This window comes from Suncus etruscus, chromosome 14 (genome assembly GCF_024139225.1).
Source record: "Suncus etruscus isolate mSunEtr1 chromosome 14, mSunEtr1.pri.cur, whole genome shotgun sequence".
In the NCBI taxonomy this organism is placed as follows: domain Eukaryota; kingdom Metazoa; phylum Chordata; class Mammalia; order Eulipotyphla; family Soricidae; genus Suncus; species Suncus etruscus.
Genome location: NC_064861.1, coordinates 91,993,399 through 92,129,420, shown reverse-complemented (window position 1 = coordinate 92,129,420; position 136,022 = coordinate 91,993,399). Strand labels below are relative to the sequence as shown.

At 55.5% G+C, this 136,022-nt stretch overlaps 9 protein-coding genes and 1 long non-coding RNA gene across 10 annotated transcripts in view; 4 read left to right on the top strand and 6 right to left on the bottom strand.

The window, feature by feature from the left end:
• The window catches only part of CYTH2 (cytohesin 2), a 6,100-nt gene extending 1,166 nt beyond the window's left edge, over positions 1-4,934 (bottom strand). Inside the window, exons 1-8 of the mRNA XM_049786315.1 lie at positions 4,755-4,934; positions 3,442-3,589; positions 3,246-3,312; positions 2,201-2,319; positions 1,695-1,775; positions 1,489-1,601; positions 1,263-1,411; positions 960-1,071 (exon numbers count right to left, since the gene is read on the bottom strand). Of these exons, the coding sequence (XP_049642272.1) occupies positions 960-1,071; positions 1,263-1,411; positions 1,489-1,601; positions 1,695-1,775; positions 2,201-2,319; positions 3,246-3,312; positions 3,442-3,589; positions 4,755-4,773 (808 nt within the window). The 5' untranslated portion in view covers positions 4,774-4,934. The remainder of the gene's footprint in view (positions 1-959; positions 1,072-1,262; positions 1,412-1,488; positions 1,602-1,694; positions 1,776-2,200; positions 2,320-3,245; positions 3,313-3,441; positions 3,590-4,754) is intronic.
• Positions 4,935-8,834: 3,900 nt separating this feature from the next.
• On the bottom strand, positions 8,835-11,885 carry KCNJ14 (potassium inwardly rectifying channel subfamily J member 14; the record flags this gene model as incomplete). Its single annotated transcript, XM_049787553.1, has 2 exons — positions 8,835-9,592; positions 11,268-11,885. Coding segments are annotated over 2 exons (1,215 nt in total), but the record flags the coding sequence as incomplete, so codon positions are not given.
• A 4,831-nt stretch (positions 11,886-16,716) lies between these two features.
• GRWD1 (glutamate rich WD repeat containing 1) lies at positions 16,717-23,043 on the bottom strand. The gene is made up of 7 exons (XM_049786313.1): positions 22,866-23,043; positions 22,602-22,719; positions 21,917-22,079; positions 19,119-19,332; positions 18,876-19,018; positions 18,406-18,603; positions 16,717-17,249 (listed from the first exon to the last, which is right to left on the bottom strand). Exons 1-7 carry the CDS (start codon positions 23,041-23,043, stop codon positions 16,932-16,934), a joined length of 1,332 nt encoding a protein of 443 aa, XP_049642270.1. The 3' UTR covers positions 16,717-16,931.
• Positions 23,044-26,459: 3,416 nt separating this feature from the next.
• GRIN2D (glutamate ionotropic receptor NMDA type subunit 2D) lies at positions 26,460-61,103 on the bottom strand. Its single transcript, XM_049786311.1, has 12 exons — positions 60,606-61,103; positions 56,462-57,090; positions 50,652-50,766; positions 49,476-49,687; positions 48,764-48,932; positions 47,801-47,954; positions 45,170-45,295; positions 44,724-44,953; positions 42,685-42,845; positions 29,953-30,140; positions 29,569-29,801; positions 26,460-28,785 (listed from the first exon to the last, which is right to left on the bottom strand). The coding sequence occupies exons 1-12, from the start codon at positions 61,086-61,088 to the stop codon at positions 27,265-27,267; spliced, it is 4,221 nt and encodes a 1,406-aa protein (XP_049642268.1). The 5' UTR covers positions 61,089-61,103; the 3' UTR covers positions 26,460-27,264.
• Positions 61,104-67,260: 6,157 nt separating this feature from the next.
• Positions 67,261-68,984, top strand: LOC126027325 (uncharacterized). Its single transcript, XR_007502245.1, has 5 exons — positions 67,261-67,303; positions 67,621-67,640; positions 68,036-68,049; positions 68,568-68,624; positions 68,962-68,984. It is a non-coding gene; the product is annotated as an uncharacterized LOC126027325 (long non-coding RNA).
• A 643-nt stretch (positions 68,985-69,627) lies between these two features.
• On the top strand, positions 69,628-76,785 carry KDELR1 (KDEL endoplasmic reticulum protein retention receptor 1). Its single transcript, XM_049786318.1, has 5 exons — positions 69,628-69,850; positions 70,476-70,576; positions 70,988-71,146; positions 74,444-74,696; positions 75,999-76,785. Exons 1-5 carry the CDS (start codon positions 69,760-69,762, stop codon positions 76,031-76,033), a joined length of 639 nt encoding a protein of 212 aa, XP_049642275.1. The 5' UTR covers positions 69,628-69,759; the 3' UTR covers positions 76,034-76,785.
• A 3,338-nt stretch (positions 76,786-80,123) lies between these two features.
• SYNGR4 (synaptogyrin 4) lies at positions 80,124-86,264 on the bottom strand. The gene is made up of 4 exons (XM_049787552.1): positions 86,160-86,264; positions 81,785-82,022; positions 80,732-80,868; positions 80,124-80,360 (listed from the first exon to the last, which is right to left on the bottom strand). Exons 1-4 carry the CDS (start codon positions 86,250-86,252, stop codon positions 80,124-80,126), a joined length of 705 nt encoding a protein of 234 aa, XP_049643509.1. The 5' UTR covers positions 86,253-86,264.
• A 1,693-nt stretch (positions 86,265-87,957) lies between these two features.
• On the top strand, positions 87,958-104,257 carry TMEM143 (transmembrane protein 143). The gene is made up of 8 exons (XM_049787551.1): positions 87,958-88,034; positions 88,456-88,702; positions 91,791-91,895; positions 94,141-94,335; positions 95,129-95,259; positions 97,555-97,834; positions 102,542-102,731; positions 103,888-104,257. The coding sequence occupies exons 1-8, from the start codon at positions 87,958-87,960 to the stop codon at positions 104,145-104,147; spliced, it is 1,485 nt and encodes a 494-aa protein (XP_049643508.1). The 3' UTR covers positions 104,148-104,257.
• Positions 104,258-106,625: 2,368 nt separating this feature from the next.
• On the bottom strand, positions 106,626-110,282 carry EMP3 (epithelial membrane protein 3). Its single transcript, XM_049786320.1, has 4 exons — positions 110,124-110,282; positions 109,516-109,618; positions 107,426-107,566; positions 106,626-106,797 (listed from the first exon to the last, which is right to left on the bottom strand). The coding sequence occupies exons 1-4, from the start codon at positions 110,199-110,201 to the stop codon at positions 106,628-106,630; spliced, it is 492 nt and encodes a 163-aa protein (XP_049642277.1). The 5' UTR covers positions 110,202-110,282; the 3' UTR covers positions 106,626-106,627.
• A 9,288-nt stretch (positions 110,283-119,570) lies between these two features.
• Positions 119,571-127,895, top strand: ODAD1 (outer dynein arm docking complex subunit 1). The gene is made up of 13 exons (XM_049786322.1): positions 119,571-119,672; positions 119,768-119,957; positions 121,990-122,109; positions 122,458-122,571; positions 123,764-123,831; positions 123,917-124,104; positions 124,911-125,045; positions 125,355-125,437; positions 125,532-125,700; positions 126,506-126,657; positions 126,731-126,834; positions 126,986-127,076; positions 127,169-127,895. The coding sequence occupies exons 1-13, from the start codon at positions 119,614-119,616 to the stop codon at positions 127,628-127,630; spliced, it is 1,935 nt and encodes a 644-aa protein (XP_049642279.1). The 5' UTR covers positions 119,571-119,613; the 3' UTR covers positions 127,631-127,895.
• Positions 127,896-136,022: the final 8,127 nt, after the last annotated feature.

The window sequence follows — 136,022 nt, the reverse complement described above, 5'->3', positions numbered from 1 at the left end:
AGGGCACCCCGGCCCTCCCTCCCCAGCCCCACCGGGGCAGCCATGCGGGGGGCACCCCCAGGAGCGCTTGACACCCCCCACCCATGTCATGTCCTCAGCCCAAACCAGCAGAGCCTGCCTTGGGTTCTCACACCGCTATGTGACCTTGGCTACCTTCCTGCCCTCTGTGGGTCTCGACCCACACCTGCCTGACTTCCCAGACTGTGTGGGGGTGTCTCTGCACCCCTGCCTCCACCCTGCCTCCTAGGATGCTCCCCGTGGGAGGTGGAGACCTGGGAGTGAGATCTCTGTTCAGGGTTCCGGGCCAGGTTCCCCTCTGCTGCTCTCTCCCACTGTCTGGCCTTATAAACCCCAACTTCTGAGCTGAAGTGATAGCACAGTGGTAGGGAGTTTGCCTTGCACGCGGCTGACCCGGACTGACCCAGGTTCAATACCCGCCATCCCATGTGGTTCCCCCGAGCCTGCCAGGGGCGATTCTGAGTGCAGAGCCAGGAGTAGCCCCTGACCACCGCTGGTGTGGCCCAAAACAAACAAATACCCCCCCCCCAACTTCTGGAGTCAGATCAATAAGACAATGGAGAGCACTTGTCTTGATGACCTGGGTTTGATCCCCGAACACAGAGCCAGGAGTAAGTCCCAGCACTGCCAGGGGTGGCCAGAAACAAACCAGGAAAATATTTCCTAGCTGGAGCCTGCTAGGCTGGGCTGAGCTCTCTCCACACTCTCAGTGCACCCAGGCTAGCTGCACCCACATTCCTCGCTGGCAGGAGCACCCTGGCAGCACTGCTTCTGGGAGTCACACCCACAGCTCCCTGAGAGGCTGGCAGGGAAGGAGGGGGTCCCCTCTGACAGATCCAACTCCCCAATCTGCCCTGCCTTCAGGGATGCCGGAGTGAGGTCCACTCCCCACTAACGAGCACTGTGGCACCGTGGCACCCCGGGGCTCAGGGCGTGCTCACCCAGCTTCAACAGCCAGCCCTCTCGGTCGGGGTTGAAGAAGGTGTGGGTGAGGTCGTTGCCGTCGTCCTCCGGGATCTTGAAGGGCTCGTTGCGGATACTGTCGTACAGGTTCTGGGGGTGCGGGGGGCCATGAGCTGTGCATGGCAGGGAGGAAGGACAGCAGGGACGGGGAGGGGGGATCCCAAGAGCCAGGTCAGAGGGCAAGGGTGGGTCCTAGGCACCAGGGGGCGGGGCCTGTCAACGACAAGTGGGAATTGAGAGGGGCCCTGTCCCAATGGGGGGTGTCAATAAGGGGGGCTGACCCGCAGCAGCTCCTCCGGCAGGTCCCCGCCCTCGTTGATGCCCCTGTTCATGGCCACGAAGCGCTCCAGGCCTGGCTTGTCGCGGACGTTGGGGTTGTGGAGACTGGTGTTGAGCATGATGACGGCGAAGGACAGCACGTAGCAGGTGTCTGCGGGGAAGGGGGTCAGCTTGGGAGGTCCCTGTCACCTCCCACACACACCCGGCACTCCCACTCCCGGGCCCCACCTGTGGACTGGAAGACCCCAGGGTTGCACAGGCAGTAGCGCTGGGCAAACGCCTCCATCATGCGGTCGATCTTCTGGGCCTCCCCTGGAAGCCGGAAGCTCCATAGGAACTGCCTGGGGACGGAGGGGCCGCGTGGGACAGGGATTGGGGGGGATTCTGGGGTCGCACCCGCCTGCTCTCCACCTTCCCGGGGACCCACGCCTCACCTCAGTGCCTGCACCAGGTTGAGGTCGGTGAACTCATGCAGGTCAACGAAGGCGTGGAGCACTGCCAGGTTCAGCTCCTCCCTGGAAGACGGAGATCAGGTCAGACAGCACCTCAAGGCTGGGCTGGGGGTCCTGACCTGCACCCTTCCAGCCGTGCCTCCCTCCCTCTCGGATAAGCCCAGTGCCCGCAGGGGGCCCACTTGGTCCGATGACCTCAAGATGCCACGGGAAGCCCCAACTCCCCAGTATGTGCCTGGACCCCAGGAGCTCCTGGACAGTCCTCACAATGGCACCCTGGATGTCCATCAAGCCTGACCAGTCCAGCATGCTGAGATGGGCTGCAGCCCCCAGGCTGTACTCAGGTGGCCCAAACTCCCTCCACTTTCTCACTGCCACCCAATAGCTGGTACCCTGACAGGCACCAGCCCCTCTAGGGATGCTCACAGGGGCCTCTCCTGGCCACAGGCAGCTCTGATCTTCCCCCCTGGTCCTAGGTCTCCCCTCACCTCTCCCCCAGGTAGTCCCCGATGGCCGTCTTGTTGAGGCCCTCGCCCTTGCACAGGAATCGGGCAATCTCCTCAGGCGTGTTCTGCAGCAGCTCATTCTCCACCAGGAACTGGATGCCCTGGGGTGGGGATAGGGGTGGGGGTGCAGGTGTGTGTCAGCCCATCCCCCTCCAGCGGCCAAACAGGGGTTCCTGGGTCTTTCCACCTCAGGGAGCCCTGAGGCAGTGGGACCCTCACTTGCAATCGATACAGGTCACAGGACATGTCTCAGGGCTTCCAAGAGACCAAGAGACAAGGCAGGACTAGAATGTCCTTCGGGGGCCCAGCGGTGGGGCCAGCCTAAGTGAGGAATCTGGTCCAGGTGGAAGGTGATAGTCTCGTGAACAGATATCAACCCTCTGGCTGTGCTTGTGGCTCCGCTTCCCCACTAATCCACGTGCTGCCTTTTCAGAGAAGCCCACCCTGATCGCACCAGGGGCAGTGCATGTCACTATCTGGGTGCCTTTCCAGGCTCCCCTGACAACTCTAGGTGACAACAGGATGGCATCTGGAAATAGGTGCCGAAAGAAGAGGAACGGACCAGGCAGGGCACCCAGTACTAGCAAAGGTCGGGAGGCTGGTGGGTGGTTCATGCCCGAACAGAGAGCAAACAGTCAATCAACACCCACTCTCTAGTCCTGCCCTCTACAGAAGCTCTCCTGTTTTGGGGGGACAGGGTTTGGGCCAAATCTAGCTGCGCTCAGGGCTGACTCCCGGATCTGTGCTGACAGATCAGTCTTGGCAGGGCCTGGGGGCTCCTGTGTGGCTTTTTCTATTGTTGTTTGTTTTGTTTCGGGGCTACACCTGGCAATGCTCAGGGGTGACTCCTGCCTCTGCACTCAGGAATCAATTCCAGGCAGGGCTGGGAAGTCCCTATGTAATGCCGGGGATTGAACCCAAGTCAGCTGCATGCAAGGCAAATACCCTTCTTGCGCTGCTAAGGCTCCAACCCCCAGCACTCCAGGGTGTCTCCCTGGCCCAGTCTAGGGGGCCACACAGGTGGTACCTTCTTTGGGTCCATGTTGAACTTCTTGCGGCCCATTGCCATCTTCCGGTTCCTTTGCAAAGTCTTACTGTGGGAGAATTGGGGGGGGGGACACGCTAGAGTCCTCGGTGCCCGAGGAGCACCAGCTAGGGGCGGGCCCCAGGTCCCCCCACCCCTTCCTCCCACCCTCCATTCCCCACGAGGCCCCAGCCCTCACCTGCCCTCATTGGCCTCCAGCCCCTCCACCTCACTCATGGCCTCGCTCAACTCCTCGCGCAGGCGCTGGATCTCCACCAGCAGCTCCTGCTTCCGCCGCCGGATGTTCTCCAGCTCCATCCGCTCCTCCGGGGTCAGGTCTGGGGGTTCTGGGTGGGGGGGGAATCCAGGATGGGGGTGGGGGATAAATTCTGGGGCTACCCAGGAGAAATCAGGAATCCTGCGATCTAGCATCTAACCGGGAAAGAGGGGAGGCCAGGACCCCCTAGACTGAACTTCGGGCCACAATGTCTGCGCAAAGAGGTTTCTTAGCTCTTGGGAGGTGAGTGAGGGAAGCAGAGACAACTGAAACTGGTGACCCCTCGAGTGTGGGGGGTGGGGCAAGCAGGGGGCATTCGGGGTTCGCTTTCCCGTTTGCAAGGGACAAGAAAGGGCCTCGCCCGAGAGCTGCACCCTCCTTTGGGCAGGTGCAGACTGTGTGTGTGTGTGTGTGTATTGTGTGTGTGTGTTGGGAACTTTGGGGGCGCAGGATCCAGGAAGGCATGAGTCTTTGGGGTCCGGCCTCCATCAGGGTGTGTGTGTGTGTGTGTGTGTGTGTGTTGTGTGTGTGTTTTGGGAACTTTGGGGGCGCAGGACCCAGGTGTGTGTGTGTGTGTGTGTGTGTTGGGAACTTTGGGGGCGCAGGATCCAGGAAGGCATGAGTCTTTGGAGTCCGGCCTCCATCAGGGTGTGTGTGTGTGTGTGTGTGTGTGCTGGGAACTTTGGGGGTGCAGGATCCGAGAAGGGGCATGAGACTTTGGGGTCCTCCCTCCATCCGGGTGAGTGTGCTGGGAACTTTGGGGGTGCAGAACCCGGGAAGGGCATGAAGCCTTGGGGTCCGGCCTCCATCTGGGATAGATCTGCGAGCTTTTAGGGGTCGGGCACAGCGGGGCCGGGCCGGGGGGTCCGAGCCAGGGTGAGGGGGGCCCCCCGAGAGCAAGTGACAGGTGGGCGGGGCCTGCAGCCCCCGACCCCACCCGGGGCCCCGTCCCCGTCCTCGCCGCCGGAGGGGCCGAACGGGCTCGGTCCGGGCCCGGCCACACCCGCCGGCGCCAGCGGAAGCGGGCCGGGCCCGAACAATAGCCTGGATCGCGGCGCCGGAAGCCGCTCCAGGAGCGCACAAAGAGCGCCCGGGAGGACGTGGGGGGCCCGGTCCGACGTCGGACGGCTCCGGCGGGCAGCGCGCGCCGCGCACAAACGTTCCGCCCGCAGCTGCAGAGCCGCAGGTTCCGGGCGCGCCGCCGGCTCGATCCGGCCCGGGCCCACAGCACCTACCATAGACGCCGTCCTCCATGGCGGCAAGAAAGGCCCGCGGCGAGTCCGGGGCGGTGCCGCCCGTCGGGCCTGGGTCCGCGTCGGCCCGCGGGCTCGGGTGAGCCCGCTCAAACGCCCCGGGAGCCACCGCCGCCTCCTCAGCGCCAGCCCTCAGCGCTCAAAAGACTCGCCCTGCGCCGCCCCGCCGGCCCCGCCGCCAGGCCCCGCCCCGCCGCGCCGCCGTCCAATCCGCGGCCGCCGCTCCCGCTGGCCCCGCTCCCGAGCGCCCGGGTTCCGGCTCCGCAGCCAATGGGCGTTCGAAGAACGCGGGGAGCGCCCGGCCAGCTGGAGGCCGACGTTCCGCCCGGCCAATCGGATCGCGGATGGGGCGCGAAGCCCCGCCTCCGAAACAAAGGGAAGCCGCGGATCGGGTTTGACGGCCAATGGGAAGGAAGCTGAGGAGACGGATGGCTTGGGGGGTGGGACCGCGCGGGACTGCGCCTGCGCGACGGCACCCAGGGGTGGCAGGCCCCGCCTCGCGGGCTCTGTTGCTAGGGCGGGGTTTGAGATCGTTGCTAGGGGCGTGGCCTAGAGGTCCGCCCCGCCCCGCCCTGCACTTTTGGCTGCTGCGGGGCTCCGCTCCTGCTTGACTTTCTTGGGGCCTCCTGCCTGGGTGTTTGTTGCTTTGAGGTCCAGACACCCTTGGGGACCCCCCCCCAATTCCGATCCACCTCGGTTGACCTTTCAGAGTGTTGCACAGCGAGATGCTTATTCTCACTCCCAGTGATGCTCTTGGGTTACTCCTGACTCTGCACGCACAAATCACTCCTGGTTTGGGGGAACCCTAAAGGATGCCGGGGGATCGAACTTGGGTTCGTTCTAGGTTAGCGCGTGCAAGGCAGTCACCCTACTGCTTGCGCCACTGCTCCAGCCCCAAGGCATTTACTCTTATTTTGGGGGGGGGCTGGTTTCTTTGGGTCACACCCGGCAGCGCTCAGGGGTTCCTCCTGGCTCTACGCTCATCAGAAATTGCTCCTGGCAGGCTCAGGGGACCCTATGGGATGCTGGGATTCAAACCACCGTCCTTCTGCATGCAAGGCAAATGACTTACCTCCATGCTATGTCTTTAGCCCGACACTTACTTTTTCTTACAGAGGTGTTGCTGATTTTACAGCTGCCATGGAAGAAAGGACCGGAAGACAAACTTCCACCAAATAGAGCCCAAACTCCCCTAAGGCCAAACCTGTCCAATCTTTTCTTCTCGGGCTGGCTTCATTTGGTGACCCCGGGCCACCCTAGATTGTCCCAGACCCTCTCCGCTCCTCCCCCCAGCCTCTTCTGTGCAGCGCTCACAGGGAAAAGTGGGTGCAACTGAGAACCCCATCTCGGGTCCGAGCTGACTGCTGTCCCTGCCTTGTCTGCCCTTAGTGGCCAGACAGGTTCCAGGCCAGCACCTGGTTAAGCCGACAGATTAGAGACGAAGCTCCTAATCTACCCTCACTGACCTTTTGAAAGGGGCCCCAGCCTGTCCTGCCCTTGGGACCCCCAAAATGTGCCAGCCCTATCTGCTTTGCCCCATCTCCTGCCAAATGGAATCCCCTTTGCCTGACCCCCACCTTTCACCCTGGTTCCATGGCCCCCAGTCCCTACCCCAGCACTGGAGAGGGAAAGGAAGGTGTCCAGTAATTGATCCCATCCGGAGATTAGAGGGGATTGTGGAGGATAAAGGAGAGACGGGGAAGGCAGAAGTGGGGGGGGGCCGGGGTGATGCAGCACTTGGCCAGGCTGATGTCCCTTCAGGCTCAGGACACAGGCATGTCCTTCTTCCTTCTTCCTGGCACTGGGTCCCTATGCGGCTGGCTCCCAGCCTGCGGGGCACTTAGGCAGACGAGATGCATGGGAGGGGGGCAAACTCAAGGAGCACCCCTGCACCCCCATTTGCCCCAGAAACACTCAGGCACACCACAGGGCTCCCGGTGATGTAATCTGGGGAACAAGCCTCCTAAAACATTTCCCGGGGGAGGGCATTCTGAATCTCCCTGCACTCCCCTGCCTGCCACCCCACTGGCCTAGGGGAATGGTCCTGGTGGGTCCCCTTCCCCACCCTGAGCTCAGACTTCAGGTTCAGCACTGGCCCCCAGCAGTGAGCTTCACCCCTGCAGTGCCTGGAGGTCATAAGTCCCAAGGCATCAGAGAGAACCACAGAGATCCACGCCCCCAGCCTCCTACCAACCTGCCTAGAGTGAGGGAAGGAATCACCCTGGTAGGTGGGAAGGACCTTGGAAAATTCCAGGTTTCCTATATGCCCTGTTTGTGGGTGGGGAAGGTGATGTGGATGGAGTGGGTTATGGGCTCAAGAAGTGGTAGGGTCTGTGGGGGGCTGAGTTGGGGTACAGAACAAAGCTCCCCAGATAATTAGCTCCAGCTTAAAATCTAAGCCCGGTGGCCAGATCAGTAGCACAGTGGGTCGAGCACTGGCCTTGTACGAGGCCAAGCCAGATTCCATCGTCAGAATCCCATAGGGTCCCCTGAGCCTGTCAGGAGTGATTCCTGAGTACACATGAGTGCCTCTGGGTGTGACTCAAAAACCAAAACATAAAATCAAATAAACAATCATATGGGGCTGGAGAGATAGCATGGAGGTTAAGGCGTTTGCCTTGCAAGCAGAAGGATGGTGGTTCGAATCCCGGCATCCCATATGGTTTCCCGAGCCTGCCAGGAGCGATTTCTGAGCGTAAAGCCAGGAGTAACACTTGAGCGCTGCTGGGTGTGACCCAAAAACCAAAATAAAAAACAAACAAACAAACAAAGCAAACAATAATAATATAAATAATAAATAAAATAAATAGTTCCTCCTCTAGGAACTAGGGGGAAAATATATATATATGTATTTATATGTTACATATATAACATGTGTGTATAAGGTCTGTAAGAAACACAGTCTCCAAACACTGGCCACTCCCTGGCCTTGGGTCCTTCTTTCTTTATCCACTAATGAGTTCAGTTCCCCGCAGGGTCACCCCTGGACCATTCGCTTCCAGGCTGGCTCAAAGATGCTGCTTATCAACCTCAAGTCCCCCTCTGGATTTCCCACCTTTGGAGCCTTAAGTTCCTTTTGGCATTGCTGGAATCCCAACGTCATCTAGAAAGCTCCATGAGCCTCCATTCAGTGGGCCGGCAGCCCTGAGCTCTCTCCAGTGACAGTTCCTTGTCTCTAGACTCAATCCAGAGTCGCACAATCCTCGTCCCTGTGAACATTCTAGAATGTCGAACAGCGATTCTTCAGCTTCAACAGCGAACCTTCTGGATGATTTGGAAGCGTGCTTAGCATATTGGTTGGATATTCTGCAGCCCGTAAAATGACTGAGCAAGAAGTCAGCAAAATCTCTGGCTTAAGTCCTTCTAGACTCACCCTGGTTTCTGGTCCATTATTGTATTTCTGGAGCAAGTTCAACTTGAAGTCCAAGACTCCGGGTTCTAGAAGTGCCCGAGCTCACCAGTTCGATGAATCTAGAATCCCAGAACCTTGGCTTGGGGTTTTCTGCAGCTACATGGTCTTCTCTTGATGGGCTCTCAACAGCATTCCTTGGGCCTTGCTTAAGTCAAGTTAGTCTGGAAACGTCTGGTTTGAGGGAGTGGAGAGAGAACCAACTTTGGCCACTTGGCTGGGATCCCCCAGAAAACGACATCAAGACTGGGAGCCAGAACAAAGCAGAGATGGCACTGGCCTTGCACACGACTGACCCGGTTTCGAGTCCCAGCATTCCATAGAATCCCCTGAGCACCAGAATCCTGAATGCAGAGCCAGGCGTAACCTCTGAGCACCTCCAGATGTGGCCCCCAAAACAAAACCAGAAAGCAGCGAACATCACCCAGAATCTTAGTTCAACCCCGACCCGCACAATTGATCCATGGCTCCCGGAAGTGCCAACTTCCTTCACCAGGGGAAAGTTGCTGCCTGGCCCTACTCCACCACTGAAACCACCCTATGAAAGAATCTTGGACACCAGTCCTTGCATCTGAAATGGTTCAGAATGCTGGCCCCACAGCCTGTTGCAACTCAGGAATTGGGTGGGGATCAGGGTCGGGGTGGTTCTCAGGAGAGGATAGTGAATGCAGAGAAATGAAGGTCCAGGATGTCCTTGGCAAGGATCCTGGATACGGCAGAACCTCACCAGCTAGATGAGATCCCATCAACTCTCTGCTCTGGCCTGATCCCTCCAGACGGGGGTGCCCTGGGAGAGGGAGGTAGGCAGCTCGGATCATGGGGGCAGGCTGAGCGCCAGGGTGGGTGTAAGTACCTGTGAGCTGGCCGCCCCCTCTCCTGCCTCGGCCCAACCTTCCTCCATGGCCTCTTCTTCGTCCTCTTCCTGCTGGCAGCAATTCAGAGCAAGTTCATTCTCGTAACAGAAAGCAGCGAGCGAGCCCGGGAAACTGGACTTGGGGCTGTGCGACGCTTGCTGGGCACGCTGGTCCAGCTCTTTGGCGCTGCACACTGGTGTCCCCGGGACCTCGTAGGTGCGGTGGAAGTGGCGGTAGTCGACTTCGTACTGGGAGCCTCGCTGGAACAGGACGGGCTCGAAGCGGTGGCCCCAGAGCAGCTCGCTGGGGAGGTAGGAGGAGCGGCACTGGGTGGTCATGGCCGTGGCCTCCACCATCCCCTCCAAGATCACCACCAGCTCGAAGTCGGCGCGGGCCAGCTCGGCGCGGCCCAGCTCGTACAGGGGACTGGCCGCGTCGATCTCGTGTACGATGGTGATGGGCGACACGAGGAAGATGCGGTCCGTGCCGCCGTCGAAGCCCACGTCCACGTCCTGGTGGTCCAGGGGGATGTACTCGCCCTCGGGAGTCACTCGAGGCTGCGGTGGAAGGGGACAGGGCAGAGTGAATGGAGATGGAGGTGATGGGGAGAAAAAGGAAGAGACAGACAGACAGACCCAGGGAAGGTGTGCAGATAAAAATCAGAGGGAACCAAGCCAGAACGGTAGCACAGCAGGGATGGGGTTTGCCTTGCATATGGCTGACCCTGGTTTGATCCCCACCTTCCGTAAGATCCCCTGAGCCTGCCAGGAGTGATCCCTGAGTGCAGAGCCAGGCCAGGATGATGATGACCTCCCAACCCAGCAAACCCAACAAAAACAGCGCCATCATGCCCTGGAACCTTTCCATCTGGGAGTATTTCCCCCCCCTGCCCTCGGGGGTTTTCTGGGAATTGTAGTTTCAGGCCTTTAGAGGCGAGGCACCGTTTTGGTCCAGGTTTCCCACAGACCCACAGGGTTCCCGACCTCCAGGAAGATTGGGCCACTTTAGGGCTCTCTTGCACTTTTGGTCAGACACACTCTCCCTCGCTCTCATTTACTCTCCAGTATCTTCTCCCTGTTTTTCCTTCTCCATGTCTCTCTTATGCTCAGTGTCTCTCCCTCTCACTTCTCCCCGTCTTATTTGTCTCTCCCTTCCATCTTGTCTCTTCCTCCACCTCATTTCTGCCCCCTCTGCTTCATTTCTCTCCTGTCGCACCTCTCTCTCTCTCTCATTTTCTTTCTTTTTTCTTTTTTTGGTTTTTGGGTCACACCCGGCGTTGCTCAGGGGTGACTCCTGGCTGTCTGCTCAGAAATAGCTCCTGGCAGGCACGGGGGACCATATGGGACACCGGGATTCGAACCAACCACCTTTGGTCCTGGATCGGCTGCTTGCAAGGCAAACGCTGCTGTGCTATCTCTCCAGGCCCTCATTTTCTCTTCCCTCCATCTCATCTTCTCTCCGTCTCATTTCTCTTTCCCTGTCACTCTTCTCTCCCCTCTGCCTCACGTCTGTCCTAGCTCATTTCTCTTCTGCCTGTCAATTCTCTGTCCTCTGCCTCATGTTGGCCTCCCTGTCATTCTGCCCCTCTCCCGGTCTCATCTCTCTCCCGTCTCACTTCTCTCTCCCGTCCACCTCATTTCTCCCTCCCTGTCACTCTCTCCCCCTCCGCCTCCTTTCTCCGTCCCTGTCATTCTTCTCTCCCCTCTGCCTCACGTCTGTCCTAGCTCATTTCTCTTGTGCCTGTCAATTTTCTGTCCTGTACCTCATGTTGGCCTCCCTGTCATTCTGCCCCTCTCCCGGTCTCATTTCTCTCCTGTCTCACTTCTCCACCACATTTCTGCCCCCTCTGCTTCATTTTTCTCCTGTCGCCTCTCTCTCTCTCTCTCTCTCTCTCTCTCTCTCTCTCTCTCTCTCTCTCTCTCTCTCTCTCTCTCTTTCTCTTCCCTCCATCTCATCTTCTCTCCGTCTCATTTCTCTTTCCCTGTCAGTTTTCTCTCCCCTCTGCCTCACGTCTGTCCTAGCTCATTTCTCTTGTGCCTGTCAATTCTCTGTCCTGTACCTCATGTTGGCCTCCCTGTCATTCTGCCCCTCTCCCGGTCTCACCTGTCTCTTCCGTCCACCTCATTTCTCCCTCCCTGTCACTCCCCCCCTCCGCCTCCTTTCTGTCCATCTCTGTCCCCTGCGCCTAACGTCTCGCTCCCGTCCTTTCCGACCCCTCGTCCCGCCGGTCACCTGCAGCAGCTGCGCGCGGACGTGCGCCTCGACGAGGTGGCTGCGGCGCAGGTTGCCGACGCGCCACATGAGGCAGAGGCGGCGGTCGCGCAGCGCCACGACGGCGCAGCGGCTGAAGAGCAGCGTCTCGTTGCGGCGCTTGGGCTGCGCCAGCTTGGCCATCACGGCGCCCGCCACGAAGGCGTCCAGCACGCAGCCCGCCAGGCACTGCAGCACCACGGCGGCCACGGCGGCCGGGCACTCGTCCGTCACGCTGCGCACGCCGTAGCCGATGCTCGTCTGCGTCTCGAGCGCCAGCAGGAAGGCGGCCAGGAAGCTGGCCACGTGCGAGAAGCAGGGCGCGGCGGGCGGCGGCGCGGCCAGGTCGCCGTGCAGCGACGCGATGAGCCAGAAGGCCAGGCCGAAGAGCAGCCAGCACGCCAGGAACGAGCCCGAGAAGAGCAGCCCGAGCCAGCGCCAGCGCACGTCCACGCACGTCGTGAACAGGTCGCTCAGGTAGCGCGCGCCCACGCCGCCCGCGTGCACGAAGCGCACGTTGCAGCGCCCGTCCTTGCGCACCAGCCGCCGCGGGCCCGCGCCCGCGCCCGGCTCCCGGACCCCCGGCCCGCCGTCCGGCCCCGGCCCCGGCCCCAGCCCGGCCTCCTCGTCCGCCTCCAGCGCGCCGCCGCCGCGCGCGCGGCGCCAGGCCCCCGCCAGGCCCACCATCGGGCCTACTGGGGGCCGGGGCGCCCCGACCTGCGGGGGCAAGCAAGCAAGGAAGGAGGATCAGTTCTCGGACGAAGGGACCCGGGTTCCGTCCCCGGCATCCCTAGGGTCCCAACCCACACCCGAGCCTGCCGGGAGTGTGGCCCCAACGGGAGGACACACACAAAGAAGGAACTCGGGGACCACTGGGGGCCGGGGGACCCCGACCTGCGGGGAGCGAGGAGGGAAGAAGGATCCGTTCTTGGAGGAAGGGATCCAGGTTCCGTTCCAGGCCTCCCTAGGGTCATACCCCCCACCGAGCCTGCCGGGAGTGTGGCCCCAACGGGAGAACACACACAGAAGGAAGGGACTCGGGGACCACGGGGTCCAGGCCCATTGGGCTTGCTGGGAGCAAAGAAGGAAGGCTCAGTTCTTAGGTGAAGGGGCCCAGATTCCATCCCAGGCATCCCTAGGGTTATCCCCACCCCGAGCCTGCCGGGACTATAGCCTCAACGTGAGAACACACACAGAAAGAAGGAACACGGGGGCCTACTGGGGACCGGAGGACCCCGACCTGCGGGAACAAGCAAGGAAGGCTGGCTCAGTTCTCGGAGGAAGGGACCCAGGTTGCGTCCCCGGCATCCCTAGGGTCCTACCCCCCACCCGAGCCTGCCGGGAGTGTGGCCCCAACGCGAGAACACACAAAGAACTCGGGGACCACCGGGTCATGCGTGAGAGGAGGAAGTGGTAGACCCTGAGGGTCCCGCCCAGCCCCGCCAGGAGGGATCGCTGAGTGCAGAGACCGCAGCCACCTCAAAGCAACAAGGACACTCTAAAGATGAAGGGCAAGGGGGACCCACGCTGGAAGAATGGCATTACAAACTGTATTTAGAAAAAGTACATTTTGGGGCGGAAGAGATAGCATGGAGATATGGGGGTGTTGGCCTTGCATGCAGAAGGACGGTGGTTAGAATCCCGGCATCCCATATCGTCCCCCAAGCCTGCCAGGAGCAATTTCTGAGTGCAGAGTCACCCTGAGCGCCACTGGGTGTGACCCAAAAACCAACCAACCATTTTGGGCTAGTACAGCGGGGAAGGCATGTGCCTTGCATGTATGTGGCTGGCACGAGGTCGATCCCTGGCACCAGCAGGTTGTCATTCCTAAGGACAGCGCCATTGAGTAACGCCAAGCATCGCCAGGTGTGGTCCATCCAACCAAAAACCAGCAAAGAATCGAGCATTTTTGAAATATATATGTGGAGCAGAGATCAGCAAAGATGCTTGCTTGAGGGGCCGGGAAGGTGGCGCTAGAGGTAAGGTGTCTGCCTTACAAGTGCTAGCGTAGGACGGACCGCGGTTCGATCCCCCGGCGTCCCATATGGTCTCCCCAAGCCAGGGGCGATTTCTGAGCTCATAGCCAGGAGTAACCCCTGAGTGTCAAACGGGTGTGGCCCAAAAACCAAAAAAAAAAAAAAAAGATGCTTGCTTGCCTGGCACATGGCCTAGCTGGGTTTGATCTCTGGCATCCCTTACAGTGCCTGAACCCCACCAGTTGTGATCACTGAGTGTGGAGCCAGGAACAAAGTCCACTGGTTGTGGATGCAAAACCAAACCAACCAAACAAAAACCTTATGCCTGGGTTTTACCCAGAGCACCTATCCTTAAAATATCCAGTACATTTTCCCTTTTGGGTGGGAGGTGGGGAGGTTCCCAGCATGCTCAGGGGTAACCTGCCATGAAGAGGTTACTCTGGGAAATTTGTGATGTTTGGGGCCCAACCACGGTCCCCACACGAGGCAGGTGGAGAAACAGCTCGAGTTGTGTAACACAGGGAAGGGTGCGGATTCCTGTTCCCCAAGTCCAGCAGCAGAAAGAACCCTCAACCTGCTTTAGGATGGCTGCAGAGCAGAAATGAGGGACCAAAAATGAGGGGGTGCTGTGGCACCATTTGCCCACGGCTGCTGGCGTGTGAGGCAATGCTGCTTCATGAAAACCAAGAGACACCCCCACAAGAACAGTCCTAGAGACGCAGTGGGCAGAAAGGCAGGTGGTGCCCGACTGAGGGGCTGGGGTGGAGGCGTCCTAGGGCTTCTGATTTAGGTTAAGAAGTCCTGTGGAGGGCCCGGAGAGATAGCACAGCGGCGTTTGCCTTGCAAGCAGCCGATCCAGGATCAAAGGTGGTTGGTTTGAATCCCGGTGTCCCATATGGTCCCCTGTGCCTGCCAGGAGCTATTTCTGAGTAGACAGCCAGGAGTAACCCCTGAGCATCACCGGGTGTGGGCCCCCCCCCAAAAAAAAGAAGTCCTGGGGGGGGCAGGAGAGATGGCACAGTGGTAGGGTACTTGCCTTGCATGCAGCCAACCCCAGGCAGACCTGTGTTTGAATCTTGGCATCCTGTATGGTCCCCTGAGCCTGCCAGGAGTAATGCCTGAGTGCAGCTGGGTGTGGCCCATCGTCCCCCCCACCAAAAAAAAAAGCCCTCAGATTGACACAGGTGTGCAACAGAGGGTTGCAGGACCTGGCAGTGGGTTGATTGTCCAATGTGCTGTTCCTTTGCAGCTTTTTTGGAACCATGAACAGCTGAAGTGCTGGAGTGACGGTCAAACAGGGAGCTTGCTGGGGGGTCCCCAGCAAGCCAGAGCACCAGGAGTGAATATCTGAGCACTACCAGGTGTTCTCCCCCACCCCCCCACCCCCGAATAAAATAAAAGGAAACGCTAGGACTGGGGGATCCCACACTCAGCCTGACCATCAGATCTTTTTTTTTTGGTTTGGGGCCACACCTGGCCGGCTCAGGACCATATGGGATGCCAGGGCACGAACCCGGGTCACCTGTGTGCAAGGCAAACACTCTCCCTTCTGCTCTATCACTCCAGATCCTACAGTGATTCTTTCTGAGCTGGTTTCCTGCTCTGCCCACTGGGCTTTATTCCCGCACGGGGCAGGATAAAGGGTACTGTGGCTGAAACTGAGCTGGGAGACCCAGACCTGCCCCTGGCCACTGCAAGACTCACATGGCTGTTGGCTACACCGACCAAACGCCTGCACCCTGCCCAGTGCCAGGTCCTGAGCCTCCTGCCAGGCTTCTTGGCAGGCTCTGGACCTCGGAAGGGGAGTTAGTGACGTCAACTGGTGTCCCCTCACCTCCCAGCTCTGCTGTCCAGGGCCACCCCTGCAGGCCTGTCACATGGGGGACCAGGACACCCTGAACAAATAGCCAAAGCTAGAGGGCCAGACCCCAACCCCAGTCCCTTCCTATCTGTTCCCTCCCCTACTCTGGGTGTTGAGATCATTTGTCTACCCCCCCACCCCAAGAAAAAAGAAACTGAAGCAAGGGCTGGAAGGCAAGTTCTGATTGATGCCCCCTGAATCCCAGGATCTGGGGGACAAACTGGATCCCCAGAGATAGTTACAGGCCACTGGCCAGTCCTGCGAATAGAGGTTCTCCCGCTTGTGTTGACAAGCACCTTATTCTGTGCCAGTGAGTTTGGTGTCCAGCCCAGAAATGGGGTATCAGCAGCACCCCAAACTCTACCGACCTCAAGCACTCACTTTGCTTTGGAAATGATCATTACCCCAGTTGGCAAAGGAGGGAGAAGGTGGAGACCCAATGCACAAGGTAGCCCCGGGGCCCGCTGCTGCTCCCTCCCCCTGACCTGCCTGCGAGCAGCTTAATGTTTCCATATAAAGGCGTGCGGGGCTTAGGGGGCCTGTGTCAAAGTCACCCACTAATCTGGGCTGCGGCCCTGGCCCCACCCCCATGCACCCCTCCAGAACTAGGTTCACACCCTTCTCCTGAGATCTGGGGAGTCCCCACTGCTCCCTTACCCCCTAACGGAGTCTGGAAGCGAGATTGCGGGGAGATGAGCAGAGGACTTGGTATGGAGGTTAAGAGACCCCAAGGATGTGCAGGGACTTGGGGGGCCAGAATGGGGAGATTAAGTAGGAGAGATTGTGGGGAGGTGGAAAAAGTACCAGAATGTGTGCAGATTGGACAGACTGGTTGAGGGGGCCCTCGGGAGACCCTGATCCCTCAGGTGGGGGATTTTACAAGTAACCCCCCCAAACCCCCAGTCCCCCACAGTCCAGGTCCCTGAGGGGAAGGGACAGGCACGTACCTGCTGGGCCAGCGCATCCCTGAGCAGCCACTACTTCTGCAGGGCCACCCCGAGTCCACAGTGGATCAGCTGGATCCAGCCAAAGGGGGGGGGGGCAGGGGCGGGGCCAGGAGAGCCGCAGAGGGGAGCCAGGGAGGGTGGCCAGGCTGGGCTCTGGGCCCGGCCCCAAGAGACTGCGGAGCCAGCAGAGGAGCCGGGTGGCCGTGAGAGACAGGAAGGAGCTGGGGGTTTGGCGACAGCGCTGAAGGTTGGAAAACAAATGGGGGGGGGGGGGGAGACTTCAAGAGGGGGGGTCCCTTCCAGGGTAAGGCACTGAGAGACGGCGGAGCTGGACAGGGAACAGGGCTGTGTCGGAAAGACAACCACCCTCCACACCCCACCTATTTACCAGCAAGAACCCCGACATTTCCTCCTGCGGGGATAAGGGGGTAGCTTCACCCTGCCCCAGGTGATGATCTTGTCCCCCAGGGGTGAAAAGACAGGGCTTGAGCACCTGTGGAGGACCCCTGAGGCCCAGCCACTCAGGCAGTAGTGGGGTGAGCTGGGGGTAAGCAGGAAGAGCCCCCTCTAAGGAAGTTGGGGATGGGGGCAGAAATCAAGGGTCATATCAGGCCCACCTGGGAAAGAATACTCGCAGACAGGTCGGGGGCACCGGGCTGAGTCTTTGTGGCGCCAATGGGCAGGTTGGCCCAGCGCCTTTACAGAGCCTGTGATGGGGACCCCGAACCAGCCCCAAGGGCTTCAGAGTCATGTGATGGGACCAGTGACTCCGAAGGGGTGTGTGTGTGTCTGTCCCAGTGAGATGGCGGCCCTGGGTCCGAATGCGTTTCCTCTGGAGAAACATGGCTGGGCCAGCACTTGGTCACACGCTGATGGTCCGGAAGACGGTGAAGCCGGACAGGGCGGTGCTGATCAGCACCCCGGGGCACTGTGGATGCCAGTGCAGCTCCTTGAGGTCCGTCTCGCCCTGATGCACGAACAGCAGCTGCTGGGGCAGGTCGGCCAGGCCCGGCTCCGTCTCGGCGGCACCTGCGTCCGCATCCCGCTCCACCGCCAGGTCCCACTGCGTGACCTGGTTGTCTGCGCCCGCTGCGGCGAACACCCCGCTGTCCTGGGGGTGCCACTCCACCGATGTCACGGGCGCCACGTGCTGCTTGAAGGTTGCTATGGGGGAGCCGGACTGCGGGAAAACGGGAGTCAGGATCCCCAGCACCTCCTTCCGCCCGACTCTCCAGGAACCAGCCAGGACTCCCCCCAAGTCCTCTCCAGCTCCAGGGTCCAATCAAAGCTCTGCCCCCCGCCCCAGTTCGAACTAGATGAGGTGTGTGTGGTGTTAGGGATCAAACCCAGGGCCACACAGCAGGGGCAAGTGCTCTCCCCCTATCTCCCAGCTATAACCCAGGCCTAAACACAGACCCACCCCCCACCTTCTCCCCTTGGGTTTTGGGCCATATCTCGTGTTAAACCCAGGTCAGCCATGTTCAAGGGAAGTGCCCTCCCTGATGTGCCCTAGGCTCATGTTTCCTGAGAGAGGACAGGCCGGGCAAATGGAATCAAGACAGAAAAGCACCCCCCAACGCTCGCTTGCATTTTGGAGAAGGCAGGAATGTCTGCGGCCCCACAGGCCTGGAACAGCATTCCCGAATAGTTGAGATTTTCTTGGCTGTTTGCACATAACTAGGGTGAAGGTCGCCAAGCAGCAGCAACTTGTGGATGCTATAAAGGCCTGAAGGCTGCGGGAGAGGCTGGATGGCCAGCCCCTCGGCTGTTGGAAACCCAAGTTCACCCGGAAAAATGAAGCCTGGTTTTGGGCATGCCTGTCCTTGCTGAGCCCTAGGCTAGGCACCTGTTCCCAGAAGCTCCCAGTCCGTCTACAGCCTCCCCCACCCAAACACCCTCTTTTTGCCTATGGGGCCCCACATAGGGCAGCTCAGGGGTTAGTCACTCCTGAGGGTATGCAGGGGACCCTGTGAGGTGCGGAGGTCAATTGCAGGTGGGCTGTGGGCTGGCACATGGACTCCCCTCTAAACTACTTCTCGGGACCCCTTAAACAGGGAGAAAACTGGAACCCCAATCTGGGTCCCAGATGCCCAGGGGCCTGCCAAACCCCTTTCTTTCCCCTCACCACAGCCCTCCAGCCTATCCCTGCCTATGGGTGGTTCTCCCCTTTCTCTGCCTTGCTCCCCTCTTCTGCAACCTACCAACTAGCCACTGCAAGAAAGAACTACAACTCCCAGAAGCACCTGTGGGGGGGCATGGTAGCACCACAGCAGCCTTGCTTGGGCTGAGCCTTAATTTCCTCGCACAGTTGGTGCACAATGCTTCCCCAGCAGTACCTTGAACTGCCGCAGGTCCCACACCTTGAGGGCGCCATCGTCGCCCCCACTCAGCAGGAAGGGCTCGCGCCGGCTCCAGTTAATGACATTGACGTCCCCGTCGTGTGCGTTGGCCGTGGACAGCATGCAGGCCTTGCTGGGCGCTGCGCGGACGTCCCAGATGCGGATGGAGGCATCGGCTGAGCAAGAGGCAAAGACCTGGAGAGGGGAGCAGCGTGGGGGGCCATCATCAGGGGTGCCTGGATCCCAGAGCCGGCTCTCACCAATTCCCCCCCTGGATTTTGGGGCCAAATCAGAGGCATTCAGAGGTTACTCCTGGCTCTGCACTCAGGAATCACTCCTAGTAGGCTGGGGGGACCCTATGGGATGTCGGGGATTAAACCCGGTCGGCTGCATGCAAGGAAACGCCCCCCCCAACTATGCTATCGCTCAGGCCCCATGCATGGCCCTGACCCCTCACACCCCCTCACCGTGTCCTCTGTTGGGGACCACTGCAGGTCCTCCACGGAGCGCGTGTGGCCAGCGAAGGGCCGCTGGTCCACATGCCAGGAGCCGCCATCCGCGGGTGTCCAGAGGTGGATGTTCTTCTGACAGTCGCCAGTCAGCAGTCGGCCTGGGCCAGGATGGAGAATATCGAGATGACACCTTATTCCTCTGCCTGGAATCCCCTGCCCCTTCCCCACTAAACCAAGCAGGCATCTTAAGAGACTCACCGGGCACCCGGGGCGACCAGTCCAGGGCAAAGCCCTCGCCCATGTGGCCAGCGAAGCTGAAGATGGGCTTGATGCGGGCCTGCTCATCCCGCAGGAAGGCAGCCATGGCCTGTGCATCGTCCACAGCCCGAAGCAGCGGCCGCAGAGTGAACACCTCCACCTGGCCCTTCTCGGACCACACCGCCACTACTGGGTCTTCGCCCAGCCACGTCACCTGCAGGAGGACCTGGGTGTTCAGTTCGAGGAGGGGAAGCACAGGTCTGCCAGGGCTGGGAATACAGACAACCCCCCCCCAAAAAAAAAAAAAAAACCTCGGGGAAAAGCACCTCAACTCTCTTTGCATGCAGTGTGAAGCTGGGAAGGAAAGGAAGGGTAAGGAGACACCCCGTGCTGCAGACTGGGGAGTCTCAGACACTCCTGGACCCATTGCTAACCACGCAATGGCCCAGAGCCCAGTTCCTACCACTCACTGAGGCTGCCTCTCCCCACTGTCCCCATCCTTAATTCTGGGCCGCCTCCTCTTCCTCCCACAGTCAACACTGAATACATGGAAAACCAAACACTTCCTGGGGCCCTAACATTAATACAGTGGGGAGGGGCACAGCCAACCTGGGTTCAATCCTCAGCACCCAATATGGTGCCCTGAGCACAAGCCTGATGTAACCCCCAAAACAAAACCAAAGATTGTGTCTGGCCCCTCTTCACAGGACTGTCAACTCCCACAACTGCTGTCACTCTCAGAACACTTTGCTGTCAGAGCGTTCGTTCCGCCTGTCTCTGAGCCCTGGTCTCCATCCAGCTGTCAGGGACCCCTCAGTCAGATCTCCTCAGCACCAGTATGAGCTCCCCAAGCAGAAGCCAACACCTTCCACAACCTTCCACAAAGTCCCAACCCAGCCCATTCTTAGTCTTCTCTGCCCCAGACACACTGGTTTCCACAGACAGGCCAGTGAAGCTCGGTTTGCTGGCAAAGCTGGCACTACCTGCTGGTGGTTCACTCCTTACTTCCGGTTGGCTCTCTCCCTATAGTATCCCAGCTCAGGTACTCCCCGACTTCCTGAACTTGGCTTTATTCCTCCGCACAACACTGAGAACCTCTGGACACCCCACATCCCTCATGTAGTTTCTTCTCAGTCCTAGTGTCCATTGGCACGAATCAGCCAGGGGCCTGGCCACTGAACAATGAACTATCTCAAGGGTCTGCATGCTTATGTTTAACGTGGTAAAATAGAGACAAGGGGCGGAGAGCTAGCATGGAGATAAGGCATTTGCCTTTCATGCAGAAGGTCAGTGGTTCAAATCCCGGCATCCCATATGGTCCCCTGAGTCTGCTAGGAGCGATTTCTGAGTGTAGAGCCAGGAGTAACACCTGAGCAAAGCCGGGTGTGACCCAAAAACCAAAAACAAACAAATAAACAAACAAAAAAAAAACAAAAAAAAAAAGAGAAAGAAAGACAGGGGGAGAAAGAAAAGGAGAGGAGAGTAAGAAGGGTGGAACACAAGCTTAGCATGCAAGAAGTTTGATCACTGGTACCATGATCTCCCAAGTACCCCAGGGACTGACCCCACACCCAGGGAAGCCCCCAAACAACAGGGAAAGAGAAAGCTCACAGACTGGTGTGCTTTGCAAGCTGGAGTCCTGGGCTTAATTACCAGCATTATCAGGAAAGACCCCAAATATAAATAATTAAATCAAAAGAAGAAATTGCATATAGTGACCAATTGGTTTGTTTGTCTAGCACAAAGCAGTTCCCAAGACCAGGAGAAATCCCTCTTCTCATGTTACTGACCTGGTAATACTATTAGCTACCAGTTGAGCTGCATGTTAAATACTGAAACTCCTCATAACCCATGTTCTCAACCATTGGTCCAGTCAGCTAAGATTTTGTGTTTTGTTTATAATTTTGTGGGTGGTTAGATCATACCTGCCTATAACGGGATTCAGGCCCCTCCCAAGCAAGGCAAGTGCCCTAACTACTGTACTATCTCTTCAGCTATCAGGTAACTTTTCAACCTTCAAAACTTTTCTTTCTTTCTTTTGTTTTTTGGTTTTGCTTGAGGGACCATATGGAATGATGGGGAGTGAGCCACTATCAACCAAGTACAAGCAAGCACCTTCCCTGCTGTGCTATGGCTCCAGCTCCCCTCAAAACTTTTCAGAAGAATATAAAAACAACTTCCACAGCACCTCAAAGTCTTTAATAGTTGGGGCCCGGAGAGATGGCACAGCGGCGTTTGCCTTGCAAGCAGCTGATCCAGGACCAAAGGTGGTTGGTTTGAATCCCGGTGTCCCATATGGTCCCCCGTGCCTGCCAGGAGCTATTTCTGAGTAGACAGCCAGGAGTAACCCCTGAGCACTGCCGGGTGTGACCCCCCCCAAAAAAAACAAAACAAAAAACAAAAAAAACTCTTTAATAGTTAAGAAAAGTAAAACCTGGGGCAGAAGGGATGAGTATAAAGTCCTGAGCACTGCGGATATGGCCCCAAAACAAAACAAAAGACACTATGGGGCCTGGAAGTGATTGTACAGTGCTTGGAGCCCTTGCCCTAAATGTGGGCCAACCTGGGTTCAATTCCCAGCATCTCATATGGTTCTCTAGAGAACCATTAGGAGTAATTCCTAAGTGCAGAATCACAATAACCTCGGAGCATCACTGGAGGTGGGTCCCCCCAAATAGTATAATGAAACTAATAAACTATATCTAGGTGCTGCTCTTAAGTATATGAAGAAGCTGCTGACAGGCCTCCTGTCACTAGTGCTTCAAACAATCTCCGGCTGGCTCGAGTCTCTTACGTACACGGACTCGGTTGATGCCACCGTAATGGGGAACCATAGCCAGTTCTAGCTGAGGCTTCCTCTCTTCTTCATCCTCTTCATCCTCCTCGTCATCGTCGTCATCGCTGCCCTCAGATGGCGTTCGCTTGGTTCCATGCAGATTGTGCATTCGAAGCATCATCAGTCTGGAGGAGAGGGAGTGGAAGAGGGAGGATCCTGAGTGGCCAAGTGTTAGGGAGAGGGCGGTTGACTGTTTAGCTTGTTGGGTTTTGGTGGCACCCCCGACTATGTTCAGGGTTGGGGTCACCCCTGACTGTGCTCAGGGCTGGGATGGGGGAACCCTCTGGGATGCCCAGGATAAAACTAGAATCATTAAGAGTGTATAGTACGGGCCCGGAGAGATAGCACAGTGGTGTTTGCCTTGCAAGCAGCCGATCCAGGACCAAAGGTGGTTGGTTCAAATCCCGGTGTCCCATAGGGTCCCCCGTGCCTGCCAGGAGCTATTTCTGAGCAGACAGCCAGGAGTAACCCCTGAGCACTGCCGGGGGTGACCCAAAAACCAAAAACCAAAAAAAAAAAAAAAAAAAGAGTGTATAGTAAGACTACCATTCGCTGGACTATCGATCTGTGGAGAGGGTTAGTTGAAACCCGACTCTTGGGGTCCTGAGAAAGTAAGAGGGGCTGGAGGAAACCCAGGTCTTGCTCACCTGTTGCCCTGGGCACTCTGCGCCTGGGTCCCAGCGCACAGGTAAAGAGTCAGAGGCAGCTCAGTGCGATTGTCTCCCAGGTGGTCGCGGACAACGTCAAAGCTGAGACAAGGGGCGCCTGGGAATGCAAGGATCAAGTTGGGAGTGTGAGGGACTGAACAGAGGGGTCTCGGCCCCGACCCCTCCGGGGCCAGCAGCGCCCCTCGAAACCCAGGATCCCCGCCCCCGCCTTGCTCAGCCCCAGGAGCCCAGATCCCCAAGTACCGGTCTGCGCGCGGTGGTACAGCACGTAGGCCTCCTCGTCCATGACGAGCTCCTCGCCTTCGCCCAGCGGCGGCCCCCGACCGGGCAGGTAGACCTCAGCCGGGCGATCGCTCGGGGCATCACGGGATTCGGTCTCCATGGGCTCCCCATTTTCACACGTGCCCTTGCGAGCCGCCATCTTGGCGCCGTCTGACAGGCGGCGCGGGTGATGACGCAACTTCCGCCATTCTTCCTCACCCCGCCCACCGGAAAACGCCCCTCGTACTCACCAATGAGAGCGCTGGGAACTGAGGCCCGGGACCGGAAATACGCGCCACAGAATGACGTCATAGTCGTGAGGCGGCTCACAGCCTCCTGGGGGTTGTAGTTTTGTGTTATAGTCTTGTCTGCTATGCTATGGCGGAGCCTTCTTAATGCCTGCTGGGAGTTGTAGTTCCTTCAGGACATGCGGCTGCGGAGCTGTCTCAAGGCCTCCTGGGAGTTGTAGTTCTGTGGGTCCTGCTACAGTGGGGCCTTCTCAAGGCCTTCTGGGAGTTGTAGTTCTGCGGGAGACCTGATTCTCTCCAGCAGCCCGAGCCTCGTTGCAGAGCCGTGCAGAATCCGGCTCCATCTTCCACCTTTGACTCTCTGCGCGGTTTCTTTCCACCTCATTAACTATTCATGTATGCAAATAAAAGCACTCTCAGGGAGGGAGGCCGGGCCTGAGGTCCCAGAGGATGCACAAAGCCTGTTTTCTTCTCCACTCGTGTCATGATCACTCTCATTTATTTCCAGATGCTTTCCATGCATCTGGCGGAGATTAGGTGGCCGTTAAGTAGGCGGAATGTCCCCTCCTGGGGTGGTTAATAGCCCCAACCAGGCGCTCACGTTGCAGCTCTGGTCAGACCAGGGGTTTGGCTAATTGGGGTAATGAAATGGGTTGCTTTTCTTTCTTTTTTTTTCTGTCCCCACTCGCTCCCTCCCCCTTCTCTTTGTTTTTGTTCGTGACTCTGTTGTACACGCGGGGATGCAGAGACTCCTGAATTGCTGCTTAATCCGTTTTAGACGTGGTGCTCCTGCTGTGGGGTTGGGAGTTGGAAGGGGGTTCAGCTCGAGATTTATGCCCCTTTAACTGCGGCGCTTGCCCGGTGGCATTCTTCATTAAGAATGCCAATTATGGTTGGAATGCTCCTGGGGTAGGCACAATCAGGCTCCCCCAAGGCTGCATTCGCCTCTCTTTTTTAGTTGGCTCGCCAGGGGGTTTTCACACCCGTGTTTGTGGTGGCTGTCGAGTGACTAGACATTGTTTACACAAGGGACAGAATATCACAAGGGAACGGAACTACTAGGATTGAATTCAGATTCAATGAGTTTGAATGGGGATTGGAATTCATGACGCCCCACTTGCAAGGCAGGCGCTCTAAATCACTTATTCCTGGGGCTGGAGCAATAGTACAGAGGGTAGAGCATGAGGCCGGCCTGGACTCGATACCCTCCATCCCCTATGGTCCCTTGAGCATCAGGAGTGATTCCTGAGTGCAGCAGTGCTAGGAGTAACCTCTGAGCATTGCCTGGTGTGACCTCAAAACAAGAACAAAAGTAAAATAATAAATCAGGGCCGGAGAGATAGCATGGAGGTAAGGCGTTTGCCTTTCATGCAGGAGGTCATCGGTTCGAATCCCGGCGCCCCATATGGTCCCCCGTGCCTGCCGGGAGCAATTTCTGAGCCTGGAGCCAGGAATAACCCCTGAGCACTGCCGGGTGTGACCCAAAAACCACAATAAATAAATAAATAAATAAATAAATAAATAAATCAACTGCTCCTTCTCCTGGCTGGGAATAGGAAATGTCAGAAATAGATGTTGGAGGCTGAAGAGATCCCCCAGGTGGTTCAAGTTCAGGCACATGCCTTTCTCATGGCTGATGCCAATTTGATGCTAAGCACTAATGGTCAATCACACCATTAGACACCATTAGATATAGCCCCATCACTGGTGAGATTGACAGAATTCAAGTTGTGGATTGGTTGTGGATTGGATATTTGGAATATATATTCTGAATATAAAGAACCACAAGTCCACAGCAAACATTATAGCCAACAGGGAAAACCTAAAAGCTTCTCTAAGAGCAGGCACAAGATCTCATCCCTTCTGTTCGTTATGGTACTGGAAGTACTTGCCATAGCAATTAAGCAAGAAAAAAAGATATTAAGGGCATCCAGATAGGAAAGAAAGAAGTCAAACTTTCACTATTGGTGGATGACAGGATACTAGATTTAGAAAACCCTACAAATTCTACAAAAAAAAAAAAAAGCTCTTAGAAACATTAAATCTGGTCCAATCTTTTGGGAAAACAATATGACACTCCTTAAAAACAAACAAAAACACGGAATTAGGTTTCCATATGCAGCACCCCTCCTGGAAATAAAGCCTAGGGTCCCCAAAACACAATGCAGAAAAGGTATCCGCACATCTATCTATGTTCATTGCAGCATTAGCCAGAATCTGGAACTGCAAGAATCTAGAAACAATCCAAGTGTCCAAAGAATAGATGAATGGAAAAAGAACAGGTGGTACATCTACACAATAAATGACTGTGCAGACGTTAGGAAAAGAATGAAGTCAGGAAATGTGTTTAAACGTAGATGTGCATGAAGAATATCATGCTGAGAGGTATCAGGGGGAGAAAAGATTGGGGAGAGAGAGACACAGACTATGATCACCTTCATTTGCAGAACACATAAAAATTCATGAGAATAATACCTAAAGACAATAGAAATGGGGTCCAGGAGGACTGGTCCATGGTACAAAGCCTGTGACAAGGGAGAGAAGGGAGCACTATGACAATGACAGAGGGAAATAATCACTCTAGGAAAGAACTGGTACAGAAAGGTTAAAAAATGCATTCTGGGGGCCCGGAGAGATAGCACAGCGGCGTTTGCCTTGCAAGCAGCCCATCCAGGACCAAAGGTGGTTGGTTCGAATCCCGGTGTCCCATATGGTCCCCCGTGCCTGCCAGGAGCTATTTCTGAGCAGACAGCCAGGAGTAACCCCTGAGCACCGCCGGGTGTGACCCAAAGACCGAAAAAAAAAAAAAAAAAAAAAAAAAGAAAAAACTCTCTCAAACCTGTTGCATTAGCCCCTTGATAGATGGATTCTGGTAAGTTTGGTCTCTTCTGGATCTTTCTCTGGTGTCCTGCCAAGCTCTTTCCGGGTGGGATTCTTCTCCATTCCTCTTTCCTCCAGAGAAATTGGGTTGTTTGGTTTAAGTTCTGGGTTTTATTTGGGGAGGGTTTATAGAGGAGGATGCTGGGTGGCTCTCGGATAAAGTGCTCACACAGAGGACAGAGGAGACATAAAAACATGATTTATTCCAAACTTTGCGATGTCGAACAGGACAGTGGGAAGGACGGTTTGTTGGGTGGGTTCGAACTCCCAGACCCTCTCCTCGCCCCCCCCAGCCCCCAGCCCCGGGCTGAAGATCTGGGGAGAGCAGGATATTTTGGGGAGAGGGTTTGCTGGTCATCACTGCCGGTCACAGAGAAGGATCGGATTGGGAGGGGGTGTCGTTGGTGGAACCTGAGGCCCCTTAGTGAGTTTGACGGAGGTGTGGGGGCAGTGTTGGGGTTGACAGTGTCAATGACGGGGAATGGGACAGGGGAGAAGGGGTTTCTGTTAGGGGCGTTAGGGGTGTGTCTGGGGTCCGAATGGGTCAAAGCGGAGGAGGAAGGTGGAGGAAGAGGAGGAGGAGGAGAGGGCAGGGTCACGGCTTAACCTGGAGGGTCACAGTTTGGGGTCAGGAGGGTCACAGTCTGGGGTCTGATGACCGTTTTGGGGGGATCGGAAGTCACAGTCTGGGGTCAGGGGGGCAATTCTTGTGTGGCTGGGGGGGCCAAGGTCTGGCTGGGGAGGGTCACAGTCTGGCGAAGGCGGCTCACAGTTTTTTGAGTCCCGATGGATGAAAGGTCTAAAAACGGGCTTCCCGGAGGTGTTGGCTGACCGGGAGCTGCACAGTGATGTGGGGGGGCCCACGGCCCCGGGCGTTGGTGGTAGTTGGTGGTGGTGGTAGTGGTGGGACGCGGGTGCGTCGTGACCCCCAGCCCCCAACCATGATGGTGACGTTAAAAAGCCCTTGTCGGGTTTTAGAAAAAAAAAGAAAAAGAAGTCCACTGAACCAGGGTCTGAAGGGGACCCGACCACACATCCCCTCTCTCCTCCCCGTGCTGTGCTGTACCCCCAAAGCGTGGAGGGAGCCGGGGAGGGCATCCGGGGGTGCTGCTTCCAGATGGGCCAGGCCAGCCCGGTCAGTCTTGGCCTCCTCTTGGCTGGGGGTATGTCCAATGCGGTGCGCCCCACTGGGGATCGGACTTTGGGGTTGGGCCCAGGCCTTCTTCTCTTGCTGGCCCGTGCGGGTGGCCCCATCATACCTCGGACTCCAGACTGGAGAAGTGTGCGGAGCCCCTGCGGGTCCCCAGATCCCCACCCCGGTGTCTCCGGTGGTGGGAAGCGGTGGGCCCCAAGGGTGCCCCCCAATGCGCGGCGGCGCTGGCAGCGGCGGCCGCGCGGGCGTGGGGACAGCGGCGCGCGTGGCGCGAAGGCCCGGTGAGCCGGCGTGCGGGCGCGCTGCGTGGACACGAGCTCAGGTCCTCGAGGGAGCGCGAGGTGGGCGCGGGGGGCAGGTCCCAGCCCCCCGATCGCTGCGGGTGGCGATGCGGGTGTTGTGAAGCCCGGGCCCTGGGCGGGTGTGGGTGCGGGTGAGCGTGCGTGGGAGGCCGTGGGCAGCCGCAACGCGCGTGGCTGCGGCTGCGGCTCCGGCTGCGATGGTGGCGGCGGGGCGGGGGTCCCGCGGCGGCCCAAGGGGGCGGTGGCGGGGGTGCCCACCAGGCTCCACCGCCGTCCAGCCCGTCGTGGGAGCAGCTGAGATGGCGCGTGTGGGGCAGCAGCTCCAGGCTGGCACAGTGGCGACAGTGCCAGGCGGCCGGGCCGGCGGCGGCGGCTCGGGGAGTGGGCAGGTAGTCCCAGCTACCGGCCCGCCAGCCCCCCAACTTGTCCACCGACCAGTAGCGGCCGGGCGGGGGGCCCAGGGGTTCAGCGTACGGGTAGGGGGGGAAATCGGAGAACCACCAGGGCTCCAGGCCGCCCAGGGACGAGCCGCCCAGGCTCTCCGAGTCTTCGGATTCGGACGCCGACGGTTCCAGGTCCAGATCCAAGTCCAGGTACGGGCAAGGCCTGGTCGGCGGCTGCGGGGCTCGACGTCCGCCGGGCTGGGGTGCGGCTGGGCCTCCGGCACCCCCGGAGCCGCCGCCCCCGGCGCCCCCCGCGCTGGGCCCGAGCAGCGGCTGGGCCTCGGGGTCCGAGCGCGGCCAGCGCGCGGGGGCCGGGGGGCTCTCGTCCTCGAAGGCCAGGCGGCACAGCGGCGGCCCCACGGCTCCCCCGGGCCCCCCGGGGGTGCCCACGGTGGCGGACGGGGCCGTGGGCGGCGAGGGGAAGCCCGGGAAGGCGCCCACGCTCACGCCCACGCCCGTGGGCTCGGCCGCGTCCTTGTCCCGCACGATGGCGAAGTAGGACGGGGGCGGCTTCTGCGGGGGCTGCGCGGCCGGAGGGGACATCGGGCGCCCCCCGGGCCCGCGCGTGACGCCCCGCGCCTCGCCCACGCCCACGCCCGCGCCCGCGCCCAGGCCCTGGGGCTCGATGGGGCCGTAGTAGCGGTGGAAGCCGTCGGCCACCACGCCCGGAGGTGGCCCAGCGACCTTGGGGCGTCGCCAGCGGTCCAGGGCGGCGCGCTCGCGGGGTAGGAAGGGTGCGGGGCCCGGTGCGGGGCGCACGGCGGCGGCGGCGGCGGCTGGGTGGTAGGCCGGGCTGGGCAGCGGCTGCGGGGGTGGCGGGGGCTTGGCGGGCGGCGGTGCTGGGGCGGCGTCGGCGCTGCAGCAGCTGTACATGCCCTGCGGGGTGGAGTGCGGGCTGCCGGTCAGCGCGGGGAGGGATCCCCCAGGACACCCCTATCTGTTTTGGTGTTGGAGTTTGTTTGGGCCGCACTCGGAGGTGCTCAGGGGTCACTCCTGGCAGTGCTCAGGGGACCCTTTGGGATGCCCGGGATCAAATCCGGCATGCAAGGCCCATGCCTTCCCTGCGGTGCTGCTAACGCTCCGCTTCTGTTTGGGGGGCCACATCCGGTGGGGCTCGGGGGTCACTCCTGGCTCTGCGCTCAGGGACCACTCGTGGCGGTGCTTAGGGGGACCCTATGGGATGCCGAGGGTCAAATCCTGTGTGCAAGGCCAGTGCCCTCCCTGCTAATGCTCGGCCTCTGTTTGTTTTTTGTTTGGGGAGGCCACATCCGTTGGGGCTCGGGGGTCATTCCTGGCTCTGCGCTCAGGGGTCACTTCTGGCAGGCTCGGGGACCATATGGAAGGCTGGGGATCAAACCCCGGGTAGCCGTGTGTAAGGCCAAAGGCCTCCCCAGGGATGCTAACATTCCGTCCCTGTTTGTTTTTGTTTTGGGGCCAGACCCGGCTGCGCTCAGGGGCTACTCCTGGCTCTACGCTCAGAGATCGCTCCTGGCAGGCTCAGGGGACCCTATGGGATGCCGGGATTCGAACCACCGTCCTTCTGTTTGCAAGGCAAAAGCCCTACCTCCATGCTATCTCTCAAGGCCCCAACCCCATTCTTTCCTGCCCTAGCAGCAGCAGCAGCAGCATGGCCCCACCGGGCCGCAGGGGCCTGCCTACCCTGGAGAAGGCCAGCAGGAAGTCCATGCGCTGCGTGGGCCCCAAGCAGTGGCGCAGGCGCCAGTACACGAGGTGCTCCCAGGCAAAGACGAGCAGGGACAGCCCCATGGCCACCAGCAGCATGTAGAAGACGCCTGCCATGTTGTCGATGTCCAGCTTGCTGCTCATCACCTCGATCTTGTCGTTGTGGCAAATCCCCGATAGCCAGAGGCGCTCCAGCATCTCAATCTCGTCTGTGGAGAGAGCCAGGAGGAGGCACACATTTGGTCAGGGTCGCCAGCCCTGGCTGGCCTCCTCCCTAATGCCAACCCCTGCCCTGGTCACCCGCTGCCACCCCCCCACTGCCCATTGCCCCGACCCCCTTGGGCCCCCCGCGCCCCGCACCGTCCCCCAGGAACTGCAGCAGAGCCAGGTCGATGGGGCGCTTCCAACGGGAGCCTTTGTGCAGGGCGATGCCGTAGCCCGTGGTGGCGAAGACCTTGCCCGAGCCGATGGTCACAAGCTTGCAGCCCTCGTCCTTCCGCGCCATGTAGTTGAGAACGGCCGCGTCGTAGATGAAGGCGTCCAGCTTGCTGCCGGGGAGGGAGGGAGGGCAGGTCAGTGCCACCGTGGGAGCCTTGAGTGCCCGGCTCGGGAGGCTGGGCACCCTGAAGCTTGGAGTCCTTTCCTTTTTATTTATTTTTATTTTATGGATTTTGGGGTCACACCCGTCGGTGTGTTAGGGGTTACTCCCGGCCCTGCACTCAGAAATTTCTCCCAGGGCCCGGAGAGATAGCACAATGGTGTTTGCCTTGCAAGCAGCCAGGACCTAAGGTGGCTGGTTCAAATCCCGGTGTCCCATATGGTCCCCCATGCCTGCCAGGAGCTATTTCTGAGCAGACAGCTGGGAGTAACCCCTGAGCACCGCCGGGTGTGGCCAAAAAAAAAAAAAGAAATCTCTCCTGGTAGGCTCAGGAGACTATAGTATATAGGATGCCAGGGATCGAACCAGGATCTGTCCTATGTTGGCCGTGTGCAAGGCAAAATGCCCTACCGCTGTGCTATCTCTACGCCCCCCCCTTTTATTAAATTTTTGGGTCACACCTGGTGATGATCAGGGCTTACTCCTGGCTCTGCACTCAGGGATCACTCCTGCCAGTGCTGGGGGACCCTATGGGATGCCAGGAACGGAACCTGGGATGGCCATATGCAAGACAAATACTTTTCCTCCTGGTGCTAATGCTCTGGCCTTGCTTATTTGCTTTTAGGTCACAACTGACCTAAAAAGTGGTTATTCCAGCCTCAGGGATCATTCCTGGTGGTGCTCAGGGGACCCTAGTGGGATGCTGGGGACGGATCCTGGGTTCACCACATGCAAGGCCAGCGTCCTCCTTGCTGTGCTATTTTTCTGGCCCAATCCGAAGATGGGCCCGGTGCTTTGACTGAGTCAGTGAGTCTGTCTGTGTCCCTCTGTTCAGGGCAACTGGCCCTGGTGCCAGGCAGGGGTCTGAAGGCAGTTCCGTCAGGGGAGCTCAGGGCCTCCAGAACAGCCCAGGGAGGAACCTGAGCCCTGCAGCTTGTGCCCCCCAAACTCAAGAAAGTATTTATTTATTTATTGATTGATTGATTATTGGGCCACACCCAGCGGTACTCAGGGGTTACTCTCAGATCTGCACTCAGAAATCACCCCTGGCAGGCTCAGGGGACATATGGGATGTTGGGATTCAAATCACCATCTGTCCTGAATTGGCTGCATGCAAGGCAAAAGCCCTACCACTGTGCTATCTCTCGGGCCCCTATTTTACTTTTTAGTTTTGGAGCCACATGTAGTGGTTGCACTCAGGAATCACTCCTAGCAGTGCTGGGGGGGGGGGCATATGGAATGCCCATTAAGTGTGTGCTCCAGCACCCCAAGTAACATCTGTGCCACACCCCATGGCTCCTTTTTTGGGGTGAGGGTGGGCACACTTGGCTGTACTCAGGGGTTACTCCTGGCTCTGTGCTCAGGAATCACTCCTGACAGGCTCGGGGACCACATGGGATGTTGGGGATAGAACTTGGGTCCATTCTGGGCCAGTCATGTACAAGGCAAATGCCCTACCACTGTGCTATCACTCCAACTCCCAAAATAGGCTTTACTTAAGAAGAAGTTCTGGGGGCTGGAGAGATAGCATGGAGGTAAGGCGTTTGCCTTTCATGCAAGAGGTCATCGGTTCGAATCCCAGCGTCCCATATGGTCCCCCGTGCCTGCCAGGAGCAATTTCTGAGCATGGAGCCAGGAGTAACCCCTGAGCACTGCCGGGTGTGACCCAAAAACCACACAAAAAAAAAAAAAAAAAAAGAAAGAAGGTAATAAAATTAAAAAAAAAAAAAAAAAAAAAAGAAGAAGTTCTGAGGAAAGGGGTAGGGAGATGAAGAAAAATAATATAACAATAACATAATGTTGGGTCAGAGCGAAAGCACAGCGGGAAGGGCATTTGCCTTGCTAACAGCAGACCCTGGTTTAATCTCCAGCAACCACAGGGTTCCTGTGCAGAGCCAGGAGTAACCCCTAAGCGCTGCTGGATGTGGCCTAAAAAAATAAACAAAAAACGGGGCCGGAGAGATAGCATGGAGGTAAGGCATTTGCCTTTCATGCAGAAGGTCATTGGTTCGAATCCTGGCGTCCCATATGGTCCTCCGTGCCTGCCAGGAGCAATTTCTGAGCAGACAGCCAGGAGTAACCCCTGAGCACTGCCGGGTGTGACCCAAAAACCACAAAATAAATAAATAAATAAACAAAAATCTAAACAAGATAGGAAGGACTTAGAGAAAAGATTATTCAGACAGGAGGAGAAAATATGAAAAAGCAAAACCACATCCAACAGGCTCATGAACCACCTTGGAAAACCGAGACAAGATACGGCTTTGAACTGTGACTAAGAAATCATGAAATAGGATCCTAAAAAATAATTCCTGCACAGCTTATAAAATAAGCTTATAAAATAGCATAAATAAAGAATTCTTAGAAATTTTAAAAATACACTCGCAGCAACGGCCAGCTTCACAAAAGGCGGAAAGATAATCCGAAATATCCCGCGGGCAGAAGAGCAGGAAGATCAAGAGATGAATAAATTGGAGCAGAGACAGCGACCGGGGAGCTCTAGCTAGAGAGGGCAGGAGGCTGCAGGGGAGAGGGCAGAGAGACCAGGCAGGGAAAGGGGTTGAGAGATGGGGCAGGCTCTGTGTGCAGATGGCTGGACCCCAACATGGCCAGCTCCCTGGAGCACAGCTGGGAGTAGCCCCTGAACCCTGCCAGGAAGAAAGGAGGGAAGGAGAGATGGAAGGAGGATGGATGGGGAAGAAAGGAAGCAAGGTGGGAGGAAGGGGAGGAAGATGAAGAAGGAAGGAAGGAAGATGGGAGGAAGGAAGGAAGATGAGAGAAAGGAAGAAAGGGAATGAAGAAAAAAGGAGAGAAGGAAGAAAGGACGAAAGGAAGGAGAATCTCCCCAAATGAACTCTGGGAGGTCTCTTACAAGTGCCAACAGTGAGTGATGGGGACAACACTAAAAAATGAAGACAGTGAAGACAGGGAGAAGGAAGATTGGCCACACACAAGCTTAGGAGTTAGGATCTCGTATTTTCCAACAGAAATTTTGGAAATGAGAGAAGTACTGATCAACACCTTTCAAAATCTGTACAAGTGCAGCATGTAGGGAGTTTGCCTTGCATGTGACCAACCCGACTTCTATCCCTGGCACCACATATGGTCCCTGGAGCCCCACGAGGAGTGATTGCCCAGCATAGAACCAGGAGCACCACTGGGTGTGGCCCCCAAACCCAACCCAACACAGAGTCAAGATATCTGGGGCTGGAGCATCAGTGCAGCAGGGAGGGCATTCACCTTCTATGAACCTGACCCCAGTTCGATCCCTGGTTCCCATGTGGTCCCCTGAGCACTACCAGGTGTCCCCCCAAAAAGGAAAGGGGTGTCCTTGACACAATAGATCTAGAGCCAAGGAGATTCCACCAACAGAAAAGGTGGGTGAGGGGCCAGAGAGATAGCACTTGCATGTAGCTGACCTGGGGGAACCTGATTTGATTCCCAGCATCCCATATGGTCCCCCAGTCTGTCAGGGGCAATTTCTGAATGCAGAGCCAGGAGTAACCCCTGAGTGTTTCTGGGTGTGGCCCAGAAACCAATCAATCAACCAACCAACCAATCAAGTTTAAATAAATAAATAAATTTTTTTTTTTTTTTTTTTTTTTTTTTTTTTGGTTTTTGGGCCACACCCAGTAACGCTCAGGGGTTACTCCTGGCTATGTGCTCAGAAGTTGCTCCCGGCTTGGGGGACCATATGGGACACCGGGGGATCGAACCGCGGTCCGTCCAAGGCTAGCGCAGGCAAGGCAGGCACCTTACCTTTAGCGCCACCGCCCGGCCCAAATAAATAAATTTTAAAAGAAGCATAGGGGCCAGAGAGATAGCATGGAGGTAAGGCGTTTGCCTTTCATGCAGGAGGTCATCGGTTCAAATCCTGGCGTCCCATATGGTCCCCCATGCCTTCCAGGAGCAATTTTTGAGCCTGGAGCCAGGAATAAATAACCCCTGAGCACTGCTGGGTGTGATCCAAAAACCACACACACAGACACACACACAAAAAGAAGCATAGAGTCAGAGCGGTGGTGCAAGGGGTAAGGTGTCTGCCTTGTCCGCGCTAGCCTAGGATGGACCGAGGTTCCATCCCCTGGCGTCCATTAGGGTCCTGCAAGCCAGAAGCAATTTCTGAGCGCAGAGCCAGGAGTTAAGTGCCATTAGGTGTGGCCAATAAAATCCAAAACAAAAAAAAAAAGAAAGAAGAAGAAGAAGAAGAGGAGGAGGAGGAGGAGGAAGAGGAGGAGGAAGAGGAGAAGGAGGAGGAGAAGGAGAAGGAGAAGGAGAAGAAGGAGGAGAAGGAGAAGGAGAAGGAGGAGAAGGAGAAGGAGAAGGAGGAGAAGAAGAAGAAGAAGAAGAAGAAGAAGAAGAAGAAGAAGAAGAAGAAGAAGAAGAAGAAGAAAGAAGAAGAAAGAAGAAGAAAGAAGAAGAAAGAAGAAGAAAGAAGAAGAAGAAAAGGCGGGAGAGAATTTGCCAAGCAGCCAGAAAAATTGCACTAGGCAAATTGAAAGAAATAACAGACCACGGTGAAGTTCAGAACAAATGAAGGCTCGTGTGGGAGGAGAGAGTTACCAGTGGCTTCCTGGGTGCCACATGCGTGGGTGCATTTACTGTCATAACATATAAACATTGCACTTGCCTTCCAGCATTAGTGTGGGAAGCGGCGCTGCCTAGATCAAACCCAAGCGAATCTCTTCTCAATGGACAAGGGGCAGACTTGAGGTGAGAGCGCTGGAGATTTTCCTTGCACACAGGCAACCCGGGTTCGATCCCCCAGCATCCCAGAGAGACCTCCGAGCACTACCAGGAGTGATTTTTGAGCATAGAGCCAGGAGCAGTGAATGCCTGAACACTGCCAGGTGTGGCCCCAAAACAAAACCGAAAAAGAGCCAAGGAGAGGCCAGAAACAGAACCTTCCCCAGAACCCTTGGGGGTGCTATGCCCACCCCCTCAGTTTTCTGACTTTAATATGAGCCAGGGGCCACTGGGGTTCAGTGAAGAGAAGAGTCAGGTGGCCGAAGGAGCAGGGAACAAGCCCAGGCCTTGGCTATTACAGTTGCTGCGGGCGGCCACACACACAGAGACAACACAAGCCTTGAAAAATGCCTGGATGCAGGCCCGGAGAGATAGCACAGCGGTGTTTGTCTTGCAAGCAGCTGATCCAGGACCTAAGGTGGTTGGTTCGAATTCCGGTGTCCCATATGGTCCCCCGTGCCTGCCAGGAGCTATTTCTGAGCAGAGAGCCAGGAGTAACCCCTGAGCACCGCTGGGAGTGGCCTAAAAACCAAAAAAAAAAAAAAAAAAAAAAAAAGCCTGGATGCAACTTTAAAAAAAATAAAAGAAAGTTTAGGGGCCTGAGAGATAGCACAGCAGGGAGGGCATTTGCCTTGCATGAGGCTGACCCAGGTTCGATCTCCAGCACCCCATATGGCCCCCCCCCCCCCGAGCCTGCCAGGAGTAATTTCTGAACGCAGAGCCAGGAGTAACCCCTGAGCACTGCCGAGTGTGGCTCAAAAACAAAACAAAACAAAAAGACGAAAGGAAAAGGATGCAGCTTTTGAGGCCAAGTCTATGTTCTGGCAGGGTCCTCCTCTCCCCCCCCCCCCCAGGAAGCAGGGATGTATCCCCCAATGGCAGGGATAATGGGTGAGAATTCTTCTGATGGGACACTGGGAATGGCCATGCCCTGAATGTCCACCAAGAGGAACGGGAGTGTCCCCTGTGGTCCTAGGACGGTGCTAAAGGGTGACAGTGGTCAGGGAGTGACAAGGCACAAAGGAAGCCAAGTCTTACTGCACTGCTTGGTTCTGCTTAAGAATGGGAACTGGGGCCAGAGCCAGAGTGCAGCGAGGAGGGCACTTGCCTTGTAGGTGGCGGACCTGGGTTAGATCCCTGGCATCCCATAAGGTCCCCCAAGCCTGTCAGGAGTGATTTCTTTCTTTCTTTTTTTTTTTTTTTGGGGTCACACCCAGCAGCGCTCAGGGATTCCTCCTGGCTCCACACTCAGAAATTGCTCCTGGCAGGCATGGGGGACCATATGTGATGCTGGGATTCAAACCAATGACCTTCTGCATGAATGGCAAATGCCTTACCTCCATGCTATCTCTCCGGCCCCTCAGGAGTGATTTCTTTTTCTTTTCTTTTTTTTTTTTTGGTTTGGTTTTTCGGGCCACGCCCGTTTGATGCTCAGGGGTTACTCCTGGCTAAGCGCTCAGAAGTTGCCCCTGGCTTGGGGAGACCATATGGGACGCCAGGGGATCAAACCGCAGTCCTTCCTTGGCTAGCGCTTGCAAGGGAGACACCTTACCTCTAGCGCCACCTCGCCCCCAGGAGTGATTTCTAAGCACAGACCCAAGAGTAACCCTTGAGTGCCATCAGATGTGCCCCAAAACAAAAACAAAAACAAATTTGTGGAGTTGGGGGCCCAAGAGAGGACAGGGCCGAGGCACCGCTGTGCATGTGGCCCATCCTCCTTGGTCTTGGGTCCTGCCAAGTCTCGGGTCCTGACTCGAGCTCAGAGCCAGAACCGACTACTTCTGGGTAACCTAAACCCCAAATAAATAATAAATACATTGGGACTTCTGGCCTCTAGTCATGTGGAGACATGTGCCATGAGCATACAACATACATGTAAGCAATGTAACATAACAAATCATGACATCCTTTGAACATGCCACATACATGTGTGTGATGTGAGTAAGTGTGGCCACCACACAGTGCACAGATGACGCTTATGATGCCTTTTTTTGGGTTTTGGACCACACCCTATGATGCTCAGAGATTACTCCTGGCAATGCTCTCAGAAATCACTCCTGGCTTGGGGGACCATATGGGACACTGGGGGATCGAACTACATTCCATCCTAGATCAGCCATGTACAAGGCAAATGCCCTACTGCTGCGCCACTGCTCTGGCCCATTATGATGCTTCTTTTGGGGAAGAATGTCCCAAGAATTTTTCAGGAGACCTGGGGCTCCCTCTGGTGATTCTTAGTGAGATCAGCAAGGCTGAGGGGTGACTGTGGTCTGGGGGTATAAAGGGCTGTGTCCCTCCTCCAGTATGACATGCTCTGTCCTATTTCTCCTTTGTTTCTTTATTTTGTTTTGGGGCCAGCCACATCCAGGGGTGCTCAGGGAACCATGTATGTGGTATGCTGGGAATCGAACCTGGGTTGGCCTCATGCCAGGCCAGTGCCCTCCCCACTGTGTCATCTCTCAACCCCAGCAGCTACTTCCAGCAGAGGCCATACAGTAGGTACTGGGGCTGCTGGCATAGGGGACCAAACGGCTACCTGCTCTGCCACTGGAACCCAGGACATGGGTGTCAAATGCAAGTGCTTACCTCTGAAAGGTCACCAAGAGCAGAAAATGGAGTCTCTGCTCACCTTAGCTGGGGTTCACCCACAGTTCTGCTTAGTGCAAGTAAAGACCCTCTTTTGGGCAGATGTTTTCCAGTTTCACTTTTTTTCTGCCTTGTTGGGGTTTGGTATTTTGGAGGGGGCACACCCAGTGGCGTTCAGGGGTTACTCCTGACTCTGGACTCAGAAATTACTCCTGGTTCGGGGGACCCTCTGGGATGCTGGGGATTGAATCTAGGTCTGTCCCAGGCCGACCGTGTGCAAGGTAAATGCCCCATGGCTTTGCTATCACTCTACTAGTGGTCGGCAACCTGCGGCTCTTGAGCCACATGTGGCTCTTTCCACTTTGAATTTGGCTCTTCTGTGTGCCGGGCGGCCGCTCCAGGAGTCAGAACTCTGCTCCTAGCCTCTGTCAGTGCACGCCCTGTGTGGCTCTCAAAATAAATTTCAATCGTGGTTTTGGCGAGATTTGGCTCAGTTGAAAAAAAAGGTTGCCGGCTAGCCCTTTTCTGCCTTGGGAATGCTCCAGAGCTATTCCTGGTTCTGTGCTTAGGAGTGACCCCTTTTGGTGCTGGAGTGAATGGATGGGTGGATGATGGACACAGAAGTGGCCTGTTTACACCTGTCTTTCCTGTGTCCAACTGTCCTGCATCCTATATGGTCCCCCAAGCCTGTCAAGAGTAATTCTTGCATGTAGAAGGAAGGAGGTTCGAATTCCGGTATCCCATATGGTCCTCTGAGCCAGCCAGGAGCAATTTCTGAGCATAGAGCCAGGAGTAACCCCTGAATGCTGCTGGGTGTGACCCAAAAACCAAAAAAAAAAAAAAAAAGTAATTCTGAGCTCCGCTGGGGGTGGGCCCCCCAAAAAGAAAATCAGTTGGAGGATAAAGCAACAGTGAATAAGGAGGGCAGGAGAAACCTTATTTTAAAAAATAAAGTTTTTTTAAATAAAAAAAATAAAGTTTTTTAAAACAAAAACTTTATTTTTAACAATAGTGACCCAAATAAAACATTAAAGAGAGAAAGAGAGAGTAACTTGAGGATGGAGGTCCCGGATCCCTTAAACCCTGAGCTGCAGGGGAAGAAGTGCAAAGGGACTTCTAGAATAAAGGAAAGTCAGGAGACAAGGATGCCTGTGGATGGCAGCAGAGAGACCTCCACGGAGAGATGCTGGCAGTGCCAGCATGTCAGTATAAGAAAACAGACTCTCCTGGTCCCTGGTCAGCCATAAGAGGGGCCTGTACTTTTAAGCGTTAAGGCATCAGGGTCCATAAGTGTCTCTTGTATATCAGGTCAACCCTTTTGGTCACTGTGCCCTCCTACCAGGGTCAATGGAAGGTAGAGTCAGTGTGGGCTAAGGCTTCTGGAGCAGAGCCTGAAACAAAGGAGGTATAGAATGAATGGATAGATGGATGGAGGGAGGGATGGGTGGATGGTGGGTGAATGGTGGGTGGATTGATGGATGGGTGGGTGGATGGATGAGTGGATGCATGATTGGATGAGTGGGTGGTGGGTGAATGGATGGGTGGGTGGTGGATAGATGGATGGGTGGATGGATAGAAGGGGTGGTAGATAACTGGATTGTGGGTAAATGGATGGGTGGATGGATGTACAGATGGTGGGTAGATGGTTGGGTGGATGGATGGGTGGGTGGGTGGGTGATAGACAAATCAGTGAGTGGATGGATCGATGAATTGTGGGTAAATGGACGAGTGGATGGATGAATGAGTGAGTGATGGCTGTTTGAATGGGTCAGTGGATGTGTAGATGGATAGATGTACAGAGGTGGAGGGTGGATGGGTGATGCATGGATTGGTGGGTGGATGGTTGGGTGGGTGGATGTATGGTGGGTAGATGAGTAGATGGACTGGTGGATGGATAAATGGGTGGATGGGTGATATGAATGGGTGGATGGATTGATGGGTGGATGGATGAATGGGTTGGTGGTGGATGAACAAATGAATGGGTGCATGGGTGAATAGATGAATGGGTTGATGGATGGATCGATGGATGGATGAGTATGGAACTGATGATTGAATGAGATAGATGGACAGATGATGAGTGAATGGGTAAGTGGATGGGTGGGTAGATAGAACAGATGGACAAGTAGATGGATGAATGAATATGACAGATGTTTGGTAAATGGATGAATGGATGAATGGACAAGTGAGTGAGTGGATAGATAGATGGAAGGTATATAACAGTAGATGAAGACAGATAAATAGTTAAACATTTTTTCCCTGTCCTTCATATCCATGATCCTCCAAATTCAATACACACCAAGGTCTATTTGGACAAGCGACACCACTCCGGCCTCCAGGCTTTTGTGAACTCCCCACCTTTTCCCTACCCAGAGAGAAATATCCATGGAGGCCAAAGAGTTGTTCTGACTCAGAAATCACAGTTCCCCTGGAAATTATTCTTTGGGAGCCGTGGTAGAAGGAGGAATGATCCCCACAAACACAGTCACACCCGAATACCTGGGATCCCACATAGCGAATATAAATCAGTGGAGGAAGTCGAAATGGCAGATGATCCAGGCTTCCCCAGGTGGCCTTGTGTTTATCGGGCCATACCCAGCATTTTTGGTGGGCTACTCCTGCTTAGTGTGGGGACCACATGATGCCACGGATCTAAGTTCAAGCTTCTGCATGCAGAACCTGTGCCACAGCCCTTTGAACTCGCTCATTGCCCACACAAGCTTTCTTAGGAGAGGAGGTGGGAAAGATGAGGAGAGGACATGATGTGGGGACAGTGTGTGACTCAGGGCCTTGGTCCTAGGGGTGCAGGATGCTCGGGACAGGTGGATGGAGAAAAGCAACTCAGGAGGGGAAACCAGGAGATGGGTGAAAGCCACTGACTGTCGTCTTCTTTTGTATTTTTTAAAATTATTTTGAGGGCCAAAGAAATAGCATAGAGGTAGGGCATTTGCCTTGCACGCGGCTGACCCAGGATGACCTGGGTTCCATCCCCGGCATCCCATATGGTCCCCAGCCTGCCAGGGTGATTTCTGAGCGCAGAGCCGGGAGTGACCTCTGAGCGCTGCTGAGTGTGGCCCAGAAACCAATCAATCAATAAATAAAAAGTTTACAAAAACTTTTCTTTGGCGTGGAGGAAGAGCCATACTCAGCCATGCTGAGGGCTGCCTCATGGTGGTGCCCAGGGGATCATATGAGATGTGGGGATTGAATCCGGTATGGCCACATGCAAGGCAAACACCCTCCCAGATTGGGTTGCCTTTTCTTCTTGCATTCATGGTTTGGTTCCACCCGGATACCCTAAGCTCCCTAAGGAAAGGCTAATAAAGAAAAGGGGTTCAGAGGACGAAGAGGTAGTATAGCCGTAGGGCGTTTGCCTTGCATGCAGCCAACCCTGGACGGACCATGGGTTCGAATCCCAGCATCCCATAAGGTCCCCCCATTGCCTGTCAGAAGTGATTTCTGAGCCTAGAGCCAGGAGTCACCTCTGAGCACCACTGGGTGTGACCCAAAAATAATCCCCCCCCAAAAGGAAAGGGATCCAGGCCCAAGGGGAGGGGCGGGGCTAAACAGAGGGTTAACCAAAGGGATGGGGTTAGGTCAAATCAGAGCGACCCTAAATAATGGGGCATGGCCAAACAAGAGAGCAAGGGTCAGGTTAGATTGTGGGCGGAGTTAAATCGAGGGGTGTGGCTAAAGCAAGGGGCAGGTCCCATTTAAGGGTGGGGCCAATTTAAGGAGTGGACCTAAGTGGGAAAGGCTTTGGACCCAACTTGTAACCTGTCCTTGGAACCCGATTTTAACTTTTCCCCTATGATTTGGGAAACTGATATTAAGAGCATCAAAAAAGGGGCCCCAGCAGTAGCACAGCAGGGAAGGTGCTTGCCTTGCACATGGCCAAACCAGGTTTCATCCTCAGCACCCCATATGGTTCTCCCCTCCCAAGCTTGCCAGAAGTAACCCCTGAACGCCAGTAGGTGGACCCCAAAACCAAACCAAAGCAAGCCAAACCAAAACAGAACAAAGAGCCAGAGACAGTACAACAGGTTAGACACACACTTTGCAAGTGACCTACCCCCAATTAATCCCAATACTTCAGCCAGTGGTGACCCCTGAGCACCACCAGATGTGACTCCCAAGCCAGAAACATTACAGCAACAACACAACAACAGAAACATCCATCACCAGGAGAGATGGGCGGGTCAGGGCCATGTCAGGCACGTGTCTGAGATCAGTGCCCATTCTCTGGATTCACATGGTCCCCCAAGTACCACGGGGTGCAGCCCTCGGGCCCCCATGTCTTGGGCCTTTGCATTGCATTGACCCCTGGCCCTGCTGGCTGGGACCCCCGAGAACCTGAGCTGAGCACCTCATCAGCCGCCATCCAAATCCTTCTGGACCAGAACGAGCCCCAAGGGCTGGTGCATTCCCTCATAGCTCGTTTCCATCCTCAACACGACAGGTACCACATGTTAATACCTCAACATGGCCGGGTTTAGCACCTCTGGGCCTAAGCATACTAATACCAGCACATGCTCGAACTGCTTAATTCCAGGAGCTCAAAGCAAATATTCCTCAAAACAGCAGCCAATACTTTTCTCATCTTCATTTCATTGAGAAAATCAAGGCTCAGAGAGGCTGAGTAACAAACCCGAGGTCACACAGCCCAGGAGGTGCCCAAGTAGGAACGGAACTTGGGTTCGGGGGCAGTAGAACTCAATTTCTGGGGCAGAGCAGTAGGGCATTTGCCTTGTATGCGGCTGACCCAGGAGGGACTTAGTTCAATTCCCAGCATCCCATGTGGTCCTCCCCTCCCTGCCAGGGGTGATTTCTGAGTGCAGAGCCAGGAGTAACCTCTGGACACCGCTGGGTGTGGCACAAGAACCAACCAACCAACCAACCAACCAACCAACCAACCAATCAATCAATCAATCAATCAATAAAGTCTAAGAAAAAGAAAGACCTTGGGTTCTGACCCTCAAATGGGGAGTGGCATATTGTCTTCCCGTCCTCTGGGAGGAGGGGGTTCACTCTCCATCTATAGGCCCTCTGCCCCTTCCAGCTGACCCCTTCCTGCAGGCTTGGGAGGCTTAAGCAATGAACTGAGGGTCCCTCCCCCTCCAGTGTCCCCACCCCCCCACCCCACCCCCGACCGCGCCAGCGCTGACCCTGCCTTTAGCTGCGTGAGCGCTTCCTCCACCCGGGGCTGGTTGTAGCGCACCATATAGCTGTGCATGTCGGGGTAGTTGCTGCGGATGTTCTTCTCCGTGGACCCGTTGGGCACCGTCCCAAATTTCAGCGGGGGATACTGCTCCTGAGGCCGCTGGAACTGGGGTGGAACAGGGGAGTCAGGCGTGGAAGGGGATGTTCCCACCCCATCCCTCCAGGCCCCCCCGCAGGCCTCCATGCGGAGGAAGTGCTCCATCCACCCAACAGCTCCATTCTGGGGAGACCCACAACAGGGACACCCTACCCAGCATTGACCTCAGTGCCTGTCAATCCCTTTCACCACAGCAGGAAATGCATTTCTGCTTGAGGCTGCCTCCAGCCCCTGCAGCGACTTAGATATCTGTGCAGAGATGAATTTTCTTTTCCATTCATCTATCCATCTATCCATCCATCCATCCTTCCACCCATTCATTCATTCATTCATTCATTCATCTTTTGGTTTCAGGGCTGTTCCAGGCTGGCTCTGCATGCAGGAATCACTCCTGGCAGTGCTCAGGGACTCATATGGGATGCCGGGGATCAAACCCGAGTCAGCCGTGTGCAAGGCAAACACCCTCCTCACTGTGCTCTCACCCCAGAGTAATCTTGAACCAGGCCACATCCAGCATGGCCCGACCACGGTCCCCTTGGAAAAGATGAACCCCACTTGAGCTCAGCCAGGACCCCAGAGGGCTCCACTTTGCCAGGCACTCATCCTTCTTGAGTTGGGAGGGGTTTCCCAGGCTGCTCTGGCAGGGTTTGGGAGTAGCATGACCATGCAGCCTGAATTCCTCTTTTTTGACAACAGATGGAGCCAGAGCAGAATGAGATGTGCTGGCTTGGGGTCAAATGCAAATTGGAGGCAAAGGCAAACAGTGGTCAAATCAAACCCCCTTATTAGGTAAGACATAAACGTTTCTCCTGTGCTATTCTGACCTGTTCCATTCAGAAAATGAGTCAGTAAATAAATGCTCGCTGCAACTCAATGCCCTGTTTTCTCCTTCTGGAGATGGATCATGGCACCCAATTAACCCCTTTGGTCCCAGTGTGCTCCAGAGACTACCCGTGTTCCAGGAGGAGGGAAGACCAGAGGTGAGGGGGGTGGGCTTTTAAATCGACTTGACAGGATAATTTTTCGGGGGAAGGTGGGGGTGGTTTGGGCCAAGCCCAGTTTGCTCAAGGCCTAATCCTGGCTCCTTGCTCTGGATCACTCCTGGCAGGGCTCAGGGGATCTGAATCTGGGGGTCGAACTTGAGTCAGCCGGTTGCCAGGCCAGTGTTTAAGTGCCTGGACCATCTCTCACTCTGGCTTTGACAGGATGATTTTATGATCTGACATAATCCGTAGAAATTTGGGTCTGAATTTTTCACGTCATGGTTTTAAATTTAATTCTGGAGATATGAGGCCATAACGTTAGCACAGCAGCAGGGCATTTGCCTTGCATGCAGCCAATCCAGGAGGGACCCAGGTTTGATCCCTGCCATCCCATATGGTTCCCTGAGCCTGCCAGGAGCAATTTCTGAGAGCAGAGCCAGGTGGAACCCCTGAGCGCCACAGGGTCTGGCCCAAAAACCAAATAAATAAATAAGAAAAAAATAATTCTGGGGATAGGGGGATTATGATGACTCATTTCTTTTGTATTTTATGAGAACTGATTTCCACTGGATAAGCAATTTCAAAAAATGAGCCCTGGTCTAAAAAGATAATATAGTGGGTAGGGTGCTTGCCTTGTACACCACCCAATCTGGGTTTGATCCCTGGCACCCCATATGTTCTATTGAACTCCTCCAGGAGTAATTCCTGAGCACAGAGCCAGTAGTAATCCCCCAGCATTGCCCTGTGTAGCCTAGAAACTAAAATAAAATAAAAATAAAATGAACTCTTTGTCAATATCAGGGGGAATGTTTAAGCATTTCTGGGTGAATCACTAGTCTTGAACCTTTTTCTGGGGAGACATCCCCCAAATCCGGATGCTTCCCTGCCCCAGCCACCCACACACCTTCCGGTCACTGAGTCCAGACACCGTGTCCACGTATTCCTCCTGGATCATGAAGGCGGCCAGGTTGGCCGTATAGCTGGCGAGGAAGATGACGGCGAAGAAGGCCCACACCAACACCATGATCTTGCTGGTGGTCCCTCGCGGGTTCTCCACGGGCACCGAGTTATTAAACACCAGGGCCCAGAGCAGCCAGATGGATTTCCCGATGGTGAAGGTCGAGCCGCCGGGGCCTGCGGGAGCCAGGATAAGGAAGGGGACATGGACTCCAGTATTCTTTTTGTACAAGGCTGGCCCAGCTGAAACTACAATCCCCAGCGTCCCCGTGGGCCAGGACCGCCTTGGAAGGCCAGAGCGTGACCCCGGGTGCTGATGGGAAATGTAGTTCTAGCTGCTGCCGTCTGGGGCCGTCGAAGGGAGGCTTGCTGGAGGCAGAGGGAGGGACTCACGCTTGCCAGTGGCCAGGCTGCGGTTGTAGCCCACGGGGCTGAGGTACTCGAAGATGAACACGGTGACGGCGACCACGGTGAGGCACATGACAAACATCATCACCCACACGGCGGGGCTGTAGGGCTCTGGGGAGCGAGGGAGGGAGGGGGGACGTGTGGTCCTGGCTGAGACGAATATTGGGCACAGACAGGGCAAAGGAGACAGCCCAGACCTGCCACTGCCGTCCTCTGTCCTCTTTGCAGGACAGGCCATGGGAGGGGGTACACAAATAGAACCCCCCACTCCAGACCCCACATTCAGTGCCCCACATTCAGCCAGACAGCAAACTCTGGGTGCTCCTAATGGGGAGTCGCCAGCCTCACCCCACTCCAAGCAGATTCCAGAGCCCCTGTCTGGGATAGCCCAATTTATAGCCCAAATTTGGCCTCTCCCCTCCATTCTCTTCTCTCCAACCTAGTCCCTCATGGCTCCTAAAGTCTCAAGGACAAAGTCCACTTACCCACAACACGTGGACTCTGCCTGATTTCTCTCATCTCTGCCTGATTTCTTACTCAAACCCAACCCAGAGAGGTAGATTAGTGGTTCAGACCCCCCCCACACACAGTTGCATGCCGTCAAATCCTGCACAATCACCACCACTGCTGTGAGTGACCCCGAGTTCAGAGCCAGGAGTCTCTCTGGGCACTGCTGGATAATGCCCTACCCATCCCTCTGAAAGAACAAAAGTCAGGGCTGGAGAGATAGCATGGAGGTAAGGCGTTTGCCTTTCATGCAGAAGGTCCGTGGTTCGAATCCCAGCGTCCCATATGGTCCCCCGTGCCTGCCAGGAGCGATTTCTGAGCATAGAGCCAGGAGTAACCCCTGAGCACTGCCGGGTGTGACCCAAAAACAAACAAACAAACAAAAAAAAGAAAGAACAAAAGTCAGCTTTTATTTTTTGTTCTATTTTTGAGGCCACCTTCAGAGGTGCTTATGAGAAATTCTTTTGTTTGTTTGTTTGTTTGTTTTTGGGTTACACCAGGCAGCGCTCAGGGGCTACTCCTGACTCTACACTCAGAAATCACTCCTGGTAGGCTCGGGGGACCATCTGGGATGCCGGGGATTGAGCCCAGGTTCATCCTGGGCAGCCACGTGCAAGGCAAATGCCCTACCACTGTGCTATCACTTCAGCCCCAGCTTATGAGAAATTCTTGACTCTGAGCCAAGGGATCACTCCTGGCAGACTGGGGATCAGATGTGGTGGTGGGGATTGAACCTGGGTCAGCCACATGTAAAGCAATTCCCTGCTCACTGTACTATCTCTCCAGCCTCACAAACCTAGCTTTCCTACTGAGCCTGACCCCTTCCAACCCTTACTCCCATCCCTCTCTCTCACAGATTTGGTTTAGATTTGGGGGCGACACCCAGAGGAACTCAGTGCTCACTCCTGACCGTGTGCTTTTTTTTTTGGGGGGGGCACACCAGGCGGTGCCCAGGGGTTACTCCTGGCTGTCTGCTCAGAAATAGCTCCTGGCAGGCACAGGGGACCATATGGGACACCGGGATTCGAACCAACCACCTTTGGTCCTGGATCGGCTGCTTGCAAGGCAAACGCCGCTGTGCTATCTCTCCGGGCCCTGACCGTGTGCTTAAGGCTCATTCTTGGGTGCTCAGGACTCTGTACAGTGGTGAGGACTAAACTCAGGTTTGTCTCAGGCAAGGCAAGCATCTAACTCGCAGTCCTACATCTCCAGCCCCAGATTCCACACTCACTTCTCTCCACCTGGTTCACTGCCCCCCACCCCCACCCCTTGAGCTCCTCCGCCAAGGTCCTGCCCACAAACCCCTTCACTAAGTTCCTCATTTTTTCCCCCTATTGCTGTACTCAGCGGTATTCAGGAAACACTCCAGGTGGCACATGGGGGAGCATATGGGATATTGGGGATGCAACCCTGTTTGGCCATGCCTTACCCACCACTATTTTTTTTTATTACCCACCACTATTATCACTCCAGTCCCCCTTCATTCTATTCCCTCATCACTCTATTCCTGCCCCGCCCCCCAGGGCCAGGGAGGACTCTCAGGGGTGGACTCTTCGCGCCCCCACATGACACATGACAGAAGCCTCAGCTCCAGCCCTTGCACTCATGGACAAGAGAAAGCAGGTTTAGTTGGACCCTTTCTGGAAGATTCTGCCATGAAGACAGAGGCTGGACATGAGGTTTCTGCCACCTAGGATTCCTTAGCTTCAAGGTTAAGGTGACTTTGCTGGGAAAAATGATGTCTCTCCCCCCCCCCACCCCTTATTTTTGGCTACACCCAGCAACGCTCAGGTGTTTACTCCTGGCTCTGTGCCCAGGAATCACTCCTGGCAGACTCAGAGGACCCTAAGGGATGCTGGGGATTTAACTCAGGTTGGCTGTGTGCAAGGTAAACATTCTACCCACTGTGCTATTGCTTCAGTCCCCAATGTCTCCCATTTTACAGACTTTGAAATGGAGATTCAGAAGGGATGGGTGAGGTTTGGTGAGGTGGGTGGGCAGCCCCCCAGGCCCAGGGTGTGCTCAGGAGTTAGTCCCGGTTTTCTGACACTATTACCAGGTGTCAGTGGCTGACAGTCCCCTGCTTGGCTGTCCTAGGGTCCAACTCACCAAGGAAGGCCGAGGGTGACACGGTGCCATTGCTCCGCGCCACCATCACACTGATCCCAGTCTCCACGAAGGGAACAGAGAAGTCCACGATCTCGGACCGCTCCTCATTGATGGTGAGGGAACCGATGGCCATGTCAGCACGCTGGTAGAACACCTGGGTGAGGGTGAGGTGCTGGTGAGGGCACCCAAAGGGTTGATGCGCAGGAGGAGGACGGTGGGCAAGACGGGTCAAGGGTGGAGCCCGAGCCATAGGACAGCGGGTAAAAAGTGCTTGCCGAGCATGTGCCTGATCTGGGTTCGATCCCCAGCACCCCTTAAGGTCCCTAGGCACTGCCAGGAATGATCACTGAGTGCAGAGTCAGGAGTATGCTTAGAACACTGCAGAGTGTGACCCCAAGTAAAACTGATCAAAAAAGGGATCACAGGATGAAAGGGGGAGGGTCCAGCTGGGCCTGCACTGGTGAGGACTGGGGGAACAGGAATGGGAAGAGATGGAGGGCCCCAACCCTCAGCCAGTCAGCGCCCCCACTCCCCCCTCTGAAGATGATCTCCCTCCTCTCTCTCCCTCCTCCCCTTCCTAATCCCACCTCCTCTGCTCCACCCCTCCTAATCCAGTCCCTCCTCTTGGCCACGCCCCCTAAGCACCCCACCTACTCCCTCCAGTCCAGGGGTCCTGACCCCTGCCACATCCTCAGAGTCCCAACCCCTGTCATTCAGACCAGACCTAGGCAATGAGCATGCCCTTAGGCCCTGCCCCTTGGCACAAGACCCGCCTCACCTGAGACCACGCCCTTACATAAGACCACCCTGTGATAACCACGCCCCTTGTCGACAGGCCACACCCACTCACAAGAGGCCAGCCCATTTTCCCCTAGCCACGCCCAAAGGGAAAGAACACACCCCTTACCAGAGGCCTCGCCCTCAACCTCCCGCCCCATCACCTTCTTTCTGGCCGGGTCATACCTCCCCTATCATGCCGTTCCAGACACCATCGATCTTCTTGCCGTGCTTTCCGTTGGTGACCAAGTAGAGGTCGTAGCTGAAGCCAATGGTGTGCGCCAGCCGCTTCAAGATGTCGATGCAGAAGCCCTTGCAGCAGCGCTTCTCTGGGCGGGGGGCATCGGGCGGGGGGCTGCGGGGAGAGAGAAGGTTTGGAGGCGCCGAGGAGTCCCCCAACCACGTGCTGTGTCAGATTTACACCTAGACTGGTTATCCATGGAGCCTCATAGAGCTCCCAGAATGAGAAATGTATTCCTATTCCCCTGTCCCCTAGGAAGGGGAAGAGATCTTGGTAATATTTATCCATGGCAAAGAATCCATACAGGCAGGAGGGTAAAAAGGCAAGAATTGGATGCAGAATCCTTTGTCAGCCTACCAGCAGCTCCAAAAACCTAGAGCTCGCTAGTTAGCTGCCCCCAAAGACCCTGAGCACCTTGCTCGAAATTTCTTTATTAAGGTCGTAGGTGGGACAACAGGCAGAGATAAGGATTTTATAGCAAGGCTTCCATATATAACACCCACCCACCATGCTGCCTTCGGAGCTAGATGAAAGTGTGTGTCTGTGTTGGCTTGAGGGTCATTCAAGGTCACCGATTTAAAGGGCCCTCTGGGGCCCCGAGGAGAAGGGGCTAGCTCGTTGGAAGGTCAGCACAGCTCCTGGGCCCCCCGCTGTCACCTGTGGGTGCGGTTGAGCTGGCTGCGGCAGGGCACCGAGTCCCGGATGCACGTGCCGCTGATGGGGTCCGCGGGCTCCACGATGACGAAGGGCCGCTCCTCCAGCGTGGCCACCATGAGGTGTTGCGTGTCGTCCACCGGCTGCAGGAAGCGGCCGTAGCGGGACCACAGTGGGTACTTGAGGCGGAGCGTCTGCTGCTCCCAGCTGCCCACCTTGGCCAAGAGAAAGGGATTCGGGGTTTACCTGGGGCGCCTTCCAGAGAGCTCCCTGAGTCACCTTCCTCCCAGCCAGAGTGCTTTTCTCCTCCCTCAGATCCAGAAGTAAAGGTTTGACCATCTTCCTCTTCCCCAGAGGGCCCAGAAGCCACTTGGGGTCCAGGAGCCGCTGAGCTTTCACCCCCCAGCATCAGGGATCTCTTGCTTCTTTCTTTCTCTTTCTTTCTTTCTTTCTTTCTTTCTTTCTTTCTTTCTTTCTTTCTTTCTTTCTTTCTTTCTTTCTTTCTTTCTTTCTTTCTTTCTTTTTTCTTTCTTTCTTTCTTTCTTTCTTTCTTTCTTTTTCTTTCTTTCTTTCTTTCTTTCTTTCTTCTTTCTTTTCTTTCTTTCTTTCTTTTCTTCTTTCTTTCCTTTTCTTCTTTCTTTCCTTCTTTTCTTCTTCCTTTTCCTTCCTTCCTTCCTTCCTTCCTTCCTTCCTTCCTTCCTTCCTTCCTTCCTTCCTTCCTTCCTTCCTTCCTTCCTTCCTTCCTTCCTTCCTTCCTTCCTTCTTTTTCTTTTCTCGTCACACCTGGAAGAGCTCAGGGATTACTCCTGGCTCTATGCTCAGAAATCACTCCTGGCAGGCCTGGGGGACCATATGGGATGCAGCATTCGAACCACCATCCTTCTGCATGCAAGGCAAGTGCCCTACCTCCATGCTATTTCTCTGGCCCACCAGCTTCTTTCTCTAGGCTACCAAAACAGCGTGGGAGTGGAGCCATGAGAGGCCCATCCCTTCTGTGGGCGGGGCTAGGGAGTGGGCCTTCTCATGGGCAGTGCTTGGAGATGGGCCCTTCCTATGGGGCGGTACCAGGAGGCGGGGCTTCTTGGGCCGGGGCCAGGAGAGGTTCCTCTATAGGAGGCGTGGCCTATGAGGGGTGGAGATTACCCCATGATCCCTCCCAGGGGCGGGACTTGGACTCACCACCTCCCAAGTCCTGTCTCTGGTCAGAGAGATGACCACTAGCGAAGGGTTCACCAGAAAACCGTCCTCGTTGAAGGAGTAATCTCGGTTATCCCAGGTGATATTCATGAAGTACCTGGCCAGCAGAAAGAAAGGGGTCATGTGGGATATGGCAGAGAAATTCTTCTCTCTACTCACCAGGTCCCCTACTTTCCAGCTGGAATCCCACCACCAAGATGCTGAAAGCCCACGTATAACTAACTCTTCTCTGCCCCCTTCTCTCCTCCAATTTGGCTTCTTGGCTCCCCCAAGACAAGATCCCTACATCCTTCCCGATTTGAGACCTCTGTAGGACCCCCAGATTCTGCACCCATATCTGATCACTTCCCACTCTCTAGTTCTGTGCCCCCCACCCCTTTTGTGACCCCCCACACACACTGAAGGCAATGGGTGAGCTCTTCTATCTCCAGACCATTGCAGATGCTGTACTCTCTGCCTGGAAAAAATCTTTTTGGTCCCTTCTCAGTTTGATGGCTAGGGATATTTCCATGTCTCGCCTGGGGGTGAATTCCTCAGGAAGTAGCCCCCAGGAGGTTTTGGGTCCCCCAGGTCTCCAAGTCATGCTGGGCATGCTGGACTCTGGATACCTATCCCTGGACTCTGGACACTCATCTCCTAGTCTCTGAGTTTGATTCTTTGTTTGTTTTTGGGCCCACCTGGCCTTACCAGGAGTCACTCCTGGCTTTATCCTCTGGAATTACTCTTGGTGGTGCTTGAGGGATTCATATGGGATGTAGGGAATCAAACTCAGGTTGGCTATGGACATCCTGCCTGCTGTGCTATTTGCTCCCGCCCTTGATCTTTTTTTTTTTTTTTTTTTTTTGGCCACATCTGTGTTACTCCTGGCTCAGTGCTCAGAAATCACTCCTGGCAGGCTCAGGGGATTTTATGGGATGCCGGGAATCGAATCCAGGTCCATCCTGGGTCGGCCACATGCAAGGAAAACATTTGTCCTACCTCTAAGCTATCTCTTCGGCCCCTGGGCTCTTGGTCTTCTTGCCCTCATGCTCTTCCTGCTGGGCTATTTGTCCCCCAAATTCCAGCTTTCTTCCCCTGGGATCTCTATGGCACTCCCAAATGTTTACATTCTAGCCTCTGCCCAGCCGCCGGCACTCCCAGACCCCAACTCTCATGCATTCATCTGCCTGGAAACACTGCAACCCCACCCAATGCCCACCTTCTCCCTGTGCCCCCCCCCCCACGAGGCCTCCGTGTGACCTGCTCCCTTAGTCTGGATTATTATTCTGTTTCCCAATGGTTCAAGACAGCTCTTAAAATCAAGTCTATCTCCTACCCTGGCTGAGAATTTTCCATGTGTACCCCCAATTTTCCCTTGCTCTTTCTTCCCTCCCCCCCTTTTTTATCATTAAGAGCTTTCATCAGTCAGCTGTATACACTATATTTAGGTTTGGGCTGGATTTAGGGGGCCAGTTTTGGTGGTGTTTGGGGGACCATGTTGTGCTGGGGATCTAACCTGTAGCTCTCGGAATTGCAGAACCTGCATATGAACCTTTGAGCCATCCTCCAGATTCCTCCTTGTCCGTTTTAGGGTTCTCAAGTTTCACCTGTTCAGATAGGTCTTTCCTGTGACTCCCACCTAATCTAGCACCCCCGGGAACTGCTGGTAACACCCCACAGTTGCACTTTCACCACAGACACCTCCTGCTGGTGTTGATTTCTTTCTTGTCTGCTTGGCTTGCCTGCTTGCCTCCCCTATTAGGTTGTGATAGAATGGCCAGAGAAGGACTGTGTGCCCTGTGCTTGAAGCAGGCCAATAGCAAAGAGATTTCTGTGGATGGGTGGATGGATGGATAGAGGATGGATGAATAAAGGATGGATGAATGAAAGATGGATGGATGGAAGATGGATGAATGCATGACTGAGTGAATGGATGAGTAGATGGATGAAGGTATATGAATGGAGGGACAGCCAGAGGACCAGGTGTACTGAAGGATGTGTAGATAAAAGGATGATTGGATGGGTAGATGAATGGATGGAGTGAATGGATGGGTGGTTGGGTAGATGAATGTGTGTGTATGGGTGATTTGGTGGATGGGTGGACAGATGGAGGTGTGACTGAATGGGGGTATGATTGAATAGGGGTGTGAATGGATGGGTAGGCAAGTCATCTTTCCAGACTCAACTTATATATATTTATTTTTTCCCCCTGGAAAGCTCTGTCAGCCAACTCGTGACTTGAATAGCCTACTTTAGAAAGCTGTTTGGGATCAAGGAAATTTCTCTCTTGGGATGAGTTGACTGTGAGATTTGGAAGGATGAGGGGTGGACAGAACGGGCTGAAATGGTGAGCTATAGGAGGTAGAAATTCTGAGCAAGTGATGGTACCACAGAACTGAACATTTTCTGAGAGTAGCATGAGAGAGAGAGAGAGAGAGAGAGGAGAGAGAGAGAGAGGAGAGAGAGAGATGACAGGGGAGCAAGATAAAAGAGTAACGGTCCCCCTCTTTTGGCATAATTCCTTTCTAACAAGCCCTATTTCCCTGAGGAAGCCTGAACAAAAATCTTCTCTTTTCTCTTTTTGTTTTTTTGGGTAACATCTCAGGGCAATGTTCTGGGCTTTGCACTCAGCAAAAATACTCCTGACAGTGATTAGGGGACCACATGGGATACTGTGGTCAGCCCTGGGGTTGAAGAGAAAGACCATGCCTTGCAATTGGCTCATCTGGATTTGACCCCAGACACCCCATATGGCTCCCCAAGCTCTGCTGCCCGCTGTGGCCTCAAAATCGAGTAACAAACAAGCCAAAACAAAACAAAACAAAGCACAATGCAGGTCGGCTGCGTGCCAAGCAAGCCACCTTACTCACTGTACTATCTCTCGGCGGCGCTGAGATCATGCAAGCCCAAATGTCCCTTTGCAGATGGAGTCTCCCCAAACCCTCCCTTCCCAGCACCCCCGTGCTGGGCTGCCTCCATCAGTACAAGCAGCGTGCTGTGCTGGCCTTCTCTCCGGCCCTGTCCTCGCCCTACAGGACCTGCGCGCTCTTGAAAAGGGCTCCTGGGTCTTATTCATCTCTGTGTGCCGGGGGCCCAGCAGGATCCCTAGTTTCCGGCGGGCGCTCGCTAAATATTTATGAACGAGGCTGCATTCATACCCTGCCATGCCCTGATCCTGATTTCCGACTCATGCCAACTTTCTCATCACTGCTCCCTCGGGCCTTCTGGCCCACTCACCGCTGCCTCCACGGCTCACTGCGTCATGTTAAATGTCCATCCACCCTAAAGCCTTCTAGAGAGAGGCGGGTTTTCGCCAAACCTTGGTCTTCTCCAAATAAAATGTGTATCGAGGGGCGTATGCTTTGCACGCGGCCAACCCAGGACGGACCACAGTTTGATTCCCATCCTATATGGTTCCCCGAGCCTGCCAGTAGAGATTCCTGAGTGCAGAGCCAGGAGTAACACCTTGAGCACCACTGGGTGTGGCCCAAACACACCCCCCCCCAAATTAAAAATTAAAAATTAAAGTAAAGGGGTTGGAACAATAACACAGCGATAGGGCGTTTGTGCTGCACTTGGCCAACCCAGTAAGAACCCAGGTTTGATCCCTGGTATCCCATATGGTCACCTGAGCCTGCCAGGATTGATTTCCAAGCCCAGAGCCAGGAGTAACCCCTGAGTGCCACTGGGTGTTACCCAAAAAAACAAACAAACAAAAAAAAAGTGTGTTGACCCTGAATTCAGATATACAACTCAGCTAGAGCTGATTTCCCCTGCCCTGTCTCCCCACTGGCCCCACCATGTGTTGTGGTGCCACTCAAACTCCTATGGGGCAATGCAGGATCTAGCAAATCAGAATCAGTGTCTCTTTTTGTTTTGTTTTGTTTGCTTTTTTTGTGGAGGGGGCAGGTTCACCTGGCAGCACTCAGGGGTTCCTCCTGGCTCTACTCTCAGAAATCGCTCCTGGCAAGCTCAGGGGACCATATGGGATGCCGGGATTTGAACCACCATCCTTCTCTGTATTCAAGGCAAACGTCCTACCTCCATGCTATTTCTCTGGCCCAGAATCAGGGTCTCTAATCAATCAGAATGGAGTAGTGACCAATAGCCACGCTTGCCAGTAAGGAGAGGGCGTGTCCGCCACTTCCCCTCTTTGCCCTTCCTGGTGAACTAGTCTGTGGACATCCCAGGGCAGCCCCTTATGGACAATATGAGGAACAGACAGGGAGAAGACACTTGGGAGATCGAGCCTTAGTTCCTGAGTGTTGCCAGGAGTTGGGGTGTCCCCTGTTCTCCCATCTCTGTGAAGAGAAAGAACAAGCTTCCCTGGTGTTTGGGTCATTGGATTGTTGAATCTTTTTTTTTTTTTGGTGTTTTTGTTTTGGGGGGAGTCACACCTGGCAGTGTTCAGAGATTTACTACTGACTGTATGTTCAAAGATCAATTCTAGTGGGTTCGGGAGACCTTGGGGGGGGGGTATCAGGGATCAAATCCAGGGCAGCCACATGCAAGGCAAACGCAAGTGATATCTCTCTGGCCCCTTGCTTGGTTGTTTGTTTTTGCCACACTCGGCCGTGCTCAGGGGTTACTCCTGGCTCTGAGCTCAGAAATCGCACCCCTGGCAGGCTTGGGGGACCATATGGTTTGTCAGGGATCGAAGTTGGGTCTGTCCTGGGTCAGCTGCGTGCAAGGCCAATGTCCTGCCACTGTGCTATATCTCTGATGCCCACAACTAGGCTCTTTTACAGACTCTAGGAGGAAGGTGTTGCCCCAAGAAATTGAGTTGGTGGTCCAGTGCATGCCTGGTATGCTTAAGGACCTGGGTTCGACTCCTAGAACTATAGATCAACTAACATAAAAGTAGGAGCCGTTGGGCTAGAGGGATAACACATTGGGTAGGGCATTTGCCTTGCATGTAGCCTATCTGGGTTCAGTCCCCACCATCCCATAGGGTCCTTGAGCCTGCCAGGAGTGATTCCTGAGTTAGACCCAGGGACAACCTCTGAGCACCACTGGCGTGACCCAAAAACAAACAAACAAAAAAAAATAGGGAGCTGTGTCCTTATTTATATGTGTCACACAGGGAAAACTGCCAGTTAATCCAGGGAACACCCTCAATGGGAAGAGAGATCATTTTGTTTATTTGAGGGGGCCACCCAGGGATGTTCAGGGCTTACACCTGACTGCACTGAGGGATCACTCCTGGCAAGGCTTAGGGGACTCTGTGGGATGTCAGAAATCAAACGCTGGTCAGTCCTGTGCAAGGCAGGTGCCTTCCCTGCTACACTGTCACTCCAGCCTAAGACTGGTCTTGATTTCAAAGACATTAAACAAGAAAAATAAAACGCATCTTATAATCACAAATAACAGTAATACTGTCATTGTCTTAGGTGCTTGGGACCATATGGCATGCTGGGGATTGAAGCCGGGTCTATCCTGGGTAAGCCATGTGCAAGGCAAATGCCTTATCACTGTGCTATCACTCTGGCCCCTTAGGTGCTTTCTGGTTTTGTTTTGTTTTGTTTTGTTTGTGGGCGACAGGCAGAGGCACCCAGGACTGACTCCGGGCTCTGTACTGGGGCTGACTTCTGGCAGTGCTCAGGGGACCATATGGGGTGCCAGGGATTAAACTGTGCTCAGCAGTGCGTAATGCAAGCCCTTTCCCTGCTGTGTCATTGCTCTGGTCCCATCGACCCATTCCTTGGACAGAAAGGGAAACTGAGAGGCCGAGGGCATGCATTTGTATTTGAGGTCTCCCCACACCCCAGGTGGCCTGGGCCTTGGCACACAGTCCCAGCCCAGCCCAAACTCACCGATGCAGACTCTCTCCTCGATGCGAGCGGTTCTGGGCCCGACAGTCGTGACCCAGCTCGGGCAGGAAGCCGTAATCACGAAGCAGGGCCTGGGCCCCTTTGGCCACTACAGCCACGCCGGCGGCCACGCGTCGAGCCAGATCATCCCTCCAGCCTGCCGACCGCACAGCGAACAGCCCGGCGGGCAGCGGGGCGCCTCCCGGCAGCAGCAGGGGCTCCCCAGGGGCTCCGGAGCCACCGCTGCCGCCTCCTCCGGCCAGCTGAGGCCCCACCATGAACCACACGTAGCCGGGACCCGTGAGACCCGCCTCCTCGGCTGCCCTGAACACCGGCTCGGCCTCCTCCCTGGCGCAGAAGAGCAGGCGGATCTGGGCGCTGACACTTCGGAGCTGCGCGCCCAGCACGGCCTCGCCGGCCCCGGGGTCGAGGGTCAGCGCTCCCCGGTGCTCCCAGCCCACCAGGCTGCCGTCGGTCAGCACCTCGATGTAGGACAGGAAGGCCCGGTGGCCTGGGGCACGCGTGGTCACCGCCACAAAGGACGTCCAGTCGTATTCCTCCAGCACCTCGAAGATGACCTGCAGCTGCTGCTCCGTGGAGGAGCCCAGCTGCAGGAAGGTGGAGCCCTTCTCCTGTAGGGGGGAAAGAGGGGAGCAGGATGGAGGCGTCAGGCCTCCCCCTGCAGAGACCGCGGTGCCCCGCACCCCCATACAGCACCTGCAGCTGACAATGAGGGGGCCCTGGTGGGCAAGGGGAAACCCCTGCATCTCTTCCTGCTGATAAAAGGGACATCGATCCAGGTCCCCTAAAACACAGATCACATCTTGTCTCAATATGGTGGAGCTTTGGACTAAACTAGCCTCTTTTTGGGGGGTACAGAGCTAGCCATGGGTTCTGTGTGATCATATAACCTGATCCCTGAGGCCCCTCCTGGAACCCTCTTCTCCCAGGCTCCTCCATTATCTTGTCACCTCTTCCTCCCTTAGAGGAGATCTGCTGTCATTCTCAGGGATGCTAAGGAAACTGGCACCCCTCATTGCTTGGAAAGTTGCTTTGCGTCCAGAACACCTGTTTGGGTTTACACGAGGAAAACCCAACTTTTTGGTGGGCTTGAGTCACAGAGATATGGAGAAGGCTTCACTGTCACCGCAGCTAACCTTTGTTGACATCAATAACCCCAATTTCTGGGGGAGGGAACTACAGTTCCCAGCACCCCCCGGGAGGGACCACATTTCCCAGCATGCAATGCAGCTGCAGCTAACACTGTATCTCTCAATCCCTCTTGGCTTTCCAGTGGCCTTTGCCTTCTCTGACTTCCCTCTTACCTCCCAGTCCTCTTGGCCTCTCTGGTTCCTTTGCTGTAACCCCCCCTTTTCCTCTATTAGAGTTTTGAATGTCGCTGTGCCCTAGTTTTACTTCTTTGTCCTGGCTCGCTGGTGATCTCATCCACATCCATGAGTGGGAGCAGTACCCCTGATGCTTTCCAATATGGTGGCCATCAGTCGCCGGAAATGATTCAAGTGTCAATTGGTTGACCTTAAATCAAATTGAGCCCACCAATTGCGCTAATTGCATACGTGTCAAGTGCTCCACAGACACTTGGGACTAGTAACTAGCCTACGGAACAGCAGATACGACCCATCCTTGGGGAGAAGGCTCTGTTGCTAGTTGCATTTCTGTTCTCACAAATGCAGGACAAACCTCTGTTCCTTTCAACTCAACGTCTCCTCTTTCAAGAGACGTCTCAAAGGCATCTTAACAAGGTAGAATTTTCTTCCTCTCTGCTGTCTCAAATGTACCCCTTTAGGCCCCAGTGCAGCATGACCCGCTCCCCTTTGTTTACCTCCAGGTCTCCTCCAACCAAGTTTTCTTGAGTCTCTTTAAAGAAATCCTAAGTGGCCCCACCTCACGATCCCCATACCTCCCTAACTCTTCTTCCTTGACAAAGCAATGATGCTGGTTCTTATCCCCTCTTGGCTGACGTGTTTGGTTCCTTCTCCAGAGAGCAGCTAAAATGAAACCTGGTTCTGCCTCAGACAAATCCAAACCACACTTGTAGGAACTGGCCCCTAGTGTCTTTCCCACCTCATTTCCTGTCTCTTTGCTCTTTCTTCAATATATCAAGTTCCTTCTGGATTCCCCCAATCCACCCCACTTCCACATTCCTGAGGTCCTGTTGGCGTTTTCCTTCCTCAGAGAAGTCTCCCCTGACTGCCATCTATAGAAACCTCATCCTCACCTTCTGTTCTGGGCTTTCTCCCCTTGATGTTTCCCACTATCTGTTCTTCCTTTTATTTGTCCCGGCATTAGACTGCAAAGCTCCATAAAATATGAGAAAGATCTGGTCTTTCTCCCTCATCCCAACCTCTTAGCTTTCATAATCCCATCCTCTAGAGCCTAAGACAGCCGTGCACGGAATCATAGATATTTTTTTTTTCTGGCAATGCTATAAGAATCGCAAGTGGCCTTATTCTCTAGGTGTGTGACTGTGGTCTTGGGGACACACAAGCCTTGGGGACTGAGTAGGGGACAAAGGTCTTGGGTGGGATCTCCCAGCAAACAGAACCCCACAGGGTCCTCTCTTGAGCCTCATTAAGGAAGGGGAGGTGTGCTGAGGCGACCACGCTTCCAACATACAGTGGGCACATGGAACTATGAGGACAGTTCCCTTTCAGAGACACTGCAGGGCCATTTATCCCAAGACCATGGTGTAACCCCAGCAAGCTACCAGGCCCAGAGACACGAAACCAAGTGCCCCTCACTTCAATGGCAATGAAACACAGGTCATGAAGGTGGCAGCAGAGGATGGAGGGGAAGAATAAAAATCCTCAATACCCAATGTGCTGCCTACGGATTTCCAGAATGAGACGAAGGGGGGAGAAAGTTGGACAGAGGGCATTCCCAGAATGCTCTGGACAGGGAACTACGAGTCCCAGCATGCAACAGCGATCCAAGGACTAAAGCCCTAGGTCCCTCGCGGCAGGGAATTGCAGAGTCTTAGGCCCCGCCCACTCAGGTGGCCCTTCCACTGGTCCTATTGGGCCCGCCCCTTTTCAGGCCTCCAGTCTTAGACCACCCTTCCTCCTCCTCCTCATTAGCTCCCCAGCTCTGTTTTCCCTGGTGGGGTGGCAGAGCTCAGTTTAGCCACAGCCTGCTCTCACCTCTGCGTCCTGAAAACCCCCGGACTCTTCCTTCCACACCTCCTATAACCCCTGGGCGAGCCCCACTCCCAGGACAATCTTGATCTCTCTAACCTGGACTCTGGTAGCATAGGCTTGTCCTGGCCTCACCCCGAACTGACTAGCCCCCTCCCTTCCCACCGTCCAGCCCCACCTGCCACGGATAACTCAGTGTCTTCCATCCTCCAAAGTCCCAGGACCAGGACCATCCCCTACGGGCCTGACTCAGTGTCTGCTCCCTCCCAGAAGAATGACAGCTCCACCCCCGCCAGTGTCTGCAAAACAAGCCTCAACTCTGCTCCTCTCATCAGTCCGAGCCCCATCCTTCCCCCGTAGTCCCACGGGGGGCCAGACTAGACTTCGCAGACTAGGCCCAGCCACCGGGCCACATTGGCCCCGCCCACTGCCACAAGACCCCGCCCCCAGTGCTGTACTGCCTCACTCCAGGATCATGAGGCCACGCCCACAGAATAACCTTGGTGCCATCTAAGGTGCTACTAATGGCCACGCCCCCAGTTATGAGGCCGCGCCCACAGAGTAGCCACGGCCCCGCCCTAGGATTATCATGACCACACCCCTAATGCTGTACTGCCCCGCCCCAGGGTCATGTGGCCACGCCCACAGAATGACCATGGCCCACTAGGGTGCTAATGGTCCCGCCCCAGAGTTAGGAGGCCACGCCCCCAGAGTGCCCTCAGTTCTGTACTGCCCCGCCCCAGGGTCATGAGGCCACGCCCACATAATAAACACAGTCCATCTAGTACCAATGGCCACGCCCCCAGGGCTATGAGGTCCCGCCCCCAGATTAACCCTGGCCCCGCCCTCGAGGGCTGTACCGCCCCACCCAGGATCTGAGGCCCCGCCCCAAAGCTCCACGACCACGCCCCAGAACTACAAGCCACGCCCCGACCCGCACAGGCCCCGCCCACCGAGCCCCAGGCCCCGCCCCGCCCGGCCTCGGCGCGCACCTTGGGCGTGAGCACGAGCGCGGCGCCGCCGTGCACGGCCACGATGGGCAGCGAGGTCTGCGCCGACAGGAAGTCGAGGATGGGCGCCACGGCGGGCGCGCGCGAGTCGTCCTCGAAGACCACGCCGTGCACGCGCAGCCCCGACAGCAGGTCGCACAGCTGCAGCACCAGGCTGCGCGGGTCCGAGCCGTTGAGCACCAGCGCCACGGGGCGCACGTCCAGCCCCGGGCTGCGCACGGCCGCCGCCACCGCCGGGCCCAGCCGCGCCGCCTCGCCCGCGTACGCGGGGCCCGAGAACACCAGCGCCACGTTCAGCGGGCGCGCCCCGCCGCCGCCGCCGCCGCCGCCGGGCCCGGGCCCCGAGCCCGCGCCGCCCGGCCCGCCGGGGCCCTCGTCCGGGAACGGGCTGGCGCACGCCAGCGCCAGCAGCAGCAGCATCTCAGCGGCGCCCCGAGGGCCGCGGGGGCCACCGGCGCCGCGCATCACCGAAGGACCCCGCCGGGCGGCCCCTGGGCCGGGGCCACGTCGAGGAGGGCCGAGGCGGGAAGCGGGGGGAGGAAGGAGGCGGAGGGGAAGCAGCCCCCCGGGAATGATGGGGTTCGCAGGGAGAGAAAGAGGACGGGGAGGAGGAATGGACGGGACGGACAGACACACGTACACACACACACACACACAGGACACCGAGGGGATGGGCAGGGCCGAGGGACGTCGAGGAGGGCCGAGGCGGGAAGCGGGGGGAGGAAGGAGGCGCGAGGGGAAGCAGCCCCCCAGGAATGATGCGGTTCGCAGGGAGAGAAAGAGAGGACGGGGAGGAGGAATGGACGGGACGGACACACACACGCGCGCGCGCACACACACACACAGGACACCGAGGGGATGGGCCGGGCCAGAGGGACGTCGAGGACGGCCGAGGAGAGCAGTGGGGTGCAGGAGGTGGAGGGGAAGCAGCCCCCCAAGAATGATGGGTCCGCAGGGAGACAAAGGAGGAGGAGGAATGGACGGGACAGACAGACAGACACACACACACACACACATACACACACACACACACACACACACACACACACACACACACGACACCGAGGGGATGGGCCGGGCCGGAGGGACGTCGAGGAGGGCCGAGGAGAGCAGTGGGTGGAGGAAGGAGGTGCAAGGGGGTGCAGGAGGTGGAGGGGAAGCAGCCCCCCAAGAATGATGGGTCCGCAGGGAGACAAAGGAGGACGAATGGACGGGACAGACAGACAGACACACAGACACCGAGGGGAGGATGGGCCGGAGGGACGTCGAGGTGAGCCGAGGAGGGAATTGGGTGAAGGAAGGAGGTGCAGGAGGTGGAGGAGAAGCAGCATCCAAGGATGATGGGGTTCGCAGGCAGAGAGAGAGAGAAAGAGGAGGAGGAGGAACGGACGGGACACACACACACACACACACACACACACACACACACAGAGAGAGAGAGAGAGAGAGAGAGAGAGAGAGAGAGAGAGAGAGAGAGAGAGAGAGAGAGAGAGAGAGAGAGAGAGAGAGAGAGAAAAAGAAGGAGCACGATGAGGTCGGGATCAGAGCAGAAAGTTGGACGGAGAGGCCGGAGGGAGGGAAGGAGCACCCGGGTCCGAGAGGGCCACCACACACACCCCGCACAGGCAGGCGTTGGCCCGAGCCAGGCCCGGGCGGGGAGGGATATGCCGAGACCCGACCCGCAGCGCCGCCGGAAACGTGGGGGACAGAAATAGCCGGGGAAATGGCAGAGATGGGGACCCCCCACCCGCGAGGAGAGGAGCGGCACGCACATGAAAGGGCCCCGATGGCAGTGGTGGGAGGGAGCCGGGAATGAAAGGCAGAAAAAGTGAAGGGACCCAGAAAAAGGAGCCGGGAAAAGGGGTCAGGTACAAAGGGGTGGGGGGGGGAAGAGAAAAGAGAAAGAGAAATTAATTAGTGGGGTGCTCCAGGAGAAAAACTGTCCCCCCCCACTTTACCCCAGCATCTCTGTCCCACCGTAACTACCCCCAGCCCATTTTTAGGGGGCATCCTCTTTATGGCCCTGTCCCTGCTTTCCCCCAACCCAGTCTCAGTTTAAAGTGAAGGTTGGACAGAAACTGGGGGCTCAGGGGAGGTCACAGCTGTGCAGAGCTGATGGGGACTGGGGGGTCCCTAAACCCCCCAGCCCGGAGCAATTTGGGAAACCAGGCTACGTAGCGCCCTAGCCTCGCCCTGTTGGCCCTGTTGCAGGCGGGCCGCCTGGGATGGCCAGGCCGTGCGCCCAGATGCCCCAGGGTCGGGGGGTGAGGAGGGAGGGCGCGGGGAGAGGCCTCCGGCCCCGGGGCCCCCACTCTGGGGTCCGAGCGCACCCGGAGGCGGGGGGCTTCTCGAGGGGGGCGGGTCCAGGCCGGGAAGCCGCCTCGGGCTGTCAATCAGGCCTGTCCGGTTGCTATGGCAGCGCAGGCCTCAGCCACCCCGCGGGCCAGAGGGCGGGGAAGGACCCCCCATTCTTCAGCGGGGCGAATTCGCCCCCCAACCCGCGCCCCGCCGCCCTGGGCTCCCGAGCCTGCGAGTGGGGGCTCCTGGCATGCCTGTTGGGCCCCCCCAAACCCTGATCCCCAAACCCCTCCTCTCTGCTGCCCTTCCACGAGCAGCTGCTTAATCAGCGCTCAGACTAGCCCCCCCTCCGCCCCAAAATAACCCGCAGCTGTGGCCTGGCCCCTGCGGGGTTAACACCCCCTTCCCGCCGCGCCCCCCCCCATCTGCTCCGCCTTTTGGGTTCCTTCAGGTGGGAGCCCCTCCAGCCCCAGTCTTCTTAGAATGGACAGGAAGGCCCAGCTCAGCCCCCCCAATCTCCACCTCTCCCTGAGTCTCAGTGTCCCCCACTTGTGCGCACCTGGCCACTAACCTCCCACCCCAAGGTGTCTGACCTGTCGGGGACTTGGGGTGCTGTCTTGCACCCTCAGGTCCCTCCCAGACCCCCAAGCTCTCTTCCCCCAACTCGGCAAGGTCTCTCTTCCCCCCAAACAGGGTGCCCGGTCTGCTCTGCCCACAAGAAACACAAGTTCTGCTCCAGCCCCAGCCTCACCCCAGAACCCCTTTTTCCATCTCAAACCCAGCCAGTGCCAACATCTTGGGCATCCTCGCTGGGACCCAGTCCCGGCTCGGCTCGGCACAGCCTGTCCCCAGACTGAAGAGGACGTGGGTGTCAGAGATTCCTGGGGTGTCCCTGTCTCCCTCACCCCCCACCCCAGAGGAGAGGGGAGGACACTTTCACCAACAGTCACGGACACCCCCAGTCCCCCCACCCTGCATCGTGCTGCTGCGGCTCAGAAACCCGTTCCCCACCTCCCGGGTTGCCTATCCCCCCAACCCCGCGCATAACCACAGGGTTAGGGTGGGGGGGTGCTCAGAGCTTTGAGTGGGGGGGCAGGCCCGGACGCCCTCAAGGTCCTTGGCCCGTAATAGCCGACTCATAGCACCGGGCCGGCGGGCGGGAGCCGGCCGGCAGGGACGCTGCGGAGGGAAGAAGGAGAGTGGAGAAATGGGGGGATCGGGAGAGAAGTGGGGTGCCAGGTACGTGTGGCCTGGGGAGGGCGGAGGGGCGAGCGAGGACGACTGAGGGGTGGAGGCCGGAATAAAGGGACACATAGGGAGCCCCAGAGGGGGGCGGAGAACCCCCAGAAACCGGGGAGGGAGGGCAGAGGCCCCTCCACGCCAGCCAGCCCCCCCACTTCCCAGTGCCTGGAGGCCCCTGGCCAACTTTCCCGGAGCTGGACCCGGGGTGGGGGTCCACCGGCAGGCACCCTGTCCCCAGGCCTTACCTTTTCATGACCCTGCTGTGTGGGGGTGGCAGTGGGGGACAGGACCAGATCCTGGAGGGAGTCGGGGACCTGCAGACTCGACCCGGTGGTGGAGACGCTGGGTGGGGGGGGCAGGCCCTGGGGCGACGGCAGGCGGCCTTGGGGGGCTCCGTGCGGCTGGCCCTCCTCTTGTCTTCCCGGGTCCGTCCTGTCCTGTCTGTCCCCCAAGGTTGCAGGGCCCCCCCGCTAGGCGAGGAGGTGGCTTCACATGTTGCGCTGGAAGTTGGGCCCGGACATTGCGGAGGCTGTCGGGGTGGCTGTGGTCCCCGCGCCCGACCTCGTGGGGATCCCCCCTCCGCCCACCCGGGGCCCCCCCACTCCGCTGCTCAGCCGCGACTCCTCCCTGCCGCTTCCATGTGTCCAGTCCCGCCTCTCCGGGGGCCCATTCGCACCCGCTTTGTGCCAGGCTGCTTCACCCCCAAACACAGACACACACACACACACACACCCCACTCCAGCTATTCTGTCTCTGTCCGTCCGCCTGTCTGTCTGTCTGTCTGTCTGGGTCACCTCGGAGGCCAGAGGCCAGGGTGTGTGCCCGTGGGGGGCTGCAAAGGCCGCCTGGGAGGGGAATCTGTCCTGGCCACCTCCAGTCCCCCTGCACGCGCACACACACACACAGACACACACACACACACACACCCTGACTTCCCCGGGACTCCCCCTCGACACCCCCAGAGCGAGAGGACACAGGCGCGCGCACACGCGGGCGCGCACACGCAGACACTCAGTCCATCGGTCGGGCGGGCCGCTGCGGGACAGACGGGAGGACGGACGGGCCGGGACCCAGACGCCGCCGGCGGGAGGCTCCGAGCCAGGGAGGGAGCGCAGGTACGGTATGCACCAGCCCCCCCAACATGCGCGCACACAGACACACACACGCCGGGACTGGGGGGACAGGACTGGGGACGTGGGGGGCCCCGGAGGAGCCAGAGGGCTCGGACCCCCTCCCCGACACACGGACAGACGGACAGACGGACGCTCGGACAGACACACCGAGTCCTCCCTCGCCGGCCGCTGCAGCCGCGCAGACACACCCCCCCTCCTCGCGCCCAGCCCCACGCACCGAACCCCGAGACTCACCGGGCCGAGCCGAGCGCAGGCCAGGCAGGAGGCACGCGCGGGGGGCTCGGGCGACCCCCAGCCGGGCCCCGGCGGCGGCGGAGGAAGGAGGGTGGCGGGTGGCGGGTGGCGGCAGCGGCGGCGGCGGCCCGGAGCGGGAGGGACTGGCTCTCTCCCTCTCCCTCTCCCTCTCGCCCGCTCGCTCGCTCGCTCGCTCGCAGCCTCTGCTCTCAGGTCTCGCACACGCCCGCCCGCCCGCCCGCCCGGGATGCGATTAACATTCAGTCCCCGTCCGCCCTGCCGCTCTCGACACCCACAGCCCCCCTCCCCGGCCTCCCTGGGGACCCCTCCTCTTGTCCCCCCGCAGCGCAGCTCCGAGTGGGGGGTGGATGAGTGCCCAGAGACCCCCCTCGGCACCCCGACTCAGGCCCCCACCCCACCCCGCTGCGCCCCAAATCGTAGCCTGACAGCTCTGTCCCCTTTCTGGATTGGGGCTCCTCCGCCAGGCTGGACCCCTCTTTGGCTTCTCGGTACCCCCCAAAGGACCGATCTGCAAACTAGGTCTCCACTGGGGAGCCAGGGCTGCGGGTGCCCAGCCTTCCCCCCCCCTCAGACCCTAGGATTAGGCACCTAGTCTCCCCCCTCAGACCCAAGACTCAAGTGCCTAACCTGTTCCATTGGACTCAAAGGTCCACCCCAATATCTAATTCCTCAGATCCAAAAGTTCTCCCCAATTCGTCCTCCCTCAGACCTGGAGGTGCAGGAGCCCAACCTCCCTCCCCCCTCAGACCCAGGGATCAAGGTACCCAAATTCCCCCCTCAGATCCAAAGGCCCACCCCTGACCCAAAGTTCACCCCAGCTCTTCCTCCCTCAGACCTGGAGGTGCTGGAGCCCAGCCTCCCTCCCTTAGACCCAATGATCCATCCCAAACTCTCCTCTCTCGACTGAGGGGTTCAGGCTCCCAGCTTACCCCTCACACCCATTTCCTTGGAACTTAGGGTCACAGCCCAATTCCTGGCCTGTGTGTCTGGGAGAAGGGAGATCTCCAGTGCACTCCTCCCCCCCCCCCCCGTGACCCCCAAAGGGAGGCCCCATTTCCTGACTTTTAGGACCCTGAGCCTCTCCCTATTCTCACAAACTTTGGTTTTGTTTACTTGCCACCTGGTTTCTCCACACCATAGCACCCCACCTTCAACGCACATTACTGGGGTGCCAGAGCCCCCAAACACCTCCAGCAGTTGGGCCTGGAGGATCCGCTGGAGCAGACTGGGGGCTCAGCAGCTTTCCTTGGGGGACATTCGCGTGGCCATGGAGGCTGGGCCCCTCAATAGAAGAAGGGGTACAAGAGGCCCTCATCTCCTGTGCCCTGAGCTTGGGATAGTGAGGCGGGTTTGTGTAGGGGGTCAGGCTGTGAGACCCAAAAGGGTGTCAGCTTGGAAGGGCAGGAGTCAGGATTATTTAGGGGGTGGTAGAGAAGGGGCTTTGGTCTGGGGGAGGGAACACGGGGTTTGTACTGCTGGTCTGAGGGGAGGTTGGGACTTCTGAGGGACAGTTAGGGCGTCTAAGGGTATGTTGTGGTGCCTGAAGGAAAACCAAGGTGCCTGAGGAGGTTGGGGTGTATGAGGGGATGTTGGGTTGTCTTAGGGGAGGTTGATGTGTCAATAAAATTTAGTGTATTCAAGGGGAGGTTGAGGGTGTCTGAGGGAAATTTAGGGTGTCTGAGGGGAGGTTGGGTGTCTAAGGGGAGACTGGGGTGTCTGATGGACGATTGGTGTGTCTGAGGGTAGGTTGGGGTAAATGAAGAAAATTAGGGTGGGGCCTGGAGAGATAGCACAGTGGCCTTGCAAGCAGCTGATCCAGGACCTAAGGTGGTTGGTTCGAATCCCGGTGTCCCATATGGTCCCCCATGCCTGCCAGGAGCTATTTCTGAGCAGACAGCCAGGAGTAACCCCTGAGCACTGCTGGTGTGACCCAAAAACAAAAACCAAAACAAAACAAAAAACAAAAAAAAAAAAGAAAGAAAATTAGGGTGACTGAGGGGAGGCTGGGGTGTCTGATGAGAGGTTGGGGCATTTGAGGGGAGGTTGGGGGTATCTAAGGAAAAATTGAGGTGTCTGAGGGAAAATTAGGGTATCTGAGGGGAGGTTGGGGTGCCTGAGGGGTGGTTGGGGTATCTGAGGAGAAGTTGGTGGCTGAGGAGAGGTTGGAGTGACTGAGGGGAAATTGGGGTATCTGAGATGGGAGGATTTTGGGGTGCTGAGGGGAGGTTGGGGTGCCTGAGATGGGAGGTTAGGGTATCTGAGGAGAGGCTGAGGTGTCTGAGGGAAAGCTGGGGTATTTGAGGGGAGGTAAGGGTATCTGATGGGATGTTCAAGCGTCTGAGAGGTTGGGCTAAGGAAAATGAGGATGACTGAGGGGAGGCTGGGTGTCTGAGGAGACATTTAGGTGTCTGGGAGGAGGTTGGAGTGTCTTATGGGAAGTTGGGGTTTCTGAGGGAAAATTAGGGTATCTGGGGAGAGGTTGAGGTGTCTGAGGGGAGGTTGGGGTGCCTGAGAGAGGTTGGGTTATCTGAGGGAAAATTAGGGTGTCAGAAGGGGAAGTTGGGGGTATCTAAGGAAAAGTTGGGGTGCCTGAGGGGGAGGTTGCGGTGTCTGAGGGAAAATTAGGGTATCTGAGGGGAGGTTGGGGTGTTTTATGGAAGGTTGGGGTGCCTGAGAGAGGTTGGGTTATCTGAGGGAAAATTAGGGTGTCTGAGGGGGAGATTGGGCTATCTGAGTGTAGGTTGGGGTGTCTGAGATGTTAGGTTAGGCCCGCAGGGGTCTCAAATTCTCGGCCCGTGGGTCATTTGTGGCCCTCCATACAACATTTTGTGGCCCTGCTCTAGAGGAATCTTTTTTTGTTTTGTTTTAGTTGTTTGGGTCACACCCCCCCAATGTTCAAAGCTTACTACTGACTTTGCCTCCTGCGGGCCCCCAGGTAAATTGAGTTTGAGACCCCTGGAGGGTGTCTGGGGGGAGGTTGGAATGTCTGAGGGGAGGCTGGGGTGTCTGAAGGGAGGTTGGGATGTTTGAGAAGTTGGGGTGTCTGAGGAGAGGTTGGAGAGCTTGAGGGGAGGTTAGGATGTCTCAGGGAAAAATGGGGTGTCTGAGGAGAAGCTGAGGTGTCTGAGAGGAAGTAGGGGTGTCTGAGGAGAGGTTGGGGTGTCTGAAGAGAGGTTAGGGTATCTGATGGGGTTGGGGTGTCTGAGGGAAGGTTGGGGTAACTGAAGAAAATTAGGGTGACTGAGGCGAGGGTGGGATTGTCTGAGGGGAGGTTGGGGTGTCTGAGGAGAGGTTGGAGAGCCTGAGGAGAAGCTGAGGTGTCCCAGGGGAAGTAGGGGTATCTGAGAGGAGGTTGGGGTAAATGAGGGAAATTAGGGTGACTGAGGGGAAGCTGGGGTGTCTGATGAGAGGTTGGGGTGTCTGAGGGGAGGTTGGAGGTATCTGAGGGGGGTTGGGTACTTGAGGGGAAATTAGGGTGTCTGAGGGGAGATTGGGGTGTCTGAGGGAGAAAGCCAGGAGCCAAGCAAGGCTTCAGGGCCTGGGGCAGAGGAAGTGAGGGAGGAGGAACGAAGGGTGCTGGCGGTGGCACGGGACCCCTTAGTCGAGGGAGGAAGCGTGTTGGCCTGGACCCCTAGTCTGAGGGAGGAGGCTGGAAGCCTTGACTGCTGGGTGTGGGGCGAGAGGGTGTGTGTGGGGTCTGGATTCTCCGTCTGAGGGTGGGGAGTCTGGAACCCCGAGTTTGGGGCTGCGGTCCCTTTCCCGACTTTCGTGGTCGCTGGAGCTGGAGGCCCCGCTCGGAAGGGGCTGGAGTCCGTCTGACGTTCTCAGGCCGGGGGCGCCCGGGGTGACTGGGACGTGGCGGGTTCGGGCCCGGGGTCGGCCTCTCCGGCCCCGCCCCTCCGGCCCCGCCCCGCCCCGCCCCTTTGTATTCCGCCCGCTGCCCGGAGCCGGCCGCGAGGGTGTCGGGTCGGAGGGGCGCCGGCAGGGGGCGCGCGAGAGCAGACGCGAGCTCCCAGACTCCGCCCACAGGGGTGTGGCCTCCCGGGTAAGCCCCGGCCCGGCCCCGCCCACCTCCTCCGCTCCCCGGCTCCGGCGCGGCCTCCAGCTCCCGCCGCGGCTCCCCCGGACCGAGGCCCCTCCCCGGAGCCGACCCCAGCCGTCCGCCGCGGGGGGCAGCCCCCCGAGCCCGCTCGCTCGCCGGCCGCGCCATGAACCTCTTCCGATTCCTGGGGGACCTCTCCCACCTCCTGGCCGTCATCCTGCTGCTGCTCAAGATCTGGAAGTCGCGCTCCTGCGCGGGTGAGCGGTGGCTGGGCTCGAACCCGGGCCCGGGGCTGGAGATCGGGGCTCGGGGCCGGCCTCGGGGTTCGGTGCAGACACGGCCTGGCACGCCTCTCTCCTGCCCTGCAGCCCAGCTCCGGGCCCGGGCCCCCCGCCCACCCGGCCAGGCCCCGCCGCACCCACCCGCCTCCGCCCCTGCTTTTGGGGGCGCACCCCACTCGGGTGGGGGCCCCCTGCCCCGCCGGGTCGCCCCGAGTTCCGCCCGCAGCCCTGGGAGCCGGCCGGGCAGTTGGTGACGTGGACGAGGCGTCCAGGAAGGAGCTGGGGGACTGACTCCCAGAGGAGGCCGGCTGGGGCGGGAGGGGCCAGGAGGCCAAGTGGGGCGCGCCCTGCACCCCAGCTCGGTGCTCCCCGCTCGGGGAACGCGGGGTTGGGGTTCGGGGTACTATCGATCGTGCGGCCTAGCCCGGGACTGAGCCTCGGGCTGGAGTAGCTCCCGGCCCGGCTGCCTGCCCCCTGGCTGTGGGCCCCGAGAACAGGCCGGGCCTGCGGGGCCTGGTGGTGCCCCGAGCCCCCTGCTGCACCCGCACACCCCAAGCTGGGGCTGTTCACCATGGGTCCCCCCCGTCTTTCCCCCACGCAGGCATTTCGGGGAAGAGCCAGGTCCTGTTCACCGTGGTCTTCACCGCCCGCTACCTGGACCTCTTCACCAACTACATCTCTCTCTACAACACCTGCATGAAGGTACCCACCCCGCTGGTCCGAGGGAGGAGGCCGGGGGGCTGCACCCCTGGGTCTGATGGAGGAGGCTGGGGGCTGCACCCCTGGGTCCGAGGGAGGAGGTTAAGGAAACAGACTCTGGAGCCAGAGAGATAGCACAGTGGTAAGGCATTTGCCCTGCAAGCAGCTGATCCAAGATGGACAGTGGTTGGAATCCCGGCATCCCATATGGTCCCCATTGCCTGCCAGGAGCGCTTTCTGAGCGTAGAGCCAGGAGGAACCCCTGAGCGCCGCTGGGTGTGACCCCAAAACAAAGGATACAGACTCTTAGGTCTAAGGGAGGAGGCCTGGGTGCCTGCATTCTTGGGTCTGAGGGAGGAGGCGGGGGCACAGGCTCTGGGGTGAGCTACAGCCCTCTCCCCCATTCCCCCACAGGTGATCTACATCGTCTGCTCCTTCACCACAATTTGGCTGATTTATAGCAAGTTCAAAGCCACGTACGATGGGAACCACGACACGTTCCGGGTGGAGTTCCTTGTGGTCCCCACAGCCTTGCTGGCCTTCCTGGTCAACCACGATTTCACTCCGCTGGAGGTAGGGCACCCTGGCCTGGCCCCAGGATGTGTGTGTGTGACTATGCCATGACCTGAGACATCCCCTATACCCGCCAGCATACGTAATTATTTCCCCGCCAGGCACACACGTGCCCTGACCCCCTCACAGCAACCGGCTCCCACAGGGGAAACTGGGGTGCAGGAAATCTAGATATCTTAAGCCCCGTGTGCAGGCTGGCACAGGCTTACTGCTCTGAGGGTTAAGGTGCAGGACTTTGCCATGCATTTTGGCATCTCGCTCCAACGGGGGGGACTGGCTCGGAACCCCAGAATGAATTCCATTGTATTCCTTCGAGTGTGACCTTGGCTCTTCTGTTCCCCTAGTTTCCCATGCTTTTGTGAAGATGTTGGGGTTTGATACCTGGTGCCCAGGGCTTGGCAAGAACCCAGAGGATAGGGGTCTGTCTGCTCTTGGCATTACTAGCTCTGTGCATGCATACTGAGCACTAAGCCAGAAGCAGACCCCCAACTCCTTCACTTGGCCCCCGAACACAACCAATTTTCCCTGAAACAAAACCATGGGGCCAAAGAACCAGCTTGATGGGCTGGAACCGGTGCTTGAGTCATGGATGGCTCAGTCCTGGCAGGATTCAGCCCCCCTGAACTCCCCAAGCACCATCAGCTGTGGCCCCCAAGACTGGAGACTCAAGCAATAGTACAATGGGGAGGGCGTTTAACTTGCACATAGCCCACCCAGGTTCCATCCCGGCATCCCAAAGGGTCCTCTGAGCCCACCAGGAGTGACCCCTGAGCACCACTTGCGTGACTGTCAAAACAACAACAAAATATCACCACCAGGTTTCTTTATTCGGGTGTTGTTTGGGGGCCACACCTGCTGCTCAGGGCTGGCTCCTGACTGCACTCAGGGATCTCTCCTGCAGGCTGGGAGACTGTGAAGTGCCGGGGGTCCCACCTGCATCAGCTTCATGCCAGGCAAACAGCCTTCCCCACGATCCTATTATTCTCCCCCCACCCCCAAGCTCCCCAGGATTCCTTGAGCAGAATGTAGGCATTCAAAGCCTGAGGGCTGCAGGCTTCGGGGGCACCTTGCATGATCTTTTTTTTTTTTTTTGGTTTTTGGTCCACACCCGGCGGTGCTCAGGGGTTACTCCTGGCTGTCTGCTCAGAAATAGCTCCTGGCAGGCACGGGGGACCATATGGGACACTGGGATTCGAACCAACCACCTTAGGTCTTGGATCGGCTGCTTGCAAGGCAAACACCGCTGTGCTATCTCTCCGGGCCCTACTTTTTTATTTTTTATTTACTTTTTGGAATTTTTTTTTTGGAGGGGGGTCACACATGGCGGCACTTAGGAGTTGCTCCTGGCAGGCTTGGGGGACCATATGGAATGCCGGGATTTGAACCACCATCCTTCTGCATGCAAGGTAAATGCCCTACCTCCATGCTATCTCTTCAGCCCTCATCAGTTAGTTTTTAGTAATCTTATTATAACGTAGGGTGCTGGGGATCAAACCCAGGTCAGCAGCATTCAAGGCCAGCTTCTTACTCGCTGTGCTCTCTCTCACTGCCTCAGAGTCCCCTAGATCTAGTGTGTATGGTAAGAACTTTATTAATTTGAGCTCTCTCCAAGCCTCCCCTTTTTTGGGGGTGGAGCGAATTTGGGGGCCACATCCTGAGGTGCTCAGGTGGTTGTTTTCCCTAGCTCTGTGCTTGGGGGTCATTCCCAGTGTCTCTTGGGGGTGCCAGAAATTGAGTTGGAATTGGCCTTGCTCCTTTGCCCCTGTACTGTCTTTCTGGGATGTCCCCAAGACTTTTGTGTCCCCATTTTAGTTGTGTGACCTTAATCAAGTCCCTGAGCCCTTGACCCTCAGTCTCCTCAGCTGTGACATGGGCTCATTCTGGGCCACTTCTGTTGGTCCGTGGGGTGGCTTCTCTGTCGAAATAAGCTGTTGGGAATAAGCCCCCAAGATCCCTTCCTCTCCCCCCCAGCAAAAAGGAAGGAGCCTTTTGATTGTGTTCTCTGAAGGAATTTCTGGGGATTTTCTAGCTTCCACATCATCCCAGCTGGACTTTCATAGGGCAGAGAACAGGGCGGAGCCGTAGTTGGGCTACATCTTCCCGGGCCTGAGTGCTGTGCTCAGCAGGGCTCGTATATGGGGTGTGTATATGGAACTCTTTATTGATGTTTGTTTTTCATCTTTCCTTCCTCTTTTCCCTCATTCCTTCTTCCGTTCCCTCACTTCTTCCAAGTTCACTCATTCTTTTCCTCATTCCTTTTTTTTTTTTTTTTTGGTTTTTGGGCCGCACCCGGTGGTGCTCAGGGGTTATTCTTGGCTGTCTGCTCAGAAATAGCTCCTGGCAGGCACGGGGGACCCTATGGGACACCGGGATTCGAACCAACCACCTTTGGTCCTGGATCGGCTGCTTGCAAGGCAAACGCCGCTGTGCTATCTCTCCGGGCCCTCCTCATTCCTTTTTATACTTTCTTCCTCCATTCCTTCATGCCTTCATCCATTCTCTTTCCTTCGTTCCTTCCCTCATTCTTTCTCATATCCATTTCTTCCTCCATTCCTCCATTGAGGTGCAGAATCTGTGCCTGGTCCCTGCATCAGTTATCGGGGTCTCACAGCCCAAGTTGAGACGTGGATTATGACCATCTCGGTGCATGGGGGGGGGGGCGATGTTCAGGGCAAGCCTCTCTCAGGAGCTGGCTGATGTGCTGAGGTTGGAAGAACGAAGCTGGACAGATAGGAGAGTGGACTGGGGTGGGAGATAGTCCATGAAGGGTCCTTGTGTGGGAAGCCCGGGATGGTGTGGGGGACAGGAAGGGCCAGAGCCCGAAAGGAGGAGTCTGGGGGGGGGGTGCTGGAAGCTTTAGCTTAGCCATCACATTTTCTTCTTGGGGAGGGAAGAGGCAGCAGGAAGATGCTCAAAGACCTGAGACCAAGCTTGATTTTGATTTTCTCTTACCCCTGGGCAGGCCACATCTGACAGTACTCTGGGCACATTCCTGACTCTTTGCTCAGGAGTGTCCCCCTGGCAGTGCTCGGGGGACCAGCTGGGCTGCTGGAGATTCAAACCCAGCTCATTGCCAGACCCCTGGTATTGACTCTCCAGCCCTTCCCAGAGGTTGTGACCGGGTTTGAGTATGTCTCCTGATGTTCTTGACAGGGGCAGGAAAATCTGCCCCAGTTCCTCTTGCGCCCCCACCTCGGGGAATCTTTGCCCATCTGGAGAATCAGGGTGCTGGAAATGGTCTTCCAGCTATGGGGGGCTGGACGTGAGTGGCTCCCATTGGGTCCCTGTCGCCCCCAGATACTCTGGACCTTCTCGGTGTACCTGGAGTCGGTGGCGATCCTGCCGCAGCTGTTCATGGTGAGCAAGACGGGCGAGGCAGAGACCATCACCAGCCACTACCTGTTTGCACTGGGCGTCTACCGGGCCTTCTACATCCTCAACTGGATCTGGCGCTACCACTTCGATGGCTTCTTCGACCTCATTGCCATCGTGGCCGGCCTGGTCCAGACGGTTCTCTACTGCGATTTCTTCTACCTCTACATCACCAAAGGTAGCCGCTGGGGCAGGTGCAGGGGAATCCAACCCCAGGCCCTGCGTTTCTTTTCTTTCCTTATTTTATTTATTTAATTTTTTAGTCATCCCATTTATAGCTTACTCCTGGCTCTGCACTCAGGAATCATTTCTGGTGCTGTGCAGGGGACCCTATGCAATTCCCGGATTCAACCTGGGTTGGCCGTGTGTGAGGCCAAACGCCTTCCCTGCTGTGTTATTGCTCCCATCCCTCTTTTGGTTTTGGAGTTTGGGACCATATCTGGCAGTGCTCAGGGCTTACTCCTGACTCTGCGCTCACGGATTACTCCTGGCAGTGTTTGGGGGAACATATAGGATGTCGGAGATCGAACTCTCGTCAGCTGTGTGCCAGGCCAGTGCCCTCCCTGCTGTGCTGTCACTCCCGGCCCAAGCCCTTCCTTTCTGAGCGAGATCTGGGCAGGCAGCTTTTTGAGCCCTTCAGGCTAATGGTGGAAGGGGCAGGTTGGGGAGTGCTGAGGGTAGACACTGGATTTTCCCCTCCCAGTGTGTTTGTTCTTTGCCTTCTGCCCTTCTTTTGGGTACTAAGATCCTGCAGCTGCCAAGCCTCCCCCAGCAGATAGCGTGGCCTTCTGTCTGCCCAGCCAGATGGAGGGGGGACTGTCTTTGTAGAGTAAACTCTGTCCTGGCTTTCAGGGGCTTAAGACCGCCTCCTCTCTGCCACTAAGCTCGATTCATTCCTTCACTGACTCAGTCACTTGTCCCACTGAACCTGGCACCCTTGCTATTTGGGGTTGGATTCTGGGATTGCGGCAAAGAGAGGAAGGCCAGGAGAGACGGTGAAGGGAGTAAATCGAGACGGTGGCAGGGTCGGGGGAGGACGGGGCCAGAAGTGACCCTAGGGGTTAGTAGGGAGGGGGCTGGAGCATTAGCAGAGCAGGGAGGGTGTCTGCTTGCATGCGGTAGTCTTGGGTTCAATCCTCGACATCCCATATGGTCTCCTGAGCCTGCTAGGAATGATTTCTGAGCACAGAACCAGGAGTAACCTCTGAGCACTGCCGGGTGTGACCCCCAAAACAAAATAATAAAAAAAGCGTGAGGCCAGAACAATAGCACAGCGGAGAGGGCGTTTGCCTTGTATGCAGCTGACCCAGGTTTGAGCCCTAGTATCCCATATGATCCCTGCCCCATAAGAGCACTGCCAGGAGTGATTCCTGAGCACAGAGCCAGGAGTAACCTTAGTGCCTTGGGCGCTATGGAAACTATTGGGGTTCCTTGCCATCATGGGGTAACTAACACACACCCTTTCTCTCTCTCTCCACAGTCCTAAAGGGGAAGAAACTGAGTCTGCCAGCCTAGCTGTGGGCCTCGCCTTTCCTCCTGGCAGCGCAGCGGCGAGTGGTGGGCGATGGCCTTGTCGACCGGAGCCTTCTGCAACCCCCAAGGGTGACATTTGAAAGAACCAACCTCTTCCTGTGCCCCCCTCCTGCCGGCTTTCAGGGGGCAGTGGAGGACCCACGTCTTGGGGAGCTCAGGTCCTGGGCTGTTTGTAGTTTTTTGCCTTTTAGAAAAGAAGAACAAAACGAAAAAAACAAAAGATCTTTCCAGAATTTCACTTTTTTTTCTTTCTGACAATTCTTTTCTGTCTCTTTTCTGCCACCCTCACTCCCTTTTTATAAGCCGTTTTTGGGCGTCCTATGCAGGGGGCCCATTTGGAGATGTCTCCACAATGCACACAAACTCCTCGACTCCCTCCTGGGACCCCAAACCCCTCTGGGAACCCAACAGATTGCCAAACATTCAACCTGCCCGCCTGTGACCTCCCACTGCCGTTGACAAGGAGGGCCCCCCAGGCTCTCCAAATATCCAGGCCAGAGAAGGGGAGTTGGTGAGGACAAACTCCCCTGGTATTTTCATAGTAGATTTGTTTTTCTCACTCTTTCCAGTGTTTGGGCTTTCTGGTCTTTTCTGGCAATGAAGGGGGAGGCGAGGGGCTGGGCACGGGAGGACCGGCCTGATGATCGATCCCTGTATCTCTACGACCATGTTTTTGTACAGAATTGATGGTTGATTCTTTGTTCTCGAATAAATCAAGGAAAATGACACCTCTCTTTCATGGCTGTGGCCCTTCTCTTTAGAGTCGGCGGAGTCCCCCTGTCCTGGCCTTTCTCTGCGCCTATTTTATTCCTTCAAACTGCCCACTTGACTGGGAATATGAGACCTTGCAATTCCTTAAGTCTCTTCTTGGCTCCACTGGGAAGTGGTGTTCCAGTAAGAAAGAAAAGATAGTGGAAATTCTTCTTCCCCTTGGCTTAGAACTTTCCAGAACTTTCCATCCCATCTGAGTCTGAGGTGTGGGTTTCCCAGAGAACCTTCAAGAATGTATTCATGAGCTCACTCATGGCAGCCCCCTTCACTTGGCATTTGCTGAAACTACTGTTTTGATGTTTTTACCAAATAGAAATGGTCCCCAGTCTTTCAAATCCAGATTTCTGCATGGAAATCCAGATTTCTGGCTTCTCCTGAAAAGACGCCATCAGGCTGACAATGCCAGGCCCTCATTTCGGGGTGACGGCAGATGGCAGGGAATGAAAGGATGGAATGGCTTTGCATGGGTTCCTGGCTCTTGTCACCTTGGCACCATCCGTCATCGGGCGGGCACTGTTGGTTTGGGCTTTTGTGTACAGAAAAGTCAAACATCTTCCCTGATGTTTATAAACTGAGGGCTTTGCCCTGGCCCCCGCCTTCTCTCACAGCTCCTCCCTGGCCTGGTGACCCTTTGCTGGGGTTTTATCTCCCCTAACTAGGACTTCCATCTTGTCTTTGACCTACTTCTCTCCTTGTCTCTGACCACCTTCTCACCTCTTCAGAGCTCAGCTCTGGAAGGTTCCAGAGGCTTCTGGAAACTGGTGTATCTTAGATATTTCCCTCATATCTGATGGAGGTTCCCCTCCTGGGGAAGGAGACCAAAGCTGAGAGGGCCGAGGGGAAGATTTGGGTCTCTCTGACAGCAGAACTAGAATGTGAGGACACTTCTTTGTTTGGGCCACATCTGGCTTATTCCTGGTTCTGAGCTCAGGAATTACTCCTATTGGGATTTGGGGAACCCTGTGGAATGCCAGGGGTTGAACCTGAGTTGGGTATACAAGGCAAATGCTCTCCCTGCTGTGCTGTCAATCCAGCTCTTCATCTAAGTTTTCACTTTTCCAGTCAACATAGCTTACACCCAGAAATATGGAGATGATGGAGTTGGAGTGATAGCACAGTGGGGAGGGTGTTTGCCTTGTTTCTGACTAACCTGGGTTCAATCCCTGGCATCCCATACGGTCCACCGAGTACTGCCAGGAATGACCCCTGAGTGCAGAGCCAGGAGTAATACCCCTCCCAAAAAAAAAAAGGGAAACAGAAGGTGTATCCCAGGCTATCCATCTAGTTATGGGGGACAGGGAACTCAGAATCCCCCTTTTCCCACCCACATGTGCCCTCTCCACTGTGCTCTTCACTTCCTTCTTTTTTTTTTTTTTTTTTTTTTTTTTTTTTTTTGGTTTTTGGGCCACACCCGGTGACGCTCAGGGGTTACTCCTGGCTATGCGCTCAGAAGTCGCTCCTGGCTTGGGGGACCATATGGGACGCCGGGGGATCGAACCGCGGTCTGTCTCCTAGGCTAGCGCAGGTAAGGCAGGCACCTTACCTCGAGCGCCACCGCCCGGCCCCTCTTCACTTCCTTCTTGATGCCCACTTGTCCACAATTTATTTTTTGTTTTGTTTTGGGGCCAGCCAACAGTGCTCAGGGATCACTCCTGGTGTGACTCGGGACCATATGGGATGCTGGGGATCTAACCCAAGCTGGCTGTGTGCAAGGCAAGCACTCTCCCCACTGTCATTTGTTCTGGCCCCAGTTCTCTTGTACCACACCCAGCTCTGTTTGGGGCTTACACCTGACTAGGAGTCACCTAGTGGGGCTCAGGGGAGTCTATGCTGTGCCGGAAATGGGACCTGGGCTGGCTGCATATAAGAAAGAAGTGGCCTCCCAAGTGTCCTGTCTTTTTGGCCCCTCCTACTCTTGTATCCCTAGAACTAGCTGACATCTCTGGGATCTGATACCCAGAAAACCTCAAGAAAAGGCACATGAGGCCCAAGGGGGGCAGCTCAGCACTGGACATAGACCCTCATATAAGGGTAGGGAAGACCTAGGTTTGATCTCCTCATACCATATGGTCGTCTAAACACTGCCCCTGGGTCCCGGTAGGCCCCAGCACTTCTGAGATGAGTAGTCCCCAGGCTTTATGAGCACGGCTTTGGAGAACTCCCTGTCCACCAATACAGTATATGGCATTCCCTGGCCTATGTGTTAGCTGGTCCCATCCTGGTCTGCTGTGGACATGCCAGTTTGGTATGCATAACTACTTTTCCTAAACTCATCTACGTTTTGATTTGGGGCGGTGGTGTCCAGGGGTTTTTCCTGGCTCCCTGCTTAAGGATCACTGTTGGCAATATCTGGTGCCAGAGGCCAGACCCTGAGTCCCTGTGTCCTGTCTGTCCAACCATCTTTAGGGGAAAGAAATTCCCTTCCAGGCCCCTAAAGACAGTATACAGCAGGGAATTCCTTGTGTCGGGTGTGACCCAGGTTTGATCCTATGTTGCTTGCTTGACCCCTTGACCACATGGCACAAGAAAGGCTGTGCTTTTGATGGCAGCAACAGGGCAGCGCCCAGTGTGGACCCTGGCTCCTCAGTCCTTTTAGCAGGTGCGAATAGTTTCTTTGGGCGATTCTGTTTATTTGGGGAGCTACACCTGACAGTGCACAGGGGTTACTCCTGGCTCTGCCAAGGGAATCACTCCTGGCAGGTTGGGGGACCTTATGGGGTACTAGGCATCGAGCAAGGCCCTACCTACTGTGCTGTCATATCACTCTGGCCCTTTTTGTTTTTACTTTTAGGATCACACCCAGCAGTACTCAGGGTTCATAGGAAACTATATGAAATGGTGGGATTGAACCCTGGTTGGCCACATGCAAGGCCGACGCCCTCCCTGATGTGTTTTGGGTTTGACCCCACAGGTGCGAGTGTTCCACTTGGACTTTTGCTTGGGTGGTACCAGGGTTTGAATCCAGGGCCGTGCCCATGCAAGGTGGATGCTCGACCAACACGGTTTAGCTCTGAACTTGAGCTGTGTTACCTGCTCAGTTAGCTACTGGGGCACCCAACAGAGGGACACAGGGTCCCTCCCTTCCTGTCATCACCTCCAGGCAGCACTCCAGAAACGGCCCAACAGAGGGACACAGGGACCCACCCTCCCACCACCCTCCCAGTCACCACCTCCAGGCAGCTCTCCCAGAGCCTGGGGTCTCTCGAGATGACTCAGGTGGCTGGAAGGCCGCAAGGAGCAGAAGGCGGACCCAGTGTGTGTAGGAGAATAAGAATATCTTTATTGGCATGGAAACGGGGGTCTAGTCAGTGTCGGGCATCATGGCGAGCCGGGGGCCCTTGGGAGTGGTCAGGTAGGGGGACAGGGCGGAGCTGGTGTAGGCCAGGCCGCTGGGGCCGGCACTGGGCATGTTGATAGGGCTGGTGGGAGAGGGCGGGGACAGGGTGGTCAGCACCATGCCGCCCTCATCCAGGCTACGCTTGTAGGGGACAGGGTGGTCATCTCGGAGGTCGTGAAATGCCAGGTAGGCCTGGAATATCTGGGTAGAAAAGGGCTGGCTGAGGGCTGGAGACAGTTTGGAGGAGAGTGGGGGGGACACGGCTGTCCATACAGCCGGTCCTGGGGATCCCCAATATGATCTGGGGTCCCTTGAGCTCCACCAGGAGTGATACTTGAGCATGAAGCCAGGAGGAAGTCCTAAGCACAGCTGGGTGATGCCCCCAAATGGTGGGGCTGGGCAGACCAGAAGGGGTAACATTCTGTTCTGCTCCCTCACCGGGGCTCCCCACCACCCCTCATGCTCAGCTGCAGCGAGGGGTTATCATCTTTCCGGGGTGCCCCAAATCACACCCGACATTTGCAGGCACCCGGAGGGCTCCCTACCCCCACCCTCCGCGGGTACCTCCTCACCCAGGCGAAGATGGAGAAGAAGGTGAAGGCGATGGCAGCCTTGGCACTGCTGCTGCCCACGAGGAAGTGGCTGGTGGAGTGCTGCCATTGGTTGGTCAGGAAGCAGAAGCCCACGAACCAGATGCCTGTCCACAGGACTGGGGGGGGGGGGTGGGCAGCCGGCAGGGGGCCGGGGATCAGGGGCAGAATCTTCCCCTGCCAACCTCCCCACTGGGTCCGCCTGGCCCCTCAACGCTGCAATTACTGTGTATCCAAGTATGAGCCAAGCCCCAGTAGATGTAGATGAGTGTTACAGGAAGATCAAATCAAGTTCAATAAAACAAAACAAAACCATAATCCAGGAGGGCCAGAGCGACAGATAGCACAGTGGGGAGGGCATTTGCTGACCTGGGTTCTATCATTGGTATCCCATAGGGTTCCCCGAGCCCTCCAGAAGTGATTCCTGAGCAAGCAGAGCCAGGAGCTCATCTGGGTGAGGCCAACAAACAAACAAAATCCAGGGGTTGGAGTGAATATCCAGCAGGGAGAGGGTTTGCCTTGCACGTGGCTGACGCAGGTTTGATCCTCAGAGTCCCATACAAAATCATTGGGGCTGGAGTGATAGCACAACGGTAGGGCATTTGCCTTGCATGCAGCTCACCTGGGACGGACCACAGTTCAACCCCCGCATCCCATATAGTCCCCCTGAGCCTGCCAGGAGCAATTTCTGAGCACAAAACCAGGAGTAAACACCCCCCCCCCCAGAGCTGCCGGATGTGGCCTCCAAACAAAAACAACAAAACCAAAACCCAGCCATGGGACTGGAGAGATAACACAGCAGGGTGGGAACTTGCTTTGCAAGGTGTGATCCCCAACACCACCTAAGGTACCAGGTGCCCTGCCAGGAGTGATCCCCCGGAGTGCAGAGCCAGGAGCAACCCACAATGCAAAAAAGCAAGCCATGTGCTGAGAAGCAAGCAAGCAGTGTGGGCAAGTCATGTGGGACAGGAGGGAAGGTTCTAGAAACCAGCCCGGGTGTCGAGGAGTGGCCCACCCTTCCGCCCTTGGCCTCACCCGACAGGATGAAGTCCAGCAGCTGGAAGGCCGTCTTGAAGCGGACGCTGACCATGGAGGCCTCGCGGGCATCTAGGAGCAGGAACCCCAGGCAGCAGAGCAAGGCCAGGACCCCGGCGCCCACCGCGAAGCCGCAGGCCGCTCCATTGCTGTTCAGCACGCAGCGCAGCTGCTTCGAGTCCGTCTGGTTCTGGTAGCCATCGGTCAGCAAGGACGAGAAGATGATGAGCGCGAAGACCTGTGGGATGGGAGCCCCGGGAAACAGTTTTCCACCCTCCTGAGTCCAGGGGGTGGGCCCAACAGCCGGTCTCCCCTGTATCTTTTCTCCAGCCCTGCCTGATCTGTGTGGTGCCTCATCCCACCCCACCCCCCACCCCCCCCCAGATTCCAAGCTTCCCACCCTGAGGGAGGTCTAGAGGTGTCCCTGAACCTTCATCCTTTCCTTCTCTTCCCTGCCTGGCTTCTCAGGGCTGAGCCCCTCAGTCTGCCCTTTCAGGCCCTATAGATGTTCATTTTGCTCCTACCCTGCCTTGCAGAGTGGGCTCTGGGGGATCCCTCAGCCTCTGCCTATCTGTTTTCCCCTTTGTCTAAAAGCCTCCACCCCATCACTACCCTGACATCGAGGCCCGTGTTTTTCAGTTGGTTTGTTTGCTTTGTTTTTGGGCCACACACCATGATGCTCAGGGGCTGTTCCTGGCTCTGTACTCAAGGGTCAGTGTGGTAATGCTCAGTGAGCCTATAGGATGCCAGGGATCGAACCCCAGTTTGCTGCATGCAACATAAATGTCCTCTGGAGGACAGTGCTCTCACTCTGGCTCTGAGGCCCGCTTTTGGCCCAGCCCTGGAGCATTAATCCCCATTTGGGTGTGAGAAGTGGGGTTCCCACAAGGGCAGAGTGCTTTTTTTGGAGCTGCTGCTCTGAAGCTGAACCCATCTAGCAAGGCCAGGAAGACTGATGGATCAGTTATCATTATTATTATTATTATTATTTGTTGCCATACCTGGTGACACTCAGGGGTTACTCCTGGCTATGTGCTCAGAAATTGCTCCTGTCTTGGGGAACCATATGGGATACCGGGTATCGAACCCAAGTCTGTCCTGGGTCAGCTGCTTGCAAGGGAAATGCCCTACTGCTGTGCTATGGCTCTGGCCCCTGATTTCTGAGCCCTGTTCCATGCACTGGCACACAAGCCCCACTCCAGGCCTCATGCGCCCCCACATGTGCTTTTCGCAGGTGGGCAATATAAGCCCTGATGGTGGCAGAGACTGAGCCAACTCGGCCAACTGTGTGGCCTGGGGCAGATCCTTCTCTTTCTGGCAGCCTCAGTTTCCCTGCCTGTCTCTGCTTCAGAGAGCCAGGAGCTGGGGCTGGGGTGTCAGCTCTCCTGGCCAGGCTCCTGATTCACCTCAGAGAGGATTGTCCACTGAAAATCAGCGTGAAGGGGACAGAGTCCAGCCTCGCTGCTTCTGGTGGAGGCAAGGGGCAGTCTGGCCTGTGGCCTCCCTAAATCTTGAACCTCTGGGCCCGGGGGTTTGGTTGGCAGGGACCGGGGACCTTGCCCTTTGCAATTTGGGTCCAACTTCCTTCCACACCCTCCTGGGCCTCTCCCCAGGGAAGGGTCAAAGACTTATCAGTTAAGGCACCAGCTGGCAGGCGGCAGCGAGGACAAAAGCACCAGCTGGCCAGAGACTCCCACCAAGGAGCCGGGCCAGGCCGGGAGGGAGCAGCGGGTGAAGTCCGTGACCAGCGCGTCTGGCACGCTCCAGGCCTGGCCCGCCCCCTGGCCCACCCCTGTCCCCCACCAGCTGGGCCCCAGCCCCCTCCTTGACTGCCCCACCATTGACAGCATGTGGGGAATGTCCTTGGGGAAGGCACTCAACCTTTGGAAGCCTCTGTTTCCCCTTTTGGGTCAAGCACCAGGCAAGGCACATAATGATACAGCAAGGACACAGGGCATGACGGGGCCTGGTAGTGGCCTGGGGAGGGGCACTGTCGGAACCTCCATGTGGAATTTGTAATTCTCTTCCCCTGAGATAAAATGGGGAAGGGACAGGGGTTGCCATCACTATGCCCCCCAAATCTTTTTTTCCCTTTGGGCCACACCTGGTGGTCTTCCTGAATCTGCACTCAGGAATCACTCCTGGCAATGCTCGGGGGGGTGGGAAGGGGGGAACATCTGGGATGCTGGGGATAGAACCCAGGTTGGCTGTGTGCAAGGCAAGCACTTTACCTGCTGTATTCTCCCTCTGGTCTCCAAAACCCCATCTTTCTCCTGGCTCCTGCGTCACTGATATGTGCTGACAGGGGATGGATAGCTCGAGAGGAAGGAGAAGAGGCCACACATTCGTGCCCCCCAAGTTTATAGCATTCATTTGTTCAGTTACCTAGCATTCTAATCCTGAGGGGGTGAGGCTGGCCCTTGACATATGTGGAGTGATTGAGGGGAGAAATCCATCCATTTGTTCAAGGTCACACAAATACACACAATGACCTTGGAAGTGATGCAACCCAATGGACATTTCTGAGATGACAAGGTGGTGTGGCCAGAATATGACACTGCAACTGGCCCAGGCAACCCCCCCCCCCAAGAATGTCACCCCGCAAGAGACAGCATGTGTCTCAAGGAGGAATCAGAGTCAGCTTGCTTGAACCCTCTCAGAAGGTTCTAGAAGAGGGAGAGAGGGTAAATTGGACTAGAAACCTGCCAAGGAGACCCTGGGCAACACGGCAGGCACCCCACTGCTGCAGAGCCTCCTCATTCAGGACTGGGGGTTGGGGTGGGGCTGGAGTGACATCACAGCACGAAGGGCATTTGCTTTGCACGTGGCCAACCCTGGACAGACCCCGGTTCCATTCCCTGCATCCCATGTGGTCCCCCGAGCCTGCCAGGAGTGATTTCTGAGCACAGAACCAGGAGTAACCCTTGAGCACTATGTGTGTGACCCCAAAACCCAACCCCCCCCAAAAGAGGGCAGGGGGAAGGCGGTGTGGCTCAGTGGTAAGTCTCATGGCTAGCATGCAGAAGGCCCAGGGTTCAAGCTGCTGTAATCACAACATAATTTCACCATCTGGGCCTCAGTTTCCCATTTGGTCATGGGAATACAATGTAGATCTCACAGAGAATTGGTTCCCATTCCTCAGGCAGGAATGTTCCAGAGAAGCCGAATGAGCTAAGACCAGTTTCAATCCCGACTCTGCTTCTGTTTTGATTTTTGGGTCACACTGGGCAGTGTTCAGGGATCACTCAAGAGAAGGTGCTCATGGGATCATTTATAGTATCGGGGATCAAACCTGGCACTACTGAGTATGAGACAAGTGCTTTACCCGCTGTACTAACTTTCTCCCTCAACCCTTGCTTCTTATGGGAGACCCTAGAGAATGATGTCAAGGGCGCTTGCCCGGCATGTGGGTGATCAGGCTGAGTTTGGATCCTATATAGTCCCTGGACCACTGCTAGGAGTAGCCCTTGAGCATTGCCAGGTGTGTCCCCAAACAAAACACAAAACAAACAGACAAAAAGAACATGTCGAACTGGAGTGATAGCACAGCTGTAGGCTATTTGCCTTGCACGTGGCCAACCGTGGACGGACCCCGATTTGATTCCGGCATCCCATATAGTCCCCCAAGCCTACCAGGAGTGATTTCTGAGCAAAGAGTCAGGTGTAACCTCTGATTGCCGCCAGGTGTGACCCCCCCCCAAAAGAACACTGTTGTTCAGAGGAACTTTCAGCCATGAAGGAAAGAAAGTGGGGGCTGGAGTGTTAGCACAAGAGTAGGGCATTTGCCTTGCATACAGCTGACCCGGGTTCCATCCCCAGTATCCCATATGGTCCCTTGAGCCTGTCAGGAGTAACCCCTGAGCACTGCTGGGTGTGAAACACAAACAAAAAAACTAGCAAACACCTTATTATCCCCTGTCCTATCTCTCCAGCCCCCTAGCTCAATTTTCTGAGCCCTCAAAACAGGACTCACAGCCTGAAAACTCAAAGAGCCTCTTTCCTGGGCTGAAGAGATAGCACAGCAGCAGGACATTTGCCTTGACTGCGACTGACCCAGGATGTCCCCTGAGTCTGCCAGGTATAATTTCTGAATGCAGAGCCAGGAGTAACCCCTGAGCACTGCCAGGTATGACTCCAAAACAAAACAAAACAAAGAAAAAAGCCTGTTTCCCATAGGAGAGTTAAATAGGCAATCAAATAGCGCAAGGCTTACACTTAGATGCTCAGGAAAGGTGACTTTTGTCTCCAGTTCCCCCCCCCCACTTTTACTATCCCCAACGGGCCTTTTCCTGCCTCCCATAATTTCTCAAGGAGATGAGCACTGTGTCCTGAGTCTTGTCACCCACGGGGCAGCAGGTGCACAGGAAGACCTCACCCCTGCTATGATGCGCCCGACAGTCTTTGGTTTCTTCAGGAATTGCACGGTCTCACTGTTAGCCAGATCCTGGAGGCTTTCGGGGATGTGCATGGTGGAGGCTTTGCTTCTGGACCCTAAAAGACGGCAGCAAAAATGAGGGGTGCGGTGCTGGATTTCACTGTCCAGCTACTCCAGACCTACCCTGCTCTGTTGCTGTAAGACAAGATGGTGAATGCTGGAAGTGCAAATGGGGGACAGGCAGGTTCCCAGAGCTACCCAGATTAGAGGGGATGGTTTGAGGGTTCTGTGAGGGGTTCATCCGAGGAATAGATGAGTTAAGGGATCTCAGTCGGGGGGAGTTCAGGGAGTCTGGAATGGGGTCGGGGTGCTGTCCCGGAGATGAGGTGTAGGTTGAGATTGTTGAGGGTCCTGGGAGCTAGCATGCAGGCTAAGGGTGTTCCTAAGATTCCAGAAATTGGTCCAGAGGGCCAAGGGGCTCATGGGGTCTGAGAAAGTGGGGGCATGGGTTCAGGGTCTGCTGTAGAAGCCAGGAGTCAGGAATGTACACTGAAGGGGTTTGGGGGCCAGAGGGTTGCTGGGGGTCACAGAGTGAGGGGGGCCAGAGCAGGAACATCTGGGGCATCCCATCCTTAACATAAAAGCTGGAGGGCTGGAGTGATATAGCACAGCAGTAAGGCGTTTGCCTTGCACGCTGATGCGGGACAGACTCTGGTTAAATCCCTGGTATCCCATTTGGTCCCCCGAGCCTGCCAGGGGCGATTTCTGAGCGCAGAGCCAGGAGTGACCCCTGAGAGCTGCCGGGTGTGACCCAAAAACTAGAAAACAAAACAAAACAAAACAAAATAGGGGCTGGAGCAGTGGCGAAAGCGGTAAGGCATCTGCCTTGCCTGGGCTAGTCTAGGACGGACTGTGGTTCGATCCCCCGGCGTCCCCTATGGTCCCCTAAGCCAGGAGCGATTTCTGAGCAAAGAGTCAGGAGTAATCCCTGAGCGTCATTGGGTGTGGCCCCAAAACACGAAAAATAAAATAAAATAAATATTAAGAGCTCGGAGGACCCCAGAGACAGTGTTCTCTTTGAGGACACACCTCCCAGGTAACGAGGGGCTTGAAAAAAAATCTGAACCTGAGGGATCTCCTCCAGGACTGGGGGTGACATTGGGGAACCCTAATGGAGGCCCCAGGATCCTCAGGGGTACATGATGGGGTGCCTCCCTCGTGATTTGGGGGTGTCTCCATAGACGATGGACCTCTTGCTAGAATCTAGCTTCATCTTTGGGTGCTCCAGTGCATTCCCTCAAATTTTGGGGGGTCAGATATGGGGGGAGGCAGAGCTGTCCCTAAGGCATCGAAATCTTTCCCTTAAAGACCTGGAATAGGGGTGACGGGGCTGCGTCGGGGCTCTGCCTGCGAATCCGCCACCCCTCCTCTGGGGATGGATGCTGATTCCATGGGGGGCCCTTCTCCCTACCGCGCCCTCCCTTCCCGCGCCCTGTCGCCACCTTGCTCTTCGCCTTCCGCGTTTTCCCGCTTTTTTCGCTCCTCCGCCGCTGATTGGCTGCTCCCAAGCCCCGCCCCATGCAGGAGCCCCGCCCCCTCGGGAAGCGCCAGGCGCGGGGGCGTGGCCTCCGCGGACGTTAGGCCGCCGGCCGTTGGCGGCGGTGCGCGCGAGCCCCGCCCCTTCCCGGGCCTCCCGAGAGTTCCGCCCCTTTCTCTTTGAGACGCGTGAACAAGGAGACATTCCCACTGCGCTTGCGCCGAAGTCCGAGCCGCGGGCCCGGCGGAGCAGACACTGCGCATGCGTATTAAGCTGGCGGTCGACGACGGGGCAGCCCGCAGTGACTCAGGTTCTGCGCCTGCGTCGTGCTGTCAATTGTAGCCGAATGCGCACGCGCAGGAGGTTCAATGACAATCAAGCTTTGGCTAAGGTGAGGGAGCGGGCGGGGGCTTGCATGGCCCGGGAGGGCGGGCTCTGCACCCCTAAGTGGCTTTTTTGGAGCATTCAGTACGTTTCTGAGATCCGCCTCGCCGCCCAATCCCGCAGAAACCATTCCAGGATCCATATGCCCATGACACACCCCAGGATCAAGATCTGGGACCCCCCCTTCACCCCCCTACTTGGAACTCTGATCCATTGGGCATTGTAGGGGGGACTTGCAAAAGGGGCTGCGAGGTGGGTGGATGGGCTTGACGCCCAGATCGGGCTATGCACGCCCCCCTGCAGACTGCAAACGTGCAGAGGCCGCTGATGATGCCCCCGAAGAGCGCTTGACCCCTGGCCATTTCCCTCGTCTAGGCTCTGGGGAAAGGAGCGGGCCATGCTGCTGCACGTGACTCGGGAGGTTTGGGGATCCAGGGTCCGAGCATGGCCCCTGTTGCCCAGCGCGCTCCTCGGGCCTCCCCGGGCCCTGTCGTCGTTGGCAACCAAGATCGGGGTGTACCGCAAGCTTTGGAGCCCCACGGAGCCCCGCGATTGGGCCCAGCAGTACCGCGAACGTTTCATTCCATTCTCCAAGGAGCAACTGCTCCACCTCCTGATACAGGTACCGCGCGCGCGGGTCCAGGGTCCAGGGACCAGGCGCCCCGGGACTACAACTCCCGGCAGGCATTGCGGCAGCAGGCCCCCTAAACGCTATTATGCTCGGTGCCCAGTTCCTCTTGGGAATTGTAGTTCCGAACGGCCTCCGTTAGAAAACCGTGGAGGATGGCGTAGTGTTGATGGAGCTCGCCCTTGCATGTGGCCGGCCCACCGGGGTTGGGTGATTCTGGGATCACATAAGTTCCCCCGAGAATGCAGCAGTGAGCCCTCAGCATAGCGGAATGTGACTCTCAAACCAAACGACAACATAAGAAAGAGACTAGAGGTGCCCAGAGCAACAGGGCATTAGGGAGGGAGTTTGCCTTTTTACTTTACATGCGACCCAGGTTCGATCCCCAGCACCCACTATGGTTCTCCGACCTCTCCAGGAGAGATGTCGGAGTGCAGAGTCAGGAGTAAGTCCTGAACATGGGCTCAGGGTTGGCCCCGAACAAAAATAAAACAAAGTAGTAGTCTGGGAAGCATGGGGCATGGGGTTTTCTGCATGGGGTTTTCTGGTGAAATCACTGAGTATATCAGAGCTATAAGTGTCAGCAATACTGTCAATACATTAATATAACTATATTTAACTCCAGTAAATTTTTTAAGCCAGTCAAATTGAGCAGTGGGGGGTGGTTTACATATCTACTTTTGTGACACTAACGTTAATAAGTTCTGATAAACCACTGTCATTGGACCAGTCTCCAGTAAATTTTTAAAAAAGAATATTCCTATTAAGCTGATTGATAAGAGGCTGGAGAGATAGTCAAGGGAGTTAAGGCCCTGGACTTAGGTTTGAACCCCTGCACTTCCAGGGTCCCCCAAGCTCCACCAAGAATGATCTCTGGATGCAAATTTAGGAGTAAGCCCTGCGCACTGCTAGGTGTGACCCAAAACCAAAAAGACTGAATAAAGAACCAGAAAGATAGTACAGCAGGGAGGGTGCTTGCTTTGCATGTGACTGACCTGGGCTCAATCCATTATACCACAAATGAATCCCTAAGCACTTCTAGGAGTGGTCCCTGAGCACTACCAGATATGATTCAAAAACCCAAATAATAATGATAATAAATAAACAAATACATAAAGCTGAGAGCCAGAGATAAATAGTACAGCAGGTAAGGTGCATGTCTTCCATGTGGCAGGTACTGCATACGATTTTCTTTTTCTTTTTTTTTTTTTGTTTTTTTTTGTTTTTTTGTTTTTTTTTTGTTTTTGTTTTTTTTTTGTTTGTTTTGTTTTGTTTTTGGGCCACACCCGGCAGTGCTCAGGGGTTACTCCTGGCTATCTGCTCAGAAATAGCTCCTGGCAGGCACGGGGGACCATATGGGACACCGGGATTCGAACCAACCACCTTTGGTCCTGGGTCAGCTGCTTGCAAGGCAAACACTGCTGTGCTATCTTCCAGGCCCCGCATACGATTTTCTGAGCACTGCTGGGAATGATCCCTGAACAGGAGCCAGGTGTCAGCCCTGAGCACTGCCAGGTGTGACTTCTCTACCTCAATAAAAAAATTTCAGGGATAGTCCTACAAGCCTATTGTATGTAAGACACTGAGTTTAAGTTTAATCTCTGGCTCTGTGATGCCCCTGACAACTGCTGGGTTAATTAATGCCTCACAGCACTAATTAATATACATATATGCTTAATTTTATGTCTTTTTTTTTGTCCCAAAGGAAATTAAAGAGAACAAAAATTAAAGCAAAAGAACTCTGTGCTCTGGACCATGTACTTTCATTTTTATTTAATTTATTGGAAGGGTAGGGGCCACACCCAGCGATGCTTAAGGGTTACTCTTGGCTCTGCACTCAGGAATCATTCCTGGTGGTGCTTAGGGGGTCCACATGAAATGTTGGGGATTGAACCCGGGTCATCAGTGTGCAAGGCAGACACCCTCCCTGCTACCGGGGCCCCAAGAGGATGTACTTCCTGTGGATTGGCCTTGGGTTCAATTCTTGCACGCACACACACACACACACACACACACACACACACACACACACACACACACACACTAAAATATAGCCGCTCAGGAGAATCACTTGTGGCAGGGCTCAGGGGATCCTCTGCAGTATCAGGGATCAAATCCGGGTCTGCCTTACACAAGGCCACACATCTTACCTGCTAGTCTAGTTCTTCAGATCCAGATCATGACTGTAAGGGCTGTTGGGGAAAGACTTTCTCCCCATGAGAGGAAGGAGTGGGGCCTAAATAGAAGGGCTGGGGTGCCAGAGTGATTGCACAGCGAGAAAGGTGATTTCCTTGCACACAGCTGACCGAGATTCAATCCCCGGCAGCCCATATGGTTCTCTGAGCCTGTCAGAAATAATTTCATTTTTTCCTTTCTATTTTGGGGCCACACCTGACAATGGTCAGGGGTTACTCCTGGCTCTGCTCAGAAATTGCTCCTGGCAGGCTCAGGGGATCATATGGGATGCCAGGGAGTGAACCTGGGTCAGTCCCATCTTCAAGGCAAATGCCCTACCGCTGTAGGGAGTAGTTTCTGATCACAGAGCCAGGAGTAACCCATGAGCACTGCCAGGTGTGATCCAAAAACAAAAAAAAAAAATTTTTTTTTTTTGTTAAGGCCACTGGGTATGGTCTTAAAACCAACCAACCAAACAAAACCAAAACAAAACCAGAAAGGTTGAGCAGGGCCATAGAGATAGTCCAGTGTGTAGAGCACTTGCCCTGCATACAGCTAATACAGGTTCAATCCTCAGCACTCCAGATGGTCCCCTGACTCTGCCAGGAGTAATCTGTGAGTGCAGAGCCAGGAGTAAGACTGTAGCCCAAAGGCTGGAGAGATAGCATAGCGGTAGGGCGTTTGCCTTGCAAGCAGCCAATCCAGGACGGACAGTGGTTCAAATCCCGACATCCCATATGGTCCCCCGTGCCTCCCAGGAGTGATTTCTGAGCGAAGAGCCAGGAGTAATACCTGAATGCCAATGGATATGACCCCCCCCCCAAGACTTTGGCCAAAACTCTGCCCCATTCCCACCCCCGCAAGTAAAACCCCTAAATTAAAGGGAGGCATTTCTTCCCACTTTCAGGATTTTCACTCCAGCCCCACACAGAAGGCAGCTTTGGAGGAATTCTCAGCCCGTGTGGACTTCTGTACTCTCTTTCACTACCACCATGTCCTGGCTGAACTGCAGGTAAGGACACCCACCCCCCTCATCTCCCCGTACAGTTCCCCATATGCCTGCTTACTCCTCTGTTCACTTCACAGACATTCTCGAATTCATTGTTACAAACATTGGGGACATTACCCTGCTAGGACTAATAAAACCAAGCCTGTAAGGCACTGATTTTCCAGTCAATAAATCACCACATAGAGAGCCTGACACCCCCCCGGGTGCTAAGTACTAGGAAGAATCACGAAGTTGAGTATAGAGTGAAATGGAGATGGCGAGGCCCTAAGTTATTTAGTCAGGGATGGCTTCCTTGAGGAGGTGGCGGGTGATTTCAGGCAGTGGTGAAGCAGGGAGTGAATCTGATATGTATGTATGTTTTTTTTGGAAACAGTGAAGGAAGAAACAGAGGGGAGAGCTAGATTGAAAGAGTTGGAATAAAGGGTCGAATAGCCTTGGCATCCCCTAGAGATGAGAGAGTGAAAGAAAAAAAAAAGGGGACCAAACGCAGAATGGTTTCATTCATCTATGAGCTTTATGAAAAATGAAAGACATTTTTAACAGTATCTCAGAGACAAAAGAGATGTGGACTGGTAGGTGCAGCTGATGACATGAAGCTCATCACATAGAGTGATGAGTGCAGTTGGAGAGATGACTACACTGAAAACTATCATAACAATGTGAATGAATGAGGGAAGTAGAAAGCCTGTCTAGAGTACAGGTATGGGGGTGTAGGGAGGAGGGAGATCTGGGAAATTGGTGGTGGGAATGTTGCACTGGTGAAGGGGGGTGTTCTTTACATGACTCTAATCATACAACTATAATCATATTTGTAATCACGATGTTTAAATAAAGATAATTATAAAAAAAGAGGGACCAAGAGGAGGGCAAGGAGAAAGTGGGGTGAATTGTGCCTGTGCCTGTCTGGTAGGCTTTGGCTTTGACTGAGTGAGGATGGAGTTGGCTGCTGTATGATTGGCTCCTGGTACAGGGGTGGTTGTTCTAGACTTTAGAGGTACTTCCAGTAACTCAGGGACCCCTGGGAGGATATTGGACTTGCTGGGTTAGAGACCCACACAGGGAAGATCTAGTTTGGGATTTTTTCAAGTGGGGCATTCCTAGTGGGGGTCCCAGGACCTTCTTGGCTTAGTGCTCAGGAGCAACCCCTGGAGGTACTCAGGGGACCCATTTGCAGTGCTAAGGTTTGAATGGGGTTCAGTGGGGTACAAGGGTTTTCCACCCCTGCACTATCTATCTAGCCCCAAAAGATGGAGAAGGTGAGGTTCAAGAGAAAGTCTAGATTGATCAGCCATCCTCAGAGACCCAAGATTAGGGGTTCCCAAACTCATGTGGCCTGTCACCCCCTTTTCAGAAAAGAACAAAATTACTCAAGGGGCTGGAGAGATGGGACAGTAGGCAGGAAACTTGATTTGTACATGGTCGATTGGGGTTCAGTCCTCAATACCCCATATGGTCCCCTGGGTACCAACAGGAATGATCCCTGAGGAGAGAGTCAGGAGTAAACCTTGTGTACCACTGGGTGTGTCACCCAAACCCAGGAAAAAAAAAAAATAAAATAAAAATGACTCAGTGCTTCTGGGTGTGTACATCCTTTTAGGGAACAGATAGAGAGTGCCACCCCCTTACACCATCTCACCCTGGGTGTTACCCGCTTTGGAAAGATTAAGATGGTCATGAGGAGGGCCCGGAGAGATAACACAGCGGTGTTTGCCTTGCAAGCAGCTGATCCAGGACCAAAGGTGGTTGGTTCGAATCCCAGTGTCCCATATGGTTCCCCGTGCCTGCCAGGAGCTATTTCTGAGCAGACAGCCAGGAGTAACCCCTGAGCAACGCCGGGTGTGGCCCAAAAACAAAACAAAAAAACAAAACAAAACAAAACAAAAAAGATGGTCATGAGGATTAGTAGAGATGGAAGACAAGTTCCCAGACTCGAGATCAGAGAAATGGGGGTGTTGGGAGGCCAGAGTCCAGTGTATGTGGGGGGGGGATGTTGTTAACTTCCCAAAGGGGAGCTTGTTTCAGAAGATTATTTATTTATTTCTTTTTGTTTTTTGCGCCACATCCAGAGGTACTCAAGGCTTACTGGCTCTGCACTCAGGAATCACTCCTGGTATTACTTGGGGGACCATATGGGATGCCAGGGATTGAACCCTAGTTTTCGGGCTTGCAAGGCCCTGCAGAACCAGCATGATGGTCGTCCACAGCTGCTCCTCTCTGATCTCAGCCCCTCTCCTGCTCTCTGTCTTAGGTCCTGTATGACCCCATCAATCCTGACAGGGACACCCTCCATGAACCTTCGCTCACTGACCCCCAGCGTCTGGCCAACGAGAAAGAGGTGCTTCGGGCTCTGGGGCCCCTGCTGGACCAGGCCAACTTCTCCCAGCTGTCCGAGGACACCTTGGCCTATGCACTGGTGGTCCACCACCCCCAGGATGAGGTCCAGGTACTCAGACTCCCAGAAACCCCCTAGGGCAGAGGTGAAGCCCTGGGAGGGAGAAAACGAGGCATAGACTTCTGGGAGTTGTAGTCCAGAACACAGGGATTGCTGGGAGTTGTAGTGCAGATCAGACAGAGGCTGCTGGGAGGAATAGTCCAAAACCTTGGGCCCTCATTCCCTTTGGGGAGTTCAAATAAGGCACCTCTCATTTTTGGCCACTTCCCTGCTGTGTGTTGTAAAAATAAAGCAAGATACAGCTCTCCTTCGGATCTTGCTGTCGACCGGAAGTTAGAATAATATAAATAGCGCCAAAAATTCTTCTTCAAAGCAGGATTTTAATAAAAGCACCAAAATTGGGACCAAGGATGTGGCTCAGCGGTAGAGTATTTGCCAGTATGAGGTTTTGGCTTCAGTCCCCACACCACATGGTCCCCCAGACAGGGCCAAGAACAGCTCTGCACCAGGGGCCTAATAAAAATAACTATGGGGGGCTGGGAGATAACAACAGAGAGGGTGCTTGCCTTGCATATAGCTGACCCGGGTTCAACCCCCAGCATCCCACATGGTCCCCTAAATTCCCCCCAGGAGTGATGCTTGAGCACAGATCTGGGAGTCAGCCCTGAGCACTGGCCCAATGTGTTCCAGAAACAAACAAAAAGGGCATCAGGAAGTGATTGGGCTGTAAAGGGACAGGAGCCAGCAGACTTGGGGGATGATGATGATTCTGGGAAATGTAGGGGTAGGGATCACCTCAGGAGCCTCCCATCCAGTAGCCTGCCTCCCCCACTTCCCTCCACAGGTGACAGTGAACTTGGACCAGTACATCTATATACACTTCTGGGCCCTGGGCCAGCGAGTCGGGCAGCTGCCCGCAATGCCCAGTGCAAGTTCCAGACGTGGCTTCTTCTTCAGGCCAAGCCCTGCAGAGAGGTGAGGGGGCTCCCTGTTCCCTCAACAGCAGCAAGAGGGAGCCAGGTTAGAGTCGAGAGGGACCTGCCAGGTCAGTGTTGGGGTTGGGGTGGCTGGGACCTGGGGGACTTGCAGAAAAGGGGAATGCTCGAGTCGTTCAAATGTTGCCCCTTCTCTTCCCCAGGAGAGTAAGAGATGCCATCTGAGTCTGGAAGGTTTTCTTAAATATTTGTTTGGATTGGGGGGCCCCACCCGGCAATGCTCAGAGGTTACTCCTGGCTCTGTACTCAGGAATTACTCCTGACAGTGCTCTGAGACCCTATAGGATTCCAGAGTAAACCAGGTCAGCTGTGTTCAAGGCAAACACCCTACCTACTGTGCTATCTTTCTGGCCCCTTTGGAATATTGTTAATAGTTTCAGGCACTGGCTGGGCACTTGGGAATCCTGACCCTGCTGCTCTTCGGATCCCCCCTGTGAGAAAGGACCAGGATAACATCAGGGGCTTAGAAAGGGCTCCAGGAGAGTGTGGCGCTTAGCCCATGTGCAAGTCACAGTACAGGTCCTTGGGAATGTGTGAGAGGAGGGAGACACTTCTCCCCAATTTTCAGATGAGGAACACTGAGGCTCAGACATGCAAAGTGCCTGGCCAGGATTCTGTGAGCAGACTCGCTGCTTTACAGAGGAGGGTTGGCGGGGCCTGCTCTTCCTACGTCAGCCAGAGAGAGAGAGTACAGTGTGAAAAAAATTCGCCTTATATGCCACCCGCCTGGGTTTGACCCCCTGTACTTGAGCACTCTCTAGAGTGACCCCCAAAACACAGAAGTAAGCCCTGAGCACTGTTGGGTGATATCTTCCTTAAAAAAAAAAATCTCTTGGAGTGACCAGAGCCATATCACATCAGAGAAGGTGATTGCCTTGTATGCAGCTGACCTGGGTTCAATCCCCGGCCGGCATCCTATAGGGTCTCCTGAGCACTACCAGAAGTGATTCCTGAGTTCAAAGTCAGGAGTAAGCCTTGAACACTGCCCTTTGTAGCTCCAAAACAAAAATAAACCAAAAAAGTTTGGGGCTGGAGAGATAGCATGGAGGTAAGGCGTTTGCCTTTCATGCAGAAGGTCATTGGTTCGAATCCGGCATCCCATATGGTCCCCTGAGCCTGCCAGGAGCGATTTCTGAGCGTGGAGCTAGGAGTAACCCCTGATCACTGCCGGGTGTGACCCAAAACCAAAACCAAAACCAAAATCAAAACCAAAACCAAAACCAAAACCCAAAAAAGTTAGTACAGGGCTGGAGTGATAGCACAGCAGTAGAGTGTTTGTCTTGCATGCAGTGGCCCGGATTTGATCCCCGGCATCTGTTCCCCATGCCTGCAAGGAGTGATTCCTGAATGTACAGCCAGAGCCAGGAGTAACTTCCCTGAGCTCCACTGGGTGTGGCCACCCCCCCCCCCCCCGAAAAAAGCTAGTACAGGGAGTAAGGCATTTGGGGTACAGCTGTTGACCTTACAAAGGGTCCCCAGAGCACCACCAGGGGCCGCTCCTGAGCAAGTAGCCAAAGCATAGCCTCGGAGCACCTTTGGACTTGGGCCCAATTCCTCCGTCCTGTCACTGCCTCTCCAGTGGTGAAGCCTTGGGAATGTGGTTCTGCTTCTGCTCTCCCTGCAGTGCTCACCGGCCCCTTCTGTCTTCTATTTTTCTCCTCCATGCTTCAGAGCACTCTGTGTTTGTTTGTTTTTGGTTTGGGGGCCACAGGCGGTGGTGTTCAGGGGTTACAACGTCTGGCTCTGTGCTCAGAAATCACTCCAAGCTGGCTCAGGGGACCATAGGGGATGTTGGAAATCAAACCTGGGTCCTTCCTGGGTTAGCAGCGTGCAAGGCCAGCGTCCTACCACTATGCTAACATTCTGGCCCTTTCAGAGCACTCTCAAGCAGAATTTGCACTAGCAATGCATTCAAAAGTTTTTCCTTTTTTTTGGGGGGGGGCCACACCTGAAGATGCTCAGGGGTTACTCCTGGCTCTGTGCTCAGGAATCCCTTCTGGCAGATTCAGAGGACACTACAGGATGCTGGGGATCAAACCTGGGTTGGCTGTGTGCAAGGCAAACTCCCTGCCGCTGTGCTATATAGTTCAGATCCTGGACGGCTTTATTTAAATAGATGCTCTATTGGGGGGCTCTGAGCTTCGCACCCCCAGGGCCTCCCACTGTCAGAGACTCTAGGATCCCCACGTCTAGGAGAGGGTCCAGTGGGGCCTGGCAAGGCCGGGGCACCCTCAGGGTGGCCCTGACCCCCTCGCCTCCCCTCTCTGCCCCCCAGGCGGTACTTCAAGCGGGTGGTGCTGGCAGCTCGCACCCGGCAGGGCCGCCTGGTGCTCAAGAGCTTCAAGGACACCCCACTCGAGGGCCTGGAGCTGCTGCTGCCCGCGCTCAAGGTGCGCACGTCGGGGCTGCAGCGAGCCCTGCTCAACCTCATGCTGCTGGGCTCTGGGGCTGCCCTCTTCGTCAACGTGGCCATGGTGGCCCTCTCGGACCTCAAGGTGGCCACGTCGCTGCTGCTGCTGCTCTTTGCCGCCGTCATGGGCCTGCGTGCCTCCAAGGTGCGGCACCCCTGGGGGTCACGGGCCTTGTCCTGCGCCTTGCCTACCCTTTCCCTCTCTCTCTTTCCTCCCCTCCCCTCCCCTCCCCTCCCCTCCTCTTCTCTCTTCTCCTTTCTCTATTTATTTATTTATTTATTTATTTATTTATTTATTTATTTATTTATGCTTTTCGATCACACCCAGCAGCGCTCAGGGGTTACTTCTGGCTCTGCACTCAGAAGTCGCTCCTAGCAGCCTCGGGGAACCATATGGGATGCTGGGAATCGAACCAGGGTCCATCTGGAGTTGGCTGCATGCAAGGCAGACACCTTGCCGCTGTGCTATTGTTCCAGCCCCTATTTTTATTTATTTATTTTTACATTTTTTTTCGGGCCACACCCGTTTGATGCTCAGGGGTTACTCCTGGCCAAGTGCTCAGAAATTGCCCCTAGCTTGGGGGGACCATATGGGACACCGGGGGATCGAACCGCAGTCCTTCCTTGGCTAGCACTTGCAAGGCAGACACCTTACCTCTAGTACCACCTCTCCGGCCCCAATTTATTTATTTTTAAAAAACTTTATTGATTTTGATTGATTGTTGGGCCAAACCCAGCGGTGCTCAGGGGTCACTCCTGGCTCTACACTCAGAAATCGCCCCTGGCAGGCTTGAGGACCATACAGATGCCAGGAATTGAACTGGGTCCCTCCTGGGTTGGCCTCATGCAAGGCAAACACCCTACTGCTGTGCTATCTCTCCAGCCCTCTTTTCCACTTTTACTCTCCCCTTCCCACCTCCCCATCTCTCCTCTCCTCTCCTTCCCCTCTCTTCCCTCCCTTCCCACCTACCTTCTTGGATTTGGGTTTGGGGGCTACACCAGTCAGAGCTCAGGACTTTCTCCTGGCTCTGCACTCAGAGATCACTCCTGGCGGTTCTCAGGGGTACCCCATGGGATGCCAGGGATCCAACCCGGTCAGCTGCATGCAAGGCAAGTGCCCTCCCCACTGTGCCATCTTGGGGTCCTAGCTGTGTTGTGATCTTGAGAGAGCTGCTCCCCCCTCTGGACCTCAGCTTATGCCTCAGGAGTACAGGAGTGACGTCTTGTTATTGACAGGATGAGGGAGCTTGAGCTGGACACAGGAGGGACATGTTTTAAGACCCAGCTGCTTTCTTTTGAGGGAGCTTGGAAGTTTTGGGGTCCCTTCGGTGCTCAGACAATGCCGGAGGTGAAATCCTATATGGACAGTGGTGGGGATCAAACCAGGGTTGGCCACATGCAAGGCAAGTAATCTGTGCTATCTCTAGGCCCCAGGACCTTGCTTCTCTTTACAGGGGTATTTTCAGTGGGATCCCACCTGCAGTCTTGCCCACTGGGCAGAAATGAAGAGTCTGGTTTACTCAGGCCTTGTGGTGTCAGGAATGACCTCGATCTCCCAGTGGTGTTTTGGAGGTACCAAAACTGTATTCAGGGAAACTTGAGGGACCTTATGTGGTGCTAGGGATTGAACCTGGGTTGACTGCATGCATGGCAAGCACCCTTCCTGCTGGGCTAGCTCTAATCCTCAAACCTCTGTTCTTAAACTGGGGGGGTGGGGGTGCAATCCCACATGGTATTGAGTGTCTCAATATGGGTGTTGCAGAAAATCTGGCACCAGCAAAAACTTTTTTTTTCTTTTCTTTTTTTTTTTGTTTTTGGGCCACACGCGGCAGTGCTCAGGGGTTACTCCTGGCTTTCTGCTCAGAAATAGCTCCTGGCAGGCACGGGGGACCATATGGGACACCGGGATTCGAACCAACCACCTTTGGTCCTGGATCAGTTGCTTGCAAGGCTATCTCTCCGGGCCCAGCAAAAACTTTTCTAATGCACAATGACAAAATTGATTCAGAAATCAGCCACGTGGGGCCAGAGTGATGATGCAGTGTTAGGCGTCTGCAAGTGGCTGATCTAGAAAGAACTTGAATTAGATCTCCAGCATTCCATCTGGCCCCCCAGGCCAGGAGTGATTTCTGAGCCCAAAGCCAGGAGTAACCCCCAAGAGTCACTGGGGTTGCATTTCTTGGGCTGCAATATGGGTGCAACATGGGTGTTTGCCTTGCACATGGCTGACCCAGGTTCGACCTCTGGCATCCCACATGGTCCCCCATGCCTCACCAGGAATGATTCCTGAGCACAGAGCCAGGAGTAACCCCTGAGCACTGCTAGGTACATCTTCAAAGTGCAGTTCTGGGAGTGCCAGTGGGACTCTTGTCCTCATCATTGTGACTGACTGGGTCCTCATGCTCTCTGCTCTGCTCATCACCAGGGGTGCTGCTGATACTTGAGTTCCACCCAAATGGCTCAGTTGCAAACTCTGGACTGGACCCCAGGAAACTGTTTTTACCCAGAAGCACGCTGGAGTCTGTCCTCGTGTGTGTGTGTGTGTGTGTGTGTGTGTGTGTGTGTGTGTGAGAGAGAGAGAGAGAGAGAGAGAGAGAGAGAGAGAGAAAGAGAGTGAGAGAGAGTGCATGTAGGAATGTGTACAAATATGTTTGCCTGTGAGTGCATGTCTGTGTGAGTGTGTATGTGTAAACGTTTATGATTGTGTGTATCTTTGTGTGTTATTATGAGTATGTGTTTATGCATACGTGAGTGTGGTGGTCCACCTTGCACGGTTGCGAAGGCTGTTCACCATTCAAGGTTGTGTTGCCACTGGCCGATGTGTTCTTTCCTTTTTTTTTTTTTTTATTTTTGGGTCATATCCAACAGTGCTCAGGGGTTACTTCTGGCTCTGCACCCTGGCAGGCTCGGGGGACCATATGGGATGCCAGGAATCGAACTCGGGTCTGTCCTTGGTCGACCACGTGCAAGGCAAATGCCCTACCACTGTGCCATCACTCCAGCCTTCAATGCCCCTTTAAAGAAAGCTTTTCTGTTTTTGGTTTTTGGGCCTCACCCAGCAGTGCTCAGGGGTTACTCCTGGCTCCATGCTCAGAAATTGCTCCTGGCAAGCATGGGGGACCATATGGGACACCAGGATTCGAACCGATGGCCTTCTGCATGAAAGGCAAACACCTTACCTCCATGCTATCTCTCCGGCCCCAAAGAAAGCTTTGTGTGTGTGTGTGTGTGTGTGTGTGTGTGTGTGTGTGTGTGTGGTCACACCCAGTGATGCTCAGGGGTTATTCCTGGCTCTGCACTCAGAAATCAAAAAAAGAAAAGAAAAGAAAAAAGAAATCACTCCTAGCAGCCTCAGGGGACCATATAGGATGCTGGGAATCGAACCACCATCTGTCCTTGGTTGGCCTCATACAAGGCTCTACCACTGTGCTCTGTCTCTGGCTCCTGGCCTATGTGTTCTGGCTGAGCCCTTCTGCCCTTTCCCAGTTGGTCAAGACTTTCCAGGGCTGATGTGAGCTGTCTGCGGTCCTATTCCTCCCTCGCTGCCTCATTAATTTTCAAACTTCTTTCCTCCTCCCAGCGGACTGTGGAGGCCGGGTAATAAATCCTGCAGGAAACAGCCAGGCCTGGGGCCTAGCAGGGCTGCGGGTGAGGCGGATTCCTGCTCAGAATTTCACCGGGTGGGAGGAAAGATGGGAACTGAGTGTGGAGGAGGGACAAACAAGGAGGATTTGGGGGAGCCTCTCAGGCTTGGTGTCTGGGGGAGGGTGGAGATTGAGGCCCCAGAGAGTCTGAGCACCGTGGATGAGCGCCAGGAGCCCGAGGCCTAGCAAGATGAAAGGAACAGAGGCTGGTGGAGAGGGGAGGGGTGTCTGGCTGGGGGACACCCGAGGCCCATCTCAGGGGGACCCTGTCCCTCCTCTCATTGGCCGGTTCGCCATTGAATTTTGTACCCTGTGGGCCAAGCTCCCATCCTGAGATGAGGGGGCTCCCCTCCTTCCCCTGGCTGCCCCCTCCCTGCTACTTCCGGCAAGTTCCTCACTCCAACATCTGTCAGGCTTCTCTCCAAGTTGTCTGAATCCCTGTCCAGTCCATGTCCTGCTCCTTCCAAGCACCCAGCCCCCCCATCTTCACTGTGTTTACCCTGTGCTACCCTCCTATCTTCTACGCACACCCCGACCCCCCGGATGGACACCCTGCTCAGACCCAGGGGGCCCGTTTCAGTGCAGGATCCTGGGCTGAAGGTGAAGAAATTGTTCATAACTACAAAGGTTTATATGCATCTTACTGGCTCAGACACTCCTACATACCTTCCAGGTATTTTAACAGCTTCCAGGCCTACCTGTCCCCACATTGGGATCCCAGACAGTCCCCCCCCTCCCCAGGGACTCAGCACTCAGACAAGCACTTAGGGTTGTGGGTGGGTGGGGCAAAACTGGGGCAAGCTAGAGAGCAGGACTCAACACTAGCAGCTTTGTGCGCATTTTTGGGGGGAACAACTAGGTGGAGAATCTTGGGGTGAGTCCCAGGAAGCCTCTCAATTTCCTTCCTTAGCTCAGGACACCAAAATGGGGAAGGGGGAAATGGCAGGGAAAAGGTTCAGTGTGAGGAAGGGGACAGCATAGAAACTGCTGGGCCCAGACTTTCCCTTTTCCCCCTAAAGCAAGGTAACATTTTATTTGGGGGGAGGTGACCCACACCCCAACAGTGCAGTCAGGGCTTATTCCTGGCTCTGCACCCGAGGACCACTCTTGTCTGGCAGGGTTTGGGGAACCCTATGGGTGAGCCTGATGGTAGGTGGGCGCGGGAGCGGCGGAGTGACGGGGTGTCCGTCCCTCCGTCCGGCCCGCAGGTGTTCGGGCAGCGGCGCAACGCGCAGGCGCTGGAGCTGGCGCACATGCTCTACTACCGCAGCACGTCCAACAACGCCGAGCTGCTCTGCGCCCTGGCCCGCCGCGCGCAGGACGAGCACGCCAAGGAGGCGCTGCTGGCGCACAGCTTCCTGGAGCGGCGGCCCCCGGGCCTGAGCCCGCGGCCCGAAGGTAGGTCCCGCCCAGGACACGCCCACCCGGGCCACGCCCACGACCCCGCCCAGACAGCCAGTCACAAGCCACGTCCACCCAGGGCACGTCCACAACCCCACGCAGACCGCCAATCACGAGCCCGCCAGTAGCCCCGCCCACAAAGGCCCCGCCCACAAGCCACACCCACCAAGAACCCCTTGTAGTCTCCCCTGCCAGAAGACATGCGCACAGCGCCACCCATGATGACCACGCCCACAAACTGCTGGCCCAGGCCACGCCCACCAAAGAACACTTGCTTGCAGCCCCACCCTAACCCATCCAGACCACGCCCACAAAGTTTCTATGGCCACGCCCATAGTGATCACCCAGACCTGCCCTCCAAAGAATACACTCGTGACTCCTCCCACAGTACAAGACCACGCCCACAATGCACCATGATGACCGTGCCCACAAACTTTGCCCAGACACGCCCACCTAAAATAGGCTGCTGACCCAGCCCGCGGCCCACTCAGACCACGCCCACAACATAATATCTATGGACACGCCCACAAACTGGGCGCCCAGACCACGCCCACCAAACCCCGCTTGTGGCCCCGCCCACAGCCCACCCAGACCACGCCCGTGAAATGATTTCCATGACCACGCCCACAAACCGGCCACCCAGGCTATGCCTACCAAAGAACACTCTCGTGACCCCGCCCACAACCCAGCACGCCACGCCCGCACATTTGCATGACCACGCCCCTGCCTGGACCAGCCCTTCTCAGTTCTCAACCTTTCCCACTGGTGAACTCATTGATGAGTTTGACTCTCAGCAGAGAAGGATTATGGACCTCTCGTACCTGTCCTCCCTTCTTGATGGATGGGGGTCCTTCCTGGGGTGACCTCTCTGTGCCGCTGAGGGGTCTCGGATCAACTCGTGTTGTAGTATGCCCCCTTCCCCCCACACCCTGAGAGCCCCTCTTCTCCTACAAGAGCCCACTACCCTACCACCCTGAAAAAATAGAGATCCTTATCTTCTTCCTCTTGAGTCCCCCATGCTCCCCATCCCTTAAAGGTGGACCCCTGGTTTGTGTCACTATCCGGGCCCCTCGTCTTCCTCTCTTGCCACTTACAGCCTGACCGCTCATACCTGCCTCTCTCCCTCCCCAACCCCCCCCCCCACACCCTGCAGAGACCTCCCGGTGGCTCCAGTCCGAAGTGGAGAACTGGCTTCTGACCCAGTCGGGCTTTGAGGTGACCTTCAATGGAGCTCGGGCCCTGGCCCACCTGCAAGCCTTGGCCTCCACCGGTGGAGTGCCCCCGCCCCCGGGTTGCCCCACACTAGATCCACTAGCCACGACCATCCCCAGGGGTTCAGCAGCCAGTGGCAGCGACCACCCTGGCCAGAAATCTCTAGCCCCTGACCCACCCGACCACCTGGTAGGGCACTAAGGCCCAACCAAGCCTTCTTCACTCCCCAGACAAGCTGTCAATTACTGCTGCGATGCTTTGCCTGCCTCATATTTTATTTTTATTTTATATTGTTATTATTATTATTATTTTTATTTTTGGGGGAGCATACCCCAGTGAGACTCAGGGGTTCCTCCTGGCTCTGCGCTCAGAAATCACTCCTGGCTTGGGGGACCCTATGAGACGCCGGAGATGGAACCTTGGTCCATCCTAGGTTATGCGCGTGCAAGGCAAACGCCCTACCGGTTGCGCCACCGCTCCGGCTTCCCCCCCCACTTCCGCCTCAATGTCTAAGGCTAGGCAAACCGTTACTTACATATATTTATAAAGCAGCCAATCCGGGCAGCTCATCGCCTGCGCTCGGCCCGCCTCTTCTGGCGATCAGCCAATCAGAGCTTTACCTTTTTCTCCCGCCCACCTTCATCTTTAACATCCAATCGTGGTTCGACCGAGAGGTGTCAGCCAATCACAGCCGTCGAACGCTGACCCCTCCCCACCAGGCACTGATGCTAACTAAGCCTTGGCCTCCTGGGGCTATAGATCATTGTCTTTTTAGCCTGCACCGGGCATCGTGCCCATCATGTTCAGCCAGGCAAGAGCCCCAGCCCGCAGCCAATGAAATGAAAGCCCATTTAGCCCTGCTCTCCGGGCGAGGTGCCAACGACAGCTGCTGGGCACCATCAACCTGGGGCGGCCAGTTGTTGCCCCAGAAGCAGGCTATCTGAAATTCTAAAGGAAACCCGATCTTTCCTAGGAAAAAAGTCAGGCCCTTCTGAGCCCTCGCGGGCCTGCTGGTCCCTTGCCCAAGGGGTTGGGTGCCTGGTGGTAGAGACAAAGCTGTGAACTCACTAGAAGGAACCCGAGACCCACGTCCACCAGTGGGTGCCTTTCTCTGTCCAGGTCTCTTCCTTTTTTCTATGCAAACTACCTCGGCCTGGATCTTTCTTTTTCTTTCCTGCTGCACCCAAGGCCGGTGCAATATTTATTGGTCTCTTAATGTCTCCCCAGTCCCTTTCTCCAAGGGAATAAATCATATTTCATAAATCCCAGTGAGTGGGGGTAGTTGAATAAAGATGCTGAGGCTAGAAGGAATGAATGCAGGGGTGCGGTGGGGGCACCAGCAAGAAAGCTGTAATCCTAATCGGGTTAGGGTCCACAGAACAGGGAATTGCTGGGTGGGTGGGTGGGTGACTTGATTTCTAAGAAGAAACTCTGCCCCCCCTTACCCTCAAGGCATGGCTTCTAACCCTAGGAAGCTGGGCAGCTGTGCACAGCTGGATAGACTGCTCACTGCCTAAAGGCACATAGCCTGGGAATGGACCATATCAAAGCCAGCCTCCCCACCCCCTTCACTCCCCACCAGCATGTGATCAGACGTGGGGCCCAGGAGGCTTGGGAAGAGGGGAGGGGTGCCAGTTTAGTTTTTGTTCTGGTAAAGAAGGTCAACTCTAGTCACATGCTTTCCTGTAAAATGGTCTGTGGTAGTGGTGTGTGTGTGTGAAGGGGGGGATGAGGGGTAGCTTAAAGGGTGCATTCATTGCTGGAGGTTGGGGTTCCATCTCTGGCAAGGCATGGAGCCCCCAAAGGAATCGCCCCACTAGTACTGATCTGGGTGTAAGTTCCGAACACCAACATCCACCCCAACAGAAGGGGGCGCTCGAGGCCAGGTAAATTAGGGAACCTCCGAAGAGGTTCGCATTCGGAGGTGTGGGCAGGAAAAGGGGAGCTGAGAGGGAAATGGAAAATGTCTTCCCACTGAAGGGACAGAGTGAGGGTAAAGGGACAGTGACGTGGGGAAGCCCCTGTTGAAGGACTGGGTCCCTGGTTCCTGAAATTCTGCATCTGAAGGATGAGTAATTGGTGGGGGCTCTATGCCATCCCCTGTGGTGCTCAGGGATTGCTCCCAGCTGGGTTCAGAACAAAGTTCCTCCTTGCTGTGTTTGGAGGACCATGCAGTGCCTGGTATTTAAGGGGTGCGTGCGTGTGTGTTTGGTTTTGGGGTCACAACTGGCAGTGCTCAGGGGTTGCTCCTGGCTCTGCGTTCAGGAATTGCTCCTGGCAGGCTCGGGGTACCCCTATGGGATGCTGGGGATCGAACCTGGGTCGGCCAAATGCAAGACAAATGCCCTCCACAGGGCATAGTGCTGTGCTATGCAGTGTGTGTGTGTGTGTGTGTGTGTGTGTGTGTGTGTATTTTGCATGCAAAACAAATGCCATCGCCCCAAAGGCGGCTGGGGGCTCTGGATGGAGAACTTTTTTTTTTGGGGGGGAGGGGATTTGGCCTTGCAAGTGGGTGTTCCCCCCAATTTCAGGAGCCTGGCAGACCGGCTCTCTGAAGGGGAGGAAGGACAGAAGCGAGGAGGCAAAGGTGTCGGATAGCGGTTTTATTTTTTGACAGCGGAGGTCCTGGGGTTCGGTACGGGGGTTCGGTTGCTGGGGTAGTGGGTGGAGGCGGGGGGCGCTCACTCCCGCTTCCGCAGGTGGATGTAGATGACGCCGCTGATGAGGGCGAGGGGAAAGGCCACCCAGGCCAGGGCGAAGCAGTAGCCGAACTTGCCGCCGGATGGGTGCTTCTCCAGGATCTCGTTCGCGTGGATGGCGTAGATGAGCACCCCGGTGAACACCGCCACGCCTGCGGGGAGCAAGGAATATGTGGGATGAGCGGGGCACCCATGCCCAAGGAACTGCATTTCCCAGCAAGCCCCGCGCGTGAGCCGGCCGCTAGGCTGCGGACGAACTGCACCGCTGCCTGCTGGGAGTTGTGGTTCCGCTCCCATAGCGGCTGGGACCGTTAGGAAATGGGATATGAACTAGTTCTCCAACAAGCCGCTCAGTATTTGGGTGTCCTTCTACACGCTAAGCATGCAGATAGTTAATAAAAACTAGAGAGAGCCCTTTGCATCTGGAGCACCCCCAAACTGAAAAGCACAATACACAAAAAAATCCATCGGAACCACCAGTTAGCGGCTCTCCCATAATGATTCCAGGGGGATTTGTCACCTGGGATTCCTCTCTAGTTGGTATGAAAAGAATTTGTCCACATCCCCTTCCCCAGGCCTGGCTCCTTGAAACCCTAAATACTAGCCCCACACCCCCTCCCCGTTAATCCCAGATATGTTCACACAAACCGCCTTGGAGTCACCAAAAATGACAAGTCCTTGGCTTTCTGATACCAGGTGTCTATTCTCAGAGACCCCAGGGATAACCCTGTCCAACACACACAGTGCCCCCCTTCAGTCCCCGGGGTACACAGGACTCACTGGTGCAGAGCTGGCAGAGGCCAGTGGCATAGAAGAGGCCACCTTGCCGCATGGTGTAGAGCTGGAACATGAAGAGGATGAAGGACAAGCAGCAGAGGGTGAGCGAAAGCACCATCAGTACTTGCACCGCCTTCAGCCAGCCTGCAGGAAGGGGACAGGTGTTAGAGTTGTCAGGATATCCCGGGGTTCAGCTTCTGCCTCCTTCTGCACCCTCTTTTCTTCAATTCAGAGCCTTAGATGCTTGGGGGTATCATTTCATGACCCTTGAATCCTGCAACTTGACTCAACCTCGCAGTTCTAAAAGCCACTGGAAGAGTTTCAATTGTCTTTATATACATAAACATGCTTATGGGGAAGCCGGAATGATAGTAGAGTAAGGGGGGGGCATTTATTTTGCATGTGCTGACCCAGGTTCGATCCTCAGTATCCCATATAGGTCCCCTGAACACACCAGGAGTGATTCCTGAGTGCAGGAATCACACCAGGAGTAATCCCTGAGCATTGACAGGTGACCCTCAAACATAAACATAAACAAACAGACAAGAACAAAACAACAAAACTGCAACCGGGGCTGAAGCAATCGGCGAAAAATTCACCTTTCACCTTCTTCACTTGCAATGATGAGGGCTGCGACTCCCCCCTTTATGACCCAAATATGAAAGATGTTTCCACTCTAGTAAGTGGTTAGGATCTGAACCACAGATTCTGAACTTTTTTTTTTTTTTTTTTTTTTTTGGTTTTTGGGCCACACCTGTTTGATGCTCAGGGGTTACTCCTGGCTATGCACTCAGAAATCGCCCCTGGCTTGGGGGGATCGAACCGCTGTCCGTCCTATGCTAGCGCTTGCAAAGCAGACACCTTACTTCTAGCGCCACCTTCCTGGCCCCCAGATTCTGAACTTTTAATGTGCTTCCAAACTTTCTCTTGTCTTGGAACTCAGACCAACGGGCCCCAGATATCAAGTCAAGATAACATTCCCATGTTGTAAGTTCTAAATTCCCTTGGAACTTTGTAAACATGATGTAATCTTAGAACCATGGAAGACTTATCCCTTATTTTTATTTTTTGGGCAGATTTGGGGCTACATCTGGCTGTTTTCAGGACTTACTCCTCGTGCTCCGGGATCACTCTCCGTGGGACTCAGGACAACATGAGGGGACTCAGGGGAACACATGGGGTTGCTGAGAAAGGAAGTCAGGTCAGTCCTGTGCAGGGCTAACAACTCATCCATTTTTCTATCTTTCTGGATCTTCCTTCAATTTTTTTAAAATTTATTTTTTGGAGGCCACACCTGGTGGTGCTCAAGGGTTACTCCTGGTTCTGTGCTCAGAAACTGCTCCTGGTAGGCTCAGGGGAATCATATAGGATGCCAGGGATTCAACCAATGTCTGCTCCGGGTCAGCCCCACGCAAGGCAAACGCACTACTCCAGCTCCCCTTCCTTCCATTTTTTGGTTTGTTTTTGGGTCAAACAATGCAGTGCTCAGGGCTCATTTCTGACTCTGCATTCAATGATCATCCTGGGGATGCTTAAAGTACCAACCGTATGGGAAACTAGGGATCAAACCGGGATCAGCCATGTACAAGGCAAGTGCCCTACTGCTGGACTATCGCTCTGGCTCTATGTTTTCTCCAAAAAAATTTTTTTTCGGGCCACACCCATTTGATGCTCAGGGGTTACTCCTGGCTAAGCACTCAAAAATCGCCCCTGGCTTGGGGGGACCATATGGGACGCCGGGGGATCGAACCGTGGTCCTTCCTTGGCTAGCGCTTGCAAGGCAGACACCTTACCTCTAGCGCCACCTCGCCGCCCCCTCCCCCCCCCCCTTTTTTTTTTCCAATTTTTTAATCTATATGCCCTGGTTCTATTCTTGACTTACAGGAGAGAGGAGGCCCTTAGCCTGCCTCTTTAGAGAGTGAGCACGTTGCCCCGAGTGAGCACGTTGCCCCGTACCCTGAGAGCTGGGTCATACATCCCCTGCAGTCACTCAGCACATCTTGGTGTGGGGTGATGTTTTCAATCCTCAATCCTGGGGACATGATCTGGGGTGACCCCTCCCTTTTGCAGACCAGATCCCCTAAGACCCTCACCATTGTCGCTGACATTACTGCAGGCCCACGTTTTGTTGGCTTCGTTCCATGTACAGTCGTACCAGAGGTTCAGGGACTCCTGTCTTGGAAGGATCCACCAGGACTAGGGAGGACACATGGAGAAGTTAGGGGACAAGTGGGGGGGGCTGTGATGATATGGGCGGGGCATGGGATGATGTGGGCGGTGCTGGGAGGCAGTGGGCGGTGCTAGGGAAAGAAAATTGAGTGGGATTGGGCCTACCTGGGAAAAGTGGGGAAAGTAGGAAAGAGGGGTGCTGGCAGGGGTCACAGAAGCCAAACTCAGAAGGGGAGCTGCAGATAGCAAGTGGGGGCGTGGCCAGGAAGGAGGGCGTGGTCTCCTAAAGCGAGTGGCCTCTGATGAGGGGCGTGTCATTGGTGGATGGGCGTGGCCTCCAGGGAAGGCCATATCAGGTCAGTGGTGAGTGGGCGTGGCCTCCAAGGAAGGTCACGCTATTGGTGGATGGGCAAGGCTTAGGATGGGGCGTGGTTCCAGTGGGCATGGTCTTTGGAGGGCGTGGTGTTGGCAGAGGGGTGTGGCAGGGCTCTGCAGGAGAGCAGGACACCCAGGTGCTCCCGAGTGGACTTACCTTGTCCAAAGTGGCCACGAAAAGCAGGATGAGAATGAGGATGTGCAGGGCCGAGACCACTAGCAGGAGGAGCGACATGGCTGCAGTGGAAGCCTGGGGTGGGGATCGGTAGGCAGGAGACTGTGAAGTCTCAAGAAGTGGAGCTCCTGGGGTTGGTGAGACAGTTAGAAGAGGGGCAACTAAGTCCAGACTCTGGGATCTAAGGGAGCAAGGATCTGGGGATGCCATCCTAGGTCTGAGGAAGGAGGGGATTGGGAGATGGACCCCAAGGTCTGAGGGAGGAAGGATTTGGGGGATGAACCCCAGGGTCTGAGGGAGGAAGGGCTTGGGGGATGAACTCTAATATCTGAGGGAAAAGACTGGGATTCAGAGAGGAGGGGTTGGACCATCTGGACCAGAGGTCTTCAAACTACGGCCCGTGGGCCACATATTGTATTTATTCCCATTTTGTTTCTTCACTTCTAAATAAGATATATGCAGCGTGCATAGAAATTTGTTCATAGTTTTTGTTTTTACTATAATCTGGCCCTCCAACAGTCTGAAGGACAGTGAACTGGCCCCCTGTTTAAAAAGTTTGAGGTCCCCTGACTGGACCCTCAAGGGTGAGGGTGAGAAATGTCTGGTGCCTGGTTTCTTGAATCTGAGGCAGAGAGAGGAGGGCTTGGGGGCCTGGACGTGGGCCTGATAATCTAGATCCCTAGATCTGACAGGTGGGACAGGGCCCCCATGAACTCTCAGATTCCCCAAGGGCTGAAGCCAGCAGGACGAGATTCTCTGGGATCCCCAGCAGGGCTGTCCTGTCCCATCAGGGCCAGGCGATGGACTTACAGGTTGACACCGGCAGCCTGGGGGCTGCCCCCAGAGACAAAGGCCCTTGACTCACCCCACTCCTCTCCTGGGGCGGTGGGGTAGGGAGGGGGGCCGGGTGAGTCATCAATGATTCACCCACATCTTTGCCTTAAGCACCAGGGAAACCCCAGCCTCTGGCTATGCCATCAGGTCTGCACCCCACCCAGTCGCCTTCCTGGGCGCCTCTCCCCAGTACTCCCCTCCACCCTTGCTGAGAACAGGGACAAGACCCCGGTTTGGAGGCACAGAGACACTTCCACAAAGGAGCGTCCACATCTCAGTGTCCTGTAGTCCAGAAAGGCCATGGTGGTGTCCCAGACTTGGGGGATGTTCTCCTCCAGAGTTTGGGGCTCCAGGCCCTAGCGGGTGGGGAAGAAGGAAAGCTCCGAGATGGGGTGGGGGAAGAGGTGCCAGGAAGTTTTCAGGTGCTGGGAGCCCCAATTTCGGACCGGGCCCCACCCCTTTTCAAATCCCCACCCCAAGTGCTGCAAGACCGCTGGAGAAATGACACTAAACCTCCGGGACCCCCGAGCGGGACGATCCTCAGCAGCCTATGGGGTGGCCCCCCACCCCAAAGTCCCGCAAGGCTCGCCCGAGTCCGCAAAGAAATGCACCCGAATAACGGACTGGAAACTTACCGGGGCGGCTGAAAAGTTGGAGTCGGAGCTTGGTCCCCGCTTGGGCCTCTGCGCCCCGCCTTTCTCCCTCCTTCACCCCGACGGGGCCTCGTCTGCCTCCCTCCCTCTCTGCCCTGCTCTCTCACTCCCTCTCCCCTCCTCTGGCTTTCTCCCCTCAAATGCCCAGCTCTCTCTCTCTCTCTCTCTCTCTCTCTCTCTCTCTCTCTCTCTCTCTCTCTCTCTCTCTCTCTCTCTCTCTCTCTCTCTCCCTCTCTCTCCCTCTCCCTCTTGCTCTCTTTTTTCCTTGCTCTCTCCCTCTCTCACCCCCTGTACCCCCCCTCTCTCTTTCTCCTGTGCCTCTGAATATCTACCGACCCTTTTATACCCACTCTGGCCGCGCCCCTCTGAGGTCTGCAGCCGAGGGAGGGCCCAGGCTCTGGGGTTCCTCATTCCTGGGGCCCCCACCCACCGCCCCATCATCTTGGGCTCCAGATGAGACGTCCTTGGACCGCGGGGAGTGGGGTGGGGTGGGGTGGGGGTGAGGTGGGGGGTTGTTGAGGATGAAGGAAGGAGCGCCTGATCCTCAGCCCCCCTTCTGCCTGAGGTTTTCTGGTCTTGGGACCGGATGTCTGTTTTCTTTGGGAGATTTTAGGGCTCTGAGTATTGAGGGGGGTGGCCAGGTTCTTGTGGGGGACACCAAGATGGTGTTTGATAAAAGTCTGAAACCCTGGGGGGGGGAAGGAAAGGGAAGTGAGACCCTCAGAACTACCAATTCCTGGGCTGGAGCGGTGGTGCAAGCGGTAGGGCATTTGCCTTGCATGCACTAACCTAGGACAAACCAAGGTTCGATCCCCAGCGTCCCATATGTTCCCCCAGGCCAGGAGCGATTTCTGAGCGCATAGCCAGGAGCAGCCCCATGTGCTTCACTGAGTGTGGCCACCCCCACAAAAGAACCACCAATTCCTGCATGGGTGAGGTTATGGCCAATGATTTTATTTTTCTCTCTGAGCCTCCGTTAGCTCATATGTGAGGTGGGTATATGCTAATGTGGCCTCATTGGAATGCAAGTACCTGGGACACAAATCAGATTTTTCTATTTATTTATTGCTTGTTTGTTTTTGGCCCACACCTGGTGGTGCTCAGGGATGACTTCTGGCTCTGCGCTCAGGAGTCATTCCTGGCAGTGCTCCGGGGACCCTATGGGATGTTGGGGATCAAAACCAGGATGGGCCACCTGCAAGCCCTCCCCGCTGTGCTATTGCTCTGAACCCACTGTGAGGTTTTTCTTCATCAGAGGTTTTCTATATTTTTAATTTTGTTTGGGGGACACACTCCATGGCACTTAGGAACTGTTCTTGTCTAGGAGCTCAGGAGTGGCCCCTGGCATTGTGGGGCAACCCTAAGTGGTGTTGCGGGAGCCACAAGCAAGCAAGGCTCTTACTGAACATCTTGAAGAGGGACCCACCCTGCACTCAGGGGGCACAGGGGGTGAAACAGTGGGGAGACAGCCAAATGCTGAGAGCTTTAGAACAGGGATGGAGGGTATGTGTGTGTGTGTGTGTGTGTGTGTGTGTGTGTGTTTGTGTGTTGATTTTGATTTTGGGGGAAGCCACCGCCTGCAATGCTCAGAGGTAACTTTTGCACTCAAGAAGCACTCCTGGCAGTGCTTGGGGGACCATACAAGATGCTGGGGCTCAAACCCCGGTAGGCTGCATGCAAGGCAGAGACCCTCCCCACTTTGTTATGGCCTCCAGCATCCTGGAGATGAGGTGACTTCTCACAGAGTTCTGAGAGGGGCCTTTGTTTGGAGGGAGCTGGGCTGGGCTGGTTGCTTGGGGGAGCAGACAGAGGGCCCCATGGCTGGAAGAGAGGGAACCCTGGGAGAGGGGTGGGAAGGGAACTCAAGAGTGTCCCTGAGTTTTGGATTTTATTCCAAGCACAGTGAGAAGCAAGTGGAGGATTTTTTGCTTGTTTCTGGTTTTTACTGTGTGTGTGTGTGTGTGGGGGCATACTGGTGATGCTCAGGGGTTACACCTGGCTATGCGCTCAAAAATTGCTCCTGGCTTCGGGGACCATATCGAACCAAGGTCTGCCCTAGGTTAGCGCTTGCCAGGCAAATGCCCTACTGTTTGCGCCACTGCTCCGGTCCCCCCCCCCTTTTTTTTTTGACAAGTGGAGCCAGGCAAATGCCCTACTGTTTGCGCCACTGCTCCGGTCCCCCCCCCCTTTTTTTTTTTGACAAGTGGAGGATTTTTTTTCGGGCCACACCCGTTTGATGCTCAGGGGTTACTCCTGGCTAAGTGCTCAGAAATTGCCCCTGGCTTGGGGGGACCATATGGGACGCCGGGGGAATCGAACCGCGGTCTCGGTCCTTCCTTGGCTAGTGCTTGCAAGGCAGACACCTTACCTCTAGCGCCACCTCACCGGCCCCCAAGTGGAGAATTTTTAAACATAAGTGTCAGGGAATTTGTGTTCGATTATTAATCTTAGCAAATTAACATCAGAGTGGACAGTCATAACTAAGTAGTCGGGTCTCTTCATTTTTTTAATATTTATTTTTTGAGCCACTATTGCTCAGAACTTACTTCTGGATCTGTGCTCAGGGAGCACTCCTGGTGGAGCTCAGAGAACCTATGTGGTGTCGGGGATTGAACTAGGGGTTGGTAGCATGCAAGGCAAGCACCTTACCCACAGTACTACCTCTCTGGCCCCTTTTTGGCACTCTATGCGGTGCTCAGGGGTTACTCCTGGGTTTGCGCTAAGGAATCACTTCTGGCAGTGTTCACTGGACCTTATGGGATGCCAGAGATTGAACCTGGATTGCTGCATGCAAGGCAAGTGCCTTACCTGTGAAGCTATTGCTCCGGCTCCTCTGTTTTGTTTTGCACTGCTGGGGCTCTTTCCCAGTGGCACGTGGGAAACAAAGCAGCTCCAAGGATGAAATCAAACCCTTCAACCACTCCAGCCCTCTCAGCTGGCTCTCTTGGGCTGGATGCTGGGAAAAAGAGGGCCACTACAAACAGGGGTCTTGATATGGAATTGAGAGTTGGAGGAAATATAGGTCCCTTTCAAGGGAAGGGAACTGCATGAGGAAACATCCAGGCCAGTGGCCAGGGATGGATGTTCTGGGGTCCCCAAAGGGAGAGGTTAGGATGGGTGTATACATTGGGGACCAGGAAGCTGGGGGAGTAGGAAAGCCCAGACACATGACTCAGATTGGTTGGGGATCAAAACAATAGGACTTTGGGTAGGGCATTCGCCTTGCATGTGGTCGACCCATTTTTGATTCTCAGCATCCCACATGATCCCCTTAAGCACTGCCAAGAGTGACCCTTGAGCTCAGAACCCGGATGTGGCCCCCAAATTAAAAAAGAGAGAGATTGGCTGGATTCCATCCTAGTTACCCCAGCAGCCAGGTCTCAGCAAAATATATGCTTCTCTGTGTCTTTTGATCTCTAAAATTGGGGTAACAGGATTGGAGAGATAGAGGGGGTAAGGCAGTGACCCAGTGTCATCCTTTGGCACCACAGCAGATCTCCGAGCATGGCCAAGGGTCACTCCTGAAAATAGAGGCAGGGTTAGCTCCCGAGTGTTGCTGGTATGGCCTCCCAAATTAAATTAATTTTGGGGGGGGGCAGAGATAGCACGGTGATAGGGCATTTGTCTTGCACATGGCCGACCCAGGAACAATGCTGGTTCGATTCCTGGCATCCCGTATGGTCTCCTGAGCCTGCCAGGGGCGATTTCTGATTTCAGGAGTAACCCCTGAGTGTTGCCGGGTGTAATCCAAGATTAAAAAAAGAAAAAAATTAATTTTGGTTTTGGGGGTCACACCCAGTGGTTGGTACTCAGGAGTTACTCTTTTTTTTTGTTTTGTTTTGTTATTGGGTCACACCCAGCAGTGCTCAGGGGTTACTCCTGGCTCTATGCTCAGAAATCACTCCTGGCAGGCACGGGGGACCATATGGGATGCCGGGATTTGAACCACGTACCTTCTGCATGAAAGGCAAACGCCTTACCTCCATGCTATCTCTTCGGCCCCTCAGGAGTTACTCTTGACTGTGCACTCAGGAATCACTCCTAGAGATGCTCTGGGGGTTATGTGGGATGCTGGAGATCAAACCTGGGTCAGCCGTTGTACTATTGTTCTAACTTAATTTAATTTATTTTTGTTTTATTTTAGTGAAGCAAGAACGTTTTTATTGAATGCAACTTGACAGATGTGAACAGGGAGAAGGAAAGGAGTAAGTGTTGAAGAGATAATATTCAAGGGGGCCGGAGCTATAGCATAGTACCAGGGCGTTTGCTTTGCATGCTGCCAACCCTGGACGGACTCTGGATCAATTCCCGGCATCCCATATGGTTCCCCGAGCCAGGAGCAGTTTCTGAGCGCAGAGCCAGGAGTAACCCCTGAGTATTACCAAGTGTGGCCCCAAAACCACCACCACCACCACAACAAAAAAAAAAACAAACAAAAAATAGAGAGAGATAATATTTGATTTCAAAAGAGGAAGCTAGTAAACCAAGATATGTAGACTGGGGAGCTCTGTGTTTAGGGGAAAACATGGACTTCAGACTAAATGAAATCAAGAGGCACCCTTAGGGGTGCCTGGAGTCTACTGTCCTGTTATAAAAGGACACAGCCAGGAAGTACAAGTACAGAGAAAAGGGCATTTACCTTTCAACCTGCTGACTCAATTTCCCACATCCCGTGTGGTCCCCCAAGCCCTCCAGGAGCGATCCTTGAGTGCGGAACCAGGAATAAGCCCTGAGCACTGCTGGGTGTGGACCCCAACAAATATCTCCTTCCTTTTCCCCCAAAAAGCCAAATATATATATATATATATATTAAGTATTGAGTATGTTCAGTATGAGGTGGTCGAGTTCAAGGTCTTTAAGTTTAGGGAAGAGACAGGCTTTGGGGTTCATTGGACTTTAAGTCTAGAATTTTAGAGGAATCCTAACCGAGGGCTGGGGAGGTGGGGGGCGGCAAGTAGTCGCAGACTGAAGTTTCTAAAAACCAACAGGGTGTGGGGCTGAGAGGAACATGATCTCAGAGCCCCAGGAAGTTACAAAGTCCCTCCATCACCCTTCACAGAGGTGCCAATGTGGGTCATGGGAAGAGTGAGGAAGGTGGAAATATATATATATATATATATATATATATATATATATATATATATATATATATATATATTTGGAAATATATATTTTGGGGTGTCACACATCCAGAGTTGTTGGGGGCTACTACTCCTGGCTCAGTGCTCCCCAGCCTGGGGTGCTTGGGAGGGAAATCATGCAGTGCCAGGGGTTGAATGGGGCTCCTAGCACACAAAGCAAATGCTCAGTCCCCTTCCAAGCATGGAGATTTAACGTTTGTCGGGTGAACAACTGGAAGACAGAACTCCGGGTCGGCTGTCCTGAGACGGAATCTGCATCTGGGGGTGCGAGGAAAGACTGGCAGGCTCTCCCCGCCCGAGCCTCCAACTCTCCGAGCAGAGCTGAGCTGAGCTGAGCTGAGCTCCCGGAGGCCTCGGCCACTTCCTCCCACAGGAAACCGCAGGCGTCGGGCACACCCAGCCTGCAGGGAGCGGCGCCCACTGCCACTCACTGCCGCCCGCCCACCCGCCCGCGCCGGGGACTCGGGCCTACGTGGGCAGGAGCCAGCACCCCAGGGGCGTGGCCACAAGGGGCGTGGTACACTAGGGGCGTGACCAGGACAGAGGGGCGTGGTCAAAGACCACGCCCACACCCGCTTCGCTGAGGAGCCGGTCGACGAGTGTGGGCGGGGTTCCCGGCGGCGGTTGCTGCGCATGCGCAGCGGACACTTCGCGCCTCATTCCTGGCGCGGTGACGCCTCCGGCTCCTCAGGTCCCTGTCGGGCCTCGGTCTGTTAAGATGGGGCGGGCCCTACAGCGCTCCAGACCGTCCGAGCCCGCGCTGTCTCCACACGCACTTGAGCTCCTGCAATCTCGCTCAGGAAGAGAATTCCCCCCGTGAGAGTCCCGAGTTCCTCTCAGGCCCCGGCTCCCCTTCACACGCTACCACCCCGCGGGTAGTCCCAGGCCCTGGGGAGCGCCGCCAAACTTCCGGCCAGCACCTCAAATAGGTAGGCCCCGCCCCCACAGCCCCAAACCACGCCCAGCAAGACCAACCACGCCCACCATCAAAACCACGCCCACCAAGCTTTAGACCACGCCCCACGCAAAAGCCCCGCCTCTACACCAAAGCCGCACCACAACCCTAAGCCCCGCCCCTACAACGCAAACCACGCCCTCAAGCTATGCCCTGCCCACCACGACTCCAAACCACGCCCACGCAGTAGGTCCCGCCCCTCGCAAAAGTCGCGCTACAACCCTAAGCACCGCCCCGTCCCCGCAAACCACACCCTCAAGTTATGCCCCGCCCACTACAAGTAAACCACGCCCGAAACAACAAACCACGCCCACTTGCCAATCAAGTCCCCGAACCACGCCCTCCCCGATACTCCTGCCCCGCCCATCCCATCTACGCCCCGCCCATGATTCCAAGCCCCGCCCACCCGTCCAGGTGTGGCCCACCCCCTCCTTCGCAGACCGCCCATCCCCACCCCTGCACCCCCTCTGCCCAGGTATAGGTACGCCCCTACCCTCCCTGTCCCGCCCTTTACGTGGACCAGTGTGTTCCCCACTCCCAATCTGGGGCCCCCCGTGGCCAGGCTCCTTGCAAGCCTCCGTCCCCTCCCCTCGCTGGCCCCGCACCCCGACACCCTGCGAGGGCCTCGCACGCCCCCTCGTTCTCATCTCAGGCCCCCAAGGGCTCCCCCGGCCCCTCCCCTGCCCGGTCCTCACTGCCCCCGTCTCCCCAGTAACCGGACACAACAGTGAGCCGGGAGCACCGCAGGCGGGACCTGGGCTCGGGCAGGTAGGGACAGGCCCGAGCCTACGGGGGAGAAGGGGGTCCCCTTCCACCGCGACACCTTCCTCCAGTATTGGGGTCTTGGGGACACCCCGACAGCCCTTCCGATTCTGGAATGGAAGAGGTGGGAGGTCGGGAGGGAGCTTGGGGGGGCGTCCATCCTGAGGCTCTCTCTCCCCGCTGTCTCGGGGGTCCCGTGTCCCCCAACAGGCGCCCCACTCTCTCTGACCGAGATGCCCTTGGGACCCTCCGCGGGGAGCGTCCGCTCCGAGGATGGAAGCGAGGTCCTCCTGGAGGGAATGGGTAAGCTGTCTGGGGCCTTGGGGACCAGGTGGTCCCCAAAGAGGAGACACGTTTGTGGGGCCACACGTGCAGGGAGGGAGTGGAGATGGAGCCAGGAAGGAGGACAAACCTCAGTGTGTGTGTGTGTGTGTGGGGGGGGGGGGCTGTGGGTGTGGGTGGATGGGTGGGTGGAGGCCTCCAGAAAGACTTCTTGCAGGAGGAGGCGCAGAAGCCAGACCCCAAACTTGGCCAAATCCTTTGACAGCGTGTGTCTGAGCACCCTGCCTGCCTACCCCCCCCCCCCCCCACTGGAAGCAAAAATGTCCTCAACATTGCCTCTTGCAGATGTGGGGTGCGCCCAGCTACTTGCACCTGGCGGGGCAGCAGTGTAACAGACACCTTGGGTGGTTGGGGGACTTGGGGGGAACGGCCCAGCCTTGGAGGACTGGGGGGAGGACGGTCCAGCCTTGCAGGTGCAGGGCCTGACTAGTGGAAGGGCCGAGGGCGAGGGCGCAGAAAGACGGAACTGAGACCTGATGTGGGGGCGCTGCAAGGGAAAGAGGGGGAGCACAGCTGGGGAGGCGGGAGGGCACCCAGCGGTTGCCGCAGAGAGGCTCCCTCTGGTGGACAGACAGAACCCAGGCCAGTGGGGAGACTTGAGGGGGGAAAGAGTTCGAGGCTCCCTGGAGGGTCAGGGCCTGGGTGTCCGTCTTCGAGACCCTCAAGGATCTGGGGTTCCTAGTCCCCGGGGGCGCCGAGGCCCTGCTCCCTAGAGATTTCCTACCCCGGTCCCCGTCCCCCCAGTGGACTGGGAGCTGAGCCGGCTGCAGCGCCAGTGCAAAGTGATGGAGGCCGAACGACGGGCCTACAGCAAGGAGGTCCACCAGCGCATCGGCAAACAGCTGTGAGCCAGCGGTGGAGAGTTGGGGGCGCCCCCGGGGGTGGGGTGGGGGTCCTGGACCCGAGGGCCTTCTGTGACCCAGACCCCGCCGGGGACAGGATGGAGATCCAGAAGCTGCAGGGTTTGCGGGACGAGCTCCAGGTGCAGATCCGCGTGGCGGAGAACCAGGGGAAGCGTCTGCAGGACCGCCAGAAGCTGGAGCACATGGGCCAGCTGCTCAGTAGCCGGGCGCAGGTGCAGGCCAAGGTGGATGAGCTGCTGGAGCAGATCAGGGGCCTAGACAAGGAGGTGGGTTGGGGCCCGCCGGGCCTCACTTTCCTCCAGGGGAGCATGGGAGGACAGGCCGGATGGGCTGGCAAAGATTTCAGGAGGGACTCGGGGACAGGGTGAGGTTTGGAGCTCAGCACAATCTAAAGTATCCAGGAAGGAGACTTAGTGTGAAAGATGGGGGTGTGGTGGAAGCCAGTGGAAGGGACATGGGTATTATGATTATTTTTGGTTTGGGACATCCTCCTGGTGCTCAGGGGTCACTCCTGACAGGCTTTGGGACTGTATGAGATCGAACCACATGGCAAAACAAGTGTCCTCTCCACTATACTATTGCTCTGGAGATAATTATGAATTAAATTAATTATTTTTGGGCCACACCCTGTGGCACTCAGGGGTTACTCCTGGATCTGCACGCAGAAAAATTAAGCCCCCGGGATGATATGGATGCCAGAGATCAAACCCAGGCTGGTTATGTGCAAGGCAAATGCCCACCCTGCTGTGCTATGGCTCGGGCCCCTAGTTAATTTTTTGGGGGTGTTTGGGACACAACTGGCAGTGCTCAGGGCTCACTCCTGGCTAATCAATTAAAAGTCACTCCTGGTGGTGCTCCAGGGACCGTAGGAAGTGAAGAAAATCAGACTCGGGTCTGCTGCATGCAGGGCAAGTGCCCTACCCACTGTGCTCTCTTCCCCCCACTCTCTCTGGCCCATCCATTTGAACTTTTATTTGATCATCAAACAAGTCAAAGAAGGACAAAGGATTTGTTCAGGAGTCCTACAGAATCCTCAGTGACAGGCAGGATGGGACACACGAGAGACGTTGAGCCTAAGAGAGCCTGGGAATGAGCAAGGAGGGCCTGTGGGTGGGAAAACAGCACTTCAGAAGCAGAAGAGATGGCGCGGGACCCGGCTAATGGAGGAGAGGAGGCTTCTGAGCAGTTCCCAGAACCATTCGCAGGCAGAACCCACAGCTTCAAGGGCTCTTTAGAGTCCAAGATGGAATGAATAACCCACGAGCCTCGCGAGGACTTTGGGACATTGCAGACTCGAGAAGCTGCCAGCAAAATAAAAGCGACATTACTTTCGAAGGAACTGCTGTTCGGCTAATCAACTGATTTCTCCAAAGAGACATTCGGAGCCAGAAGGAGAGTGAGTGTGACATCGAGTACCCCGTGTCAAGAGGGAACACACACGTCAACTTCGAATTCTCGATTGGCGCTGATTACGCCTCGACGCAAGAGCGGGCTCACTCTTCACATTTTTCTTGCAAGGGAAAATGCACTCGGCCAGCTTTCTCAAACTCAAATGTTGCAGAACTAACTGGCGAACTTGGCTCATAGATGCTTTGTTATGTCTTGTTCCAGAGAAGAATTCCCAGGCCGGAGCAATAGTACAGCAGAGAGAACATTGACCTTGCAAGCTACTGACTGACCCAGGTTCAATCCCCAGCATCTCATAGGCTCCCCTGAACACCACCAGGAGTATTCCCTGAGTGCAGAGCCAAGAGTAACCCCTGATCAACACAGGGTGTGGCCCAAACCCCAACAAAACAAACAACAACAACAACAACACAGGACTTCCCCAGCATTTATGTTTTCTTTCATTTTCTTTCTTTCCTTGGCTCCTCCAGGGCAGTATTCAGAGCTAACTCCCGGCTCAGGGATCACACACCCTGTGGGTTCAGGGGAGGGCCATCTGATAGCATTCTGGGGATCAAACCCAGATGTTATCTGCATGCAAGGCAAAGTACTATATCTGCTGGACTCTGTGAACCCCCAAGTTCCCCTTTTCAGACAGACAGATTAGATGCCGCCAAACCAATGATCTCATTTCCACTCACTGACTCCCGTCTTTAAATAAGGTCTTATTTTGAGGCAGCGCCAGTTGGTCTGCGGACAAACTGGGAAGGTGGGTGGCTTGTGTGTGGCCTCCCAGATCACCTGGCCACAGAACAAGGGCACCGCAGGGGTCAGCAAGCAGAGAGTGCCAGCCACTGCCGCCGGATGCAGCCTCCACTGCAGTTGTTCCCCTCAACCTCTTCTCCCCTCCAGATCCAACAGTGGGAGGCCCGGCTTATTGCCCAAGGCAAGAAGTGCAAGTCTCGGGGCCTCCAGAATCAGAAAACCAAAGTGTGTCGGAGAGTCAAGATTTTGGAAGACCAGCTGGACAGGGTGAGGGGCCTGGGTGGGTCCCTACTCACCTGGGTGAGAGCTGGGCCTGGGTGGGTCCCTACTCACATGCCATAGACGCTGGGTCTGAGCCGTAGCAGAGTGGGGAAGGCTTTGGCCTAGGTTCCATCCCTGGCACCCCATAGGATCGGAGCCCTCCAAGAGCACAGAGCCCTGAGCACTGCTTGTGTGCTCCCAAATAAACAAAAGCTGTTGATGACATCCACAGGTGTAGAATGTCAGAAAGCAGGCTTTCCAGGGTGGGGGATGGAGGGGCCCTAGGAGGAACTGGACTATCTTCTTAGGGGCCCCCATCTCTGACAAATGCCCCCTCCCATGGCCTGCCCTCAGGTCACCTGTAACTTTGACACATGCCTCGTGAGGAACACGGCCCTGCGGGAGGAGCTGGACCTTCTGCGGATCCAGAGGAACCGCTACCTCAGTGTGGACCGCAAGCTGCGGAAGGTTGGTACCCCGGGACCCCAGGGCTGACTGCCTTGCCCAGCAGCCCCATACAGGTGGGCTCTGTGTCCTCCCACTGGGGAGCTTTGGCAGATGGGGGGGGAAGAGAGAGAGAGAGAGAATGGGGGGGGAAGAGAGAGAGAGAGAGAAGAGAGAGGAGAGAGAGAGGGAGAGAGAAAGAGAGAGGGAGGAAGAAAGAGAGGAAGAAAAAGGGAGAGAGAGGAGGGGAAGAGGCGGGTGAGAGGAGAGAGAGAAAGAGAGAGGGAGGGAGAGAGAGAGATAGAGAGAGAGAGAGAGGAGAGAGATGCAGCTATGTGGTTGGCAGCCAGCGGTGATGTCATTTCGGATGTCCTGTCCCAGGAAAAAGCATTTGCATTTGGCAGAGTCTCAGTTTCAGTCTCTGTGCCCTCCACAAGTCCTTGGTCAGTCTCCTTTCTCCTGTCCCTTCTGCCCCCTCTCTTTCACAAACAATGCTTTAGTATTATTAGTTTTAGTGTTGGGACAACACCTGCCCGTGCTCAGGGATGATTCCAGGCTCTGTGCTTAGGAGTGACCCCTGGGAGTGCTGGCGATCATCTGGGGTTGCTGGAGTTGCCTATGTGCAAGGCCAGGCCAAGCCTTACATCTGCACTAGCTCTTCAGACTTTTTGGGGGCCACACCTGGCGGCGCTCAGGGCTTACTCCTGGCTCTGCACTCAGAGATCATTCTTGGCAGGCTCAGGGGACCCTATGGGCTGTTGAGGACTGAACCCAGGTCGGCTGGCTGCGTGCAAGGCAAATGCTCTCCCTGCTGTGCTATTGTATTATAGCTCCTGCTCCCAGCTCTGCTCTTGAAAAAATAAAAAAATCCCGAGTGTGTCTGTCTTCGAAATGTAGTTAGTTCTGCTCTTTGGTTCCTGTTCGAAGGCATTTTAGGTTTTGTGCCCCCTCTGCTGGCTTAATTTTCCTTATGAATATATACACGTTGGGGCCGGCGTGATCGCACAGCGGTAAGGCGTTTGCCTTGCACGGGGCCCACCCAGGGCACCCCTGGGTTCGACACCCGGAATCTCATGGTCCCCTGAGCTTGCCAGGAGCGATTTCCGAGTGCAGAGCCAGCAGACGCGGCTAAACACGCATTCCGCGGGGCTGGAGCAACAGTCCACTGGTGCAGTGGACCCCTGGCCCTCTGGGACCCCCGACCTTCTCCCCGCAGGAGATCCAGCGGCTGCAGCACCTGGTCAGCTCCCTCATGGTCTCCTCCACCTCGGCCTACTCGGTCAGGTAGGCCAGGGAGGCCTGGCCCTGCACCGCGAGCCCCCCGAGCCCCTGCCCCCCAGCTCACCCCTGCCGCCCCTTGCCGCCGCAGGGAGGAGGCCAAGAGCAAGATGGGGCTGCTGCGGGAGCGCGCCGAGCGGGAGGAGGTGCAGAGCGAGGCCGAGGTGCAGGTGCTGCAGCGCCAGATCGCGCACCTCGAGCAGCTGCACCGCTTCCTCAAGCTCAAGAACGACGAGCGCCAGCCCGACCCCGCCGTCCTGGCCCGCCGCAGCCAGCGCGGTGAGGGCCCGGCGATGCCGTGGGCGAGACCAACGAGGAAGTGGGCGTGGTCTGCGGGGATGAGGGGCGGGGCCAGCGCTGTGGGGCGGGGCCAGCAGGCGGAGGGCGGGGCCAGACGAAGAGCGAGTGGAGGCCAGCGCGGTGGGCGTGGTCAACTGGATGAGAGGGCGTGGTCAGCGCCGTGGGCGGGCCAATGGGATCAGAGAGTGAGGACGGAGCTGTGTAGGGGCTGTGGGAGCAGGACTAGCGGGATGAAGGGGCGGGGCCAATGCTGTGGGCGGGATCACAGGGTGAGGGACGAGGGCCGGGCCAGCGGTGGGCGGGGCTAGTGTGTTTGGAGGCGGAGTCATTGAGATGAGGGGGCGGAGCCTTTGGGTGAAGGGGAGCTGGGTGTCAGTCAGCAGGATGGGGGGTGATGGCAGGGATTAGCCAGCACGAGGAGGGGCGTGGTCACCGGAGGGGCGTGGCCACAGCACTGGGCATGGCCAAAATACAAGGGGGCGGGGTTAGCCTGTGGGCGGGGCCAGTGTGAGCTGGTGGCGGGGACTAGAAAGTGGGGCCGGTACCAGTGGGTTGAGGGTGCAGTGGGGTCAGGGGGGGCTAGGCAGGGATCAGCCGGGTGATGGGAGGTGGGCAGGGGTCAGTGAGGTGATGGGGGTTGGGGGGCCCCAATACCATGGCGGGGGAGAGGTTCAGGGGCCCCGTTGCGGGTCTTGTGCTGGCCTTGGGGTGCTGTGCTCACCCGTCGTGAGCAGTTTTCCTGCTGGGGGTCTCCCCGGCTTCACCCCCTCCCCGCTGACCCCCAGCCCAGGAGGTGGCCTCGGGGCTCCGGAAGACGTCGCAGGAGCAGCTGGTGCTGCGCTATGAGGACGCGCTCCACAAGCTGTCGCAGCTCACGGGGCTGAAGGACCCCGACCTGCTGGTGGACAAGTACCTGGAGAGTGAGCCTGGGCGGGGCCTCTGCGGGGGGGGGGGACCCCACCTGCGCGTCCAGCCGGGATGCCCCCTCCCTCTCCTCTGGGTGGCTTTGTCTTTGGGCGCCTTAGCAGGTTTCAGGGTGTCCCTCTCCTGTCTGGCTCCTTCCCTGGGACAGCCCCTGCTATCTCCGTCTCTGTCGACTGGCCTGCTCGTCTCTTTTGGGGTCCCCCTCCTCCGTCTCTGGCAGTCTCAGGGTCCTCACCGTGCTGCTGTTTCTCCCTGTCTCCGCATCCTGCTGGCTCCTTTTTCTGGACCACCCTTCTCAACCGCAGTGGAGGAGCGAAACTTCGCTGAGTTCAACTTCATCAACGAGCAGAACTCCAATGTGGAGCACCTGCAGGAGGAAATCAAGGAGGTGAGGGTGCCCCCCACCCCCGATCTCCAGCCCGGACTCTCCCACTGGTGGCCTGCAGAGTGCCCGGGTCTCAGCGACCTGGCCCCTGCTGCAGATCCAGGAGGAGCTGGTGAAGGCGCACAGGAGTGAGGACACCCGGCATTCCACCGAGCAGCGGCAGCACATGGACTCCCTGCAGCGCGAGGAAGAAATTCGCTCTGAGGCGGACATGCTGGAGGCCCATTTCCAGAAAATGAATGCGCAGCTGGAGAAGCTCAGGGCTGGTAATGCCTCCCTGCAGGTTTCGGAGAGGATTGAGTCTTGTGGGGGCATCCAGATTGCATTCGCTCATTCATCCTTGTGTTCTTTGTACACCACCACCATCCACCCACTCACCCACCAATCCATCCATCCATCCATCCATCCATCCATCCATCCATCCATCCATCCATCCATCCATCCATCCATCCATCCATCCATCCATCCATCCATCCATCCATCCACCTGCTCATCCATTCATCCATCTACCCACCCACCCATCCACTTATTTATTCATTGAGCCACCCACCCATCCACCCATCCACTCATCCATCCATCCATCAATTCATCCATCCACCCACCCACCCATTCACCCACCCACCCACCAACCATCCCTCTATTTACCATCCTTTAACTATCTACCCATCCATATATCTGTTCATCCACCCAGCACCTGGCAACACACTGTTCCCCTTCTACGGCTACCCTTCCCTCATTTCTTCATCCTTCCAGACAGGGGTGCCCAGGAATCAGACCACCACAGACTTGAACCAGGGCACCCCTGGGAGTGGGTCTTGGGACTTCTTTGTTCATTCCTTATGAGAGCTGGCTTGGGATGATGGGGTGCCGAAGACAGAGTAACCCCAGCAGTGCACACAGGAATCATTCCTGGCAGGATCAGGGGACCTATGTGCTACTGGGGATCTAATCTGGGTTGGCCGCTGTGCTGCAGCTCTGGCCCTCTTAGGGATCACTCTTGGCAGGCTCAGGGTGCCTGGGCCCGAACCCAGGAGGTGCCCTCTCAGGTGCACCCACTGCTGTGCCCGGCAGGCATCCAGAACCTCTTCACCAAGGCGCAGTGCGACAGCAGCTCCATCCAGGACCTCCTGGGTGTGCGGGACCGTGATATCGGCCTCTTCCTGGGCCTCATCGAGAAACGCCTGGTGGAGCTCCTCATGGTCCAGGCCTTCCTCGACATGCAGGTACGGGGGTGCTCGGGGTGGCAAACAGGGACCAGGCTGGGCCTGCGCGGTACTGACCACCCGTCACCCCCAGACCTTCACCTCCAGCAACTTAAACAGCGCGGCGCTCATGGTGCTGGGCCAGAGCCCAGAGGACATTCCCAAGAGGTCGATCCTGCCGCATCCCCCCAGCAACCTGTGAGTTGGGGGGTGGGGTGGGCAGGAGGATGGAGGGGCTCGAGGCTGGAGGCTTTGGTGGGGACAGAAGATGTGCTCAGGTCCAGCGGTCTCTGTGAGAGAGGGGAACCTGACTGAGGGTCTCTGGGTGTCTTTCTGCTGGGCTCCCCAGGGATGACCCCCCAGGGTTCGAGGCCAAGGACGAGTACCCCATGAACCGAGATGAGGTGCTGAGCCAAGTGACCAAGATGGTGAAGCTGGAGGTGAGTGCGATTGGGGGGGCTGGGAGGGTCTCAGCCTCCACCGGGGGTGGGGTGTGTTAGGACCCTCACCAGCCATGCCCCCCCTCCCCCAGATAGAGGCACAGCAGCAGGAGATGGCCGAAGGCCTGAAGATCGAGGACAGTGCCACAAACCTCAGCAGTGGCCGCTTGATGTCCCGGAGTCCAGGCTCTATCATGGGTCCACGGACCAGCATTGTGGGGGCCACAGGCAGCCGCCCCACCAGCTCTACCGTGGGTCACGTCACCTTCGGGGACCTCAGCTCCAGCGTGGGCCCCATGACCCTCAGCTCCTCCAGTCACCGGGACTCGCAGGGGGGCCACGTGAGCTTCAAGTCCCCCAGCTTCAGCAGCAGCATGGGCTACTCGGGCTACTTGGGGATCAGCCGCGGCCAGGACAGCCTGATGCCAGGACAGCAGAAGAGAAGCAGGTCGGAGTCGAGTGCGGGCTTCGGGCCTGGCAGAAACCGCTTGGCCAGCCTGGCTTCCAGCAGTGTCCCCAGCTCCACCCCCAGCAAGGACTCAGAGAGCACCTAAGCGCCCCCCATCCCGCGCCCCACAACAGTGGCCCCATTTCCCACCACCTTGAGAGCTGCACCTCCCTTTGTCCTCCAGCTTGGTGCCCAGTCCCACTGCCCCTCAGGCTTCCAGGCTCTGCCCACACCTTCCACACCCTGTCTCCTCAATTCCCACTACTCCCCAGAGTCAGACCCCTACCCATTACCGTGCACGAAGGGAGAGCCCCAGGCCTGAATGTCAGGCCCAGTGTGAGTGATGCAGCAAATAAAGGTCAGAACTGTCAGCCGGCTGCTTGCACCATGCAAGGGCTTCAGAAATGCTATAGCAATGGCACAGCAATGGGGTATCTTCCTTGCATGCATCCAACGCTGGATGGACCCCAATTCAATTCCTGGCATTCCATATGGTCCCCCTGACCTTGCCAGGATTTGTGGCCCCAAACAAACAAAAACAAACAGACAAAAATGCTGTTTTCTTTCCAGGGAAGACTGCATTTTGGGTCTTTGGAGCTCCCTCCCTCTTTTCCTCCCTTCATCCATCCATTTATATCTTCACCACCCACTGCCGCCCACTCATGAGAGCTGTGTGGATCCCGCTGGCCTCTGTCCTGGGCATAGGGTCAGGACACCCCTGCCCGACACCTGGGGCCATGGAGGAGTGTCTCCAGGCTGCAGTTCCTGCAGATATGAACGCCAAAGGGAATGGGACCTACCAGGCTGCTCTTTCCCACTGCAAGAAAATGGGGTGAAAGTGGGTGATCCTGAGATTATCCCTGTCCCTTCCTGCTGTGGAGGAATTTGGCTGTGCAGGGACCTGAATATGAGAAGAATGCCTGTTACTGAGTCAGGTCACATTGAAGCCAACCAAAGCTGTGAAGATCATCATTCGCCTTTGGGATCCAGGAGAAGTGGGGCCTTGATTCCCTAAACAGTTGGGCATTGCATGGACAGATGGATGGTGGAGATGGCAGAGCACAGGGATGAAATCGTCCGATGCCCGTGAGGCCTCAAAACTTAAGCACCTGGGCCAGAGGCACAGGATGGAGGAGGGCGCTTACCTGGCATGCAGCCGATCAAAATGTAATCCCCAGCATCTGCGGAGCACTGCCAGGAGTGATTCCTGAATGCAGAATCAAGAGGAAGCCTTCAGCATCACTGGGTGTGGGGCCCGGCAGAAACCACCTGGCCAGCCTGGCCTCCAGCAGCGTCCCCAGCTCCACCCCCAGCAAGGACTCAGAGAGCACCTAAGTGCCCCCCATCCCGCACCCCGCACCCCACGACAGTGGCCCCATTTCCCACCACCTTGAGAGCTGCACCTCCCTCTGTCCTCCAACAAACAAAAAGGAACTAAGCCCTCAGGACAGACACTGTTGAGCACTGGGAGATGAGGAATTAATGAGTTTGCCTCACCTACAGATTGTCTCAGCTCCCTGTCTTGCCCTGTGAAGCCTGGGGATAGCCAGCAGCCGGGTCTTGAGGGAGAAGGATGGAATCTGGGCATATCTCTGCCCATTTCCCTGGTGTAAATCCTGCCCACTCCTGGCAGTCTGTGTCCTCGAGAGTGTGGGCTGGGCCACATCCATCAGGGCCTATGAATTGGTGGTAGCTGCTGGACATGCCAGGGGCCCCTGCCTTGTCTCATGATAGTACTGTGGGAAGGGTTTGCACTTGGGAGTCACTTCTGGCTGGCTCAGGGTACCCTATAGGCTGCTGGGGATGAAATCTGGGTTCACTGCATGCAAGGCAAACGCCCTCCCTATCAGCCTCACTCACCCAATGTTTTAAACAGCCAAGTCTTGGTTTGCAACATGCACTGTTAATCACCTGATAATCTTAAGACTTTAGCAGGATCCGCCCCCCCCCCCCCAAACCTGCTGTGTACAAAATCAGGTTAGCAGGTAGGAAGTTAAAGGAGAACCTGGAGGTGCATCTGTGGATTCCCAGACCCCAAATGGACAGACGGTCTGGATCTTCCCTTTTGGAGTCGACCATGACCTTTTAGAACATTGGGGGATGCCATGACCTTTGGCCTCCAGGAAGTCAACTAGTTCCCACTTACATACTTGATCCCACAGACAAGACCCTTGAAAACAGGTTGTCAAGGGACACACACACACACACACAGACGGAGACACAGACCAACAGGCAGTGTGTTGGATGTCCCAAGCACTCCTGGGAGTGACAGCCAGAAACAGCCCCCACGCAAGGCTGGGTGCCCATCACCCCAGTCTAAATATGGGGATTAAACTGCATAAATGCAGGAAAGCCACAATCCTGCTTTTTTTTGGGTGAAAGAGTTGCTGGGGTGCTGATGGGAGGCAGGTCCGCTCCGGACTCCAGTTGCAGCTGCAGCTCGGTTGGGAGCAAAGCTGGCAAGGAGAGCCCAGAGCTCTCCCCGAGTCAGCATTTGTCTCAACTAGTTTGGACATTGTTGGCTCAGGCTTTGCTTATAGAAGCATGAGTGACCAAGTGAGCCTTTATTTAAATTTTTTTTTTGGCCACATCAGGCAGTATTCAGGGCTTACTTCGACTCTATGCTCAGGATCATTCCTGGCAGGCTTGGGGACCCACTGTGATGCTGGGAATCGAACTCAGGTTGGCCATGTGCAAAGCAAACACCCTCCTTGCTATGCTCTCACTATGGCCCCCTGACATTTTTGAACCACAAAATGTAGGTAGGAATTTAAAACAGAATGCAGCTGGCATTGCAAATGAGGTGGCCTCTAATTCCTCCTCTATAGAGTCAGAATATGAAATATAAAATATGGGGACCAGAGACATAGCACAGTGGGGAGGGTGTTTGTCTTGCTTTCGGCTTACCCGGGTTCGATCTCTGGCAATTCAGAGGGTCGTTTGAGCCTGCCAGAAGTGATTCCTGAGTGCAGAACCAGGAGTAACCCCTGAATGCCATTGGGTGTGGTTCAAAGCAACAAGAATAACAAATATGGGTACACCTCTAAACCTTTGAGTAGAAAGTCCCCATGTTTGGGGAGTCCTCAGCCTTCAAGGGAAGAACTGGAAAGAGGTAGTTGGCAAAACTGGGTGAGAAGAAAAAAAAAAAAAACACTTAATTGTCCCAGGGAAGTTTTGATTAATTGACTTGAATAGAGACTTAATAGCGAAGAGAAATAATAGGATGGCAGGGAGAGAGTGCGACAAGATAAATAAGGGACTGGGAACACTCTGTCCTTCCGTGCAGCACAGACAAAAGAGCTAGAACAATCTTTCAAACTGGCCTTAGCTGTCAGCACCATGTAACTGTGCGTGTAGGAGCAGCCAGCAGGGGGCGCCAGACACTGGAGAGTTGGGGCCCAGGGCCAAGTGTTTAGCCTAAAGCCGGATTTTGCCTCTGTGGCAGAGGGATCAGGGGGCTCGAGCGGTGCTTTTGGGGTGCAGGAGATGCTAATACAATGCCTCACATGGCATGGTTCCCCCAGCCCTTCTGGGAGCTACACCTGAGCATTGGGAGTAGCTTCTGAGCACCACTGGGTGAGCCCCAACTAATTTTTTCCTCCCTCCCTCCCTCCCTCCCTCCCTCCTTCCCTCCTTCCCTCCTTCCTTCCTTCCCTCCTTCCCTCCTTCCCTCCTTCCTTCCTTCCGTCCTTCCTTCCCTCCTTCCCTCCTTCCTTCCTTCCTTCCTTCCTTCCTTCCTTCCTTCCTTCCTTCCTTCCTTCCTTCCTTCCTTCCTTCCTTCCTTCCTTCCTTCCTTCCTTCCTTCCTTCCTTCCTTCCCTCTCTCCCTCCTTCCTTTCTTTCTTTTTGGGTCACACCCAGCAGTGCTCAGGGATTACTCCTGGCTCTACGCTCAGAAATTGCTCCTGACAGGCTCAGGGGACCATATGGGATGCCGGGATTTGAACCACCATCCTTTTGCATGCAAGACAAACGCTCTACCTCCATGCTATCTCTACGGCCCCAGCCCCAAATATTTCTGAAAACTTGGCTCTCTATTATTTTTTTTTTTGAGGGGGAGACACAGCTGAGGGTACTCAGGGTATTACTCCTGGCTCTGAGCTCAGGAATCACTCCTAGATGGGTCCAGATGTTGGTGCTGGAATCCTGGTACCAAGTACACGTGCTTAACCCACTATCTGACCCCCCATTTATTCTTTTTATATGCGAAGGTATTTTTCATTTGTTTGGTATCTACTTGCGAATGCTCAGAGGTTACTCCTGGCTTCGCGTTCAGGAATCACTCTTGGTGGTGTTCAGGGGACCCTATGGGAAGCCAAGGATCTTGCAAGGCAGGAGTCCTCCCTACTGTGCTGTGGCTCCAGCTCCCATTCAGACACCTGTTGATGTTATTCCTCAGTACACCCCTAGTCACAATGAGTAGGGGACAGTTCTACTTCTTGGGGCGAGTGACTGATTTTTTTTCAGCTCTCTCTTCCCATGATGAACTATTCTTTCTTCTTCTTCTTCTTCTTCTTCTTCTTCTTCTTCTTCTTCTTCTTCTTCTTCTTCTTCTTCTTCTTCTTCTTCTTCTTCTTCTTCTTCTTCTTCTTCTTCTTCTTCTTCTTCTTCTTCTTCTTCTTCTTCTTCTTCTTCTTCTTCTTCTTCTTCGTCTTCTTCTTCTTCTTCTTCTTCGTCTTCGTCTTCTTCTTCTTCTTCTTCTTCTTCTTCTTCTTCTTCTTCTTCTTCTTCTTCTTCTTCTTCGTCTTCTTCTTCTTCTTCTTCTTCGTCTTCTTCTTCTTCCTTCTTCTTCTTCTTCTTCTTCTCCTCCTCCTCCTCTTCTTCTTCTTTTCTTCTTCTTCTTCTTCTTCTTCTTCTTCGTCTTCGTCGTCTTCTTCTTCTTCTTCTTCTTCTTCTTCGTCTTCTTCTTCTTCTTCTTCTTCTTCTTCTTCTTCTCCTTCTCCTCCTCCTCCTCCTCCTCTTCTTCTTCTTCTCCTTCTCCTCCTCCTCCTCCTCCTCCTCTTCTTCTTCTTCTTCTTCTTCTTCTTCTTCTTCTTCTTCTTCTTCTTCTTCTTCTTCTCCTTCTTCTTCTTCTTCTTCTTTTGGCCACACCTGGCTCTGTGCTTAGAAATTGCTCCTGGCATGCTCAGGGGAACATATGGGACGCCGGGGATCAAATCTGGGTCCATTCCAGGTGGGCCACATGCAAGGCAAATGCCTTACTGCTGCGCAATCACTTCAGCTCTTTCTGTGCTTTTGAATGAGAAAAAGTCCTCCTATTCTAATCCTGAGTGACACTTGTCACATCTGGAATTCCAGAAGTCACAGGGACTGAACTCTGGAACATAAAGAAACTTGGAGAGTGACACAGGAGGGGGCCAGTCAGGAGTACAAGAGCTGCTGCAAGTCACCCTGTCCCAGCCTTTGGGGGAACCAGAGTGCTGTGATTCTGACAACCCTAAGTTTACTTTGTGATCTGGGTCCCTTTGGCACATGGGGGGCTCAGATGGTGATGAGACCTCCTGGTCATTAACCTAATCAGTGACCCAGGAATCAGCCCATTGGGATAGTTGATGTCAGCTCCTCGAGGTGTCTCCAGTGCGGGGACAGGTGATGGGGTCCCCAAAGGTCTTCCCTCTGGTGTGTCTCTACTATAGTCATGGAGCAAGAGCCACCTGTGTAGATATGCCCACTCCTGGGCTAGCTTGAGTCCGCACAGGAGCTGCAGCTGCTCAGAGGCAGGTAAGGCCTGCCCCTCTCTGGGTCACCACTCAGCTCTGACAATCTTGGTGGTGTCCCTTGTTTGGTCTGTGGCTCATGGACGTAAATTTTCTGTCTCTACTGGCTCTGTCTCTGTTTTTCCTTTCCTCTCTCCATCCTTCTCTTCCTTCTCAATCTTGCTCTTGGTCTTGGCCCCGTACTGATGGTTTTTGCTTTCAGATCTGTTCATGTGGCTTCAGTGAATTGGCCTGTTTTAAAGCAGCTCTTTATTGAGCTTCCAGGGATTGGCTCATACCTGTGATGAAGCTGTTCTTCAGCATTCTAGCACTTCCTGATATGTTACGTATTTATTAATGTCTTTTGTAATTAGGCATCTGCCTTTATTGATTGTCTCTGAGCACTGCTTGAGTGTTTCCAGTTTTCTGTCGCTTTGACAGGCAATATCTGTCTCCTGAAATGCTCACCTATAATTTTCATTGAAAAATGTTTCATTTTAGAGGTTTAACACACTGTTGAATTCTGTATTCATTGCTTTTATGCTGATAAAGTGGTATCAATTTTTGGGGTTAAAGTCAATATTTTAAGATGATCTTATGATTGTTTATGGACATGCAGATGGTTTATCTACTCTCTTTCACTAAACCCAAAATATATTTTTCTTCTTAGCATATGATTTTAACTTTGAAATAGTCAATATTAAAAAAAAAAGCTATGAGAATGTTACTATACTGGCAGTGTGTCTTTTCCCCCGTCAGTGTGTTTGCTTTGCCTTATGAACAGTGTGGATGCTGCCTGGCAGTGAACTCCAGTGCTCTGTAAGTGGTGTTAGCTTATTTCCAAAATACAAATAAGGCTGGGGCCACAGAGATGGTGCAGTTGGCAGGTCACTTGCGTTACACATGGCTGACTGGGTTTGATACCTGGCTTCCCCTTTGGCCCGCTATGGCCCGACAGGAGTAATTCCTGAGTGCAGAGCCAGGCTTAAGTCTCATTATCCTTGTGTATGGCCCAATCTCTCTCTCTCTTTCTCTCTCTCTCTCTCTCTCTCTCTCTCTCTCTCTCTCTGTATTTTTTGGGTCACACCCGGCAGTGCTCAGGGGTTACTCCTGGCTCTACCCTTAGAAATCACTCCTGGCAGGCTCGGGGGACCATATGAGATGCCGGGATTTGAACCACCGACTTTCTGCATGCAAGGCAAATGCCTTAACTCCATGCTATCTCTCTGGCCCCTTTCTCTCTCTCTTTCATACACAATACTAAAAAAGGGCAAAAATCGCTGATTGAAAAATTGCATTTCTCTCTCTCTATCTATCTCTCTATCATCTATCTATCTATCTATCTCTCTATCTATCATCTATCTATCTATCTATCTATCTATCTATCTATCTATCTATCTATCTATCTATCTATCTATCTATCTATCTATCTCTCTCTCTCTCTCTCTCTCTCTCTCTATCTATCTATCTATCTATCTATCTATCATCATCATCTCTATCTACCCACATATGCACCCACCCACCTATCCATCCATCTATTCATCCATCCATCCATCCATCCATCCATGCACCCATGTACCTGCCTACCCACCCACCCACCTACCCACTCACTTACCTACCTACCTACCTACCTACCTACCTACCTACCTACCTATGTAGATTTTTGGGCTCCACTCAATAATGCTGAGGGAATACCCATGACTCTGCACTAAGAATCCCTTCTGCAGTGCTCAGAGGTTCATTTGGGATGCATTAGAGTTAAACTAAATCGGCTGTGTACAAGGCAAATTGCCCTACCTGCTGAGCTATCTTTCTGGTGCCCTAATTTTCAAATTTTAAACTTTGTTGACTGCATGTGTGTGAGCAAGTATCATTACCTACAAATAATTTTAAATGCACCTAAAAAACTGTCTCATTCAATCTCAACCAATATATCTGAAGTTTAAACTGTTGTTAGAATCATGTGATTGAGTCCTCCTGTAGAGATATATAAAAGTGCTTTTACTGACTACTGTCTTTAGTAAAGCAAGGTTGTCTTTATTGAATGAAACTTTATTTTCCATGAAGTTAGGGAATGAGGTGAAGTGTGTGCTTAAAGAGAACATAGAGAGATAGAGAAACAACGAATGAGATATATATTCAAGGGAGAGCTCAGGCTTGAAGAATGAAATAAAAGAATGAAAAAATATATTTTTCAAGTAATACTGTATCTTTTATTAAATTTTTTAAACATATCTTTATTTAAGCACTATGATTACAAACATGTTTGTAGTTGGGCCTCAGTCATAGAAAGAACACCCACCCTTTACCAGTGTAAATTCCCACCACTAATGCCCCCCCTCCCTCTTCACTCACCCCCTACCTGTATCCGAGACAGGCATTCTACTTCTCTCACTCATCAACATTGTCATGGTAGTTCTTAGTGTAGTCATTTCTCTAACTGCATTCACCACTCTTTGTGGTGAGCTTCATATCGTGAGCTGATCCTTCCAGCTTTCATCTCTTTTGTCACTGAGCATTATTACAATAATGTGGGCCCAGAGAGATAGCACAGCGGTGTTTGCCTTGCAAGCAGCCGATCCAGGACCTAAGGTGGTTGGTTCGAATCCCGGTGTCCCATATGGTCTCCCGTGCCTGCCAGGAGCTATTTCTGAGCAGACAGCCAGGAGTAACCCCTGAGCACCGCTGGGTGTGGCCCAAAAACAAACAAACAAAAAAACCCCCAAAAAACAAAAAAAAAACAAACAAAAAAATCAATAATGTCTTTTTTTCTTTTTTACCCCACTTCTTCCAGGATCTCATG

Bases quoted from the DNA above. Each gene is read 5' to 3' on its own strand.
- ODAD1 (XM_049786322.1), top strand. From the start codon at position 119,614: ATGGAGGCCGAACGACGGGCCTACAGCAAGGAGGTCCACCAGCGCATC. The intron at 123,832-123,916 runs GTAGGCCAGGGA...TTGCCGCCGCAG, and splicing joins ACCTCGGCCTACTCGGTCAG to GGAGGAGGCCAAGAGCAAGA. The intron at 126,835-126,985 runs GTGAGTTGGGGG...TGGGCTCCCCAG, and splicing joins CCGCATCCCCCCAGCAACCT to GGATGACCCCCCAGGGTTCG.
- KDELR1 (XM_049786318.1), top strand. From the start codon at position 69,760: ATGAACCTCTTCCGATTCCTGGGGGACCTCTCCCACCTCCTGGCCGTC. The intron at 69,851-70,475 runs GTGAGCGGTGGC...TCCCCCACGCAG, and splicing joins GAAGTCGCGCTCCTGCGCGG to GCATTTCGGGGAAGAGCCAG. The intron at 70,577-70,987 runs GTACCCACCCCG...ATTCCCCCACAG, and splicing joins TCTACAACACCTGCATGAAG to GTGATCTACATCGTCTGCTC.
- GRIN2D (XM_049786311.1), bottom strand. From the start codon at position 61,088: ATGCGCGGCGCCGGTGGCCCCCGCGGCCCTCGGGGCGCCGCTGAGATG. The intron at 29,802-29,952 runs GTGCGGGGCGCG...CTCTCTCCACAG, and splicing joins GCTGCAGTTCCTGGGGGACG to ACGAGATTGAGATGCTGGAG. The intron at 28,786-29,568 runs GTAGGCAGGCCC...TCCACCCCGCAG, and splicing joins TCCTGCTGGCCTTCTCCAGG to GGCATGTACAGCTGCTGCAG.
- GRWD1 (XM_049786313.1), bottom strand. From the start codon at position 23,043: ATGGCGGCTCGCAAGGGCACGTGTGAAAATGGGGAGCCCATGGAGACC. The intron at 19,019-19,118 runs GTGAGTCTCTTA...ATCCTGGCCCAG, and splicing joins CTGGTCGCCCCGGGTGCCCG to GCCGACTGCTGACTGGCGAC. The intron at 18,604-18,875 runs GTGAGGGGGTGT...TCCCCTCTCCAG, and splicing joins GGTCCCCAACAGAGGACACG to GTCTTTGCCTCTTGCTCAGC.
- EMP3 (XM_049786320.1), bottom strand. From the start codon at position 110,201: ATGTCGCTCCTCCTGCTAGTGGTCTCGGCCCTGCACATCCTCATTCTC. The intron at 107,567-109,515 runs GTGAGGGTCTTA...CCCTTCCTGCAG, and splicing joins CAGTAATGTCAGCGACAATG to GCTGGCTGAAGGCGGTGCAA. The intron at 106,798-107,425 runs GTGAGTCCTGTG...TGCTCCCCGCAG, and splicing joins CCTCTGCCAGCTCTGCACCA to GCGTGGCGGTGTTCACCGGG.
- SYNGR4 (XM_049787552.1), bottom strand. From the start codon at position 86,252: ATGCACATCCCCGAAAGCCTCCAGGATCTGGCTAACAGTGAGACCGTG. The intron at 82,023-86,159 runs GTGAGGTCTTCC...CCCATCCCACAG, and splicing joins TCGGGCGCATCATAGCAGGG to GTCTTCGCGCTCATCATCTT. The intron at 80,361-80,731 runs GTGAGGAGGTAC...TTTTCTACCCAG, and splicing joins TCTTCTCCATCTTCGCCTGG to ATATTCCAGGCCTACCTGGC.
- TMEM143 (XM_049787551.1), top strand. From the start codon at position 87,958: ATGCGTATTAAGCTGGCGGTCGACGACGGGGCAGCCCGCAGTGACTCA. The intron at 88,035-88,455 runs GTAGCCGAATGC...TCCCTCGTCTAG, and splicing joins CCTGCGTCGTGCTGTCAATT to GCTCTGGGGAAAGGAGCGGG. The intron at 88,703-91,790 runs GTACCGCGCGCG...TCCCACTTTCAG, and splicing joins TGCTCCACCTCCTGATACAG to GATTTTCACTCCAGCCCCAC.